The sequence below is a fragment of the Mirounga leonina genome, unplaced genomic scaffold (genome assembly GCF_011800145.1).
Source record: "Mirounga leonina isolate KUSES-001 unplaced genomic scaffold, KU_Mleo_1.0 Mir_115, whole genome shotgun sequence".
NCBI lineage: Eukaryota > Metazoa > Chordata > Mammalia > Carnivora > Phocidae > Mirounga > Mirounga leonina.
The window spans coordinates 50,537,682-50,681,860 of record NW_023270268.1 but is presented as its reverse complement, the minus strand read 5'-3'; the positions used below and the strand labels follow the sequence as shown (position 1 = coordinate 50,681,860).

The 144,179-nt window shown below is 41.7% G+C and overlaps 2 protein-coding genes and 3 long non-coding RNA genes across 14 annotated transcripts; 3 read left to right on the top strand and 2 right to left on the bottom strand.

The window, feature by feature from the left end:
- Positions 1-30,597: 30,597 nt before the first annotated feature.
- Positions 30,598-64,146, top strand: LOC118005710. 5 transcript variants are annotated; one of them, XR_004677865.1, is made up of 6 exons: positions 30,598-30,641; positions 30,755-30,899; positions 37,532-37,616; positions 38,336-39,268; positions 53,667-53,727; positions 63,695-64,146. It is a non-coding gene; the product is annotated as an uncharacterized LOC118005710 (long non-coding RNA). The 5 variants fall into 5 exon arrangements; XR_004677863.1 differs by lacking the exons at positions 53,667-53,727; positions 63,695-64,146 and adding an exon at positions 41,209-41,327 and having other exon boundaries at positions 38,336-38,417; positions 39,177-39,268; XR_004677864.1 differs by lacking the exon at positions 63,695-64,146 and having other exon boundaries at positions 53,667-53,936.
- Positions 52,939-81,827, bottom strand: LOC118005703. 3 transcript variants are annotated; one of them, XR_004677858.1, is made up of 4 exons: positions 79,053-79,079; positions 65,286-65,371; positions 53,935-54,041; positions 52,939-53,200 (listed from the first exon to the last, which is right to left on the bottom strand). It is a non-coding gene; the product is annotated as an uncharacterized LOC118005703 (long non-coding RNA). The 3 variants fall into 3 exon arrangements; XR_004677859.1 differs by lacking the exons at positions 65,286-65,371; positions 79,053-79,079 and adding an exon at positions 81,492-81,827; XR_004677857.1 differs by lacking the exon at positions 79,053-79,079 and having other exon boundaries at positions 65,286-65,605.
- Positions 68,871-70,517, top strand: LOC118005695 (60S ribosomal protein L27a-like). The gene has a single exon (XM_034997754.1). It carries the CDS (start codon positions 69,068-69,070, stop codon positions 69,512-69,514), a length of 447 nt encoding a protein of 148 aa, XP_034853645.1. The 5' UTR covers positions 68,871-69,067; the 3' UTR covers positions 69,515-70,517.
- Positions 81,828-83,423: 1,596 nt separating the features above from the next.
- Positions 83,424-104,078, bottom strand: LOC118005693. Of its 2 annotated transcripts, none has more exons than XR_004677853.1 (4): positions 103,993-104,078; positions 88,912-88,943; positions 86,180-86,277; positions 83,424-83,462 (listed from the first exon to the last, which is right to left on the bottom strand). It is a non-coding gene; the product is annotated as an uncharacterized LOC118005693 (long non-coding RNA). The 2 variants fall into 2 exon arrangements; XR_004677854.1 differs by lacking the exon at positions 103,993-104,078 and adding an exon at positions 93,859-95,163.
- A 168-nt stretch (positions 104,079-104,246) lies between these two features.
- On the top strand, positions 104,247-117,310 carry CCNL1 (cyclin L1). Of its 3 annotated transcripts, XM_034997708.1 has the most exons (11): positions 104,247-104,672; positions 104,974-105,048; positions 105,545-105,654; positions 111,487-111,607; positions 112,688-112,752; positions 114,451-114,550; positions 114,655-114,759; positions 114,855-114,996; positions 115,434-115,545; positions 115,662-115,760; positions 116,463-117,310. In XM_034997708.1, the coding sequence occupies exons 1-11, from the start codon at positions 104,370-104,372 to the stop codon at positions 116,809-116,811; spliced, it is 1,581 nt and encodes a 526-aa protein (XP_034853599.1). In that variant the 5' UTR covers positions 104,247-104,369; the 3' UTR covers positions 116,812-117,310. The 3 variants fall into 3 exon arrangements, with proteins under 3 accessions (XP_034853599.1, XP_034853608.1, XP_034853619.1); XM_034997717.1 differs by lacking the exon at positions 115,662-115,760; XM_034997728.1 differs by lacking the exons at positions 114,451-114,550; positions 114,655-114,759; positions 114,855-114,996; ... (1 more) ...; positions 115,662-115,760; positions 116,463-117,310 and adding an exon at positions 112,993-113,716.
- The last annotated feature ends 26,869 nt before the right edge of the window (positions 117,311-144,179 follow it).

Sequence of the window (144,179 nt, the reverse complement as noted above, 5' to 3'; positions counted from 1 at the left end):
AAACCATCAATACTTACAGATGAAACAAACAGAACTGCACTAGAAAGGACTCTATTTCAAAAAAAAAAAAGTTCTTCTTTACTCTCTCTGACTTTGAAATTCCTTTTACTAAGGGCAGAGCTTATCTTTCACAAAGAAAGGGAAGGCTTAAATATAAATACCTCTGGAAAGGGTAATATACTGTCTAAAATTTACAAATTGTATTCTAGAACATTCTTAAGAACAGATTTAAAGAAATACAAAATTTTTGAGCTGGTAGGAAGGGAAAAGAGGCAAAAATGAAATAAGGTAAAGACTTGTTAGAGTCACATTTCCAGATTTATTTATTTGACTAATATCTTTATATTTACATACATTTCTCATTGATTTCTATATTTCTTACCAACTACCAGTCTCATTTAGTACTCAAAAATGCTCTTAAAAGTTACTTTAATTCCTGCAATTCACTATTTCTACTTACATAAAAACAGCACTATAATAGCAATGCTATTTCTTGAAAAATTTCTAAGATACTTAGACCAAAATTGTTACGCAAATGTGAAATATTACAGTGGTGGCTATGCTATGATAAGATTTATTGCAAGGTCAAGGTCCCCAAACTAGATGCACCATTTGAAACTGCTTTCTTCTGTGTTTACAAGATTGGTCTCCCCTGACCTCAGGTCCAGCTCTCCAGAACTGTGCCCCACCTCAGTGCTAACCAATCACGTTGATTATACTTCAAATGTGATGTCACCTCTGATCTGCTCATAATGATGGAAAAGACACGATTTCATGCCAGAAGAGATAGGAGGACTCCAGGTAGGTGAACTGTGTCATACTTTTCAAGATGTAATTTATCATTCATGGGATTTAATGAATTTGTGGGATTGGGTGTTGGCAAGCGTATGCTGCTAGATGTGTAGATGTGTGTGATCTGGGCACAAGCATGTTAATTTTACTCTGAGCCTAATATCACCACAGTGCATTGGAGACTGAATCTGCCCAGTCTTCCTTCTGGGTCCTCATCTTTTTATTTTCTTTCACACTGCATATCTCTGGATCTCTCTCACCAAGGATTGTATTACAATTAGTGATTTCACTGACATTCCGATGATAAATAGGCAAACTTGAGAACTAAAGCACACCCTTGACCATTCTCTTTCAATTTTGAATAAGAGAACTAATGGAAAGGAATAAGACAAGAGACGAAGAAATTAAAATAACCAAAGTTGGTATTTAGAGAAAACATTTCCTAATGCCTAGGTACTCCTCAACTAAGTCAAATAACCTACCAAAATGGTGCTCACAAACAAATATCCTATCACTTTCCAGTTTTGAGACTGAGCCTCCCAAAATAAAGTCAACTCAATAAAGGGTTCTTTCCAACTCATTTTTGCTTCTAAATGAATATTTCAGACTTTTATATTTGAATTACTTAGATAATCAGCTCAAATTTTCACTTTACTTTGCACTGGTAACACATTCTTAAGCATGGTTTTACTTTTCTATTCTTTTAGTCACAATAAAATAACGTACTTGATATTTCAAAATACCTTTGACCTTGTCCAAAAAATTTTGACATAGCCTACAGAAAGCCTTTAAAATACTTCTATTCTTTGTGCCTGGGATCATGAGTACTAAAGTATTTGACAATATTCTTGAACATCCCAGGACTTATCTCTAGATAGTCTTTAACAATGAAAGATGCCTCAGTATAGCTAATCCAATCAGCTTTTTGTTTGCAAACACTATGTAAAAGCTTTAGTATATGTGCTGCCGAAGCGAGCACTATGTAAAAGCTTTAAAGCGGACCACAAAATCTACTCTGAGACATAAGGCAATGTACTCTATACGCTCTGGAACTTTTTCTCCTACTTTTCTACACAGAAAAAAAAAAATTGTCTTTAATTTTTTTCCCCGGAAGCTACAAATTTACCATTTCCTTCTTCCCATCTCCTTTTAACTGTATGGAATTTTCCCATTTTCTTATGTTGACATTTAATCCTTCAGAATTCCCAATTTGTCCCACGTGGTTGAACGGAATGTTCAGCATTTTTGTATATCATGCCTCATTGGGCAAGTAATCAACCAAAATAGACATTTATGATAGATTTAGAGTTCTCTTGTTTTAAGTAAACACACACTCTAAACTCTGTAATAAGCCAAACTTCTAAGTATTCACTAAGAGTTTTACACTGAAAATAGACTATCAGAAAAAAAAAAAATCATGTAACACCAATGTCCTCTAGCCAATGCTGTCACAAAAGGCAGTGAGATTTAAGTCTAAAGGAGTTGGAACTACACGGCAGATAGTTTGAAATCACTGGGACCATTATGACTAAAATTTGACCTTTTATTTAACCAAGCAAATTGTCTGAAGAAATAAATGTAAAGTCATTGAAAGAGATTGAGCATGACTCCCAAGTATAGGAGCCAAGCACTGTGTGTGGTGTTTGCTAATCCTACTCCAGGCTAATTAGATAAGAGGTACGTGGCAAATCCAGTGTAAGCTAAAGATACTTAAAATTTGACTTTGAAGGAAAACCTACAGCAACCTAAGAGAAACAAATAAAAAAACTGGGGGTATTACAGCCAGAGAAACCTGGAGGCTGATTCCCTATTAGACTTCAGTTTACGATGACTGTAAGCAGGTCAGGGGCAGACTGCTCTCCAGTGGAAGGGATGTCATAAATGCCAACGTAAGAGAGTAGACACAAGACAGACTTCGTCATAATGGGAGCCTATTAAACTGTGGCCTGGGCCAACACTGCGTCAAAAGTGTGTGACCTGAAGGCCCCCAGGTACCAACACGGAGGTTATCAGAATGAACACAGGAAAGCAACTGCAAGGGTGCAAAAAGAATGTCTTTCTTGCAGAAGGTATCTCGTGGAGATTAGGATGGTGTCATAGCAGACATCGCAGAACAAGACAACCTGAGAATCCTGACTTCCAATCCCCACCCCCCAATTCCCAATTCTTCTGGCAAACGCCACTGCTCTAGCAGATCTGAATCCCTGTCGCCTCCCTCCTTCCCTTCTCTCTGCCCTCTCCAGGGCACTCCCTCTCTCCTTCTTCATGTCTCTCTCTCTCTTTTTCTCCTTCAAGCCTCTTTTTACTTCCTCCTTCCCCCTTCCTTATACCCTCTCAGTTTCTTTCTCTGCCCACACCCATTGTTCCCATGGCTGGAGAGGTGGGGCACTGGAAATACTTGTAGTAGGATTGATGTTTTCAGGACACGCTGTAATTTATGCACACCAAAAGATTGTGGCATTGTGCTTTTCTATAAATGATATAAACTTCCTCCCAAGCCCCCTGCTTTGGACTTGTGTGTCCCCACCAAAATTCATATGTCGAAGCCCTCATACTCAAAGTGATGCTTATTTGGAGGTGAGACCTTTGGGAGGTAATTGCGTGTAGATAAGGTCATGAGGGTGAAGCCCCCTTATGGGGGGGAATGGATGATGCTGGATGATGGGGCTCCACCCTCATGACCTCATCTAAACCTCTTCCTCTTTTTAAAAGTATCTTTATAAAAGGATAGTTTGGTGACAAATAAATCAACTCTCTACTATCCAGAGTATCCTTATAAAAAGAGGAAGAGACACCACAGTTCTCTCTCTGTGTCATATGAAGACATAGTCAAAGGAGGCAGTCTAAGAGGAGGGTTCCCCCCAGGAACCAAGCCTGTTGACACCTTGATCTTGGAATTCCCATCTCCAGAACTGTGACAAAATAGATTTCTGTTGTTTAAGCCACTTAGTCTATGGTATTTTGTTATGGCAGCTAGACCTGACTAACACATTTCATTCCCACTTCTTGAGGTTGTAGGATGGGTGGAATAAGAGGAGGTACAACTTGCCAGTTAAGAATCAGTCAGCTACTTGGCTTTAAACAGTCCCTTCCAGGTAAATATGCAGCCAGTTTAAAGTTCAAACTCCCTCTAAGATTTGTCGCTCCTCTCTTGTTCCTCCCACTTCCCTCCCAAGATGGGGACTTGAAGGTAGGACAAAGATTACATATCTCTGGGGACAGTGAAAGGGAATGTTGAGCCCAAGGCTGACCTCCTCAGAGATGTCCCCTGCACATTCCCTGGTCATACCCTGCTGGTGACATCCATGATCAGTTCTTTTGGCAAAATGGGGTTCTCAGGGTCTTTTCTTCTGTTACTGGCTCTACCTTAGCTCAGGATGGCCCTGTAAGTCCTCTTGAGTCTGTTTCTACCTCCTCATCCAGCAGTGCCCGAGAGAGGCCTGGGGGTCCTCCCACTTCTTGCTACCACAGCCCTAGCAGGCCTATGGTTTTTTGTTTTTCATTTTTTTGTTTCTTAATTGAAGTATAATTGACATATAATATCCTATTAGTTTCAGTTATGTATCATAGTGATTCAGTATTTTTATATATTACTAAATTATCCCCATGATAAGTCTAGTTATCATCTCTTGCCATACAACAGTATTACAATATGATTGACAACATTCCCTGTGCTGTACTTTATATCCTCGTGACTTATTTACTTTATAACTGGAAGTTTGTACCTCTTCATCCCCTTCACCTATTTTGCCTGCCCCTCCAATCCCTCCTCCCACGGGGAACCAACAGTTGATTTCCTGAATCTATGAGTCTGTTTCTGTTCTGTTTCATTTTGTTTATTCATTTATTTTGTTTTTTAGATTCACATGTAAGTGAAATCACATGGTATTAGTCTTTGTCTGACTTATTTCACTTAGTTTAATACACTTTAGGTCCATCCATGTTGTCATAAATGGCAAGATTTCATTCTTTTTTGTGGCTGAGTAATATCCCATTATATGTATCACATCTTCTTTAACCATTTGTCTGTCAATGGGCACTTAGGTTTCTTCCATATCTTGGCTATTGTGAACAGTGCTGCAATGAACATTACAGTGTATATATTTCTCTCAGTTGGTGTTTTCACTTTCTTTGGATAAATACCCAGAAGTAGAATTGTTGGATCGGAGGGTAGTTCTATTTTTAACTTCTTGAGGAACCTCCATACTGTTTTCCAGAGTGGCTGCACCAACTGACATTCCCACTAACAGTGTAGGAGGGATCCCTTTTCTCTACATTTTCTTTACCAATACTTGTTATTTGTTTTTGTCTTTTTGAAATAGCCATTCTGACAGGTGTGAGGTGATATTTCATTGAGGTTTTGGTTTCCCTTCCCTGGATGATTAGTGATGTCAAGCATCTTTTCATGTACTTCTTATCCATCTATATGTCTTCTTTAGAAAAATGTCCATTCAGATCCTCTGCCTATTTTTTAACTGGGTTGTTTTTTTGTTGTTTTTTTTTGTTGTTGTTGTTGTTGTTATAGTAAATTGTGTAAGTGCAGGCCTCTGGTTTCAATTGTTGCATCAAAGCATGTAAGAACCGCTGGATCTTTCCACATCACACACAAACCAAAGGATTTTATATTTCCCTCTCTCTATGCTTAAATACCCCATCTTTTGCCATTTCTACTTAGCTGCCTGGATGGTTCCATATTGGATATGATGATTCTTTTAGAAGGCTTGAAATTTTCCCAGTCTGGATCCAGGGAAACTAGAAACAAAACTCTTTGCTCTGTGAATAATAGCCCCACACGATGACAAAAAGGGTAGGGTTATTTCTAACTCCCTCTCTCCTTTGGCCATGAAGGTATGAAGCCTTCTTGTTTGTCCACTTATTTGACCCTTTATTTCCCTTCCTCCTCCTGCGCTCTCCTTTGTCTCTTTGTCTTGGGTGTGTTGAGTGTGTGCACACATGCGTATGTCTGTCTGTCTCTCCTCCCTCCCTCCTCCGACCACACACGGCTTCCTAGAAATTAGAAGTATTATCTACTTTCTCTTCCCATTGGGTGGGAAACAGTGTCACAATTTCCTTCAGAACTTCTTTGATACTGTCCTTTCCCTCCCTGGGAAATAAGCCTTAATGGTGAAGGGTGGAAAAATTAAAATTATATCAGTTTTTAAATAACATTCCCATTAATTACAGACTCGAGGTCAATTTATCTCTACTCAGTGGGGCATAAATATGAAATAATCTTTTTCCTAATCCCTGCTGTGATGTTGTGATTTATAATTAGAAATATTTAATTTGGTCTTGTCTAATTCCTGGCATAGAGTTCCTAAAACCCTTGGAGTTTCCTAAATGATGGGAGCCACAAAGGTGTTTTTATTACGTTAATGGTGACTTCGGACAGCACCTCTGGATGGGGCTAGTTGCCAAGGGAACCAACCACGTGATTAGAGGATTGGAACTTTTAGCATTCCCTGCCCCACTTCCGGAGAGGGGAGAGGGACTGGAGATCGAATCTAACACCAATGGCCAATGATTTAGTCAATCATGCCTATGTAAGGAAGCCTCCATAAAAACTCAAAAGAATGGGGTCCAGAGAGCTTCCAGGTTGGTGAACCAGAATGCTTCCTTGTGCCACTGTACTAGGCTCCAGAGTCTACAGGGACAGAAGTTCCTTTGTTTGGGACCTCACTCTATATATCTCTTCATCTAGTTGTTAATTCATATGCTTTTAATATCCTTTGTAATAGACCAGTAACCTAGTGAGCAAACAGATTTCCTGAGTTCTGTGATCCACTCTAACACTTTAATCGAACCCAAGGAGGAGCTTGTGAAAAACTATGATTTATAGCCAGTTGGTCAGAAGCACAGAGAACAATCTGGACTTGTGATTAGCTTCTGAAGTGGGGGCAGTCTTATAGGATAGCTTCTGAAGTGGGGGCAGTCTTATAGGAATGAGCCTGTGGAATCTGATGTTATCTCCAGGTAGATAGTGTTACAATTGAGTTGAATTGTAGGACACCTAACTGGTGTCCAGAGCATTGCCTGGCAGTGTGAGGAAAAACCCACACATTGGAATTGGTGATCAGAATTGTCCCTGCCTTCACCTTCACATTTTCCTTCCCTATCACTCCATTGCATCCTGTGCAGATTGCATCACTTTCTATTAACTTTTGGTTATTAAAAAAGAGATCATCTAAAACTTCATTTTCAAGCTCTATGTAAATTCCATCTCCTCCATATCCCACCACTCCAGAGAAGGCATGAGTTGGGACCTTGACTGTTTGAAGTGAGATGGGGTTGGAAGGAGTCTTGGTTCTGAAACACCCCTTCCTCCCTGTCCCAGGCCTGGCTCCTCTCCAGTATGGGAATCAGGAAGAAGCAAAGAAGGGGAGAGCTGTAACCCTCTCTCTGTTGGCTGCTCTGCTTCTCCAGTGAATCTGAGTGTGTATGCTAGTATCTGAAGTCTGCCACTTGGGGAGCACACGTGAAACTTAGTCATAGAGGTCTTCCCACAACATAGTACCCCACAGGAAAGATTCAGCTCTAACTGGACTTCTTCTACCTACCCCCTCAGCTATCCCAGTAATATACCCCAAGTCATGGTGCACAGTCCTGGGGGAAGGGGGGATAGGGAAGGGAATTGTACAGTAAGGTGATTAAAGAATAGCTATCTTCTTGTCCTAAGGAATTTCTCGCACCCTGGCCATGACACGTAATAAGTGGGCAAGCTGACTGTTCAACTGCCACCTCTTCTACCTTGCCAGCCAGCTCTCCCCAGCTTCCATCTTCTCTGCTCTGAGAGGAATGGGTAGCCCCGCAAATCTGCTGCCTAAGCAGAAGCCACCAGAGGCAGTCCCTAAAAGCCATTGTCTTGGAGCCTCTTTCTTCACTTGGCAATGCCAGTCGGAGGACTCTCAGCAATGGGAAGGGGGAGAATTGCCCACCCCACTCCTTCCCTGGCTTCGTGTATAGACCAGTAACTGGGTATTAAGGGGCAGGCGATGGAGGCGGGGACTGACACCCAGTTCTTTAGCCTCTTCAGCAAATTTGGAGAAAGTGTCAGACCCCAATTGCTGCTTTTAGTTCTGGGCCCTTCTGTCAAATACAGGGCAACAGAAAAGTCCCCCTAGCATGCCATCTTTCTTATAATTGAATTTCCCGTATCATGTTGGAATCCCTTTCTCCCTAATTCTTTGAAAGCAGATAGACTCACTTCCCTAAATGGATGAAATGGGTTCTGATCTGCAATCACTGAGCTGTACCACATGATATTTCAAGGTCCCTTCTAAAGACCCTGTGATCCTGTGAAAACAAGGAAAGAAGAAGCAATTTACATTTATGAAATTAGGTAGATGATTAAAACTATTTCATTATCCTTATTTCTGAGTGAATTTAAGGGTTTTTTTTTTCTCTAAAGTTGATCTCTTATTGACCAAATACTTAAGTTCTACAAGTTGACAACAACTGAATCATTCGTTTCACCCTTCTTCTACTCCCATCTTCTTTGCAACTCTGTATTTTGATCAGTGTCTTTAGTGCAAAAACAGTTCCTGCCAATTAATTCGGCCTCCATGTATGCTAGTTGTAATTTTAGATGCATTTGATCTGAGTAGGATTTGGATTTTATAACTATCTCAATATGCAAAGCTCTAGTGATATCTAGGAATCTTCACCCTGAAAGGTTTTTGGATGTGTGATTAGGTAGCCTATATTTTTAGAGGAAAAAAAAAAAACAACTTGTTAGACTCTTTGCAGAAGCATCAATTTAATAGTAAAATGCTGCCTCCTTCTGGATAAATTGCATTAGGCATGATAAGCTTGTAAAACTTACAGAGGTGTGCCATTTTACGAACACAAATTCTTTTAACGAATTAAAATGCTACTTTCTTAAATTAAAAAACAAAATTAGAGCACTTGAGTAAACCTTGAAAGATTACCTAGATTTTACCTTTGGGGCTATAAGACACCTCAACTACTTATCCTATATAGCTGATTTGGTTATCTGACTTTCTTTTAAAGATCTCTAACAGTAACTGAGAAAGGACAAAATAGATGAGAAACTTGCAAGTAGCATGATTTTCACTTTTACATTAGGCTACCTTACCTAACATTCAGTTGGCATGGTCATTTATGCATGCACACATATTCATCCTACATACTTAGAAAAATGTGTATGCTTGGCAGTATGAGCTGTGTGTGTGCACGTGCGCATGTGTGGATGGGAATGAATGCAATAAAATACCTAAGTGTTCTAGTCTTAATTCTATGGTCAGGAGTCATGGGAATTTTGCGACTTAATCTGAGTCCTAGTTTCCTTATCTGTGTACTGAGGATAATAAACTCATTGTTAGTAATGTCAAAAACACTTTGTAAGTCTCATTGAAATCAAGGAGGCACTGTGTGAGGTATTAAACTCATTTGGTTATCTTTAAGGTTTTAAATGGTCACGTGCCTGAAGTGAAAGAATAGAACTGGATTTGTTTGGGTTTTTTTTAAAGATTTTATTTATTTATTTGAGAGAGAGAATGAGATAGAGAGAGCATGAGAGGGCGGAGGGTCAGAGGGAGAAGCAGACTCCCTGCTGAGCAGGGAGCCCGATGCGGGACTCGATCCCAGGACTCCAGGATCATGACCTGAGCTGAAGGCAGTCGCTTAACCAACTGAGCCACCCAGGCGCCCTAGAACCAGATTTGTAACCAACAAGAAGAAAAACGCTTAATGTTGTCCTATTTGTTGCATAACCACAGCTAATTTGGTGACATTCAAATAAATCAACTCTCTACTATCCGGAGTACAGAGCTGGAAAACAAGGTTACAAATAACCCCAGACCACACTTATACAAAAGTGAATTCTACTGTCCATTTTCCAGGGACAGTTAACTCCCACCTTGCCAAAAGAGCGGGTGGGTCTATCCAAAGATGATATGGTCAGGAATCCAGAGCTCAGCCTCATCCTTGAGTCAACTGTACCTGGGAACCTAGCCCAAGATGGTCAAGGGCTAGTTGTGCCCTGGTTTTATTAAAGGGATGTTCATGACTCTCCAAGAATGCTTCAACCAAAACAGTACTAACCAAAATCCCACCCAACTGAGAGACCAAAGGACAATCTAAATATTCTGATTCCTGGTCAGCCTCTCACTAGTGGGTATGCAATCTAACCACTCTGTGCCTCAATTTTGTCCCTAAAATGGGTATTAAAATAATATCTACTTTATTAGGTTGTGAAAATCAAATGAGTTAATATAAGCAGAACACTCAGCACAGTGTCTAGCAGGCAAGGTGTCAATACCTGTTGGCTTCTGTTACTACCACTGCTGTGATGATTATCACACTAATTTGCATGTCTGTGGCATTCATTCATTAATAAATGATGTGTCTCTCTCATAGCTCTTCAATGTTCTGAGACTGAAGATTGATCTCTTAAATTCTCTGGCCATCAATATTTAGAATTTTGTTCTTATATTAGTTACCTGACATTACCGACATACTTCTTTTTATTTTTCAATCACAAAGTGATAAATTATAACTACTGGTACTATTTAATGACGTAGTAGCCAAACCAAGCCACAGCTCTGTTTTGCAGCCATACAAACAGATGACACTGGCCTAAGAGTTGGGACTTATGCACATTTCAAGCTGTTAAACTTTTTTTTTATGATGTGGAAATATGCCAGTTCCATTTCACTCCAAGAGCAGAAGCAGCTATAATATCTCTGACTCAAAACTATTTAGTAAATCACCCTAAGAAAAATATTAAAAGGCACCAGACCATTTGTTTTGATTGAGGACTAAAAATTACACTTGGCCACTAGATAGCATTTAAATTATGTAGCCTGTTTCAGCTCACATTTGATCTATTTAAAACCTTAATTGGCTTGCACTTGGCTCAAGCACCGGCGATTCATATATTTTGACGCTGTGGAAACTCTCAGGAGTTGGCTGAATCGAGGTTTAGGAATATCTCCAGTAGGTCCTGAAGATACAGACATGAAATTCTTTTGGAGTTATGAAAAGAGAAGTAATTTTAAGTTTCTGCCTGAAATCTTCAGTTTTTGTTTGTGTTGTTGTTGTTGTTGTTGTTTCCTAAGTAAATTACTGAGGGTAAGATTGAGAGACTGGATAACTTTTGTCTTTTCAGTTCACCTGTGTAATGGGAAGTCTTTATAACCACAGAACAGCATAATTCACGGGCCACTCATCTCCGCTAGCCAGAGGTACCTGCGAGCTTGGCCTCCACCATTTTACCAGGCCTAGAAACCTAATCATATTTGCCATTTCCTTTTCAATTATTTCCTAGGAAAGGCCAGCTATGGACCAGTGAAACATCCCAGAGGAGAAAGAAATAGAATCTAATCCTCATTGAATAAAAAGGCTGCTAAAAGAAAGGAGAGCAGGTCAGTTATTTTTTTCATCTCCACGAGGATATTAGTAGAGAAACATTTCAACAGTAAGACTTCAAGATAACCATGAAGATAAAATAAAATGGTTACTAAAATAAACTACAAAATAAATATGTGCCTGTTCTTTCTATATAATAGAGGAGACACTTCTCTTTGGGAAGGTTTTGCATAGAGACACGGAGGAGGTAGTAAATGATCCTCTCTAGCTCTTCTCCTAGGTTTCAAAAAGACCTTGTCAGATTTCAAGCCTATGGCACTAATTGAAGTTGTCCACTAGATGGCCCTAACACATCCTGAGTTCCTTTAAGTGGTGGACCGTTTATTCCTGTGATGAAATAAAGTACCGCATATTCAATTATATATGTGATTGAAGAAGGCCTCTTTGAAGGGAAAACTGCGCAGTGGTTGTCTAAGAAGTTTAATAACAAACTATTAATTTATCTAAAGAGATGGAGAATTGAACATTCTTTATCTTTACTGTCTCCCAACCTACTCCCCCTGCGAAAGACAAAAAAAAAAAAAACTAAATCCACAAGGAAATAAAGAATAGAAAAGATAAGCAGACCAAGTCACATTTTTAGGAAGGTGGCAACCCAATGGCTTAATGTGACTAGTGCAGGAAAAAGCTGAAACCCAAGCACCAAGAGAGGGAGAACCAGTGAGAAGTAAACCTATCCCACCCTAGAAACCTCGGTTCTCAGAAATCGAATGTGCTCCCCTGCCCTGCCCTAGGAAGGCTAGGGGTGAACTGAAAACAGAATAAAACTGGGGGAAATATACATACTTATCTGCAAAACCTCCCAGCCCTTTTGCCCATTCATTTCCCAGATAGCTGTCAGACCAGGCTGATTTGCTCTCTCCAAAGCTAAAGAGTAATGGGTCCTTCTGTGCTCTAACACTGGGGCAAGCCTTCTAGAAATTGGCTCACTCCTGGCTTATTAATCCTCCAGTAAAGCTCACCACTCATCAGGCTTCCCCTTTCCGATGAAAATCAGTTTTTTCCATCCTGACTCTTAGATACAGATAGATAGCCAAGAATCACCAGACATTTAAGGAAAGTTTCCAACATAAGAGACATAGACCAAATGGGGGGGGGGGGGGGAGCAGAACTTAGAAGAAACAGAGACAATGCAGACAACAGAAAAAAAGAAACTTTTGAAGAAACTAACTAGTATCCTTTGAAAAAGAAGAAAAGTTGTTGGACCCATAACACAAAAATAAGGTGATATTAAAAGGGGTTTTTTTTTAGAGAAGAAAAGCAATCAGAGAAAAAGAAAGGGGTTTTGGAAATTAAAAGTATAATAACCAGGATGAAAACCATTTCAACAGAAAGATTAGAAGAGAATTTTAAGGAAACTGCCTATTAAATAACACAAAAAGAAAAAAAAAGAAAGAAAGAAAGAAAAGACAAAAGTGGTAGGAACATTAGGAGGTAAATCTAGGCTCTCTAACATGAGACTAATAGAAGTTCTAGAATGAGAAATGAGAATAAACCAAAAGGAGGAAATTATTGAATAAATAATAAAAGAATATTCCCCCAGATTGAAAGAAATGAGTAAAAGGAATGAGTTTCCAGATTGAAAGCATCTACGTAGTACCCAAGTTATTAAATTAAAAAAAAAAAAATCTACAGGCCCCTGGGTGACTCAGTCAATTAAGTGTCTGACTCTTGATTTTGGCTCAGGTCATGATCTCAGGGTCCTGGGATCAAGTCCTGCATCAGGCTCCGCATTCAGCGCTGAGTCTGCTTGAGATTCTCTTTCTCCCTCTCCATCTGCCCTTCCCCATCTGCTCTTTCTCTTTCTCTCTCTCTCTTTTTAAATAAATAAATCTTTTTTAAAAATCTAAGGCATATCACTGTATAACTTTAGAACATAAGGGATAAAGCAATAGTCCTAAAAGCCTTGGGGGAGCAGTTATATACAAAGAAGGAGTAATCAGAATATATTAGATATCTAAACTGCATTGGAAACAGAAGTCAATAGAATAATGCTTTTGAAATATTAAGGATAAATTATTTTTACACCTAGAATTCTATACCCATCCAAACTCTCAATTGAGTTTGAAGGTAAAATGTGTCATTTCAGACAGCTAAGTCCTCAAAGAACCTACCTTCAATGCACCCTTCCACAAGAAGCTACTGGAAGATGTTTTCTACCAAAACAAGGGAATAAATCAAGACAGAAGAAACCTGAGATCTAGGACACATGGAATCCAACCTAGGAGAGAGGCGATGGCAATTCTCTGGTGGTGGTGACAGGAAGTGCCAGAATAAAGCTGTGTGGCCAGGTTCTAATAGCATCTCCAGGAGGAAAAAAAAAACCAAAAAAATGGCACTAAGAAATTTTCTCATTTATTTGACCTTGCTGAAAGGCGTTTTATTCTTCTCTTGGAAGTTATGGGTATGAATTAGTAATAGAAACATTGAAAACCAAGCAAATTTTAAAAACAAGGTAATGTGTGGTCCTTGATTAAATCTTTGATTTAAACTTTTTAAAGCCATAAAGACATTACTGGAACAGTTGAGGAAATTTGAATAGGGAGTATATATTAGAAAATATTATTGTGTCAATGTTAAAATTTTTAAGTACGATAAAGGCTAAGTGTGTTATTGTGGTTAAGTGTATTTAAAATCACCAGTATGGGTGATAGAGAAAAGAGGCTGCCTAAGGAAAAAGACTTTTCACCTAAAAAAAAAAAAAAGGTGAGTCTGAAGAAATTAATATTTCCATGTGGAAAGAAGAGCATTCGAGGCCAGTGCCACATGTTGGAAGGCACAGGGACAAAAGGAAGCATGACCGTCTTCCAGTCATTCAACAAACATTGGGTGAAGGCCCACTATGTGTCTGGCACAGTTCTTAGCAGTGAGATTACAGCAGGAAATGAAGAGACCAGCCTCCCAGCCTTTGAGGGGTGACATTCTAGAGGCAGATGTGGAAGGAGGAAGGAAAAGAAGGAACAGATAATAATAGTGAGAACCCTCCAGGCACAGCAAAAAAATCCCTGCAAAAATGTTCTGAGGAGAAGCACACCTAGGTCTGTTGAAAGAACAACTGGAAAGCCCGAGTGGCTGGTGAGGAGTGGTCAAGAAGAGAGCAGCAGGAGAAGCTTCCAGAGCTCTAGAGAGGTCAATACAGGGAGGCTTTTAGGACATGGTATGGATTTTGGCTCTTATTCAGAATTTATTGTGTAGAGAAATGAAATAATATGATTCAGGTATTAAAAAGATTACTGTGGCTTCTGTGTTGAGAATAGACTACAGGAGGATATGGGTACAAGCAGGGAAACCATTTAGGAACCACTGTGTCATTGCTGCTGATAGGTCAAGAAAGGTGAGATGTGAGAATTAACCAGTATGTAGAGGTTATTATGACCTTGACAAGAACAGGTTTGTACATGGCAGAGGGAGACGCGGTTTGAGCTGGGTCCATGAAAGAATGGAAGGAGAGGAGCTGAAGGGATGTTGAGGTATCTGCTATGAAGGAGAGCAGAAAAAATGGAGCAGTAGCTGGAGGAGATGTGAAATCAAAAGACAGGTTTGTTTCCTTTTCAATGAGACAAAGTACAGATTGTGTACTGATGAAAATAATCCATCAGTTGATAATGTTATTAAGTGATAACTATAGCTCTTGGGTGCAAGCGAAGCCCTATCCTCAGCTAGGAGCATGGACAGTCCACCCACAGAAACAGAAGGGAAGGCAGAGCTTCAACTCAGATGCAGATGGTGAGTAGCTGTGGTGGTGAGAGCCATAGTGTTCTATTCAGATTGCTTCTCTTTTCTTTTTTTTTTTTTTTAAAGATTTTATTTATTTGACAGAGAGAGAGCACAAGTAGGCAGAGAGGCAGACAGAGGGAGAGGGAGAAGCAGGCTCCCCGCTGAGCAGGGAGCCCGACGTGGGGCTCGATCCCAGGACCCGACGTGGGGCTCGATCCCTGGGATCATGACCCAAGCCGAAAGCAGCCACTTAACCAACTGAGCCACCCAGGTGCCCCAGATTGCTTCTCTTTTCTTAAGAAAATGGAAAAGATTAAGGATGGGAGAGGCACTGGAAGTCAGAAGAAAAAAGGGAAGGTGTAAAAACTAGTGAGCTAGGAGAGTACACATGTTATCCAGAGGGTTACATACGAAGGGGTGAACATTCCAGAGAACTGTGTGGTTGCCCAACAGAATCAAGGGTTCTCTTGGGGCTGGAGTTGTGCATTTAGAGGAAGCCCAGTTGGCACAGCTTTGTGTTTCTGCAGCTGTGTTATGCTGAGTGGTTCAGTTTGGGAGTGGAGAGTTACACAAGGCAGTGGTTATAATGACTAATATGGAAGTGAAGCCAGGCAGAGAGAAGAGTGAGAATGTGACAGAGAGAGAACAGCTAGGAGCTGGCTGTGACGACGGGCAGAGGTAGGGCGAGACACGGATGGCTAGGATGTGCTGTGACAACCAACGTTAGACGGGCCCATGGGAGTTGAGTAGCTGTTAAGGGGAGGGGAGAGGACGTGATTATTGGAGAAGTCAAAGGAATCATGAGGCCAGGCTACTGGAAGATCATCCACTTGGATATTCAAAATCAGGAGAGTGGCAGTGAGCCTGGAGATAAAAATCTTCCAAAAATAAAGGGGAAGGACCTAGGACTCCATAAATTACTGCATTATGGAGGCATAGAATAAGACTAAAAACTGCGTATGGAGGCAGAGAGGAGGGGGAGAAATGGTCTGGAAGTAACCAGGAGGAGAAAAGGCATCCACCCCCACTGCAGACCCAGGGGCAGGGGGAAGCCTATGATCAGCCAGGCTAGAGTGGGTTGCAGAGACCAGTGTCCTTGGGGGCAGCAGGGTTTCTGTGAGAACAAGAAGGTGAAGGGAGCATTTATAGATGAGAGAAAGGATAGAAGGAATTTGCCTAGGGTGACCAAGTTTAGCAATACCAAACATCAAAACAATGTCCAAGTCATGCTGACAACTACAAAATTATCTATGATTCATTGTACTTTCTGAGCCAAAATGTGCATAATATCTAAACCTGTAACAAAGTCAAAACAATTCTTTTTTTCTAAGCAGATCACAGCCTGCACAATAATCTATACGAACATCTCCATATCCAGGCTGATGCCTGCTGATAAAGACCTGTGAACTATGGCAGAGGATGGTGATCCAGAATGGCCTCTGAGATGGAACCAGAGGGGATATTGGGGGCTGGGAGAGACCAGAGTTGAAAGTGACTCTCAATGGTTGGTTGGTTGGTTCATTTGGGCAAGGGGGGGATGAGGGGAGGAGGCAGGGTAGATAATCACGCCAATAAAGGAGACAGACAAAAAGGACAGACATAAAAACTTCAGTAAGACACAAGTTGAATTTAAGATGCCTACAGGCTAACAAGTTGGAATATCCAGGAGCCATTGGAAAAAGGAGTTCTGGAACTCAGAAAAGTAGTGAGGCTGGAGGGAGAGATTCTGGAGTCATCCTATAGGTATATGGAAGCTGAAGGAGGTGAGTAGGTGAGACTTCTCAGGAAGAATGCATGGAGTTTTCCTAGTCTGGGCCCCCAGAGCCGATGGCCTGGCGGATTCACCTGGCAGTGGCCATGCTTGCTACTAAAATGGGAGGTACCATGCTGAGCCGTAGTGGATCCTGAGGAGAAAGGAAAAATCAGTAATGCTGTCTGCAGTGTTGAATCGTGTCTCTCCCAAATTCATGTCTACCCAGAGCCTCAGAATATTATTTGAAAATAGGGTTTTTGCAGATACAATAAATTAAGATTACTGGACTAGGGTGGGCCCTGAATCCAGTGACTAGTATCTTGACTGAATATAACAGGTTGCTAAGGCTATCAGCAAGCAAAGTCCCTTACTGTAGTCAGGTGCAAGTGTTCAGGCTGAGCCCTTGGAATATGTGCAGTTTGGCCCAGTTAAAAAGTTCATGGTCTTGGGGCGCCTGGGTGGCTCAGTCAGTTAAGCATCTGCCTTTGGCTCAGGTCATGATCCCAGGGTCCTGGGATGGAGCCCTGCGTCAGACTCCCTGCTCAGTGGGGAGCCTGCTTCTCCTTCTCCCTCTGCAGCTCCCCCTGCCTGTGTTCTCTTGCTCTTTCGCTCTCTCTCTCTCTCAAATAAATAAAATCTTAAAAAAAAAAATTTATGGTCCCACCAGTAAGGACATGCATAAGGTTCATCTCCTTAATGGCTGCCAAACTTCACTTCAAAACTCCCTGACACAAGTAACCCTAGTTCATCTTTTACTGGCATCTACCTCATTTCAAGTCTTGACCTACAAAAATGCACATATTTGAAGTTTGTTTCAAGTAACTTGTACTCCCAGTGTGGGGCTCGAACTCGGGAAGCCCAAGATCAAGTGTTGCACGCTCTTCTGACTGAGCCAGCATGTACTTGCAAGGCAGAGTAGGAAGAAAAGCGCACCACCTTGCCAGGGTGGGGCACCCTTTAATAAGAGATACCTGGGAGCCTTGCTTGCAGCAGAGCCCAGGACCCCATCAGGCAGCCAGTCCCCATGGGAACTGATCATCTTCATTGTGATTTTCAGGAGGCGGGTTTCTTTTGCCCTGGAGGCTATAGAAGGTGGTTGGAGATGGCCCAAGTTCCGCAGACGTGGAGGACCCTGGCTGCCCAAGGATGGCCGACAGGGTGCATACTGTGCATGCACTGGACACACTGGTCAGGGTAGCCAGGGTCCTGGCCCAGAGCAAGTATTGGGAGAGGTCAGGTCAGAGAAGCAGGTTATTGGAAGTACTTAGCACCTGCCTAACTACAAGCCTTAACCTCCACAAATGCACATATCCCCCCTGATGGCAGAGGGGGAACCTGGACTGCCCTGAACAAGACAGGACTGGGTAGGATGGCGGGACACCCTCCAATAAAAGACACCTGGTTTCAACTGCTGACACCTGGAGCCCATCAGGCATCGAGTCTAAATGGGGATTGACTGGTGCAGGTTTAAAGCTGCCGCTTCAGAAAGCTTTGGGGAAAGGGCTCTTTCCATCTTGAGGCTGGTCGGGCGGCTGCAGTCCAGCTGGAGCTCCACAGACCTGGAGTGACTCCTGCAGCCCAAGGCCGGGTGACAGAGGGTAAACTGCACGTGCCTGAGCCATGGAGGTCAGGGTGCCCAGGGACCAGGAATGCAACAATGTCAGGAGAGACTGGGTCACAGATGGGGGCTACCGGAAGTACCTGACATCTGCCTGATGACATGCCTAACCTATACAAATGTCCTCTGAAAGCGGAGCTGGAAGAATCTGGAAGAATCAGGACTGCCTTGCCCCGGGGCTGGGCGAGGAGGGCTAGCTGAGAGATCCTCCAGTAACAGACACCCGGGAGCCCGGATCGCGGCCGCAGCCTGGAGCTCCAGCAAACAGTAAGCATGCATGGGGACTGACCATTTCGGTCGCTGCCACGGAGCCGTTTTCCAGGGTGGGCTTCCTCCACCCTTAAGGCAATGAGGGTGGTTGGGGATAGGCCCGGGCTCCGTAGGCCTAGCTGGCCGCAGCTGCCCAAGGGTGCCTGATGGGTTACCTGCAGTCATGTGCGAGCTGCTTAGGTCAGGGTAGCAAAGCCCTGGAACAGGGCAGTATGGGGCCGGGCGGGTCCCGGGAGCATGCTGTTCTGGGTACTCTGGCAACTGCCTTTTCCAAGCGTTAACTCCTACCAGGGAGCATATTCCCCCCAAAGGCAGAGCTGGAGGAAAGTGGACCTCCTTTCCAGAGTGGGGCCCAGCGGGCTGGCCAAGATGGCCTCAAATGAGAGGCACCTGGGAGCCTTGATTGCTGCAAGTGCCTGGATCCCGTCAAGCATCCGGCCAATATGGAGACCGACAGTCTCCGGTTTAATGCTGGCCAACTCCAAAGGGTTCTCAGTGGGTAGGCTTTCTCCACCCTGGAGGCTCCGCAGTGACGGGGGACAGGCCGAAGCTCCGTAGGCCTGCCGGGCCTCCCAGCCAGAGGCCTGCTGAGAAGGTGCACACGGCACAGACATGGGCTTTGCAGGCCAGGGCGCCTAGGGACCCGGAGCAGGGCGCCGTCGAGCAATGGCAGCTCACAGGAGCAGGTTCTTTGTGGTACAAGGCATCGGCCTAATTGCAAGGCCTATCTCCCCTTGTGGAATAGCCTCCCAAGGGCGGCGCTGGAGGCTTTTCAGCTGCTTCCTCAGGGAAGGGCTCAGTCGGCAGGACAGGGTACCCTCCATTCAAAGACGTCTGGGAGTCTTGGTTCCTGGAGATGCCCAGGACTCCGTGGGGCAGCTGCCACCTCGGGGTGAATTTCCAGGAGTGTGCCCCTCTCCACACTGTAGCCACGCAGGTACCCAGTCTGGTCCCAGGTACCCCTGTGGATGGCCCTGGTGGCCTCGGACTGGATGAAGGGGATGACCTGTGCATGAGCGTGGAGCGCCTTTCAGGCTAGCAGGCACCTGGACTGCAGCCCCGGTCTTGCTAGGCCGGGTCCGAAAAGTGGCTCTTGGGGACAAAGTGTATGCATCCTGGAAAGCCTGGACCTACCCAAAGGACAATATCCCCACTGAGCACAGAGCTCTAGCTTACTGAACTGCCTTTTCGGGACCCAGCCAGGAGAGCTGGCCAGGGTATTATGTATGTAATAAGAGATTCCTGGGGGGCACTTGAGGGGCACAGTTGGTTAAGCGTCAGACTCCTGATTTCAGCTCAAGTCATGATCTCGGGGTTGTGAGATCGAACCCTGTGCTGGGCTCTGCACTGGGGGTAGAGCCTGCTTAAGATTCTCCCTCTCCTCCCATCCCCACTCTCTCACACACTCTCTCTTAAAAAAAAAAAAAAAAAAAAAAAGAAAGGAAGGAAAGAAAGGAAAAAGAAAAAGAAAAGGAAAGGAAAAATTCCTGGGAGCCCTAGCGGCTGGAGAAGCCTCAACCCACTCAGCAAGTCCAAATGGGGGCCGATAGTGGCCACGTTGCAGCTGCTGCCTCCGGTGATTTCTGAAAGTGAGCCCCTCCACAGGAAACCTCTGCAGGTGTTTGGGGTCAAGCCCCAGGTATATCAGCCTGGTGGCTCCCAGCTGCCTCAGACCAGCCGAAGGTGGGAGCTGCTCGTGCCCTGACAGCAGTTCAGGGTGGCCAGGAACCTGGGACTCGGTAAGGGTCAGGAGAGGCCAGCTCTCATGAGCAGACTCTTGGGGACCCATGGCATCCGCCTAATTCCGAGCCCCAACCTACACAAATCTGTTCCTTCCTTCTGAAAGCAAAGGTGCAGCAATCAGGACTTCCTTTCGAGGATGGCGGGCTGGCCAAGGTGTCCTTCAGTAAGAACTACCCGGGAACCGTGACTGCCGGAGAAGTCCAGGACCCCCATCAGGCAGCCGGGCCAAGTGCAGACTCGCACCATTTCCGAGCTGCCACTTGAGAAAGATTTTGAGAGGGTGGGGTCCTGTGCGCAGGAGGCTACGTGGCGGTTAGGGACCGGCCCATTCTCCACAGCGCTAGAGGGACCCAGCCGCCCGAGGCTTGCGGACAGGGTGCGTACTCACAGGCGTGAGCTGCGCCACTTCGAAGCCGGGAACCTGAAACAGGGCAAGTGCAGGGAGGGGCTGTGTCACGGAAGTAGGATCTTCGGGACACAAACATGCATGTTCTGCAGGAAGACCGAGCTGGAGGATAATGGAGGGCAGGGCTAGGCAGGCAAGCTAGGGTATCTATCATCTAGCTCGGGACCTGGAGTCCTGCTTGCTGAAGCCCAGGACCCTTTCGGGCTGCAAGTCTAAACGTGAACTGATGGTGGCCACTTTGCAACTCCTGCTTCAGTGTGACTTTCGTGGGTGGGCCCCCTCCACCCTGGAGCCGATGCACGTGTTTGGAGCTGGGCCTCCACTGCCCCAAGCCCGCTGACGGGGTGCAGACTGCTCACACGCGGTCAGCACAGTTCACGGTAGCCAGGGACCTGGAAAAGGGCACCGGTCTTAAGAGGTTGCTCAGAGGAGTGGCTCTTGGGGGATGTCACACTTTAAAATAGCCAGTTCTTTTACCAGAAAAATAAGTTTATTTGGAAATAGCGGAATTGCAATTCAGGTCAAGCAAATTATGGCAAACCACAGGCAAGACTGAAGAGACAAAGAAAAGGCCAGCTTTTGTTGGGTTTTAGGAGGAAATGGGGAGTGTTGTTTTGGACAGAAGTTCACTGGAGGAGAACAAGAGTTTGAAGCTGTGATGATTTCTCATTGACTGTAAGCAGTGGTTAGTGCGTTGTTACTGGGACAGGGAGAGATCTTTTTCTTAAAAGCAGAAGCTAAATTCTTCTGTGAAAGTGTCCTCCCTTGTCAAGATAAGAATTCTCTTCCTCCTGCTGGGTATGCAGGCTGCAAGGAGTGGTATGTGCATGAGACCTCCCCCTTTCAGAGCTTCCTGACCCTGTTTTCAATGAGGTTTCTTTTACTCACTTTCACATTTCCTGCTCTTGATTCAGATCTTTTCCTGAAGGCATTGCTGGTCAGGAGTCCGGTTGTCTGAATGTAGTGGTTTTGTCCCCCCAGTGCCAGGAACAACCTTCCCTACCAACACGGAAGGGTAGGAGGGAGAACTTTCAGGCATCTTCCACCTAAAGTCTATTATCTTAAGGGTGTAAGTATTGGAGGTCATCTCACAGCACTGAGCCAGCTTCACCCTATTGGGTGCATCACTTCTCAGAGATTAGACAGGTGATAGGTACAAAGTTTAAAATTGATTATACAGAATAAGACAAAGAGAAATATAATGACTCTAGTTTCTATAATCAAAACCAAGGGCCCAAACCAAACAGGTAACCAGCTAAATAAAGGACCATGATCATTAGGTGGAATTTGTTATAGCCAATGTGCTTATTCTCGAATTTTATGAAGTTGGGTTTCTACTTCCCAGGGGAATTTATCCAGGTGCAACAGGTACTCGATATTGCCCAGCACCTTGTTCAGCAAGTAAATAATCAAGGGCTATGCAGTTATACAAAGTTACTTTAACCAGTGAGTCAAGTGATCGTTGTTGGGCTGTTACTGCTTTGGTTGTGGAGTCAGCTAGGTCTCCTAAATTTAGGAAGAGATTTCTGACCATGTATCCACTGGATTGTACTCAGATCCATGGGTGGGAGAAAGGCTCCCCAAATACAGAATCATGTGTGCCTCCTGGAAGATCCTGTTAATGGCAGACAGGGAGGCTCAATGGGGTGGACCTGTGGGAGGCTCCTGATTTGTTATAGATGTTACCAGGGACCCTTAAATGCCCCAACACACATTGACTTCCAATTTACCAGCTCTCTAAGCATTCATGTTTCCCTGGGAAATGCTGTCCACTGCAAACAAAAATAAACCCAAGCAGAGCATAGCGGATGCCAGCAAAGGTCTGTTTATTGATAGATTTATTAGCTGGAATTTCCTGACTGACCTTTTTAAGCCATGGGTCAGAATAATTAGGATGACATTCAGTGAGAGGTGATCCCTTCCTAAAGGGGTCTTTTCTAAAAACCTCACAAAAAGGTATAAACTCTGTTGTATTTTCTTAGGGTGTAGGAGAACAGATCATATTTAGAAAAGGAAAAATAGATGGGAGCCACTGTTGTGCAATTGACAAATGTGGAAATGTTTAGTTAGCACAGTTCTGACTGGGGAAAGGTTGAAACAACAACAAAAAACCACCAGGTCTTAATAACCTAACCATATGGGTACTATCCATAGGCTTGTGGGTAAAATCAACAGTGGTATTTGGGACTAAAGAGAAATCAGTTACAAGACCAAGTGGTCTCTGACCTTGAGAGCAGAATGGAGTCTATGATGACAGAGCCAACAGAGAGGTTTACCACTTTTGCCATCCACTAAGAAATGTGGGTAAGACCATGCCCTCTCCAAGAGAAGGGGCTGCAGGGGGAAGGGGGGGCGGCGCAGACAAAGTAAAAAGCAGCAACAGGAAAAGGGTATAAAGGCCTGGTCTTATTATAGGCAAAGCTGTCTCCTTCAGCTGTCACTTGCTTCAGTTCCTGGAAATCTTTACTTTCAGGTCACCAGTAGGTTTGTAGGTCCAGAATGGGTTTGGTGCTTTCTTTAGATGTAACACATGAATCCAAGTGTCTATTCCTTGGTGTTTGGCTGTACAAGGGTTGGGTAACAGTACCTGATGTCTTTCCAAAGGGGTGGAAGAGAGTCTTTGTAGAGATGTCTTTTCCAGTGGGTGAAGTCCCCAGGTTGTGAGGTGTGATGTTTAAGGTCTTCACCTCCTGGGAGCACTCCGGGAAAAGAATGCTCTACCACGAGCATGGATATTTTAATAGAAGCAATTAGGCCATTACAGTATTTGAGAAAATCTCTTCTTATCAGCCATGGGTCAAAGAAGCAGGGGCTAGGTGCACTGAGTTTTGTTACAAGGAAAACAGATTCTTATTGAACTTATGCAAAAAATGTACATGGTCATGAAAAAGTTTCAGAATTTTGGAGGGATCAGGGAGAAAAAGATAAATGCTTCAACCTTCGTGGTAAAGATACATTTTACCAAATTGTGTGTTTGCTTTGGCAGCACATATACTAAAATTGGAACATTTTACCAAATTGCTATAAATTATGGATAGCTTAAAGGAGAGGAGAATAGGTGGTTTTTGAAGTCTGGAAAACAACATTAAAGCAACCAGTTTTCTATTAAGTTTTAGAAATTCTTCTCAGTGTTATGATCTTAAATCTATCAAACCTGAGTTCTAGAGTACTTGTCGAAGTCTTTCTCATGAATGTTTTTGAAGATGAAGCACTTAATAACTGGGCACAAATGACAAAAGATGTAAAACTAGAAATGGTTAGAGAGCTAATGAGAGTTCATCATGATGTATTTGACAAGGAAATTTGGTTATTTCTGTGACACAACCTCTCAAGATAGTAATTACAATTATGACTGATAACATTATACCAGGACATAACAGAATTTGGGGGATTTTTTTGTAATTCCTAGGACACTTATAATGTATACCCATACAGATACACCACAAAGCATAATACTACTTCTCATTTGATGATGCTCCCCCATGTAATTTAACATATCAGCTAATCCTAATTAGTAAAACCTCTCCCTTTTTACAAGGAAAGGGAATAAATCTTTTGAAAAATTTCAGGGACTCTGAAATTTATCAGTTACTTTTAGGTCAAAAAGACTAATTTAGAATTTGATTTTCAGAAATTTGTAAACAAAAAATCAATAGGTTTTGGACACTTGACCAAATAGGATCACAAATCACTATGAAATAATAGTTAATTGTCTACTCAAGCAAAGCAACAATAAAAGATGTCAAAGGCAAATACAAAGGGTCAGAGCACCTGGGTAGCTCAGGCAGTTAGGTGTCTGTCTTTGGCTCAGGTCATGATCTCAGGGTCCTGGGATCGAGCCCTGCATCAGGCTCCCTGCTCAGCCGGGAGTTTGCTTCTCCCTCTCACTCTCCCTCTGTTCCTTCTCTCTCATACATAAATAAAATCTACCAAAAAAAAAAAAAAAACAATGGGTCATGTGGTTGTAAGCAAAACTTAGCTTTTTTAATCTCCAAAAGACTGTTTATTTGATGATAAAGATGAAGTACAGGAAATTATTTTGATAAAGTCTTTGCTTTCCAAGTAGATTACTTTAAAAGGGGGGGAAAAATCATTCACACTATCTTTTCAATAGCAGACCAATAGTCCAAGAAAACTTTGTCCTTTTAACACATAAGAAAGTTGGTTTTATAAAAGTACATTATTGGTATTAAGGGTCAGTTTTAAAATCATTATAATAATTCAATTTTCAGCCAGCTTACCCATACATAAAATTTCTTTTCCATAAACCTTCAACAATTTTCTGTATCTATTTAGGTTCCACTTTTCTTTTTCCTTATTCCAGAACAATCATTTTACTTGAGGACAAAATTATTTTTTTTCCCTTTACCAAAACAACCATGCTCTTCACACATTTCCTTACCCCCCCCAAAAAAAACCCTCACCACATTGTTTTCCTTATGTATTTTTCATATAGTCCTTTTCTTTCATTATTATTTGTAATAGTTTTGTAAGAAAAAAAACTTGGTAATTTTCATCTTCATTAGTCTAAATGTTATTTTCTCAATTTCAAAAACTTACAAAGCTTTTCTAAAAAATATAAGGCAGTTGTCCCAAAATAATTCCAGATTTACTCTCAGAAGATAGTGCGATTGCTTTTGCATTACATTTAATAAATATAAACTCTATAATATAGCTAAACCATACACTTTTTGGAAATGACAGTATGAGGTTTACTCAGGTCGACAGGCTCATCCTGACCTATCTGTGTTAGACTAGGGAAGACAGAACAGGCAGGGGCAACAGTATCCCCTCATTATTGATGAAGAGGGTTGCTCTAAGTTAAGTAGGGAGAATAAAGATTTGAAAAACAACTTCTAAACTGAAGGCAGAGTTATAAATACCTGGGAGCCCCCACCAGAATTAACAGCTTTGTAAGTAGTTCTAAGAAATGGAAGAAGTTCTTTCAAATAGATTGCTGCCTGGCAATGAAGCATGAGCCTATCGAACAGTGATTACAGCTTGATCTTGAGGAGTTATCGCTGTGTATGTACAAAACGGAAAAAGTGGTGGGTTTTTTTTTTTTTTAAAGATTGTATTTATTTATTTGACAGACACAGCGAGAGAGGGAACACAAGCAGGGGGAGTGGGAGAGGGAGAAGCAGGCTCCCTGCAGAGCAGGGAGCCCGATGTGGGACTCGATTCCAGGACCCTGGGACCATGACCTGAGCTGAAGGCAGACCCAGGCGTCCCAGAAGTGGTGGTTCTTATGCTGGCCTTTGAGCTGGCCACACAGACTTTTGCTGCACAATTTACTGTGATATAAGAGCAGTGACTTTCAAACATGCTGTCATTCTACAGTACAAAAGTGTGTTTTATGGCCTGGTACATATGTGTGTTCGTATGTGTATATATATGTATAAGTAGCTGAAATAAGTTTAATAAACATGTATTTTCTATTTCCAGTAAATGTCATGCATTCCTCTTTTGCATTTTATAGGATTTATGAAATTACTTTGTTTATAATCTATAGTGAATTCATTTATAAATTATAGATAAAATAGAAGATATCTATGTAGACATTGACAATACATATATTTTCTATTTATATAAGTGTTAATCATAATTCATCAATGGCCTGGGACTACTTTGAAAAACAAGAAGTTGACAAGTTTGTAATATATAGCCTGAGCTATCTGATTAGTAGGCTCAGGTAGAAAAAATTGTTTATCTGCATTATATTTAATGCTGAGAACTCTGAAGACCTGCCTTTTTAAAAATTAAACCAACGGGGGGTGCCTGGGTGGCTCAGTCGCTAAGTGTCTGCGTTCAGCTCAGGTCATCATCTCAGGGTCCGGGGATCAAGCCCCGCATTCGGCTCCCCGCTCAGCGAGGAGCCTGCTTCTCTCTCTGCCTTTCTCCCAGCTTGTGCTCTCTCTCTCAAATAAATAAAAATCTTAAAAAAAAAAAAAAAAAAAAAACCAATAAACTTAAACTACCAATTTATCAGAGATTATTTCAGATCATATGAACTTGAAAAACATTTGAGTTTATATGTTTCTGAAAGTATATTTGATTTATATAAATGCTTAATTTCCTTTAAGCCAATTAAATTGAGCTCTTTACTAATTAACTTTGGTAATACCATCTGGAGGTAGAAAAATATCCCATATCTGTAACATATACCATAGACATACACAACATATAGATTCAGATATATTGTAGCTTTTGTTTAGAAATTTTAGCCAAGTCTCAGGTACAAAACTCAAGAGACAATAAAGTTGACCTTGAACAATGTGGGTTGGAACTGTGCAGGTTCCCTTACATGTGGATTTTTTTTTATTTCCCCAATAAATACAATACAGTACTGATGTGGTTTTGGAATACAGGTGAGGTTCGCTGGGGTAGGGTCCAGAGCCCAGGGCCAAGAAAGAATTCTTGAGATATCTTTGGTGCAAAAAAGTGGTTTTATTAAAGCACAGGGACAGGACCCATGGGCAGAAAGAGCTGCAACACTGGGGTTGTGGGGGGTGGCTGATTATATACTGTGGGGTGGGGGAGGTAAGGAAAAAGGGAGGTTTTTCTTTTTTTTTTTTTTTAAAGATTTTATTTATTTATTTGAGAGAGAATGAGAAAGCGCTCATGAGAGGGGGAAGGGTCAGAAGGAGAAGCAGACTCCCTGCTGAGCAGGAAGCCTGATGCGGGACTCGATCCTGAGACTCTAGGATCATGACCTGAGCCAAAGGCAGTCGCTTAACCGACTGAGCCACCCAAGTGCCCCTATAAATGTATTTTCTCTTCCTTGCGATTTATGTAATATTTTCTGACTTTGTAAGAATACAGTATATAATACATATACAAAATGTTAATTGACTGCTTATGTTATTGGTAAGGCTTATTGTCAATGATGTGGAAAACAAAGCCAAAAGAAAAATTAACTTTCCTTACTACTTACAGCCCACTGACCAGTCCTTGAAACAGGCAGAGTGACATTCTTCTAGGAGCTCAGCTGCCTCAATGTTAATACTTTGTTAAGGGCAAAAGACAATCTTAGCCCGACCCCCAGGATTCTGAGTCTACTATAACATATAAACATTCCTTTAGAAATTTCCTTTATCTCTATCTCCCAAGATACATGTTGGTAATCATCCCCCAAGCATATGACCCACTGATGTACATCTGAAGGATCATGACTCGGGTTTTATAAAACAGTAATAAATGACCTTTTCCTAACAATAGCTAGTCCCTCAAGGTCCTGGCAACCTTGCTTCCAAAATTCCTTAGAGAATTACGCTATCCCTAACCCCCTCCCAACTTGAAAGTATATAATCAGTCACTCCTCATGACCCCAGTGCCCCTCTTTCTGCCCTTGGGTCCTATCCCTGTGCTTTAATAGAACCACCTTTTTGCACCAAAGATGTCTCAAGAATTCTTTCTTGGCCTTGGGCTCCAAACCCCAACACTTTTCCTACATCATCAACAGTAGGCTATTAGTAGTTAAGTTTTGGGGGAGTCAAACGTCATACATGGCTTTTTGGTGCTGTGGGGGTTGGTGTCCCTAACCCCTGCATTATTCAGGGGTTCAACTTAATGGGATCCAAATTGTTCAGGTCAACTAAGTTAATGTTTCCTGCTAAGATGGCCAAAGTCTTTTATTAAAGTTTTTATTTGTATACAGTAAGGATCCTTTCAGAACTTTTTTTTTTTAAAGATTATTTATTTATTTATTTATTTGACAGAGAGAGACATAGCAAGAGAGGGCACACAAGCAGGTGGAGTGGGAGAGGGAGAAGCAGGCTTCCCGCTGAGCTGGGAGCCTGATGTGGGGCTCGATCCCAGGACTCTGGGATCATGACCTGAGCCGAAGGCAGACGCTTAACGACTGAGCCACCCAGGCTCCCCCCTTTCAGAACTTTTTTAAAAGTCATTTTGTCTTTAGAAGATTCTGCACATAAATCAAAGAATGCATTTCATTGTCTTTCTGAGGTTTGTAATCCTCTCTTTTAAGGGGGCTCCTTAAGGTGGATTTATCTAAAAGTTTCACCAGAATGGCCATTACAATTCCAAATTCTTCAAAAGGTTATGCATTTTTCAAGAAAGGCACAAGATGCTGGTTAAAGAGCCAGGTGGACCCTAACCTGCCTTTGGATTCCCTAAAATGTCTTAAGTATGAGAGGCCTTATTTTTGAACAACTATTCTAAAACGATGTGAGTCACGTGTTTTCCTCCCTTTTGAGTACAATGAGTAACTTACCAGGAAGCTTTAAACAACAGAAACAAAAGCATACTCACCAGGAAGGGTGATGCCTTCATAAAAACAAAAACAGATCCCAAATAAACCCAGAGAGCTCACACACAATACAAAGAGAGCAGAGCTCAAAACCTAAAAGGGACTCACAGCCAGTTATTTTACCAGCAAAATGAGTTTCTTCAGGAATAGCAGAGGAATTGCAATTTGGGACAAGCAAACTATGGCAAAACAATGGCGAGTCCAAAGACACAGAAGGAAGGTCAGCTTTTATTAGGTTTTAGGAGAAAAGTGGGGAGGGTTATTTTGAACAAAAGTTCACTGAAGAAGAATAAGAACTTGAGGGTGTGGCAATTTCTCACTGGCTGCAAGCAATGGTTAGTTCTTATTGCTGGGGCTGAATGGAATCTTCCTTCTTTTTCTTAAAAGCAGGAGATAAAATTCCTGTGAAGATGTCTTACCTTGTCAAGATAAGAGTTCTCTCCCTTCTTCTGCTGGTTATGCAGGCTGCAAGGAGTGGTATGTACATGAGAGCGCCCCCCTTTCAGGGCTTCCTGATTCCATTTTAAATGAGGTTTCCTTTACTCATTTTCACAGGGAAAAGGTGTATGAGGACCCACAAGCCCTAGCCTACTTAATGGGCAATAACCCCTTTGAAGGCAGAGCTCCAGGTGACTGGACTACCTTGGGAGGGCTGGCCAGGCATTGCCAGGGTATCCTCTAAGAAGAGACTCCTGGGAGCCCTGTCTTCTGGAAAAGTTCTGGAACCCCACAGGTAGCAAGTCCAAATGGTAGGGGACTGTCTCTAATTTGCAGCTACTGCCCCAGGGTGATGTTTGGGGGCAGCACCTTCCACACTGAACCTGTGCAGGTATTTGGGGTCAAGACCCAGCTACCCTGGCCTGCTGGGCCCTGGCTTCTTGAGGCTGGCTGAAGGGCTTCCAACTCCAGGTGCCTTGACAGCCCAGTTCAGGGGAGCTGGGAATCTGGAACTTGGCAAGAGTCAGGAGAGCCTGGGTCATGGGTGTGGGCTACTGGAGGTTCAAGGCATCTGCCTCAGTCCAAGCCCTAATCTTCACAGATGCACACGTGGGGTCAAGGGCAGGCCACCACAAAACATGCCACCTCAGCAGATTGGTTATTTTGAGTTAAAGTTCCTTATAAAATGGCCAGTGCAAGAATAATACCCTATACCCTGACCTCCCTTTGTCTCCACAAAGCAAAAAATAAATCTCCCATGTAAAATGTACCTTCCCTTTACCAGGTGGTAAAGAGACCTCAGTATCACCAGAGATCTGGAATTCAGAGCTAAGAAAGCTGTGTAAACAAGCCTTGCTACTTTTACAAATTTTACTACCCCAGCTCAAATTCTGTTAGAATTTCTTGAAAATTGAAGCTTGCAAATATAAGTTTTCTTTGTACTGTCAACTCATCACAGATATATCATTTCTGTGTCTAAAAAAAGCCTCGAAGCTGCCCGCCTTGGTGGTTTCCTTGGATCTCAGTGTTAATATCAGGCCTCTCTGTGCACGGAATTAAACTTTATCTCCTGTTAATCTGTGTCTTGCTGATTTAATTTTTTTTTTTTTTTTTTTTTTTTAGATTATTTGACAGAGTACAAGCAGGGGGAGCAGCATACGGAGAGGGAGAAGCAGACTCTCTACTGAGCAGGGAGCCTGATGCGGGGCTCGATCCCAGGACCCCAGGATCATGACCTGAGCCAAAGGTAGACGCTTAGGCAACTGAGCCACCCAGGCGCCCCATGTGTCTTGTCAATTTACTTCTTAGATCACCTGGGAGAATCTGGAAGGGCAGAGCGTAATTTTTCCTCCTCAACAGCTGTTGAGAGTCGGCAGGATAAACGCTAACTGGCCGGACTGCTGCAGCTGAGAGATGGTGGGACATCCGACGAAAGCTGACAGAAGGGAAGAAGCCTCACCACCACATCACCTACTGGATCTCTGCCTGCACGGGCTCAATTTAGGTTAGTAGGAGAAAATATTTGTGGAACTAGTTCCTTGGCTTTAAGGACTCTGGTGATGTTGGTAGAGCTCCTGTGGCTTGAGAGGTCCATTTCCACCCAGAGATGGTCACAGTTTTTCCTTTTGTCTTTATTATGTCCTAAGAGCTTAGCTTTGTGACTAGTGAGAATATTCTCTCTGGTCTCCACCACTCTAAGGATATACTTTGGGGTGCACCTTGGTGGCCCGTCAAGTCGAGTGGGGTTCTGAGACTCACACTTACAAGCAGTACTCTGATTGTCTGCCCGTGCCAGCTCACAAGGGAGTGTGTTCTAAGAGGTCCCAGCCCAAAAAGGACATTTGTCATCTTAACCTTTGTTAGTTCTGGAAAAGTTTCATTACATTAGTGCCTGTCCCATGTCACTGATTTTTGACAGGTGTCTCACATTTTTGTGAGAGACTTGAGGCTACCGTTTTCTCTACACCATCTTTACTGCCTGAGCAATGGAGGCCTTTGCTGTCTTAGACTATTTTGGGGAGTAAAATTTTAGGTCATGGGGGATGCATCATTTATTCCTTCTACAGGCATGCCTCTTGTGTCCATGGTCTGAGCCTGGAAGGTTGCCTCTGTGTCTTTCCACAAAAACAATTATTGGTTGAGTCACTGTTGAGATTAATATCCTACTCATCATTGCCAGATAATGGAGGCTTTAAATTAATTATATTTTAATGAAAAAAAAAATTAGATTTAAGACAAAAATGAATGTCCACATGGAATGTAAATTCCCCTTCTCAGAATCTGGCCCCATTTGCCTATTTTAATTTCCCTTTCCCAACAAGATTACAGAGAGCACTGTGTTCTAATCTCAAGGTGTAAAGTATACAAGTGTTAAACTTAAAAATAAATTGCAAAAAAAAATAATTTTTTTTTTAATAAAAATTAAATTGCCAGTTATTTTAGCATCAAAAGATGGTTTTTTTGGAAGTAGCAAAAACTTCCAACCTGGGGCAAGCATAAGGCAAGTCCTTGGAACAAAGGAGAAAAATGACCTTTTATAGAGCAAAGTGGGGAATTGGGATGGCTGTTGAAAACAAAAAGTCCATTGGAGTAAACTTGGTGCTGGAAGTATAATTAATGGCTTTTCATCGGCTGAGTTGTGACGGTCTCTTATTGGCTGGGCTGTTGCTTGGGGGAGGAGAAAGCCTTCCTTCCTCCTGCTTGGAATGTAAAGTCCTATCCCTGAGCAAGGTCTAGTCTTTTCCTGTTGGGTCTGCAACTGACATCCAGGAGTGGTAGGATGTGAGAGCTCTCCTTTCCAAATCTCGTAACTCCATTCTGGTGAGGTTTCCCTTTATTAATATTCACACAGGTTGGGGCGCCTGGGTGGCTCAGTCGGTTGAGCGTCTGCCTTCGGCTCAGGTCATGATCCCAGGGTCCTGGGATCGAGCCCCGCATCGGGCTCCCTGCTCAGCGGGGAGTCTGCTTCTCCCTCTCCCTCTGCCTGCCTCTCTGCCTACTTGTGCTCTCTATCTGTCAAATAAATAAATAAAATCTTTTAAAAAAAAAATTCACACAGGTTATTTATATAAATGCTGAAAGGCGGGAAATGAACTTTTTAAAAATCGCCAAAGACTGGCAGTAAAACTTGCTTTGCTCCTACTTTCCAGGGCTCTGTCATCAGGCTGCCAGCTTCAGGCATTTCTGTGCAGTGTCTTTTGTAGGTGTATCCTAGGACACGCCCACTCCCCACACCACCAGACAGACAGACACACATACACAATTTGTGTCCCCTGGACAGCAGCAGATATTTTAAATTATAAAGCTCCTTTACCTCCATTTCCAGAAGTTCCTACCAAATTTAGAGAAGAACTAGAAAGATTAGTCGCCATTCACCATACCCTTCTTCACAGAGAAAACTGATGGCCAAAATGTCTCCTAGGCCCTCTTGTAAAGGATCAGCGGAAGGTCAATGTTCAGGGGCTAATAGAAACCATGGTTGGTATGTGTACTCAGAAGGCTTTTGTTAAAATGCTTTGTACAGACTTTACAAAGGCATAAATATTTTGATTCCCATTTTAGTTAAAAATCTCCCTGATATAAAGAAGCAAGTTTAAAAAGGTGGGTCAGTCCCTTGATACTTAGGTTGTAATGCAGTTCTTTGTGGGAATTAAAAATAGCCGCCTTTATCTTGCAAATCTCTACAAAACCAGAAACGCAACTGTGGAAACAAGTCAAAGCCCACCTATTTTACCAATCCCCAAAGTGTGCCTTGTCTTCTCAAATGCTTGTAGGTATATATTTTTTTAAGATTTATTTATTTTAGAGAAAGAGAGATTGGGGGGGGGGGGGGGGCATGTGGGAGGGGCAGAGGGAGAAAATCTCAAGCGGACTTCCCGCTGAGCATGGAGCCTGAGGCCGGGCTCAATCCAGAGATCATGACCTGAGCCAAAACCAAGAGTCCACCATCAACTGATTGAGCTATCCAGGACCCCTCAAATGCTTGTAGGTATTATAAAAGATCATAATTTTGGAACAAAATTATGTAAAGGTAACTTGCAATTGCCCCAAAATTCTTAGGGAAAAAACTTTGCATTCTTTCTCTGTCCTTTTAAATTATAAATTTTATTGTGTCTTTGAAATGTAACACCATGTACAGTTACCTGAGACTGAATAAAAAAAATAAAAGGAAAAAGGCCTTTTTAAAATATAAACTGCTGGGGCACCTGAGTGGCTCAGTCAGTTAAGTGTCTACCTTTGGCTCAGGTCATGATCTCAGGGTCCTGGGATGGAGCCCCATATCGGGCTCTGTGCTCAGCGGGGAGCCTGCTTCTCCCTCTTTCTCTGCCTGCCATTCCCCCTGCTTGTGCTCTCTCTCTCACTCTATCTCAAATAAATAAATAAAATATTTAAAATATAAAATAAAAATAAAATACAAACTGTTAAAAGGGCTTTTGTGACCAAACTCTAGCACAGCTTCCTTAAATTTATTGCAAGGGGCAATACAAATCTTAAAAGTTTTCTCCACAGGGGCGCCTGGGTGGCTCAGTTGGTTAAGCGACTGCCTTCGGCTCAGGTCATGATCCTGGAGTCCCGGGATTGAGTCCCGCATCGGGCTCCCTGCTCAGCAGGGAGTCTGCTTCTTCCTCTGACCCTCCTCCCTCTCATGCTCTCTGTCTCTCATTCTCTCTGTCTCAAATAAATAAATAAAATCTTTTAAAAAAAAAAAAAAAGTTTTCTCCACAAATAGTGAAAGACATTAGCCATCTGAGTGAATAAACTTAATTTATTCCAATTAGTATATAGAAAGTAGTGAATTTTACATTGTTTTAAGCAGAAGGTATAAGATCTTGGCTTTATGTGTATGTATGTACATTATAGATATGTTTTTTTTTCTACCTCCAGATAATATTACCAAAAGTAACTTGCAAAAGAGCTCTATTTAATTGGCTTAAAGAAAGTTAAACACAGGGGTGCCTGAGTGGCTCAGTTGGTTAAGCATCTGCCTTCAGCTCAGGTCATGATCCCAGGGTCCTGCGGTCGAGCCCCACAACAGGCTCCCTGCTCAGTGGAGAGCCTGCTTCTCCCTCTCCCTCTGCTGCTCCCCCTGCTTGTGCTCTCGCTCTCTTTCATAAATAAACAAAATCTTAAAAAAAAACACGCTTGTATAACTTTAGTATTCATAAAAACTCTCAAAAATAGAACAGAAATAATCCAAATGAATTTCAACTTCATGTGACCTGAGAAAATATTTAGTATTAAAGGTAATGTAGGGTTATTGGTTTAATTAGAATAGCCATGTCTTTAGAGTTTTCTGCATTAAATATAAGACTTTGATCCTACCTGAGTTTACTAATCAAATAAGTTATTATCCCAGTTACAAAATTTGTCAGCAAAAGAACTTAGAATGATAACTGATTTTGTTTAATATCTCCTGAAGTTTTCTTGGGTAATCTAAACATAATTCCTGGGAGCAAATTATATAGATAAGTGGAATAAGAGTTTATAAACTTTTTAGCAACAATGATATTTAATGGTATCTTAAAAAAAAAAAGACTTGCAAAACTTTTTGGTAATCTGAAATCTTAACTCATTTAATTTAGCAAAATTTTAAGTTGAATTCATTGAGTATCCAGATCATTTCCAAATAACATAATGAAACATTAATTACTAAACATAGTTTATCCACTTTTGGCTTCCCTATTAGTAACATATTTTGTGCTTTACTGAGTGATTGTACTATGAAGAAGTATGTGTTTCTAGAAATTATAAAATGTATTCATAAATTTGCCAAATTAAAAAAAATGGTATAATGGTTCACAATTGCTTGCCACTTGATTTTCACTAGGAATTAAGGTTTCTAAGAGTTAAGAATAGTAAGTAATATATGTAGTTAAAGTTACTAGATATAATAAGGGAACCATGTCCATATGCAGGAAAAGCAGGATGTATGCTTTTGGTAAAAGAAAGTATGAGGAAGAGAAATGCTTTTTTGTTGAAGGAAAGGAAAGGAATTCTGTCCTAAAGAAGACTGAAAAGGAAAATATAAGACAAAATCTGAATGTAAAAAATGAAGTTGTAAAAGGTTTATAAAAAATGAATCTTAAAAAAGGAATTTTATGTGTGATAAGAACTGAATAAGATTGAAATAAATTTAAGTAAATGAGTTTTAATGTCAAAAGTACACTGGTGCAAAACTAAAGTTTGGGTTTCTCTTTGTTAAAAGGATGAAGTTTTCTTGAACAATTGGTCTGCTTTAGATAAGAGATTATAAAAGGTTTTGTGTTTTTTGTTTTTGTTTTTTTTACCTTTTAAAGTTATCTGCCTAGAAAATAAGGATGTTATGTTTTATCAAAATACTTTGCTGTATGATATCTTTATCAGATCTGTGATTTTCAAGGAATGCTGAGTCTTCTTAATACCACAAGCTAAGTTTTGCTCACAACTATACACCTTCTGTTTTTGCCTTTGAAATATTTTATTGTCACTTTGGAAACATAACTATTGTTCCATACTGGTCTGTGATGCTATTTAAACATATTTTCAAACCTTTTAATAAATTTTTATTATTGAAATATACTTGACATACAATATTGTATGAGTTTCAGGGGCACAACAGAGTGATCAGTAACCATATGTTATATGATGCTCACCACAGTTGTAGCTACCATCTGTCACCACCCATCACTATTACGGTACCATTGACTTCAGGCTCCATGTTGTACCTTTTATGTCTGTGACCTGTTTATTCCACAACTGGAAGCCCGTACCTCCCACTCCCTTCATTTTGCCCATCCTCTCACTCCCCTCCCCTCTGGCCTCTACCACTTTCTTTGGTTTTATGGATTTGATTTTGTTTGTTCATTTGTTTTATTTTTTTAAGGTTCCACATATTAGTGAAATCATATGGTATTAGTCTTTCTTTGTCTGACTTCTTTCACATAGCATTATACCTTCCAGGAGCATTCAAGTTGTTGCAAATGGCAAGTGAAATTTTTTTTCTTTCATATGGCCTGTTCTCTCTACTTAAAGAATTCCCCTTAACATTTCTTTTTTTTCTTTTTTTTCTTTTTTTAAAGATTTTATTTATTCATTTGAGACAGAGAGAATGAGAGACAGAGAGCATGAGAGGGAGGAGGGTCAGAGGGAGATGCAGACTCCCTGCCAAGCAGGGAGCCCGATGCGGGACTCGATCCCGGGACTCCAGGATCATGACCTGAGCCGAAGGCAGTCGCTTAACCAACTGAGCCACCCAGGCGCCCTCCCCTTAACATTTCTTATAAGGCTGGTATAGTGGTGATGAACTCCTTTAACTTTTGTTTGTCTGGAAAACTTTTAATCTCTCCTTTAATTCTAAATGATACGCTTGCTGGATAGAGTATTCTTGGTTGTAGGTTTCTTCCTTCCAGCACTTTGAACATATCCTGCCCCTCCCTTCAGGCCTGCAAAGATTCTGCTGAAAAATCACCTTATGAGATTTCACTTGTATGTTACTGTTTGCTTTTCTCTTGCTGCTTTTAAGATTCTCTCCTCATCAGTAATTTTTACCATTTTAGTTATTATGTGTCTTGGTGTGGACTTCCTTGGGTTTATCTTTTTTTTTTTTTTTTTTTTTTCCTGCTTCCTGGAGCTGGATATTTGTTTTCTTCCCCAGATTAGGAAAGTTTTTCATTATTATTTCTTCAAATAAGTTTTCTGCCCACTTCTCTCATTCTCTTCCTTCTAGGATCCCTATAACATGAATGTTATTAGGCTTGATGATATAGCAAAGGTCCCTAAGCCTGTTCTCATTTATTATTTTTCTTTTTACTGTTCAGCTTGTTTTCCATTACCCTGTCTTCCAGATTAATGATCCATTCTTTATAATCTAAACTGTTTGATTTTTTAATTTTTATTTTATTTATATTTTTCAGTTATTCTTCAGCTCTAACTCTATTTTTTAAATATATTTTTTATCTCTTAATTGACATTCTCACTGAGTTCATTCATTCTTCTCAAGTCCAGGGAGTATCTTTATGACCATGACTTTAATCTCTTTATCAAGCATATTGCTTGTCTCCATTTCATTTTGCTCTTTTTCTGTAGTACTGTTTTGTTCTTTCTTTTGGGAGATCTTTGTTTCCTCATTTTCTCTCTGTGTTTGTTTTTATGTATTAGGTAGATCAGCTATGTCTCCTGGTCTTGGCAGTGATGACTTGCTCCCTGTGAGGCCAGCTAAGCTGTGGGAACTGTGGGTGTAAGGGTAGGTGTGGTTATCTCCCCTTTGTCCCAGGGCAGGAGTCCCTTTAGAGGGTCGCTGGCCCCAGCCAGTGTTGCCTGCCAGGTGTGGTAGGGCAGGAGCCACTTTGGAGGGGTGTCTACCAAAGCCCCTGGATTGGGTGGGGCAGATCTGCAGGGGAATGCTGAGGTGGGGCATGCAGTGCTAGCAGGGTAGATGCAGGATGTTAGAACTGGCTCCTGCAGGTGCCCAGCTCTCGAGGCTGAAGGAGGGCAAGAAAAATGGCACCCACCCACACCTTTGTTCCCAGAGAAATCTACTACAGATCCTGCCCCTCCGCGGCACATGTTCTGAGATGAATAAATGAATCTCCTTCATATATACCCCAGGCACTTTTCAAACTGCTACTTTGTTGCTGTCTCAGGCCAAGTTATTTATTGTCCTGGTTCTTTAAGGGCAGGGACTGGATTTCCTGTCCTCCTCCGGCTCTCCCAGAATTAAGCACCACTGATTTTTAAAGCTCCTGGAATTAGCCCCATAGATTTTCAAAGCCAGAAATTATGGGGAGTCATCTTCCCAGGAGGTCCCCAGGGGGTGGGGATGCCCAATGTGGCCTCTGATACCCTCACTCCTCTGTGCTTAGGCGGTCTCTCCCATTTGTGGTTGGTCCTGCTGGGGTTTGGTTCCTGACCACGTCTCTACCCCTCTTACCCCTTTTGATGTGGTCCTCTCTTTATGACTAGCTGTGGAAGATCTTTTCTGCCAGTGTTTGGGTCATTTTCGGAGTTCGTTGTAATAGATGCCTCAGTGTGTGCGTGACGCAAGGTGAGCTCAGGATCTTCCTACTTTGCAATTGTCCCCCCACTCTCCCACACCTTTTGATATGTTTTGCCAAACTTTCCCAAATCATATTCTAAAATGAAGTCTATTGACCACAAACTAACTTTGAAGTTTTTTGGAGGGTCCATGATACATTTAGAAAAATTTGTCCTCCTCAAAAAAGAGAGATGAAACTAATTAGACTTCTTTGGTGTATTAAATTACATGGGAAACATTGTCAAATAAATAATGGTAAACCTGCTTTGATTACATTTGTGTAGATGTATGTTGTTAAAGCAAGTGTAGAAATAGTATAAAATTCCTAAAAATCTAATACATCCTGGTATGTTATCACTTGTAATGTTACTTATCTTGAAGTGTATGTCACAGATAGCCAAATTTTCTTTTCAATTGTGGTATAATTAACTCGTAATCAGATATTTAATCATTGTCCTTTTTAAGGCCTGTTATTTACAGATAGCTATACTTTTACTCAAAAGCTTTTACAAAAGTGTTCTTGCAAAAATGCTGCATTTTCAAGATTTATTGATTTATAAAAAATCTCTAGGATACAAACTTCTGATAACCTTAAGATAATAAAACTGAACTGGTAAAAAAAAAAAAAAAAAAAATTCCAGAATTAATTAAAACACTGCATTCAAGCCAAACAAAAATTAATTACATGGGACTGAATAAACTGAGGGGGACTATAAGTTATATGACTTTTGGTTTGAAACGTTGCTGAAGTTTTTAATGTTTTTCCAGATTTAAAGAAACTTTCTCTTAAGCTGATTTACACTTTTGCAAGCAGAATTCAAACACTTCTCCTTACCTAATCCCTTCAGAATTTGGAAACTGTGAGTATTTTTATATTTTTATGGCACTATATTTATTTGTATAAGTTTAAGGAACTGAGGTTGGCTTTATGGAACCAATAAAGGGCCTCGGAAGTATCAGCCTGATGCCTTGCTTACCAGGTAACCAGCAGCCTTACCAGGTACATTAAGGTCACTTCCTGAAAGGTGCAAGAACCTAGGATATTTTGGGGGCCTTGAGAAAAGAGGAAGTAACACTAATCTGTGGGTATTGCAAGTGAAGTCTGATGGGCAAACACTTGGCCTCTTTGCCTTAAGAGGCCGTTAAAGTTCAATCTGCAGATTCCTAATGAAAAGTTCTAGCAAAGAAAATTTAAAAGAGCCTGTAGGATCCATCACTCTTTTTGGTGTCCTTATGTAAAGAATCAGGCCAAGTTTATTAAAAGTAAACTTATTTTATAAACAAATTAGTCTTAATTTGGCTAACTTAGAAAATGAGGATGACTTCAGAGAAAAATTATGTGTCAGTAACATTTTCATGGTTATTAGATTTTAGTTCTATTGATTGTCTTTGAGATTTTGTTTTCTACCTGTAAACTAGATTCTGAATTCTAATTTCCTCCAACGTCTGGCTACAACTCTCCAAACTAATATTTCTAGTATTTCCCCCATCATTTTGACTTGGAATCATTGAGAACTAAAACTGACCTTTTTCCTCAAGCCCGGCAAACTGAAAATGGATGACTTGATGTAACTTTCAGAGAAATCACAGTAACTCATATAGACAATGTTTGTGCCTGTTACTTTATGGGCCACTCAAGAAATCACCAGAGACATTCAAACAACAAACCAGAAAAATTTGTCCGACTGCCACAGCCTGTCTTCACTCAATCTGAAAGTACTTTGAGCCTGACATCTATGCAAGGGGTTGTGGGTAGCCTGAGTTCCACAGCCCTGGAGGGCCCAGCTGCACAAGGCCACCTGACCAGGCATGGTCTGCACATGCTTGGGCATTGCAGGTCCGGTTAGCCAGGGACCTGGGACCAGACACGTGTTTTGAGAGGTCCGCTCGTGGGAGGGGCCTGTTGGAGATACAAGGTTTCTGCCTACTTCCAAGCCCCTACCTAAAAAAATGTGCATATACCCCCAAAGGTGTAGCTGGAAGAATCTGGACTGCCTTGACAGAGCAGAGCTGGGAATCCTGGCTGGGGTTTTCTCTAATAACAGATACCTGGACACCTCGGTTCCTGGAGATGTTCTGGACCTCATCAGATAGTCCAAATGGGGACTTACTATCCCCAATTTAAAGCTGCTGCCTCAGAAATATTTTTGAAGGGAGGGCTCTCTCCACCCTGAGGCCATTCAGAAAGTTGGGGCCTAGCAGGAGCTCCACAGGACAGGTGTGTCCGAGCAGCCCAAGGGTGGCAAGCACTGAGTTTACTGCACATGCATAGGCCAGCACAGGTCCAGGTAGCCGGGGACCTAGAACTGGGCAATGTCATGCAAGGCCGGCTCACAGGAGTACGCTATTGCATGTACCTGGCATCCTTCTATTTCTAAGCCTGAATCTGCACAATTGCACATGTTCCTGCTAAAGCAGAACTGGAGAAATCTGGACTGCTTTGCCAGGGTGGGACCGGGAGGGCTGGCTAGGGTCCTCTCCTATAACAAACTCCTTGGAGACAAAAGAGCCTTGTTTGCTGGAGAAGCTCAGACTCCATCCAAATGCGGATTGACGGTCATCAATTTAAGGCTGCCTCCTCAGAAAGCTCTCAGTGGGTGGGCTCTCCATCCTGGAGGCTAAGTAGGTGGTCTGGTACGGTCTGTAGGGCACTGCAGCCAAGGGCCGGCTGACAGGGTATGGACTGCACATGCTTGGGAGGCCAGGGACCTGGAACAGGACAATGGCAGGCAAGGCTGGGTCCCAGGAGGGGGTTATTGGGGGTACCTGGAATCCACAAATGCACCTATTCCACTTGAAGGCAGAGCAAGAGGAATCTGGCCTGCCTTACCGGAGCTAAACCGGATGAACTGGCTGACGTACCTTGAATAAGAGACCCCTGGGAGCCTGGACAGCTACAGCAGCCTGGGACCCCAGCAAACAGTAAGTACAATGGCGACTGACTTTTGGCCATTTCAGTGGATGCCTGAGAGCTATTTGGGACGTGAGGGGGGAGGTGCTCCCTCCACCCTTGAGGCGATGCCAGTGGTTGGGTTTGGGCTTTGATTCCATGGGCCTGGGAGGGCCCCGGCTGCCAAGCATGGCTGAGGGCGTGCAGACCACTCCTGCTGGGCAGCCAGGTCAGGGGAGCCGGAATTCTAGGACCGGGTGTTGTCGGCCAAGGCTGGGTCGCAGGAGCAGGCTGTTGGTGGTACCTTGCATCTGCCTGGGTTCTGAGCCCTAACCACACAAATGCACATACTCCCACCGAAGGCTGTTCTGTGGTGGGAGACAAATAATGCTCACGGACTGATCTTGTCTTTGCGCAGTGTATTTAACACAGGTCCACTGTAAATTTCACGAGCCAATAGCACACAGTATAATGTCTTCTGTTAGCCGATAAATTCATAACCTACTCCAACCCAGTGTTAGATTAATGACACTGTTGTTCCAGGCAAGGTGAGATGAAAGGAGCAAAGTCCAATTTAAATTGAGGTGTAGGGCGCCTGGGTAGCTCAGTCGGTTAAGCATCTGCCTTCGGCTCAGGTCATGATCTCGGGGTCCTGGGATCGAGTCCCCCATCGGTCTCCCTGCTCCTCAGGGAGCTTGCTTCTCCCTCTGTGTTCTGCAGCCTCTCTCTCATTAATAAACAAAATCTTTTAAATAAATACATAAACTGAGGTGTGCCTTTAGAGGCACTGGCACTTGGAAGAGAAAGCTTAACCAGCCAAGAGTGGACATGCCAGCGACCAGTACAAAGGTAAGAGCCTCTGTTGATAAAGCACATTGCTAGAGAACAAGGGCGCTGGTGATGACCAGCAAGATGATCTTCTCGCCTCCGCATGGCTTTTGTTCCTGTCAGTAAGAGTCCCCTTATCTCAAAAGGACCTAATTGCCCCAAGGTCTTCAGAGACCTGTTTAGATCAGCAAAGCGTAGCCTTGCCCAGACTGAACGCTCTGGATAGTCCTCACACTCAGTAGTTACAGTCTTCTGTCCCCTTGCCATAGTTGCTGCTTCCTATGTTTTTATTGTTAAGCCCTCCCCCCCATGGGGTCCCTCAGCTGATGTACCAAGTTCCTATGGGTAGGAACAGATGAGATGATGACATCCTGACACAATTTTCTTCATTGTTCTATCAAAACCGCTTTTGTTCTAAAAACAACTGTTTTCAGTTCTTGTCATAAACTAGTGGATTTGAAATCAAATCAAGCCAATATACAATAATCCATCCAGTGATTTCAAATCACTCACATGCTTATTTATATTCAGGGCCTAATGTCCTGTAAAAACCTAAGTTCACAAAAATATCCACCCACCCTGGGACTCTACGTCACATTCTTAATCACAAAAAAACATATTTGGGGAGTATTTTTCCCTTGACACAGACACATTTACACCATAGTTGAATGAACAGTTTAAGCAACCATATTCCTAATTATGACCAATCTAAGCCTAACAAGGAACCCTTTACCACGATAGCATATCCAATCTTCAAGCAACCAAAAGATAAGTTTCTTAAACCAGGCAGTTTAACAATGACATTTCCAAGGAAAGATCATTTTTACCGAGCTCCAGGGAGTACGCACTTGCATGGCCCCGTCAGGCACATGCCCGACTGCGTAACATCAGAATTCAAGGCGGTCATTATCTAGGGAAGGCATGCTTTTGTTCTCTTTCCAATTTTGCGAAGTTATTTTTACTTTATTAGTCCCATCTTCCCAATGTTCCTTTACTTAAGTTTTCTAAAGCATGATTTACATTTATTAATTTTAAGAGGTTCAATGTGAAGTATTTCTCCAGTTATTTTAATAGGCCCTTTATCTTGGCCTCAAATAATATTTTTTCTTTCTGTTGTCACATTCATTACCTGTTCTGTTTTTACGCATCCCATTGTGTTGGGTTCATATTTTTCCCTTGACTCCCAATAGGTTAGGGTGAGTTTGGGCTTAGAGTATACTATCCTGGTCCACTTTCCCATATTACATGTAACTAGTTGAGGAGGCGTCAAGGCCGTAGTCCTCAGGACTTGTACTACACGTATGTCCAGAGGTCTTGTACTAATAAAGTTATTTTGGATCCATTCCACCAGCATATCCTTAAGTACATTTTTTCCTTCTAACATAAGGTGGGTTTCTGTGGCATTCTGATATTGAGAAGACACAAAAGTGTGGTACCCCTATGTCACCTGCCTCTAAGAGCCAATATTGTTATTTTCACAGTCACCCATTGAATCACAGCCCCTAGAATGTATGATATCTACTTTACTTCTGCCTGGGTTGTCTCTTATCTCAGGTGACCACTATTACCCCAAGATTATAGCTGTTCTAAGAATATTCCACATATCAGCCAACCTCAATGGCAACAATTCACAATCTACATTCAGAGAAACATCTTCTGGGGCGCCTGGGCGGCTCAGGCCAGGAAAAGGAAGAGCCTGCTTCTTCCTCTCTCCCTCCCCCGGCTCATGTTCTCTCTCTCTCTTACTTTCTCTCAAATAAATCATCTTTAAACATATATATATATATCTTTTATGTCTTTTTTAGTATTATGTTAGTTTTAGCATTTTCTGCTTTATGTCAAATTTCCTTTGCTGTATTTCCGTGTGAAATTCTGTTTTTTAATATATTGCTAATTTGATCCACTTATGTGTCCAACAGTGACAAAGCTGCCATTGCCAGTGTGTTAAATTCAGATTGGCTTCAAAATTTTTTATTTAAAGATTTTTAATTTATTCATTTGAGACACAGATATAGAGCATGAGCGGGGGAAGAGGCAGAGGCAGAGGGAGAAGCAGGCTTCCTGCTGAGCAGGGAGCCTAATGCGGAGCCCGATGTGGGGCTCGGTCCCAGGACCCTGGGATCATGACCTGAGCCGAAGGCAGACGCTTAACCTACTGAGCCACCCAGGCGCCCCTGGTTTCAAAATTTTTGAAACAATGTGATTTAATCAATTTGGAAGTGAGAAAAAGCAGCTACTGTTTTTCCTCAGGTAAACTTCTTGCCAGTCTGATAAGGAATTATAAGGGTTTCTTTCTTTTTAGTGAAGCTGTTATTGGCATAGTGGTAAACTGCACAGTAGCAAAGATGCACACAACTGAGGACAGTTTGGGGCTCTGTATCTGGTTGAAAGTCCTGAATATAAAATTTCAGGGTGTAGGCAATTATATCAGTTCCAGTATGACCATGAGAGGTCTTATTAACGTGGGTTCCCATATTCTTGGAGTAGAAATCTTCGGTGTGAGATAGAAGCCTAATGTGTACCACCAAGGATAATGATATGTTATATGCTAAGTTTCCTGTGTGTCCTCTATACACCTTACAAGTTGTCTCTTTTTTCAAAGTCTGGAGACAGTGACCTTGGACCTATTGTTAATTTTCTAATACGTGACAATGGATTATACAGTGTAAGTTGAGAGTGTTGTAAATGATCATTTTTTGGCCTATTCATATTTAAATATATAATAACCCATTCGGGATATTCAGCTGCTACTCTTTTAGAATAAACTGCTGCCACACAAAGAAATCAGGAATTAAATTGGGGTCATTTCCACAGTCTCTGCCATGTATCCAATATTGCACTCAACTCAGTAAGATAAGGGAAAAGTGCAAGTCTGTACTAACCAGACTTGGCCTGTATGCTGGGTTGTATTACCAAGAGACAATTAGTATTTCATGTCAATCTTTATGATCCAAGTCAGCGTCAAATAGGAAGTGTTGATCAGGATCCTCATTGATTCTTGTGGAGATTGAAATGGAGGTTACCACTGCCTCATCAGCTTTTCTTAGTATTTGGTTTCTCCATTGATTGAAGTTTTCCCAGGAAGTAGATGGTGCTGATAGTGAAGGGAGGGGTGAAAAGGCTGAGCTTGGTGATGCTGGTAATGCAGTTAAGTCTTCAGTCACAATAAGGTGACCAAAATGGCGATCCATGGAGGAATAAGAGGATGTCACAGACTTGAGGTGTATCTGGAGCAGAATGTTCCAGTTTGGAACAGTGGCATGACTGCTATTGCTGGGAGATATCAGAGAAGTATCCATAGCTTTACTGAGTATGATATACAAAGTGACTGTCAGGGAGCAAGAATTCCTGGCCCCTCAAAGGTCCTTCTAGCTGGACTAAGAATCAAATTGACATGAGAGAGATTAACAGGAGAAAACAGAATCTAATTGCGTATGTATGGGAATCCACATAGACATGGAAATTCCAAAGTTAGGCAAAATGAAGTATATATGTCATTCAGAACTTAGGAGAAGGGGGCAGGTGTGTGGGGTTTCAGAGGAAAAGAATGCACTTCACAGGGCAATATGAAGAGCAGGTGTTTGGTAATTAGATGTTTGCCTTTCCATGCAGATGGGCACTCAGATAAAATTTACTTCTGTTAACCCTTATTCTAGCAAAGACCACCAATTTATTTATTTATTTTTTTTTAAAGATTTTTATTTATTTATTCATGAGAGACAGAGAGAGAGAGAGGCAGAGGGAGAAGCAGGCTCCCAAGGAGCAGAGAGCCCAATGCGGGACTCGATCCCAGGACCCTGGGATCATGACCTGAGCCGAAGGCAGACGCTCAACCATCTGAGCCACCCAGGCGCCCTCAAAGACCACCAATTTAGATTCTTCTGGGTGGTTAAGGAAGGACAAAAGTTTCTCTTGAGCCCACATGATTTCAAGTGCCTTCAGAACAAAATAGTATGTATGCCAAAGTGGTACATTCTGGGGTGACTGTCCTGAACCCCTTCATGAACAATAGGCAAAAAAGGATGGCCTGCAGGCAGCATGGTACGCTGACCTGTTTAGTAGTTATAGGGTTAAAGATGCATAGTGGAGTCAGGACTGCAAAACGTAATGTCCTACAAATTTGTAATTCTTCCTTGTTGTTCTTGCCATCTAAGGAATTCTATTGTTGTCATGGTCATTATTGACCATCTTGGTGCAAGCATAATCGCTCTGCATTATACTATGCTAAATATTAGTCTAGTTTTGACAAAATATAGAAGGGTGTTCTACATGGCTAAGACTTTTATAGAGGCATATTGTGGTCTTTATTTTGCTGTAGTATGCCTTTTCTTTTGGTCACCCAGTAGGTGTTATTATGGCAGGTGGTATGTCCCCAGTACCATATATGTTTTTATGTTTTTCAGTTAATACTTTCAACAGATTCTGGAGTGCTGTTAATACTAATTCCCATCTCTGTCGGTGCCTGCAATATTAATTCACTGGAAGTTTTTCCCCCCCTTCTATATCTGCCTCTCAGATTGTTTTAGTCTAAGCTTTCATATTCTAGATTGTTAGTAAGTAACTTAAGCTTTTGCTTAAGCAAGCCATGATACCTTTCAACTGATGCAGAGGCAGTTGGGTTACAGGGTAAGAGGAAGTTCCATATTATGTCTTGTTTCTTAGCCCATTCTTGTATTAGCTTTCCTGTGAAGTGGGGGCCCTGAGCTGATTTTATGATGGTTGGAAAACCAGAGCAAAAAAATCCAGATTCCTAAGGCTTCGATGGTGGATTTTTTTAATCATTTCTCCTGCAAAGATAGGGTAATCCTATTCCTATGTGCCTACAGTGGTGCGTGCATATGGTTTATTCTCTGATTTAGGCCAGGGTTCCATGTAATTAGTTTGTGTAATTTGGAAAGATTGTTATCTTTGACCTTACCCAGATGACTCATTAATGTAATGAAGAATGAATGAATGAATAAGCTTCAAAATGTTGATATTCCTCACATTTCCTAATTTAAAATTGAAGCTATCTGGGAGTTCTATTCGTGTGTCTTTTTGCCAGCAGTGTTCCAGTGCCATGTATGCCTGCGTGGCCTGTTTGGTCACGTGCCCAAGCAGTGGTCCTCTCCGTGGGTGTATCTGGGAGTCCATGTTTTATGTTTTGTTGTCCTTCTTGCTTAGATAGGCTACCTGGTTATTAAAATTGCTTCCAAGTTGGCCTTCTGATGTGCAGAGACCTATATAATCACTATAGAGATGTCATCCAGTGCTATTTCCTGCCATATGTCCTTACCCCATATCTTCTTATATCCTATTTCCCATTTTCCTGGCATGACCTGAACAAAGAGCTATTCATTTACCTACTGGCCGTGGGTCCAAAAATATTTATATACCTCATTCTGATTTTCCTTAACAGAATGTTCAGTTACCAGTTTTATGGCTGCTAATTTAGTCTATTGTACTGATTACCTTCAGCCTGATTCTGATAGACCATTCTTAGTTCTCAAGGCCACAGACTGCCAGCATACTCTGGATAACAGCAGGGAGCCTGATCCATCTAAAACCATACATCCGTTGACTGATGTGGATCAGGGTGGTCCCTCTTGCCCAACTGTTCAACCTTATGCCTTGAAATCCAGCAAGCCCACTACTGGCATTGGGGAGACATTTTTCAGTTAATACAGAGGTCAACCTTTCATCTGGATGCCCCACTCAGATATGTACTATTTTTGTCTTAGGACCTTATGCTCATGAGTAGTTCTCATTTATTTGTCAGGGGTCTGCTTTACCTACTCCAGAAGGGGTTGTTAAAAGTATAATTGGTTTATTTTCTATCAGTGGTTCTGTGTTTCATAAGGCCTCATAGAATGCCTGGGTGAGCCTTTCAATTGGTTGGTGTATGTTCTCAGACAATAGGAACTCCATAGTGTAAAGCCCAGTCAGGTAAAACTTGGGGTTCTGTGGTGTTTCAGGCCACAGTGATGCTGCTGCAGACTCGTGAGTATAGGCACTCTAGTTTAGAGTCCTCGTTAGCTGGTGCCCATGTTTAAACATTCTGACAGCATTTTTCAAATAAAGGCTGCGTCTTGAGTCTCTATCTAAATTCCCTGCTCTTCCTCTTTATTTCATAAATGTGTCTTAATATTATCCCCATAGATGGTATGTGCTGTGGCCAATATTCAAACAGTCCTATCAGTTTGAGCTGCTGCTTTTGTGGTAGGAGTTGATATGCAATCTATATTGTTTCTGACTGGGTGTGGTATTTTTATGCCTTCAGAGAACCAAATTTTGCCTAGGACTTTTACTGTAGCGTGGGGTCTTTGGATCTCACCTGGGTCCATTTTTCATTTTCGGAGTGTAAGGAATTCCGTTAACTCTTTTTTACCAGTCTGTTTTTTACTAGTCTTGTTTTTCCCAGTTATCACCATAAATAAGGATGTCCTCAATATATAGGAGATACTGGGTTTTGTGTGTGTTTTCATCAAAGGCCTGGATGTCTTGTGTTGGAAGGTTGTGGGCCACTACTGGGCTGCTAAGGTAACCTTGTGGTAGCCCAGCAAACTGATCTCCTCTGCCTTCCCATGGAAATGAAATCATGGGTTGGCTCTCCTCATCAATTGGAATAGCAAAGAACATGTCACCTAAGTCTCTCACTGTGTTATAAAGTCTGGATCCAGTGGTGATATTGGTTATGATAGTGCCTATATCCCAGAGTGCTCCCTCATTTTGGGGAGAGTGTTTCAATTCCTCTAATCTACTGTAAAATGATATGGCCTGTCTGGCTTTTTAACAGTCCAGCTTGGGCTATTATGTAATGAAATAGTAGGCACATTAATTTGTTCCTCTAGGAGTTCCTGAAGGTTTTCCTGATTTTGAGTATGTTCTATTACATCCACGCCAGGAATGTCTTCTGTACTGGGAAACTATAAGGCACTTAACCTCAGTGGGTGGTCTATCATCTCTTGTTAGGAATCTCCATATCCATGTCCCTGGGGTTAATTTTCCTCCTAACCCTTCCCTGAGTGCTTTGTTGTTGTTCAGTTTTTTGTAGATTAGTGGGCTAGGCTTGTGTCATTTATGAACCCTGTATCTAGCAACATGGTAGTGTATGTAATATTCTTATTTACCAAGGTGTGTCTACTGACATGGCCGGCACAAACTATGCAGCACTGTCTCCAGTATGGGCCAGGAGGGCTCAGCGGTGTGCTCTACTTCAGCTATCAGGGACTTGTCTAGTAATGGATTAGGTTTTATAAAGGGGTTGGAATGGACAGTAAATGGGTTAATGGGTCTATGCGTTTATTTTCGGTAGGTCTATTTACTCTAAAACATTGGTGGTTTCCATTTCTCTGCCACTGTTAGGGTTTTTGGGGTGTCTATTTGGGTTTGTCTTTATAATTTTGTGAAAGTGGGGAGGTCTAGGTGGTTTATGTGGCCAAAAGGGCCTTGGAGATTTAGGTCTATATGGTCTATTTGGATGAGGTCTATTTATATTAGGTGTAGGCCTGTTTTGTCTCTATACATGCGTGTTAAAGAAAAAGCTTTTATCTTGACTTAGTTCCTCAGCTGTTCTTATCAAGTCAATCAGTTCTCCAGTGTTTCTGGTTCCTGCAAATACTATAAATAATGCTTTCTTGTCTGTGGGGGTTCAGCTTTTAGGATGACTTTTAAATTTGTTCTGGAGCAATGAGGGTGTCTGTCCTCTATTATAAATCATAGTCAAAGGCCTATTTCATTATTGTCTTAGCTTCCCATGCTGTTTTCCAAAGAGATGTTTGAAGGAATAATATCTTACATATAGGCCATCTTAATCTTTTTTTTTTTAGATTTATTTATTTGGCAGAGAGAGTAGGAGGACACAAGCAGTGGGATTGGCAGAGGGAGAAGCAGGCTCCCTGTTGAGCAGGGAGCCCGATGCGGGGCTCGATCCCAGGACCCTGAGATCATCACCCAAGCCGAAGGCAGACACTTAACTGAGCCACCCAGGCGCCCCCAGGCCATCTTAATCTTTAGGTGGCTGCTACCCAGCCAAACCAAATTCCTGATAAATTCATAGTATTTTCTCCAAATGCTTGAAGGTTTTGATTAAATTTACCATCAGTAGTAACGGGCGCAAGTTGCACAATCTCTGCTCCTGTAAGGATCAGGTTTTGTCTTCCTTTGGACCCTCTTTCATAGCCACTGGATTTCTGGGTCCAGATCCGTTTGTTGGAGTTCCATTTTCGTTTTTGACATTTCTTACCTGTTACAATCTCTCCCCTCAGTCACTCTGAATGGTTCCATAGTGTCATTTGTTGTCGTTTTGCCTATTTTCCTGGGCCTAGCCTCTAGTAAGTTAGTTACCAGGGTGAAAGGGTCCAAGTATTCATTGTCCTTAAGGTGTGGATTGGTGCTTTTAGGAACAAAGGACCTGGGTTTCTTCCTTCTCTGGAGATTACTTTTGGTGCTAGTACTTTTCTGTCTATTGGCATGTTACTTCGTGCTTCTAAGAAGTGCACTGAAAAAAAATTTTTATTGCTTTTTTCAAATACAGGCTATAACTCACTGCATTGGGTGATCAGGCCAACATCTGGAGTTTCCTTAATTATAAGTTTTGTCTGGACTAAGTCTTCCATAGGTCTCCAAGGATCCTCAGGAAATTTATAATCCATTGTACCCCTAAGCCACCTCTTGGGCAATTTTGGTAGAGTTAGTGAGGAACGTTTGCAATTGACCTCCTGCCTTTCGAAGTATTTTTCCAAATATTTCTTATGGAGGCCTGATGATGAGATGCATATAGTGCATATGCCAGCCACAGTGGTCAGAGTCGCCGTGGACCTGTTACAGGGCAAGTGTCAAGAGAAACCTGGTCGCAGGAATGGGTCTTGTGGGTACAAGGCATCTGCCTAATTCCCAGTTTTAACCTATTCCAATGATCATATTCCCTCTAAAGGCGGGGCAGGAGGGATCCGGCCTGCCTTACCAGAGCTAAATTGAATGAAATGGCTGAGGTACCTTTCAGTTAAGAGACACATGGGAGCCTGACGGGTACAGAAACCAAGGAAGCCTACCCCGGTAAGTACAATGGGGTGTACGTTTCAGTGGCTACCTCAGTGATTTGGAGGCAGTGGGCTCCCTTTACCCAAAGAAATGTAGGTGGTTGGGGAGAGGCTGTAGCTGCCAAGTGTGGCTGACAGAGTGCACACTGCTCGTGCAGGGGAGCAAGGTCAGGATAGCCAGGAATCCAGAACTCGGCAATGTCAGGCCAGCCCAGGTCACAGGAGCAGGCTGTTGGTGGTACCTGGCATTTGCCCAGTTCCAAGCCCTAACCTACACCGAGGCCCATACTCCCTGCCAAGGCAGAATTGGAGGAACCTGGGTCACGTTGCTAGGGTTGAGCCAATCTGACTGGCAGAGGTATCCTCCGATGAGATACAGCTGGGGTCCTGGACTACTGATGACACCAGGGACCTCATCAGGCAGCCAGTCCAAACGTGGGCCGAATAGCACTAGTTTAAAGCTGACACTTCAGGAATCTCTTCAGGGTAGACTCCCACTTCTGCAGGCGGTGATGCAGGTGGCTGGGGGCCAGCCGGAGCTTCACCGGCCTAGAGGGCCCTTGGCTGCCCAAAGCCAACTGCCAGGGTGCATACTGTACAGCCATGGGCCATGGAGATCAGGGAAGCCAGAGATCTGGAACAGGGTGTCCGGAATGCCCAGCTGTTTAGAGTGGATTCACGGCCTCTGCCCGCAGGAATCTGGACGGTCTTGTCAGGGTGGGGCCGCTAGGATAGGCCTAGGAGCCTTGGCCACTGATTTGGGAAAGGAAAACTTTTACTCTTCAAGGTTTTTCTAGATTGTCTAGCAATTGAACGAGAGAGGGGAAGTTGTATGATGTGCATACAGAGGCTCAAAAATGAAATTGAGACCCAAAGCAATGACCAGTGCATGCAGCTTTCATGTTTTAGACAAAGAAACCTAAGTCTGTGAGGAATTTAGAGGATAAAGAAAACTTACATTAGTAAGGAATTCTAAACAGAATCTGGGCTGGGGTAGTAAATCAGTAAAAGTAACAAGGTTTGTGTATATAGGCTTCTCTGGCCCTGAATTCCTTGTCTCTGATAAGAATGTCTCTCTACCTCATGGTGTAGGGAGGGGTAACTTTTTTTTAAGAGCGAGCCAGCATGTACGTGTGCCCGTGGAGGGGGGCAGTGGGGGAAGATAATCTCCAGCAAACTCTGCACTGAGGCTCAATCCCACAACCCTGAGATCATGACCCAAGCCAAAACCAAGAGTCACTTAACCGAGTCACCCAGGTGCCCCAGGAGGGTACCTACCTTTCACATGAGAGATTTATTTCATGCTTTCTGGAGACAAAGGAAGGTCAGACAGTTCTTCCTACACTGGCTATATTCAAAATAACTAATATGCCATCGTGGCACATTTTGGGTGGCCAGGCCTGGGTCCTGATAATATGTGAACCTTCCAGGAAAGTTTCAGAAGAGGGAATGGAGTCTGGAGATTGTTCCATCTTGTCAAGCCAGTCTCAGTCCTGACAAGGAATCAGTTCAGTTAAACTCACTTCTGGAGATGGTCTCACAGGTATGTTTCCTAAGTTAGGCCTGTGGTTCAAGTAATCAAGTATTAAGTAAAATCTTTAAAAAAAAAAAAAAATGACTTATTTGTCAGAGAGAACACAAGCAGGAGGAACGGCAGGCAGAGGGAGAAGCAAGGTCCCTGCTGAGCAGGAAGCCCAGTGTGGGACCCGATCCCAGGACGCTGGGATCATGAGCCAAAGGCAGCTGCTTAACCAACTGAGCCACCCAGGCGTCCCTCAATAAGTCATTTCTATAGAGAGAATAAAATAATGGTTAATAATTGGAGCAAATTATAAATCAGTTTCTCCATTCTGAGGGTAGCCACTTGAGAAGATTTCTAGATGTCCATTTCAGAGCATCTTTAGATAGAGTGAGGGCAGGGAGTCACAATCAGATTTTTCTGGTTTGCAGTTTAAATGTCTCTGGTGATCTCTGTACTGATTGCTCTGTAGTCAAAGATTATCCATACATAAACTGTTGTGATTTCTCTGGTCCCGTGCAGTCATTCTTCAATGCTTCAAAAAAAAAAAATTTTTTATTTTTCAATGATTTCAAGTCAAAAGAATGGGAGATTATCAGAAACGTTACTTTGGAAAGATGTAACCAGATGTTTGAGAAACTAGAAGGATTCAGGATCTAGCTTACAGGAAAAAAACAAACCTCAAAGACCGGTAACAGAACTAGAATCTAATACCTAAAAGTTCATAGTTTCAGTTAAAACAATTTTTCTCTAATTATTCCCATCAATTATAACCATAGTAAGATAATTTGTTTGCAAATAATTTCAGTGAATTTAGCTTGATTACATACATTAGTACAGTGAGCGTAGTGACTGATCATGCGGGCTCTTTTAAATCTGCTTTGCTGGAAATTTTCATAAAGCAGCACAGATTGAATTTTTAACAGCCTCTTGAGGCTAAGACATAATGCCATCATGCTTTGCCTGCAATACCTACTGACTTGAGTTACTTCCTTTAACAGGGTCCCCAAAATATCCTGAGGTTCTGCACCTGCCTGGAAGTGGCCTTCCTTTACTTACCTGGTAAGGATGTTGAAATCCCTGTCAGCCAGGTATCACACTGATATTTCCAAGGCATGTTATTGGCTCCATAAAGTTAACCTTAGTTCCTTAAAGCTGTCTGGTCATATCTGAGCCTATGCAGATCTCAAATATTACATTCCTGTCAAAACCTTAGATTCTAATTGAGCATAAATACATATATTTCCATGTGTGTATAAAATGACTCACTGAGAGTTTCCAAATTCTGGGGGAATCAGGTAGGCAGAAGATCATTATTTCAATTTTGCTCACAAAGGTATAATTTACCAAATTGCTGAGGAAAGGTTTTCCTACATCTGGAAAAGAAGGTTAAAAAAAATTTCAAACAAAAAGTCATAAAAATTGTAATTCTCCATTTATTCAGTCCCATTTGTAATTCTGTTGATTTTGATCTTCTGTTTTATAAAGCTATGGGTTTCTCCATTAGAGTTCTCTAAATTCCTATACTCAGTTCAAATGGTATGATCTTAAGTTATTAGAGACCTGTAATCTAGAGATTCATCAGTCTTTTCCCTGAATCTCCTTGAAGATGAAGCACTTTTGCAAAAGCATCAAGGTAAAACAGCTGTCTGTAAATGACAAAAAGGCTTAGAAATGGTAATGATTAAAGATCTGATTAGCATTCATTACAATGCAATTGCAAAGAAATTGGGTTATTTCTATGATGCTCAGCACTTCAAGATAATAGAATTATACAACATAGGATTATATAATATACCCAGACGTTTCTAGAATACTTAATTATATTTATGGAAATATAATCTAAGAAAGTTTAGCATCACTTATTTGACAATGAGTCCCCTGTAACTTAATTAACATCTTTCTTTTATGAGGAGGACAAAGCTTTGAAATCTTCCAGGGAGGGGTGCCTGGGTGGCTCAGTCGGTTAAGCATCTGCCTTCAGCTCAGGTCATGATCCCAGGGTCCTGGGATTGAGTCCCGCGTTGGGCGCCCTGCTCAGTGGAGAGCCTGATTCTCCCTCTGCCTACTTGTGCTCTTTATCAAATAAATAAATAAAATCTACCAGGGATCCTCTGGGAAATTGCAAACTCAATAAGACTTCATTTTAGAATTTCATTTTGGGAGGTTTGTCAAAAAAATACAAAATTCAGACTTTTCATTAAACAATCACAGATCACTATAAAATAATAGTTATCCATTTAACTATAGTTTTTCCTAAGTAATCAAAGACTTGAAGGGTGCCTGGGTGGCTCAGTTGGTTAAGCGACTGCCTTCGGCTCAGGTCATGATCCTGGAATCCCAGGATCGAGTCCCGCATCGGGCTCCCTGCTTGGGAGGGAGTCTGCTTCTCTCTCTGAACCTCTCTCCTCTCATGCTCTCTATCTCTTTCTCTCTCTCAAAAAAAAAAAAAAAAAAAAGACAAAGATAAAACAGACTTTTTCTAGATAGATTACATTAAAAGTTAAACCCCTTTGTTTATAATTTATTAAAAGCAGAATAAATTCTGTACTAGCTTTTTATATTAAAATTTAAATAAATCATTTTAATCTTATCCAGCATGGCCATATGTTAAAATTCATTTTAAAGATTCCTTGTTCACAAATGTTTTAAGACTTTTTTTCACATTTAGTCTCACTTCCAGATCTCTTTATCAAAAACACATGTCCTACTTTTCTTGCATATGGAGTTTCCCCTTATTTTTAGTAGTTCTAAACCACAGAAATTTTATAGTGAAAAATAAGTTGTAAGCAATTGTGGACTGTTAGATTGGCAAATTATGAATATATTCATACATTTCTAGAAATGTGCTTCTTCATAACAATCTTCCAATAACAGTTTTTTCTACCAAAAGACTCTTTACTAGAGACTCAAGTTTGTGATAGGGAAGCCAAAAGAATAGATTAACATATTAGTAATTAATGTTTTATTCTATCTTATTGGTAAATAAATTAATATCTAGATGAACTCATCACTTAGCAAAGCTTTAAGGTTTCAGGCTACCAAAAAGACTTTGTGGAGAAACTATTTTAAAAGTTTATTTACAAAGTCAGCCACTCTTTCATGTTTTCTGTTGTAGAAAAATTCTATAACCTGATCAAACTTCCAGGGAAGATGTCAGAGTAGGAGGATCCTAGGCTTACGTCATCCCCTGGATATACCAGGATTACACACACATCACTGTAAATACCCCAGAAAACCACACAAGGACTGACAGAACAGACTTTTCATAGTTAATCTTAGATAAGCCACATTAAGAATGCCTAGATACATGGACACCTATGGGGACAAGCCCAAACCCCACTCCCCCTTTCTCCTATGAATCTGCCCCCATCCAACCAGCCACACTGGGCAGGAGTTCCTCCAAAACAGCTCCAGGCATTTTTCCACAGCAGGGTTCTTCCTACAAGCAGATGGGTGCAAACTTTGCCTACACTGTACATCCCGCCCTTGTGTTCTCCTGCAGACTGTCCCATCCGACCCACCCAAGAATCCATCCAAAGTGGCACCACAAGCATGGCAGTGTGCAAGCAGCCCTGAGAGGGGCCAGCACCACTCCCAAGTGCCTTAGGGAAAGTGGAAGATAACCATACACACTAGTTTGCAGCCCCAGTAGTGGGCTTGGGGCAGATATCTGGTCTGACTGCAGGTCCCACCCACTACCAAACGCCTCTCAGGGGACAATGCTGGGAGAGCACCCTGCAGTTCAGTGCAGCCACAGTTCTGGCAAATGAGCTGAGGGCAGGCATCTGGTCTGCCCCAACTCAAGCCCATTGTGGCCCCAGACTGGCCCCTTTTAACATAGGGACCAAACCCTGCCCATAACAGGCAAAGAGACATTGCAGATAACTGGACTGAAGTTAAATGCATCCCAACCACAACAGTAGGGTACACACAATACGCATAGCAGATAACCCTGAAACATTAGGTTCTGCTGCCTAGGAGATATCACATTGCAGGGCACCACAGGACCTCTTCTTCATAAGACCACTGATTTCAAAAGCAGGAAACATAGCTGAATTTCCTAACACATAGAAAGACAGAAAGTTAGACAAAATGAGGAGACAGAGGAATATGTTCCAAATGAAAGCACAAGACAAACTCACAGAAAGAGAACTTAACATAAAGGAGATAAGCAATATGCCAGATAGAGAATTCAAAGTAATGGTCATAAAGATACCTACTGGACTTGAGAAAAGAGTGGGGGAATCTCAGAAAATATTAAAAAGAACCACTCAGATGAACTCAATAAGTGAAATTAAAAATACACTAGATGGAATAAATAGTGGACTAGAGGAAGCAAAAGGAATGGATCGGTGACCTAGAGGACAGAGTAATGGAAAACTAAATGGAATGAGAAAAAGAAAAAATATTAGGAAATGAGAATAGGTTAAGGGAACACAGTGACACCATCAAGTATAATAACATGCATATTATAGGGATCATAGAAGAAGAGAGAAAGGGGGCAGAAAATTTATTTCAAGAAATAGCTGAGGGCGCCTGGGTGGCTCAGTTGGTTAAGCGACTGCCTTCGGCTCAGGTCATGATCCTGGAGTCCCTGGATCGAGTCCCGCATCGGGCTCCCTGCTTGGTAGGGAGTCTGCCTCTTCCTCCTCCCTCTCATGCTCTCTGTCTCTCATTCTCTCTCTCTCAAATAAATAAATAAAATCTTAAAAAAAAAAAAAAATAGCTGAAAACTTCCCTCATCTGGGGAAGACAACAAATCCAGATCCAGAAGGCACAGAAAGCCCCCAACAAAATCAACCTAAGGAGGTCCACACCAAGACACATAATAGTTAAAACAGCAAAAAATACTGATAAAGAATTGTAAAAGTAGCAAGAGGGGTGCCTGGGTGGCTTAGTAGGTTAAGCGTCTGCCTTTGGCTTGAGTCATGATCTCGGGGTCCTGGAATCAAGCCTTTATTGGGCCCTCTGCTCATCAGGGAGTCTCCTTCTCCCCCTGCTCATGATCTCTCTCTCATAAATGAATAAAATCTTTAAAAAGATGTTCTCTATTTTTTTTTTTTAAAGATTTTATTTATTTGACAGAGAGAGACACAGCGAGAGAGGGAACACAAGCAGGGGGAGTGGGAGAGGGAGAAGCAGGCTGCCTGCTGAGCAGGGAGCCCGATGTGGGGCTCGATCCCAGGACCCTGAGATCATGACCTGAGCCGAAGGCAGACATTTAACGGCTGAGCCACCCAGGCACCCCAAAAAGATGTTCTCTATTAAAAAAAAAAGTAGCAAGAGAAAACAGTTACATACAAGGGAAACCCCACAAGACTATCAGCTGATTTTTGGCATGATATATTCAAAGTTCTAAAAGGGAAAAATCTGCAGCCAATAATACTCTATCCAGCAAAGCTATCATTAAGAATTGAAAGGGAGTTTCCCAGGACCCCCCCCCCCAAAAATATTACAGAAATTCATACACACTAAATGAGCCTTACAAGAAATGTTAAAGGGGATTCTTTGAGTGGAAAGGAAAGAACATAAGCAGGAGTATGAAAAGTAGGAAAGGGAAAATCTTCACAGGTACATATAAACATGATAAAAATAGTATATGAATCCCTTATAAAACCAATAAAGGTTAAAGCACAATAGCAGTAAAATCAAATATATCTATGAAAATCAGTCAAGGCATTCACAAAATAAAAGAATGTAAAGTATGAAAACATACCTAAAATGTGGGGTGGAGGGAATAAAATGTTTTTAGAATGAGTTCAAACTTTAGTTCAAACCATCATTTTAATATAGACTGCCATACACATAGGATATTATATATAAACCTAATGGTAGCCACAAATCAAACCACAGACCTAATGGTAACCTGTCACAGATATGCTTGGATTCCTTTCTTTTTAGTTTTTGCATATCACTAAAGAAAGCCATCAAACCACAAGATAGCAAAAAAGGAATGGAGAAGAACTACAAAAACAAGCATAAAACAAGTAAGATAATGACAATAAATACACACTTATTGATAATTACTTTGAATATAAATGGACTAAACTACCTAAAGAAAAAAAATAGGGTGACAGATGGATAAAATAGCAAGACCCATCTATATGCTGCCTGCAAGAGACTCATTTCAGACCTAAAGACATATGCAGATTGGAAGAGAAGGGATGGAAAAACATTTATCATGAAAATGGAAGTGAAAAGAAAGCTGGGGTAACAATACTTATATCAAACAAAATAGACTTTAAAACAAAGACTAGTAATAAGAGACAAAGAAGTACACTACATAATCATAAAAGGAATAATTCAACAAGAAGATATAACAATTGTGGGGATACCTAGGTGGCTCAGTCCGTTGGGTGGCTGAGTCTTGATTTCGGCTCTGGTCATGATCTCAGGGTCCTGGGATGGAGCCCTGCATCAGGCACTGTGCTCAGTGGGGAGTCTGCTTGAGGATTCTCTCTCCCTCTGCCTCTCCCTCCCCCTCTCTAAAATAAATAAAATCTTAAAAAAAAAAAAAAGGTATAACAATTGTAAATATTTATGCATCCAACATGGGAGCACCCAAATACAGAAAGCAGCTAGAACAAACATAATGGAAGAAGTCAATAGTAATGTAATAATAGTAGTGGGTTTTAACACCACACTTACATCAATGGACAGATCACCTAGACAGAAAATCAACAAGGAAATAATAGCTTTGAATGACACATTGGCCCAGATGGATTTAACAGATATATTCAGAACATCCCACGCCAACAGAGCAAAATACACATGCTTTTCAAATGAACATGGAAAATTCTCCAGAATAGATCACATTAGGTCACAAATCAAGTCTCCAGAAATTCGAAAAGACTGAAATCAAAACATTCATCTTTTCTGACCACAATGCTATGAAACTAGAAATCAACCACAAGAAAAAAATCTAGAAAAAGCACAAATACATGGAGATTAAATAACATGCTACTAAACAACAGATGGGTCAATGAAGAAATCAAAGAAGAAAACATATTATGGAAAATCCTCAATAAAATATTAGCAAACCAAATCTAACAATAAAAAAAATCATTCACCATGATCAAGTGGAATTTATTCCTGGGTTGCAAGGTAGTTCAATATTTACAAATCAATCAATGTGATACATCATGTTAAGAAGAGGAAGGATAAAAAATGATATGATCATTTCAATAGATGCAGAGAATGTATTTGACAAAGCACAACATCCATTCATAATAAAAACTCTTAACAGAGTAGGTTTAGAGTGAACATACCTCAGAATAATAAAGGCCATCTATGAAAAACTCACAGTGAACATCATACTCAATGGTGAAACACTGAGAGCTTTTCTTCTAAGATCAGGACCAAGACAAGGTTGTCCACTTTCATCATTTTTATTCAACACAGTCTTGCAAATCCTAACCACAGCAATCAGACAAGAGAAAGGAATAAAAGGCATCCAAATCAGTAAGGGAAAAGTAAAACTTTCACTATTTGGAGATGACATGATACTATATATAGAAAATCCTAAAGACTCCACCAAAAAACTACAGAACTGATAAATGAATTCAGTAAGACTGCAGGATACAAAATCAATGTGCAGAAATGTGTTGCATTTCTATATGTCAATCATGAAGTAGCAGAAAGAGAAATTAAGAAAATTCCATTTACAATTGCACCAATACACATACACACACACACACACCTAGGAATAAACTTAAAAGACCTGTACTGTGAAAACTATAAGACACTGATGAAAGAAATTGAAGATGACACAACAAATGGAAAGATTTTCCATGCTCATGTTCTGAAGGAATATTGTTAATATGTCCAGACTACCCAAAATAATCTACAGATTTGAGGCAATCCTTATCAAAATAGCAATAGCAATTTTCACAGAACTAGAACAAACAATCCTAAAATTTGTATGGAACCACAAAAGACCCCAAACAACTAAAACTGTCTTGAAAAAGAAAAACAAAACTGGAAGTTCCAGACTTCAGGTTATATTACAAAGCTGTAGTAATTAAAATACTATGGTACTGGCACAAAAATAGACACATAGATCAATAGAACAGAATAGAAAATCCAGAAATAAACTCAATTATATGATCAATTAATCTTTGCTAAAAGAGGCAAGAATATGCAATGGGAAAAAGATAGCCTCTTCAACAAATGGTGTTGGGAAAACTATACAGCTACATACAAGAAAGAAACTGGACCACTTTCTTACACCACACACAAAAATAAACTCAAAATAGATTGAAGACCTAAATGTGAGACCTGAAACCATAAAACTTCTAAAAAAACATGGGCAGTATGTTTTGCACACTGCTTTTAGCAACATACTTATGGTTATGTCTTCCGAGGCAAGGGAAACAAAAGCAAAAATAAGCTATTGGGACTACATCAAAATAAAAATCTTCTGCACAGCAAAAGAAACAATCAACAAAACCAGAAGACACCCTACTGAATGGGAGAAGATATTTGCAAATGACACATCTGATGGGTTAGTATCCAAAATATATAAAGAATTTAAACAACTCAACACCAAAAAAACAAATAATGCAATGAAAAATGGGCAGAAGCCATAAACAGACATTTCTCCAAAGAAAACCCACGGATGGGCTACCTTGCAGCCCACAGATGGCGAATAGACACATAAAAAGATGCTCAATATCACTTACCACCAGGGAAATGCAAATCAAAACTACAATGAGATGTCACCTCACACCTGTCAGAATGGCTAAAATCAACAACAGTAGAAACAACAGGTTTTTGGCAAAGACGTGGAGACAAAGGAACTCTCGTACACTGTTGGGAATGCAAACTGGTGCAGCCACTGTGGAAAACAGTATGGAGGTTCCTCAAAAAGTTAAAAATAGAAATACCTTATGATTCATTAATCTCACTACTGCATATTTACCCAAAGAATACAAGAACACTAATTCAAATGATACATGCACCCTTATCTTTATAACTACATTATTTTCAAAAGCCAAGATATGGAAGCATCCCCAGTGTCCATCAACTGATGAATGGATAAAGAAGAGGTGGTTATATAGAGAGAGAGAGGGAGAGAGAATAGAATATTACTCAGCCATAAAAAAGAATGAAATCTTGCCATTTACAACAACATAGAGGGAACTAGAGACTATAATGCTAAGTGAAATAAGTCAAAGACAAATATGCTATGATTTCACTCATGTGGAATTCAAGAAATAAACAAGCAAAGTGAAAAATAAGAGAGAGGGGAGAGACAAATCAAGAAACAGACTCTTAACTGTAGAGAACAAAGAGATGGTTACTGGAAGGGAAATGAAGGGCATGGGTTAAACAGGTGATAGGAATTAAGGAGGGCACTTGTGATGAGCACTGGGTGACATATGGAAGTGTTGAATCACTATATTGTACACCTGAAACTCACACTGTATGTTAGCTGGAATTAAAGTAAAGAATTAAAAGAATTTGAAGAATTAAAAGAATTTAAAATTTTAAGAATTTAAAAGAATTAAAATAAAAACTTAAAAAATAAAATTTTTTTCTCAAGAGTTTTGGCGTATTTGCTATTTAATTTTTTCCTTTTTTTTTCTTTTCCAAAGTACAGGATAATTTTCGCCCTATATCATGATCTTCTATAATATCTAGAAACATTTGAAAGGAATAGGCAAGCTTTGGGGATTGGTAAAGATAGTGGGCTTTGGTTTCTAGAGTTGTATTTCTGGTTTGTAAGGATTTGCAAGAAAAAGACCATTGTTCCTAATTTCCCCCAAGAACTGGATTACATCCTGAAAATCAAGGGACTGACCCACTTTTCTAATTTAGTTTGCTACTGTATATCTGGGAAAATTTTAACTAAAATTAGAATCAAAATTTGTGTCTTTGTAAAGACTGTATAAAGTGTTTTAATAAAAGCCTTCTTTCTTAGTATAAAATTCAACCTTGGCTTCTATCAGCCCCTGAATATTGGCCTTTAGCTGATTAACATAGGAGGGCCTAGGAGAAATTTTGATCAGCTCTTTTCTTTGTGAGGGAGGGGTTGTGAATGGTTAGTAATCTAATTTCTCTCTAAATTTGGTAGGATCTTCTTAAACTGGAGGTAAAAGGGTCTTATAATTTTAAAGATCTGTTGCTGTTCAGGGGACATATTTTTTTTTTCAGTGAGGGGTATAGGATACATCTGCAAAACACATTGCATAAAAATGTCTGAAACTGGGGTGCCTGGGTGGCTCAGGCAGTTGAGCATCTGCCTTCGGCGCAGGTCATGATCCCAGTGTCCTGTGATTGAGCCCCGCATCAGGCTCCCTGCTCCACGGGAAGCCTGCTTCTCCCTCTCCCACTCCCCCTGCTTGTGTTCTCTCTCTCGCTGTGTCTCTCTCTGTCAAATAAATAAATAAAATCTTAAAAAAAAAAAAAAAATGTCTGCCTTGGGCTCAGGTCATGATCCCAGGGTCCTGTGTTAGAGCCCCACGTAGGGCAGGGCAGGGCGCCTGCTTCTCTTTCTCTCTCTGCCGGCCCCCCAAATGTGCTAACACTCTCTCATAAATCAATCAATCAATCAATCAATCAATCTTTAAAAAAAAAATGTCTGAAGCTGACAGCCTGATTACAGAGCCTTGAAAAGTAGGAAAAAATGCAAAGAACAGGTTCTGTTAAGTTTTCTTCCTAGCTTTTAAGCATTTACAGGAATAACCTGGGTATTTGGGGCCTATAGATTAGGCCAGACAGCTCTCTGTAAGGAAATGCAAGTTAAAACAGGCAGTCAGGAGCCAGATTTCGAGAAGGAGAATTTACTTTGGATGTGGACATTAATTTTTGTCTTAAGTCCATCTAATTTCTGTTTTTCCATCTTGTCAAGAGAGTCCCTAAGGCTAGCCATTATATTGATAATAAAACTGGTAACCAAGGAGTTAACCAGGCAGATAAGCAATTATCTGCTTGTTCTTGGAATGCTGTCTGCCCCCAAGTTCCTGTAAGATTATATCCTCGCCTGATGCCAAAACAATTGAGTGTTAATTTAGTTGTTTTGCAGGAACTCAAGTTTTCATCAAGAAGCCAGCCTGAATCAGTCAGGACCACTGAACTCTTCTTTGAGCACAACAAAATGAAATTAACCCTCCTTGATTTGGTTACTTTCTTTATCTGATTTGAGTAGCATAGCTCCTTTCCCATTTACCCAGACTCTTTTCTGCTTTCCTTTAAAACAAACAAACAAACAAACAAACAAACAAAAACAAAAAAAACCTCGAGTCTCCCTCTCAGAGAGATGGTTTTGGAGCTGTTCTCCCATCTCATTTGGCAGCCTTTCAAATAAACTGTTGCCACATGCTCAATGCCTCAGTGATCGACTTTGATGGACATCGGGCACATGAACTTGAGTTGGTTACAATAAGACAATGAAGAACTCTCCATAAAGAGGAGCCCCTGGGTGGCTCAGTCACTTTAGCGTCTGCCTTCGGCTCAAATCATGATCCCCTGGGATCAAGCCCCACATCGGTCTCCCTGCTCAGCGAGGAGCCTGCTTCTCCCTCTCCCTCTGCCCCTCGCCCCTGCTTATGCGCTCTCTCTTACTCTCTCAAATAAAAAATTCTTAAAAAAAAAGCCTTCTCCATGAAGAATTTTTTCCTTCAAATATAGCTAATCTAAAGGATCCATCATTTGGCCATTCATGAGTAGAATCTTAAATCTCAATACCAACTCAAATAAGCCTTCTTTCCTTCTTTCCTTCTTTCTTATTAACATATAATGTACTATTTGTTTTAGAGGTAAAGGTCGGTGGTTCATCAGTCTTAACACAACTCACAGCGCTCACCATAGCACACACCCTCCCCAAATAAGCCTTTTTATGGAAAGACCCAGTGGAAACATTCCTGGCTTAGACCATGGACACAAGAGGTGTTTCTGGAGAGGACAAAGATGATCAGCCCTAATGATCCAAAAGTTTTCTCCCCAAAATGATCTAAGATGGCAAAAGCCCTCTTTGCATGGGTTGTAAGGCTAGGGTAGTGAAGAGTACCTCTGGCCTCCCATCAATACGTGGCATGCCTCCAGGCACCAGCTCACTGACCTGTGCCACCAGGCGGGCACCGCTGGAGCAAGGAAGGTTGGGGCCACAGGGTTCCCTTATGTGCTGGGACCTCGCACGAGAAACTCCCCTGAGCACAGCTGGACAGAGAGAGTGCCGCTGGTAACTCTGTGCCTCAGAAACCGTCCATTTGGCCACCACAGTACACCACAGTGAGGGCACCCTCCAGATGGCAGTGGCCACAAAGCCAAGGTTTCAGGACATTAAAAATGTGAAAGGAAAAAACCCTTTTCTTTTGTTTTAACATAGCCGACTCAAAGCAAAGTTTATCTCAACAGATGCCAGTCTGATGAGAACTATTAACTCATGAGTCTGTAAGGCTGTCTTCAACAATAGGCTTATAAGGGCCTATTCCCTGCATTCTTTCCCTATGCTAGTTCCTTTTTATAACGAAACAAAAGATGGAGACAAAGAAAAAGTGACCATCTCTGGGAGGAAATAGATCAGTTAAATCAAGAGTACTCCACCAAATTTACCAGAGTCGTGACACCTAAAGGAATAGCTACTATAAATTTAGAAAGAGAAAAAGGGCTCTCACTCCATTAGACTCTGCAGACAGAGATCCGGAAAGCTCATCAATGAGCAATGTCCAGCCAGGAAAGTTTGTCCTGCTCACTCCATAAACTGTTGGAAAAGAAAAAGATTTCTTTACCTCCTGGTGCAGGAAAGGTACCTTTCACACAGGGGATTTATTTCACACAGGAGATTACTTACTACCCCATTTCTTAAGTAACTTTAATTCAAAATAACTAATATGCCATTGTGGAAAATTTGGGGAGCAGCCATCCCTGGGCCCCTATACTGGTAAACCTGGGACTCTGTCAGGCAGCTAGACTAAATGGGGATTGACGGTCACCAGTTTAAAGCTGGCTCAGAAAGATTTTCAAGGGGCTGGCATCCCACCCTGGAGGCTATGCAGGCTTATGGGGTAGGCCTAGGCTCCCAAGCCCTGGAGGGCGCAGCTGCCCAAGACCAGCTGACTGGCATGTACTGCAGGTGCATTGGCCATGCAGATCAAGGAGACCAGGGACCTACTACAGAGCAAATGTTGCAGTAGCCCAGGTCACAGGAGTGGGCTTTTGGGGGTATAACTCCTCTAATTCCAAGCCCTAACCTACACAAATGTGCATAACCTTCCTGAAGGTAAAGCTGCAGGAATACGGACTGCCTTGCTATGACTGGGCTGGGGGGCCCGGGGGGTATTGGCCTAGACATTCTCCACTAAGAGACACCTCAGAGCCTTCAATACTGGTAATCCTGGGACTCCATCAGGCAGCCTGTCCAAATGGGGACTGTCACCTGTTTAAAAATGTTGCTTCAGAAAGATTTTGGGGAGGGGTGGTGAATTCTCACTGCCTTGGAGTCTATGCAGGTGGTTTCAAACAACCTGAGCTTAAGAGCCTGGAGGGCAGGGCGCCTGGGTGGCTCAGTTGGTTAAGCGACTGCCTTCGGCTCAGGTCATGATCCTGGAGTCCCGGGATCGAGTCCCGCATCGGGCTCCCTGCTCGGCGGGGAGTCTGCTTCTCCCTCTGACCCTCCCCCCTCTCATGTGCTTTCTGTCTCTCTCATTCTGTTTCAAATAAATAAAATCTTTAAAAAAAAAAAAAAAGCCTGGAGGGCCTTGGCTGCCTAAGCGCATCTGAAAGGGTGCATATGCTGGGTGTAAAGCTCAGGGTAGCCAGAGACCTGTTAAAGCATAAGTGTCAAGAGAGGCTGGAGCACAGGAACAGGCCCTTAGGGGTACAAGGATTCCACCTCAATTCAAGATTTAACATACATAAATGTGTATGTCAGAGATAGAAGAAACTGGACTGCCTTACCAGGGGGGGCGCCTGGTGGACTGATGAGACATCCTCTAATAAGAAACACCTGGGAGCCTTGATTACTGGCTCTGGTCTAGAAATCCAGTTTTCTTCAGTGATGCCTTCAAGGTCATTATGCTCATATGTTTAAGTAAGGGCTTCGAATTAGGCAGAGGCTATGGACCCCTAAGAACCCACTCTAGAGATCTGTATTCTCCTGACACTGTCCAGTTCCAGGTCCCTGGCTTCCCGGACATGCATGACTGGTACATGCCCTGTACACACCTGCTCAGCCAGGCTGGGGGAGCCAAGGTGCTCCCGGGCTATAGAGCTAGGCTAGTCCCCAACCACTTGCATAGCGTCCAGAGCAAAGGAAACCTCCTGAAAATCTTTCTGCAGCAGCAACTTTACACTGGTGGCAGTCCCATTTGGACTGGGTGCCAGTGGGGTCCTGGCCTTCCCAGCAATCAAGACTCCCAGGTGTCTCTTAGTGAAGGATACCCTGGCCAGCCAGACTAGACCCATCCTGGGAGGACAGTCCAGATCCCTCCAAGTTTGCCTGTGTTGTGTATTAGTTTGATCTAATTTTAAGTGTACTGGTTTTATGAAAAAGGAAAACAATGTTTTTCGAAGTAGAGTTATTTTCATCAAAGAATGAAGTAAGCTGGTCAGGAATCATCTCATCCATTCTGACAACAACGAGTAGCTCAGCTGCTGAGGGGCCCCCTTCATATTTGGAGAAGCAACTATGGCAAGGAGACGTGTAGACTGTAAATACTGACAGTATGTGAGGACTCATCCAGAGTGTTCAGTCTGGGCAAGGCTTCGCTTTGCCGATCTAAAATAGCTCTGTGAAGACCTTGGGAAAATTAGCTCTTGCAACAGCTCTTGCTAGGCCCAGGAAAATAGACAAAAGGACAACAAATGATACTATGAAACCAATCAGAGTGACTGAAGGGAGAGATTCGCCAGCTGTGTTGTCAGCCAGCCCCTCGCCCATCACCGTCAGCACCATGCGCTAGCTACCAGGACTTCTACTTTTCCCTTGGCCGCTGGACGTCAGCCGCAGTTGGCGAAGCCACCTCTCCCAAGTACCATCTCCTATAAACGTACATCTCAACTAAATTTGGACTTTATTCCTTTCATCTCCCCTTGCCTAGAACAATAGTTTGATTCATCTGTCATTGGTTTGGAGTCTGTAATTTCCTCATTGGCTTTATTGAAAGACATTATCTTGTATGTGTTTAGCTTGTGAAATTCCACAGTGAACCTCTGTTAAATAAATTGTTGGCAAAGACAAACTCAGTCTTTGAGCATCATTAGCCTACCAAAACAAAACAACAGAAATGGCAACCCACTCCCCCAAATAATAATTAACACTGGTGGGTACTCCGTGCCAAATTTGAAATACAGGTTGACAAATTACACTAAATATATAATTGACCAAAATATGGTACAGCCCAAACGGGATTGACAAACTTAATACACTGTTTACCACCTATGGCATTCTACTGAAATTACAAACAGCCTTTGTTTTTTGTTTTTTTGTTTGTTTGTTTGTTAAAGATTTTTTATTTATTTGACAGAGAGAGACACAGCGAGAGAGGGAGCACAAGCAGGGGGAGTGGGAGAGGGAGAAGCAGGCTTCCCACGGAGCAGGGAGCCCGATGTGGGACTCGATCCCAGGACCCTGGGATCATGACCTGAGCTGAAGGCAGACGCTTAACGACTGAGCCACCCAGGAGCCCCTACAAACAGCCTTTGAATAGACACAATTTATGGAACCGTTACAGTTTGGATACTAACAGTGGCCACAACAACTAATACTGCTTTACCATACTATAAACCACTTGGAATGCTCTATGAGGTCTATGATAAAATATGTTCTTGATCACTAAACAGAAATATAGGAGGGCAGTAGCAAATGGGCCTCACTCACTAACCCTACCGAAATTGCCCAAGAGGTGGTTTAGGTGTATGATGGATTATAAAATTATCTTCTGAGGATCCCTGGAGACCTATGGAAGACTTAGTCCAGACAAAACTTATAATTAAGGAAACTCCAGATGTTGGCCTGATCACCCAATGCAGTGAGTTATAGCCTGTATTTGAAAAAGCAATAAAAATTTTTTTCAGTGCACTTCTTAGAAGCACGAAGTAACATGCCAATAGACAGAAAAGTACTAGCACCAAAAGTAATCTCCAGAGAAGGAAGAAACCCAGGTCCTTTGTTCCTAAAAGCACCAATCCACACCTTAAGGACAATGAATACTTGGACCCTTTCACCCTGGTAACTAACTTACTAGAGGCTAGGCCCAGGAAAAAAAGGCAAAACGACAACAAATGATACTATGGAACCATTCAGAGTGACTGAGGGGAGAGATTGTAACAGGTAAGAAATGACAAAAACTAAAACGGAACTCCAACAAACGGATCTGGACCCAGAAATCCAGTGGCTATGAAAGAGGGCCCAAAAGAAGACAAAACCTGATCCTTCTTTTCCGTCTGGGCTGCCGACATGCCATCCAGACTGAGGAAGACCCGGAAACTTCGGGGCCACATGAGCCACGACCACGGCCGCATCGGCAAGCACTGGAAGCACCCAGGAGGCCGGGGTAATGCTGGTGGCATGCATCACCACAGGATCAACTTTGACAAATATCACCCAGGTTACTTTGGAAAAGTTGGCATGAGACATTACCACTTAAAGAGGAACCAGAGCTTCTGCCCAACTGTCAACCTTGATAAACTGTGGACCTTGGTCAGTGAGCAGACACGGGTAAATGCCACCAAAAACAAGACTGGAGCTGCTCCTATCATTGATGTGGTGCGATCGGGCTACTACAAAGTTTTGGGAAAGGGAAAACTCCCAAAACAGCCTGTCATCGTGAAGGCCAAATTCTTCAGTAGAAGAGCAGAGGAGAAGATTAAGGGTGTCGGGGGCGCCTGCATTCTAGTAGCGTGAAGCCACGTTTGGGGGGGTGCTCATTAAATGCTAACAAGTGCTTTTCTCTTCTGGTCTGGGTGTAAATTCTTTAGCACCCCTCCCTCCTTACCTGTACCTCAGAAACCCACCTAACAGATTCTAGGAGTAAGGGTATGAGGGCCTGAGACCCTCTGCCAACTCCCCTCAGAAAGTGTGAAAGAGAGCGTCAGCACTTAGAGGACTTGGCCCAATACCTAACTTGAACATTTTCATTTATAGAGTGAGAATGATAGCACATGTAGTTGAAAGGCCAGTTTGCATTGTATATTCTGAATTTACAATGAGGGGGAGAACACACCCTTTAACTGTAATATGTGGCTCAAAAGGGGAAAACTCAGGGTTTGTTAGGTTTTGTTAAAGTAAGCTCTCCACCCAACATGGGGCTTGAACTCACGACCCTGATTAAGAGTTATTTGCTCTACCAGCTGAGCCAGTCGGGCACCCCAAAAGGGAAGACTCAGTTTTGATGGGACACATTCTAAAGAGTGGACAGAGTGATAGGATTAAAGTGATTGTGAAGGATATAATTCCTGAACCTAAAGTTTTTCCTCCTTGACGCCCCCATTATTTACCATACTGTTCCAGAATCTTGAGATGGGGCCCAGCAGTCTGAATGTTAAACACACCAGGGCTTTTACACATGAAAGTGGTTTGGAATCTAAAAAGCATTTGTCAGGATTTATGTATCCCTGTGCATTAATGTTCAAAGAACTACATCATGAAATGCTAAAGATTCTAGTCTGAAATGTATTTAGCATAGAATTTGGAAAAAGCTAGAAGCTGGAATTGGGTTTTCTAGGGTTTGTATCTCCTACAAAACCACAATGATGACCAATGCTCGTGTGCAGATAGGATCTTCAGATCTCAGGGTAAATTGACTAACAGTTTTTCTAGTTCTTTCCAAAACTTAAAGTTTTCTTTGGCCCAGAATAAAAGTTGCTTTCTAGAACCCTGTCCAAAAAAAAAAAAAAAAAAAAAAAAACCTGATCCTTACAGGAGCAGAGATTGTGCAACTTGGGCCCATTAGTACTGATGGTAAATTTAATCAAAACCTTCAAGCATTTGGAGAAGATACTACTAGTTTACAAGGAATTTGATTTGGCTGGGTAGCAGCCACCTAAAGATTAAGATGGCCTATATGTAAGATATTATTCTTCCAAACATCTCTTTGGAAAACAGCATGGGAAGCTAAGACAATAATGAAATAGGCCGGGGCACCTGGGTGGCTCAATTGGTTAAGCAACTGCCTTCGGCTCAGGTCATGATCCTGGAGTCCCAGGATCGAGTCCCGCATCGGGCTCCCTGCTCTGCAGGGAGTCTGCTTCTCCCTCTGACCCTCCCCCCTCTCATGTGCTCTCTCTCTCATTCTCTCTCAAATAAATAAATAAAATATTTAAAAATAAATAAATAAATAGGCCTTTGACTATGATTTATAATAGAGGACAGACACCCTCATTGCTCCAGAACAAATTTAAAAGTCATCCTAAAAGCTGAACCCCCACAGACAAGAAAGCATTATTTATAGTATTTGCAGGGACCAGAAACACTAGAGAACTGATTGACTTGATAAGAACAGCTGAGGAACTAAGTCAAGATAAAAGCTTTTTCTTTAACATGCATGTATAGAGACAAAACAGGCCTACACCTAATATAAGTAGACCTCATCCAAATAGACCATATAGACCTAAATCTCCAAGGCCCTTTTGGCCACAAAGCTGAACCCCCACAGACAAGAAAGCATTATTTATAGTATTTGCAGGGACCAGAAACACTGGAGAACTGATTGACTTGATAAGAACAGCTGAGGAACTAAGTCAAGATAAAAGCTTTTTCTTTAACACGCATGTATAGAGACAAAACAGGCCTACACCTAATATAAATAGACCTCATCAAAATAGACCATATAGACCTAAATCTCCAAGGCCCTTTTGGCCACATAAACCACCTAGACCTCCCCACTTTCACAAAATTATAAAGACAGAAACCCAAATAGACACCCCAAAAACCCTAACAGTGGCAGAGAAATGGAAACCACCAATGTTTTAGAGTAAATAGACCTACCGAAAATAAACACATAGACCCATTAACCCATTTACTGTTCATTCCAACCCCTTTATAAAACCTAATCCATTACTAGACAAGTCCCTGATAGCTGAAGTAGAGCACACCGCTGAGCCCTCCTGGCCCATACTGGAGACAGTGCTGCATAGTTTGTGCCGGCCATGTCAGTAGACACACCTTGGTAAATAAGAATATTACATACACTACCATGTTGCTAGATACAGGGTTCATAACATGATACAAGCCTAGCCCACTAATCTACAAAAAACTGAACAACAACAAAGCACTCAGGGAAGGGTTAGGAGGAAAATTAACCCCAGGGACATGGATATGGAGATTCCTAACAAGAGATGATAGACCACCCACTGAGGTTAAGTGCCTTATAGTTTCCCAGTACAGAAGACATTCCTGGCGTGGATGTAATAGAACATACTCAAAATCAGGAAAACCTTGAGGAACTCCTAGAGGAACAAATTAATGTGCCTACTATTTCATTACATAATAGCCCAAGCTGGACTGTTAAAAAGCCAGACAGGCCATATCATTTTACAGTAGATTAGAGGAATTGAAACACTCTCCCCAAAATGAGGGAGCACTCTGGGATATAGGCACTATCATAACCAATATCACCACTGGATCCAGACTTTATAACACAGTGAGAGACTTAGGTGACATGTTCTTTGCTATTCCAATTGATGAGGAGAGCCAACCCATGATTTCATTTCCATGGGAAGGCAGAGGAGATCAGTTTGCTGGGCTACCACAAGGTTACCTTAGCAGCCCAGTAGTGGCCCACAACCTTCCAACACAAGACATCCAGGCCTTTGATGAAAACACACACAAAACCCAGTATCTCCTATATATTGAGGACATCCTTATTTATGGTGATAACTGGGAAAAACAAGACTAGTAAAAAACAGACTAGTAAAAAAGAGTTAACGGAATTTCTTACACTCCAAAAATGAAAAATGGACCCAGGTGAGATCCAAAGACCCCCGCTACAGTAAAAGTCCTAGGCAAAATTTGGTTCTCTGAAGGCATAGAAATACCACACCCAGTCAGAAACAATATAGATTGCATATCAACTCCTACCACAAAAGCAGCAGCTCAAACTGATAGGACTGTTTGAATATTGGCCACAGCACATACCATCTGTGGGGATAATATTAAGACACATTTATGAAATAAAGAGGAAGAGCAGGGAATTTAGATAGAGACTCAAGACACAGCCTTTATTTGAAAAATGCTGTCCGAATGTTTAAACATGGGCACCAGCTAATGAGGACTCTAAACTAGAGTGCCTATACTCACAAGAGTCTGCAGCAGCATCAGTGTGGCCTGAAACACCACAGAACCCCAAGTTTTACCTGACTGGGCTTTACACTATGGAGTTCCTATTGTCTGAGAACATACACCAACCAACTGAAAGGCTCATCTAAACATTCTATGAGGCCCTAGAAAATACACCTCTCCAAATCAGCTCCTGCCAGGCCATACCTGGCAGGTAGCCCTGGCTGGAACCAGGGCCCCTCCAAAGGGATTTCTGCTCTGAGGCAGAAGAGATAACCCCACACACCAGCACACTTGCAGTTCCAACAGCTGGGCCTCCTTGTTGGCTGTGCAGGGATGAAGCCCTGCCATTGCTCTACTTGCAGCTCTTGTAGAGGCTAATTACAGACAGGCTGAGCACCAGCCCCACCGACAGATTCCACAGTGGCTGCAGTTAGGCCTCTCATCAACACAGGGAGCAAACTCTGCCCACAGCACCGGGAGTAAGTACCTTGGGTCAGTACAGCTAGCTGGGGTGAAGACAAGCCCCACCCACTAGCATGTCCACAGCAATCACAGCACAGCCACACAGAAGGGTGCAGGCAGTCCGCACAGGGAATGCCCCTGGGGCACCTGATTCTGGTGACCAGGGGAACTTCACTACAGGGTACTACAGAACCTCTCTACACAAGGTCATCACTGTCAAGACCAGGAGACATAGCTGCTCTACCTAATACATAAAAACAAACACAGAGAGAAAATGAGGAAACAAAGACCAAATAAAAGAACCAAACAATACTACAGAAAAAGAGCAAAACAAAATGGAGATAAGCAATATGCCTGACAAAGAGATTAAAGTCATGGTCATAAAGATACTCACTGGAGTTGAGAAAAGAGTGGACGAACTCTGAGAACTTCAACAAAGAGATAAAAAATATTTTAAAAGGACCAGTTAGAGCTAAAGAATAAATGAAATAAAATTTAAACTAGAGGGAATCAACCACAGATTAGAAGATGCAGAAGAATGGATTTTTCAGCAGAAACTTTGTAGGCCAGGAAGAAGTGGCATGATATATTCAAAGTGCTGAAAGGAAAACAACAACAACAACAAAAACAAAAAAACAAAAAACCAAAAAAAACTACAACTAAGAATACTCTATCCAGCAAGGTTATGATTCGGAATTGAAGGAGAGATGAGGCGTTTCTCAAACAAAAGTTTGAGAAAGGCGTCCGTCACCAAACAAGACTTATAAGAAATGTTAAAAGGAATTATTGAAGAATGAGAATGAGAATTATGAAAGAAAAAAAAATCTCTAGTAAAAAAAAAAAAACATATAGTAAAGGTGGTTGATTAATCAGTTATAAAGCCAGTGTGGAGGTTAAAACACAAAAGTAGTAAAATCAATTACATGTAGTAAAATTAGACAAGGGATACACAAAATAAAAGGATGTAAAATATGACCTCATTTACATGAAATGTTGAGGGGGTAGTAAAAATTTAGGGCTTTTAGTTCATGTTTGAACTTAAGCAACATCAACTTAATATAGACTGCTATATACATGCAATGTTATTTATGGTAACCACAAATCAAAAGCCTATAATAGATACACACAAAAATAAAAAGGAATCAAAGCATAACACTAAAGCCATCAAACCACAAAAAGGAGAGCAAAAAAAGAATGAAAAGAACTACAGAAACAATTCAGAAAATAATCACCAAAATAGTAATAAGTACATACCTATCCATAATTACATTAAAAGTAAATGAACTAAATGTTCCAGTCAAAAGAAATAGGGTAACTGGATAAAAAAACAAGACCCATTTAGGGACGCCTGGGTGGCTCAGTCGTTAAGTGCCTGCCTTCGGCTCAGGTCATGATCCCAGGGTCCTGGGATCGAGCCCCGCATTGGGTTCCCAGCTCCGCGGGAAGCCTGCTTTTCTCCCTCTCCCACTCCCCCTGCTTGTGTTCCCTCTCTCGCTGTGTCTCTCTCTGTCAAATAAATAAAATCTTTAAAAAAAAAACAAGACCCATTTATATGCTGTCTCCAAGGGACTCACTTCAAACGTGAAAACACGTATAGTCTGAAAGTAAAGGCATGGAAAACAATATTTCATGCAAATGGAAGGGAAAAAGTCTAGGGTAAAAATACTAGATTGGACAAAATACTTTACTGGACAAAATAGACATTAAAACAAAGACTGTAGCAAAAGAGAAAGAAGGGCATTGCATAATGATAAAATGATCAATAAAACAAGGGAACATAAAAATTATAAATATATATGTACGCAACACAGAAGCACCTAAAAACTTAAAGCCATATTAAGAGGCATAAAGGGAGAATCTGACAGTAATATAATAACAGTAGGGGACTTTAACACTCAACAAAGGACAGATCATCCAGACAGAAAATCCAACAGAAAATTAAGCCAACAGTGGCTTGGAAAAACACATTATACTAGAAAGACCTAATAGGTATATTCAGAACATTCCATCCCAAAATAACAAATTACACATTTTTTTCAAGTGCACATGGTACATTCCCCTGCATAGATGACATATTAGGCCACAAAACAAGCCTCAAAAAATTTAAGAAGACTGAAATCCTATCGAACATCTTTTTTGGTCACAGCAATATGACTAGAACCAATTACAAGAAAACAAGTGCATAAAATACAAGCACATGTAGGTTAAACATGATACTAAAAAAAAAAGAAATGGGTCAGTGAAGAAATCAAAAGAAGAAATTAAAAATTACATGGAGACTAATGGAAATGGAAACAAAATGATACAAATATTCTCAAGACAGCTAAAGTAATTCTAAGAGGAAAGGTAATAGCAACATAAGCCTACCTCAAGAAACAAAAAAATCTCAAACAATTGAACCATACACCTAATGGAACTAGAAAAAGAAAAACAAAAAGTCCCAAAGTTAGTGGAAAAAGGAAAATAATAAAGATTGGAGCAGAAACAAAAAGATACTAAAAAAAAAAAAAAAGTCTGATTAAAAAGGGGAGCTATTTGAAAAGATAAAATTGATAAATCTTTAGCAAGAATCACCAAGGAAGGAAGGAAGGAATAACATCAGACAACACAGAGACAAAAAGGATTGTAAGAAAATATGAAAAATTAAATCCCAACAATATTGACAACTTAGAAGAAATAGATAAACACCTATAAACACACAATCTTCTAAAACTGAATTAGAAAGAAAGAAAATTTAGCAAATTACAAAAAAGGAAATACAATCAGTAGAGAAAAAAACAAAAAAACAAAAAACCTCCCAGAAGCAAAAGTCCAGGACAGATGACTTCACAGGTGAATTTTCCCAACATCTGAAGAAGAGTTAATACATGCTTTCATCAAGCTAGTAAAATATATATATATTAAAAAAGAAACAAAAACAGAAGAGGAAGCAAAGTTTTAAATTCATTCTGCAAGGTGAGCATTGCCCTAATACCTAAACAAGACAAACACACAGTAGAAAAACAGAACTTCAGGCCAATACCCCTAGTGACCACAGATGCAAATATATTACCAAACAAATATTATTACCAAACTGAATTCAAAATTATATTAAAGAAATGATTCACCATGATCAAATGATATATATTACCAGGACACAAAAAGATTCAATATTCCAAATCAAACAATCTAAAACAACACATTAACACAAAAGCAAGGATAAAAACTATATGATCATCTCCCAAGATGCACAAAAATATTTGACAAAATTCAACATTTGCTCAAGATAAAAAATTCTCAAAAAAAATGGGTATAGAGAAACATAACATAAAAAAGGTCATATAAGAAAAACACACAACTAAACATAATACTAAATGAAGAAAAGCTGAAAGCTTCTTCTTTATAATCAGAAATAAGACAAGTATATCCACATTCACCACTTTAATTCTGTCGAGTACTGGAACTCTTACCCACAGCAATCATACAATAAATTAAAAAAAAAAAAATCCAGACTTGTAAGAAAGAAGTTGTCATATTTGCAGGAGACACAATTTATTTATATATATATATATATCTATATCTATCTATCTCACCAAAGATTCCACCAAAAAAACCATGAGAATGAACAAATGCATAAGTTAAAGGATACAAAATTAATATACATAAATTGGTTGTTTCAAAATACACTGAGAACAAAGTAGGGGAAACAGAAATTGCATACACACAAAAATTACAATTGCACCAAAAAGACAAAAAAACCTAGAAACGAACTTAACCACAAAGGTTTCTACTCTGAAACTATAAAACACGGATGAAAGAAATTCAAGAGAACACAACCAATGGAGATATATATATATAACATGCCCATAGTTGACAAGTACGAATAATTTTAAAATTCCGCACTACAAAAAGCAAACTACAGATTCAATGCAACTCTATCAAAATACAATAGTGTTTTTCAAAGAACTGGAATAAATGAATTACAAATGTGTATGGAAATTGCAAAACACTCTGAAGAGCCAAAGCAATCTTAAGCAAAACAAAGCTGGAGGTAACACAATCACTGATTTCAAAATGTATGACAAATGTATAGCCATCAAAAGAGTGTGGTACAGGAACACAGACACATAGAACAATGGAACAGGAGGGGAAGCACAGAAGTAAACCCAAACTGTATGATCAAGTAACCTGCAACAAAGGAGGCATGAATAGTCAATGGGAAAAAGACAGTCTCTTCAATAAATTGTGCAAGGAAGACTAGACAGCCAAATGCAAAAGAATCAAATGGAACCATTTTTTATATCATTAACAAATATAAGCACAAAATGGACCTGGAGTCATTAAACTCCTAAAAGAAAACATACATAGTAATCCGTGGCCATTGGCCTTAGCAACATTTTTCTACGTATGCCTCTTTAGGCAGAAGAAACAAAAGAAAAAAAAAAAAAAAAAACGGGAGTATGCTTAAAAAAAAAAATCTTTTACACAGCAAATGATACCATCAACAATACAAAAGGCAACCTACTGAATGGCAAAACATATTTGCAAATGATATATCAGAGAAGCTTAATATTCAAAATCTGTAAAGAAATTATACAACTCAACACAAAAAACCAAACACTCCAATTAAAAAATGGGCAGAAGACCTAAACAGGCTTTATTCCAAAGAACTCATCCAACCGGCCAACAGAAACATGCAAAGATGCTCAACATCACTAATCATCAAGGAAATGCAAAATGAAACTAAAATCAGGTATAATCACACACCAGTCACACTAGCTGGGATCAAAAAGCAATAACAAGTGCCGGCCAGGATGTGTAAAAAGGGAAGCCTCATGCACATTTAATGGGAGTGTACATTATGAAACTCCGTGGAAAATGTATGGTGGTTCCCCAAAAGCATTAAAAAGAGAAATACCATGTTTTAGCAACTCCACTCCTAAGTATTTACACAAAGAAAACAAAAACACACATTCAAAAGATATAGGAATGTCTATGTTTATTGCCACATTGTTTACAATAGCTAACATATGGAGGTGACATAAGTGTCCATCCATAGATAAATGGATGAGAAAGATGTTTTATGTACGTGTGTGTATATATATATGTATATGTATATACACACACACACAGAAATATAACTCAGCCATAGACGAGAATGAGAATGCCCCATTTGTGACCCATGGATGGGTATGATGCTAAGTGAAATAAATCAGACAAAGACTAATACCATGTGGTTTTACTTATATGTGGAATTTCAACATCAAAACAAATGGACAAGAAAGCAAACAAACAGAAGGAAACCCATACACACAAAGAACAAACTGGTGGTGGACTGGGATGAGGAGAGTGAGAAGGAAACAATGGGTGAAGAAAATGTGAGGTAAAAACTTCCATTATGATATAAAAAGTCATGACAACTAATGTATAGCAGAGACAATATAGTCAATGGTACTGAAATAGCATTCTGTGATGACAGATGAGATGCACTTGTGAGCACTGTGTAATGTCAAGAGCTGTTACATCACTATGTTGCTCACTTGAAGCTAATTTAACATTAATGTTAACCAAATGTTAATAAAAACACTGGGTGTTATATACAACTAAGGAATCACTGAACATTATATCAAAAACTAATGATGTAAAAAATAAATTAAAAAATAAAAATACTGTAAAAACAAACAAATAAACAAAAACCCATTAAATTAAAAATGATTAATACCTGGGCACCTGAGTCCGTTAAGCATCTGCCTTCGGCTCAGGTCATGAGCCTGGGGTCCTGGGATTGAGCCCCGTGTTGGGCTCTCTGCTCAGTGGGGAGCCTGCTTCTCCCTCTCCCTCTGCCTTCTGGTGTGCTCTCTCTCTCTCTCTCTCTCTCTCTCTCTGTCAAATAAATAAATAAAATCTTTAAAAAAAAAAAAGATTAATACCTAACTTTTAAATCAGTATATAACATAGAAGCCAAAGGACAACTTCCAGATTCACTCTAGAGATCAAAATCACCTTGACCAAAATTAGACCAAAATTTTGTCTATACAGACAAAAAAAAACACACAAAGTTTTCTATTTCTATACTACAGAAACAGAAAACTTCAGACGAATATCCCTGATGAACATAGATGGAAAAATCCTCACCAAAACAAACTCAACAATACACTGAAAGAACCATTAAAAAAACAGGAGGATTTATTAAAGGGATGCAAAGAGAGTACAATACTGCAAATCATTCAGTGTGATACAAAACATAAAACAGGAAGGATAAAATGTACAGGATCACTACAACTGATGCAAAAAAAAAAACACCCTATTTTTTTAAAGATTTTATTTATTTACTTATTTAATTGACAGAGAGAGAGACAGTGAGAGAGGGAACACAAGCAGGGGGAGTGGGAGAGGGAGAAGCAGGCTCTCCACTGAGCAGGGAGCCTGATGTGGGGCTCGATCCCAGGACCCTGGGATCATGACCTGAGCCAAAGGCAGTCGCCTAACCAACTGAGCCACCCAGGCACCCCGCAAAAAAAAATTTAACAAAATTCAACACTTGTTCATGATAAAAACTCTAAACTAAATTTAGAAGAAACATACCTCACATACTGAAGGAAACATATGCAAAACCACACATGATATTGCCCTCAGTAGAAAAGAACTGAAATAATCAAAAATAGACAAAGATGTTCGCACTCATTAATTTTTTTCTCAACAGATTGCTGGAAGTTCTGGCAATGGCAATCAGACAAGAAAAAGACAAGACATAGAAAGTAAAAATGAGAAAAGTCATATTTAAAAAGACATGATATTATATACAGAAAATCTAAAGACTTCACCAAAGAACTCTTTAAACTGATAAATGAATTCAATAAAGATATAGAACACAAAATTAATACACATAAATTCATTGCATTTCTACACAAGAATAAGGAGGTAGGAAAAAGAGAAAGAAAACAATCCCATTTACATTAACCCAAAAAACCAAAAACACAAAAAAGGCAGAAATGTAACCAAGAAAGTGAAAGAACTCTACTCTGAAAACCATAAAACACAGATGAAAGAAATTGAAGATAGCACAAATCAATGGAGAGAGATAGAACACCTATGGTGGAAGAATCAATAGTGTTAAATGTCTTCTCTACCCAAAGCGATCGAAAGATTTAACGTGATCCCTATTAAAAGAATAATCATGTTTTCCACAGAACTAGATAAATAATCCTAAAATAGGTATGGACCCCAAAGAGCCAAAGCAATCTTGAGGAAGAACAGAATGGGCATTATCACAGTCCCTCATTTCCTGATATACTAAAAATCTGTACATAACCAGAAGAGTATGGTCCTGGCACAAACAAGTGGACACATGGATACCTGGAACCACCTAAAGAGCCCAGAAATAAACCCACCATTATATTGTTCATTAGTCTAGGGCATAATTGACAAGAATAGACAAGGGGGAAAAGACAGCATGTTCATTATGTGGTGCTGGGGCAACTGGACAGCTTCACACAAAAGGACAGTGGACAATGTTCTTACACCATGTGCAAGAACAAACCCAAAATGCAAAGGAGACCCGAAGGTGACCCTGGAAACCATCAAACTTGCTCAAGTAGAAGTAGGCAGTAATCTCTTGCACACAGCCAGAGCAATAGTTTTCTAGACAGGTCTCCCCAGGCAAGAGAAACCAAAGCAAACATAAACTAATGCAAGCACACTGGCATGACAAGCTTTTGCCCAACAAAGGGAAACATCAATGAAATGAAAGACACCCTGTTGAATGGCAGAAGTGCTTTGCAACTGATACATGCCATAGGGGGTTAATATCCAAACTGTATAACATGCTAGTACAACTCAACACCAAAAAAACCCAAATACTTTGTGAATAATTGGGCATAGTATTTTTTTTCTCCCGTCCCGCAAGAGAGAGATTCAGCTAGCCAACAGACCTAGGAAGAAATCCTCAACATCAGATATCATCAAGAAGACCCACTAGGAAACCCCATGAAATACCATCTCACACCAAGCACACTGTATAGGATCAAACATACAACAAATAGAAAGTGTTTGCAAGGATATCCACAAGGGAACACTTGTTCTCTCCTGGCAGGTATGTAAATTGGTGCAACTGCAGGGGAAAAGACTCTGGCAATTCTGCACAAAGTGAAAAAGTACATACCCCAGGATCCAGTGATTCCACTCCTGCGTATTTAGTCAGAGGAATGGAAAACCACTACTTCAAGAAGATATACGCACTCTTAAGTTTATCACTTCATTTTCTTTTGTAATATCCAAGATATGGAAGCAATTTCTGTATCTATCAATAGAGGAATAGATAGGAAGCTGTGGTATATATTTACATGGAATATTACTCTGCCACAAGAGAGAATAAGACCTTGCCATTAATGACGACATGATTGGTCAAGAGGCTATTCTGCTAAGTGAAGCAAATCTCACAGTGGAAGACTAATACCATGAGATTTCACTTACACGTGGCTCTACATAAGTAAGAAAAAAATTTACAGAGACCTTGAAAGTAGGAGCAAAGCAAGCCTTGCTGCCAGTCTTGGGTGCTTTTGTTAAATTTATTTCTTGCCTTTCGGCATTTACATGAATAACCTATATACTTTGAACTTAGAGATTAGGTCAGTGTGCTCTCTGTACAGCTTGTTGGGAAAGGGAAATTAAAATAGGCAGATGGAGCCAGATTTTGAGAAGGGAAATTTACATTGGATGTACACATTAGTTTTTGTCTTCAGTCTAATTTTTGTTTTTGTTTTTGTTTTTTTCTGTATCTTCAAGTCCCAAAAGCTAGCCATAAGACAACTGAAAACTTCCTATAAAGAATTTTTTTTCTTTCAAATATAGCCAATGTAAAGGATCCATCATCTGGCAATGATGAATAGGATCTTATTAATCTCAGTAGTAACTCAAACCAATAAGCACTTTTATGGGAAGACACAGAGGCAACTTTCCAGGCTTAGACCATGGACCCAAGAGGCATCCTTGGAAAGCATAGACGTTGCATCCCCCATGACCCAAAATTTTACTTCCAAAAAGTCTAAGACAGCAAAGGCCTCCATTGCACAGGCAGTAAAGATGGTGTAGAGAAAACAGCACCTTTGGTCTCCTACAAAAATGTGAGACATCTGTAGTCACAGACCCACTAATGTGTGACATGGGGCAGACCCTACTGTAATGAGATTTTTCCAGCACTAATGGAGGTTATGATGACAAAGGTCCCTTATGGGCTGGGACCTCTTAGAACACACTCCCTTGTGAGCTGGCATGGGCGGACAATGAGAGTACTGCTTGTAAGTGTGAGTCTCAGAACCCCACTGGACTTGACAGGCCACCAAGGTGCACCCCGGTAAGTGAACCCTTGGAGTATGGAGACCAGAGAGAATATTCTCACTGGTCACAAACCAAAGCTCTTAGGACATGAAACAAGACAAAAAGATAAACCTCCTCTAGCTTTTACATAGAGGACCCACAGCGAAGTTTGTCTAAACAGATGCAGGTATGATGAGGACTGTAAACTCACCAGTGTGAGGCCAACTCAAACAACAGGCTGATTGGACCCATGCCTGTGTTCTTTTCTACAGTAATTCTTTTTTTTTATGACAAATGACACAAAAGACAAGGATAAAGGAAAACTGTGGCCATCTCTGGATGGAAATGGACCTCTCAAGCCACGGGAACTCTACCAACATCACCAGAGTCCTTAAAGCCAAGGAACTAGTTCCACAAATATTTTCTCCTACTAACCTAAATTGAGCCCGTGCAGGCAGAGATCCAGTAGGTGATGTGGTGGTGAGGCTTCTTCCCTTCTGTCAGCTTTCGTCGGATGTCCCACCATCTCTCAGCTGCAGCAGTCCGGCCAGTTAGCGTTTATCCTGCCGACTCTCAACAGCTGTTGAGGAGGAAAAATTACGCTCTGCCCTTCCAGATTCTCCCAGGTGATCTAAGAAGTAAATTGACAAGACACATGGGGCGCCTAGGTGGCTCAGTTGCCTAAGCGTCTACCTTTGGCTCAGGTCATGATCCTGGGGTCCTGGGATCGAGCCCCGCATCAGGCTCCCTGCTCAGTAGAGAGTCTGCTTCTCCCTCTCCGTATGCTGCTCCCCCTGCTTGTACTCTGTCAAATAATCTAAAAAAAAAAAAAAAATTAAATCAGCAAGACACAGATTAACAGGAGATAAAGTTTAATTCCGTGCACAGAGAGGCCTGATATTAAAATTGAGATCAGGCAAACAACGAGGGCGGGCAGCTTTGAGGCATTTTTAGACATAGAAACAATACATCTGTGATGAATTGACAGTACAAAGAAAACTTAATTTGCAAGCTTCGATTTTAAAGCAATTCTAACAGAATTTGAGCTGGGGTAGTAAAATTAGTAAAAGTAACAAGGTGTTTACACAGCCTTCTTAGCTCTGAATTCCTTATCTGGCAATTAAAATTTATCTTTACATCCTGGTACAGGGAGGGTACCTTTCACATGAGAGCTTTATTTCCTACTTTCTAGAGACGGAGGGGTCAGAGTGGTATTGTTGCACTGGCTATTTAAGTGACTTTAGTCCAAAATAATATGCTGAAATGGCACATTTGGGGGCACCTGCCTTTTGCCCCCACATGCATATTTGTGTTAGGTTAGGGCTTGGAATTAAACAGATGACTTGGACCTACAATGGTCCACACCAGTGACCTAGCCTCTCCCAACACTCGCCCCATTCCAGGTCCCTGGCTACTCTGACCTTCCTGTCCCACTCATCCCCCACCGAGTTCCCACCTTGTCAGCAGGCCTTGGGCGGCAGATGGCAGTCCAGGCTCCTGTGTTCCAGAGGACCCCAACCAGCTGAAAGGGTGGGAGGAGCCCACTCTGGGAAAATCTGTCTGAGGCCACAGATTTAAACTGGCAACAGTCAGTTCCCATTTGGATTAGCTGCCTGATGCAATGGGAGGGTTCCTAGACCATCCTGCCTCACCTCCCCTGACAAGGCAGTCCGCATTACCCCAGCTCTGCCCTCAGGGGGAATATGCACATTTGTGCAGATTAGTGCTTGGAATTAGGCAGATGCCTTGGATACCCAACAATGTACTCCCATGATCCAGCCTCCTCAGACACTTACCCTGTTCTAGGCTCCTACCTACCCTGACCAGAACAGCTTGAGAATATGCAGTACAGTCCTCTCCAGGCCAGCAGAGCTAGGGTGAGTCTGAACCACCAGCATCACCATCGGGGCAGAGGATGCCCACCTCCCCAAAATCTTTCTGAGATGGCAGCTTTAAACTGGTGACAGTCCGTCCCCATTTGGACTGGCTACTTGATGGGGTTCCTGAGCTTACCAGTCATCGAGGCTTCCAGGTGTCTCATATTGGAGGAGACCCTGACCAGTGGGTCCAGCCCCACCTTGGCAAGGAAGTCCACCTTCCTTCAGCTGGTCATAGGTTGCTGTAGTCCAGGCCCCTAGAGCTCTGGAAAAACCCCAGGCACCTACATGGCTCATGTGAAGGGAGTCCACATCAGGAAAATCTTTCTGAGGTGGATTTAAACTAGTGACAGTCAGTCCCCATTTGGTCTACCTGCCTGATGGGGTCCTAGGGTTCCCCAGCAATCAAGGCTCCCAGGTATCTCTTCTTGGAGGGTACCCCAACCATCCTGTGCTGACCCACTCTGGCAAGGCAGTCCAGATTCCTCCAGCCCTGCCTTCAGAGGAAATATGCACATCTATGAAAATTAGCACTTAGAATTAGATGCAAGTACCCCCAGTAGGCTCCTCCTGTGACCCAGCCTCTCCCTACAGCTGCCCTGTTTCAGGTCTCTGGCTCTCCCGACCTGGGCCACCCACATATGCACGGTCTGCACTGTCAGCTGGCCTTTGGGTTCAGGCTGTTCTCCAAAACCTGCATAGCCTCCAGGGTGGCAAGTGCCCGCTCCTTGTAAATCTTCCCAAGGCTGCAGCTTTAATCCGGTGACAGTCTCACTGGCCTGAATGCCTGATCGGTCCCTGGCTTCTCCATCCCTTTAAGGTTCCCAGGCATCTGTTAGTAGATGTAGTAGATGCCCATCCCTCTCTACCCAGACCTGGCAAGGCAGCTCAGGGCCCTCCAGTTCTGTCTTCAGGGGGAATATGCACCTTTGTGTAGGTTAAGGCCTGGAATTCGGCAGATGCCAGGTACTCCAAATAGCCCGCTCCTGTGAACTGGCCTTGCCCTACATTGTCAGCCTGCCGAGGTGGTGCATGCTCAAATCATCACACCCCACGGGCTGCAGGGGGTACCCAGGCCATGGAGCTCTGCAGAACCCCAAGCCCCAGAATGAACGGCCTCTGGGTGTAGAAAGCCCACAATCTGATCATACTTCTATAGCTCCATTTTAAACTGGGGATGGTCAGTCCCCATTAGGATGGCTCCCTGATGTCAGCTTCCCCAGTAATCAAGGCTCCCCAGTGTCTCTTACTGGAGGGTACCCAGACCATCCCACGCAGGCCCACCCTGGCAAGGCAGTCCAGATTTCTCCAGCTCTGCCCTAAGGGAGAATACGTGCATTTGTGTAAGCTAAGCTTAGAATGAGGTAGATGCCTTGGAATCCCAACAGACCACTCCTGTGTCTCTCCAGAAACTTGCCTGTTCCGGGTTCCTGGCTCCCCAAATCTGTGCTGTCTGCACATGGGCAATACATACCCTGTCAGCCTGCTGAGGGCATCCTGGGTCCTCCCGGCTGGTAGAGCTTGGGTCGGTCCCCAAACGTCTAGTCTCCAAGGTGGAGGGAACCCACTTCCCAGAAATCTTTGTGAGACAGCAGCTTTAAACTGTCAACAGTCAGGATCCTTTTGGAGTAGCTGCTTGAGGGGGTCCTAGGCTTACCAGTAATCAAGGCTTACAGGCGTCTCTTACTGGAGGATACCACGGCAGCACCCCAGGCGTCATGTTGGCAAGGCAGTCCCGGACTCCTCCAGCTGTACCTTCAGGTGGAACATACATGCACATTTGCATAGGTTAGGCTTGGAATTAAGCTGATCCTTGCATCCCCAACAGGGGGGAGTCAATCTTGTGACCTGGCCTTTCCAGACACTTGCCTTATTGTTGGTCCCTGGCTACCCTGACCTGCAAAGCTTACACATGCGTAGTAGGCACCTCATCAGCCTACCTACCCAGGGCAGCTGGTGCCCTCAAGGCCCGTGGAGCTGGCTGGTCCGAACCACCTGCATAGCCTCCTGGGCAAAGAAATCCTGCCCCTGAAATTCTTTCTGAGGCAGAGGCTTTAACAGTCCTCATTTGCAGCAGCTGTCAGTGGGGTCCCTGGGCACTCCAGCGATCAAGGCTCTCAGGTGCCTCTTATTAGAAGACTCCTGTCCGGTCAGCCTGACCCCATCCTGGCAAGGCAGTCCACTTTCCCCCAGCTCTGCCTTCAGGGGGAAAATACTCATTTGTTTAAAGGAAGACTTGGAATTAGGCAGACTCCAGGTACCCCAAATAGCCTACTCCTGTTACCCAGCTTCTCCTGACAGTTGCCCTGTTCCATGTCCCTGGCCACCCGAACCTGCATGGCCTACACATGTATAGTCTGTACCTCATCAGCTGGCCTTTGGCTGAAGGGGGTACTCCAGGCCCCTGGTGCTCCAGGAGGACCCCAACCATCTGCATTGCCTTAGGGTGGAGGGAGAGCACACTAGGAAACTCTTTCTGAGGCAGTAGATTTAAACTGGTAACAATCAGTCTCCCTATAGACCGGCTGCCTGATGGGGTCCTGGGGTTCCCAGCAATCAAGGCTCCCAGGTATCTCTTCTTGGAGGGTACCCCAACCATCCTGTGCTGACCCACTCTGGCAAGGCAGTCCAGATTCCTCCAGCCCTGCCTTCAGAGGAAATATGCACATTTGTGGGGTTTGGCTGACCAAGGTATCCTCCAAAAGGAGACACCTCGGAGCCTGATTGCAGCAGAAGCCTAGGACCCCACCTGGCAAGCAGTCCACAGGGAGACTGATAGTCTCCCACTTCAGCAGACCCCTTAGAGCAACTTTGGGGGGTGGAGGGTGGGCTCCCTCCACGTTTTGCAATGCAGGTGGTTAGGGGTGGGCTCTAGCTCCACAGGCCTGGAGGGCCCTTCTGTGCAAGGGCAGCTGACAGTGTGCGTGTTGTGCGTGTACCAGACTCACAGATCCTGGTGGCCAGGGTCCTGGAAAAGGGTGAGTGTTGGGAGAGGCTAGGTCACAGGAGTGGGTTCTTGGAGGTACAAAACATTAGCCTAATTGCAAGGCCTGCCCACCATTGTGTAACATTCTCCCTGTCCAAGGCAGAGCTGGAAGGTTTTCAACTTCCTTTCCAGGAAGGGGCCAGGCAGGCAGGACACGGTATCCTCCATTAGAAAACATCTGGGAGTACTAATCTATAGTGGGATAGGGAAGCAAGTCCATATAAACACTGTTAGTCATTTTCAGTTGCCAATCCAGTGCGATTTTCAGGAGGTGGTCTTCTACCATGCCAGAGGGTATGCGAGTGGTTGGGGCCAGAGTTCCATGGGCTTCAGTGCCAGGTCTACCCAAGGCCTGCTTATGAGTGCAAAAAAGTGGGTGCAAAAAAAGTGAGCATGCACAGGAGGCATAGGCCAGGGTAGCCAAGGACTTAAACAGGGAAAGCATCTGGAGAGGCCAGGTACCTGGAGCAGGCTTTGGGGGTTACAAGGCATCTGCCTAATCCAAATCATAATCTATACAAATGTGCATATTCCCACTGATGGCAGAGCCCGAATAATCTGGGTTGTTTTAGCAGGGATGGAATGTGTTGTCTGGCCAGGGTCTCCTCCAAGAAGAGACACCTGGAAGCTTTGATTGCTGCAGAAACCTGGGACTCCAGCAGACAGTAAATCCACATGGGGTCCCAGCCACCACTTCAGTGGCTGTGTCAGAGTGGTTTTTGGGGGGAGGTCTTCCTCCATTCTCTTGGATGTGCCAGTGGTTAAGGATGGGCCCTAGCTCCAGGCCCTAGCCTGGAGGGTTCTGGCTGCCCAGGGTTGATGACGGGGTATGTACTGCTCATGTGCATGTCACGTAAGTTGGGGTGGCCAGGAACATGGGACACAGCAGCAGTCTTTTTCTGGTACCCAGCATCTGCCTAACTCCAAGCCTTATTCTACACAATGTGCATATTCCTCCTGAGGGCAGAGCTGGAGGAAAGTGCACTAACCTGCCCAGGCGGGTTGGGCAGCCAGCATGGTTGGGTACTCTCCAATATAGACACCTGGGAGCATTGATGATCGGATAAGCCCAGAACCACATCAGGCAGCTAGTCCAAATGGGCACTTTTGTCACTGGTTTAAAGCTTCCAACTCAGAAAGGTTTTGGAGAAGTGGGCACCTTCCACCCTGGAGCCTGTGCAGCTTTTGGAGACCAGCCTGAGCACAACAGGCCTGGAGGATGCCAACAGCCAAAGGCCAGCTGACAGAGTGCAGTCTGTACACATGTGGGCAGTGAAAGTTCGGGTAGCTGGAGGCCTGAAACTGGTCTCTGGAGAGGCCAGGTCACAGGAGTAAGGTTTTGGGGGTACAGGCATCTGCTTAATTCCAAGTGCTAACCTATACAAATACACGTATAGACTTACCTCAGAGATATTGTGGGTTTGGTTCTAGATCACTGCAATAAAGCAAATATTGCAATGAAGTGAGTAAATGAATTTTTTGGTATTTCAATGCATATAAAAGTTACGTTTACACTATAGTCTATTAAGTGTGTAATAGCATTATGTCTTTAAAAAAATGTACATACCTTAATTAAAAAATACTTTATTGGGGCACCTAGATGGCTCAGTTAAGTGTCTGCCTTCAGCTCAGGTCATGATCCCAGGACTCTGGGATCGAGCCCCACGTCGGGCTCCCTGCTCAGTGGGGAGCCTGCTTCTCCCTCTCCCTCTGCTGCTCCCCCTGCTTGCACTCTCTTTCTTAAATAAATAAAATATTTTTAAAAATACTTTATTGCTAAAAAATGCTAACCATCATCTGAGCTCTCAGCAATTAGTAATTGCTGATCTCAGATCACCATGACAAATATAATAATAATGAAAAAGTTGGAAATATTGCAAGACTTACCAAAATATGACACAGAGAAATTACATGAGCAAACACTGTTGGAAAAATGGCACCGATAGACTTGTTCAAGGCAGGGTTGCCACAAAACTTCCAATTTGTAAAAAGCCTAATATCTGTAAACGTAATAAAGTGAAGCACACAAAATGAGATATGCCTGTTTTTACTTTGAGAAAATAGCTAAAGGAATTCCTTTACAGTTGAATAGGAGTATGAGAGAGTTGGATATAGAGTAAATGGCAGTCTTAGAATGTGCCCCTTCTTTCAACGCTCCTTCCATGGCACGGGGGTGGGAGGCATCAATGGGCACACTGCCTGAATTTGGGTAGGCTTATGACTCCTTCGACCAATAGACTACAGTGGACACAACAGTGAGGCTGTGTCGTAAAAGGCAATGCAGTACCAGCCTTATACACTAGAACACTTGAGGCTGCAGCCCTGTGCTGCCACATAAAAGTCTAATTACCCAGAGGACACTAGCTGTAAGGAAGGCAACCCACACAAAATAGCCAAGGGTGGTTGCTCCCCTCAGCAGTCCTAGTCTTTGAGCCAGACCAGTTCAAGGGACTTCAAGGAGAAGAATCAACCAGTCTGTTCTTGGTCTGAATTTCTGACCCACAAAAACTATGAACATAGTAAAATGGTTGTTTCAAGATGGCAAATTTAGGTCAATTGTTCATGCAGCAAAAGTAACTGCAAAACAATGTGAGGGTCAAGGACATATCAGTATAAATGGATAGATTCATTATCCAAAAACATTCCAATCATCTGCAGAATGGAAGTTCACAATACTTTGGAATAAAGTTTTTCCAAATAATCTAAAGAAATTTTTTTACATATGTGTTGTCCCACTTGAGATCTTCAGAGCAATGAAACATGTAAAGCCTAGTCCCTTGTTAATGCTTTCTGTTCAGACTACATGTTAATTGTGAGAGTTCTAAGACAGAAGAATAAAGTTAGTAGACTTTGCTCTTTGAGCCCCCATTTCAAATTATATCCCATGGCATCCTCAAGTTTTCCAATAAGAGAACTGATCAGCATAACTTCTCAGGTGATGATATTATTTCATGTCGATATGTTTTACAGTTCTAGCAGTAAAAATGTCAACACCATTGCTGACATTTTAAAGACTAATATAATCATTTTTATTTGTATTTTAAAGCCACAAAAATAAAATTAACCCCCAATGATCGATGTTTCTGCTTTGTTTTTAAAATAGTGCATATGGTAAGGATAATAATAAAGTCCTATCAATATATAAAAAAGTTTTTTGGAATAAGCAAGCTTTGTGTTTCTACCATCCAGGGATCCAAGTTTCTAACTTTATGATAAGGTGTAAGATATAAAAGTTAAAGAATCACTACTCTGGAAGGTAGAATTTTGGGGGAAAAAAGAATAATATAGAATAAGAGTCTTCTGTGAATTGTAAACTTCAGGATAGACAACATTACACAGACATTATGGAAATAATTTATTCTAATATAAATGTTTGGGTTGAATATCATAGATCATATCATTTTTTCTGTTTTTACTCTTCATTGAAATCAACAATTCTTTTTATTTTCTTTGTTTTCTTTTTCTCCCCAGATTTACTGAGCTATAATTGTACTGAGCTATAATAGTATATTATGTAAGTTTAAGGTGCACAAGATTTGATACACCATATATATTATGAAACATTTACCACAGTAAGGGTAGTCACACATCCCTCCCTTTACAATGAGATATCACTTCATAACTGATAGAATGGCCATCATCAAAAAGACAAGAGATAACAAGTGTTGGTGAGGTCATGGCAGGGAAGGAATCCTTGTGCACTATTGGTGGGAATGTAAATTGGTACAGCCACTGTGGAAAACAGTATAAAGGTTCCTCAAAAAATTAAAAATAGTATTACCATATGATCCAACAATCCCACTTCTGGATGTATATCCAAAGGAATTAAAATCGGGATCCCATAGAGATATCTGCACTCCCATGTTTGTTGCAGCATTATTCACAATAGCCAAGATATGGAAACAATGTAGGCATCTATCAATGGATGAATAGATAAAGAAAATGTGGAGTATACATATAATGGAATACTATTCAGCCATGAGAAAGAAGGAAATTCTGCCATTTGAGACAACTTGGAAGAACTTTGAGGGCATTATGCTACGTGAAATAAGTCAGACAGAGAAAGACAAATACTGTATGATCTCACATACGTGGAATCTAAAAAAGCCAAACTCAGAAAAACAGTAGAGTGGTGATTACCAGTGGTTGGCAGGAACGGGTGGGGAATGGGGAGGTATTGGTCAAAGGGTACAAACTTCCAGTTATAAGAGCAATAAGTTCTGGGTGATGGTGAATATAGTATAGTATTTGTCTTTCTCCATTTCACTTAGTTTAATGCACTCAACTTTCCAATTATTTTTAAATTATGGGATACAGAGCAGCGTATTTTCTTTCAATATAGGGAACTAAAACATAAACCAAACTTCAGGACTATCCTCAAATGCTTTAGCAATATACAAAATAGGTTTCCAATCAATTTCTGTAAATTACTATTGACCAAGCAGAATAAGACCAACACCAAAGAAATAAATTGGTAAATAAATACGTCATTCAGTTGCTATAAGCATATTTTAGTGAATTCTATTATTCATTCAAAATTAGATATTATTACTAGACATGTTCACACAGAGACTAGAGAATTGGGAAAAGCAGCAGAAGTCCTGCCTCATTATAGGTCTGTAATGTCAGGCAAGTGACTCTGCTTTAGGTTCCCCAAGTGTAGAACAAGGATAGCAGCATCCACTGGCAGAACTGGAAACAGGTGTCACCACATTGAGAAGCCTATAGGGTGGCCATGTAGTCTGGAAACACTGATATATTATTTCATTATTTATGAAATACATAGATAAACAGAATCCCTGTGACTACTACTTCTGGGGCAGCTACAGCTACAGGTTTATTCTATAAATGACACAAATCATCTAAAGAAATGCATTTCTGAGGCAATGTGCAGGGACTGATTGGAAATGATGTGTTTGTTTCATAGAACCTACAGCTATGTTGTTTTGAATTGAGTAGAGCACCTATTTATATATTTTTTCTCCAGTTTCTGATTCCAAACAGCTCACTACACACTCCCTCCTCTCTCTTATTCACTACACACACACACACACACACACACTCCTACTTTCACTGTACTGCTATGGAAGAAAGCAGAAGGCAGCTTTTACCAGAGGAAATTTTACATCTATCTATACACAAACTTACCCGCCCCCCCCCAAACCTCCCTTAAAACAAGAAAATAAACTTTAAAAATTCTTCTATTTCCTTTTACAGGTATTTTAAAAAGAGGCATTTAAAGGAGAGGAAAGGAAAGGCTGGCTCAACTACGAAGAAAACAAAGGAAGTTAAACAGAATGCAAAACGGGGTGGGGAGAACAAGAGGAGAACTCAGGAAGGGAACCAGAATCAAGGAAAAGGGGAAAAGACAAATGAGGGAGGAAGGCAAGAAAAGTAGCAACAGATGCCCAGGTCCAGCAGGGGGTTCTGAAGACAGCCTTAGTCAAACTGGCGAGAGTACTGGCATTGTGAAAGCGGTGGCCTGGATTCCATCCCTCTTGAGCAAGTCACAGAAATCTCTATTGTCTATTTCACTATCTGTAAACAAAATCTTCACCCTTTGTAAGTTTAAGGTCTTTTTGTTTCTAATACACCTTGATTTTTATCTCGGCTTTAAATAGCTTACAAAACGAGAGTGTCTGAGTGGCTCAGTCGGTTAAGCGTCTGCCTTCGGCTCAGGTCATGATCCCAGGGTCCTGGGATCGAGTCCCGCATCGGGCTTCCTGCTCCGCGGGAAGCCTGCTTCTCCCTCTCCCACTCCCCCTGCTTGTGTTCCCTCTCTCGCTGTCTCTCTCTCTCTGTTGAATAAATAAGTAAAATCTTAAAAAAAAAAAAAAAAAGCTTACAAGACGATTAAACACTCCTGAAAGCTTTTTAACCGTTTTTATGCCCAGCCTTTTTGATGCGACTCCTGGATAATACAAATGGAAACTAACTTTAAACTAAATTAAAATTACATTAATCTCATCAAGCCAAACTATGTACGGCTTATCCCTGCCTCCATATACAAAGTTACGATTTTATGGATGTCACTTTCTTCCAACTTACACATTAAGAGAATACATAAAAATAACAAGCAAAAGATGCAAATAAAGCCAAATAACGACACATTTTGCAGTTCACGTCTAACAGAACTCTTCGCTTGGAAGGGGCTGGAACTGAGGTGAGGGGCCGTTTTCTCCCTTATTAGGAAACGGGAACAGTTTAAAGACTTAATCTGAGGTCTTAGGAAATTACGAGAGGTTTCCTTTACAAAACACGCTCAGGTCAGCGGGAGGAGCAGGCGACCTGCCCACCGACCCACCCCACTCTCCGCCCTAGATCCAGACTGAGAGGATTCGGCTGCTTACGTCACAAGAGACCGGCGCCGCGGAGCGCGAGGGGAGGAGACCCGCTACGTCACGGCCGCTCAGGGACGGAAGTCCGGCGCGCGGAGAGGGCCACCAAGTTAGATCCGGCAATCGGCGGAGGGAGTCGGTCAACCGCAGCCACGCAAAGGGAAAGGGCGCTGCGCTTGCGCGGATTGGCTCTAGGCTGGCAGATCTGGCTTGTGCGCTGTCCTGCCTGTCCGCCCCCGCCCCCTGGCGGGCTCCGGGCTTCCTAGAAATGACGGAGTACTCGGGCGTGCTCTTCCCTCTTGACAGTTGAGAAATCTTTCTCCCCTGACGCCTACGATAGCCCAGTGCGGCCTTGCATGAGTTCAGGGACGGAGCTGAGCGCAGATTGTCCCTGAGCGGACCGTGAGGCTTCGCAGGGCCTGGAGGCCTGGGGTAGTGGGGATACACTCAGGTCAGTTGTCTCACGGGGTGTGGACAGTTTTCGCCGAGTTCGTAGCAAGGGGAAAAGGACTTTCCAGTTGACCAGCCCACTTCAGTCACCTCCCCCACGGTAGGGCTCTTGGGGATCCCAGCCTCCTCCAGATTAGGGAGGGCCCTTCAGCCGCTGGCGGAGGGAGTTCTCACTACAGGCCTAATGTAAAAAATTGTAAATACTCACCTGTTCAAATAAATTCATTTATCCCAAGTACGCAGGACGTTACGAGGTTCCGTATTGAGAAGAGCGAGCAAAGGGCAACTGATATCCTGGCCTTCACGTTTAAAAACAATTCCTGAAACTACTGAGGGGGTAGAATTGAGCTTTTCCAGTTTGTAGCCTGAAGCCACCTCTTTCTCCCTGAACTTCCCCATCAGGGAAAAGACCACGTTGGGACTGCAGTGTCTATAGATTCAAAACTGAGCTCAAAAGAAATCGCATGCCTAAAACAGCACATCTCCAGAACCAGCTTTTAAGTTTGAAGCCGAGGTAGTCCTGGATGAATGAATATATGACATACATACATGAATAAATGAATGTATGAGACTATTCCCCCTTATGTTTCTGTTCTGAAAATTAATTATACACGAGAGATTCTTAAATGTGAAGGCAAAATAATTAGCAATCCAGCCTATATCTACTGATCCGTGCTTCCCACCTTAAGGAGTAACTGGGTTATTTTTGAGATTCCAGTGATATATATGCAAACATTCCGTATTTCATAAAGCAATTACGGGAATTACGTGTCGGCTGTTCAGTAGTCCCAGGATGTAGGATGTAAATACCTCTGAATTAGTTTCCCGACAGCAGTGTGTGTGTGTCTCTTTACGGTGTGGCACCCGTGTGTCACTATGTCACTATGAGAAAAACTTTCCTGTCCCTGTCACTATGAGAAAAACTTTCCCTGATATAAAACTCGACTAGGTCTCCAAGGAGGAGTTTAATGTCACGAGGTACGTAATTTAAATCAATCTAAAAAACATTTCTTCTAAAGCACCCTATGGTGGGCCCGGAGAAAGCTTGTTCTTTTAGTTACACAATAAGGTGTCATAAACTTTTTTCACTGTAAGAACAAATGTTGTTCTGTTCTGAACAAATGTTCTGAACAAATCTGTCCCAGAGAACCAGCTTTACAATACAATCTTCAGATGCTGTCATGGAGAGAACACTGTACTGGGCATTAGAAAAACCAGAGTTCTAATCTCACTTCTGACATTCGATCTTGGTCATTTTATATCTCCTCTGAACTTTCCTTTCCTCACTTTTAATGTGGTCTTTGTCCTTCTCCCAAATTCTCCTGTGGTATTTTGCTCTTTGTTTTACTCTGGTCAGTCTCACTACTTTGTGGTCTTAGCACCTAGCATAACATAATTAGTGGGTACTCACTAGAAATTTGTTGAAATAATCCTTTCCAACTCTATAAGGTTTCAACTGGGCCATTTTTCTTCTTTGAAACAATGTACATAAGATATGTTATTTATTGCCAAAGAATTATCCCACAGGTTACTTATTACAAAAATGTAAAGGTATGTTGACAATGGATAAATCTGGTGGATACCACCTTTAACCAAATCATTGAAATTAACCAGAAACTGGACAATAATTTAACATCATACGCCCCTTCTTGTGAAACTTGGAGGATACATCATCTACGGAGCATTCGTGGGAAAATGTTCAACCTGAATCTAATCACAATCAGACAAATCCAAGTTGAGGAACATGCTGCAAAACCATTGGCCTGGAATCATGAAAAATACTATAAAAGACAAAAAACCCTAGGTAATTATTCTAGGTTAAAGAGACATGATAATTATATGTAGGGAACTTAATGTGAAGCTCATTTATTTTTGTTATAATGTCCAAAACGGCCAAAGCATTCCTGAGATTCCCAGTTACTTCTTGTTCCTGCTAAGAAAACTGAGTAGGGTGCTTCAGAAAAGCTGATTCTTAATATTCCTAAAAGTTTCTTCAGTGAAAGTCTGCTTATGCTGAATGCTTATTGGAAACAGAAAACACTAGTAAATGGAGTCACCTACTTCATTGCTCAAAATTATAATTTTGTAAATTATAGTATAACTCTCAATCCTTAAAAGGAAAACAGTATTTTTTAATATGTAATTTTCAAGGACTTGCTAGGTGCTTTCCATTTTTAATTGCCTAGCCCCAACCAGAAGTAAAGAAACAGAAGAAAAATGAAACTACTAGAAAAACTTGAGGAAGTAACTGTTCTTAATATTACTTTCTGATTTATAGCTCTTCATTTTCTTGAGGTAATCACTGCTGTTAAATAAAAAAAACAAATTCAACTGAGTAAATTTTAAAGATCTAATTGGCTTTATTGAGCGATTTATGAATTGGGCAGTACTCCATCTAGCAAACAGAAAAGAGCTCCAAAGAGCTACAGAAAAGTAAAGACTTTAAAGCCAGAGAAGGAATGGGACAAGGAAGTCATAAGTGGGGGTGGGGTGGGGAGGAAGGATTATTTCAGGCAAGGTCACCTTCCTCTGGGGGACAAAATGGACCTAGTAGATGAATTACCTCCCTACTGCCAACCAAGAAATTCTAGACTGAAGGGTTAAGATTACATTCCTGGAGGAGGCTAAAAATGCAATTAAGTTAGATGTTAGTTTTGATTTGGTGATGTGGGCTTAGCACTAGTGACTCCCTTTTACCATTGCTTTAGATCCTCCAGAGCTTCTGGGAGCCTCTGTTCCTCAGCCCTTCTAGACCTTCTAGACCTTGCCCACCCCTGTAGCATTTTAGTCCCTAGTGTACACATACACACACACACACACATACACACACAATATTCTAGCACACCATAATATTCTTTATGTAGGTCTTTTCAGTTAAGAGGATTTAAGATTAAATGAATAAAAAGGAGTTATTTGTTCATGTAACTGAAAATCCCAGGGGTAGAAGATAGGGTATGGCTACATGCGAGCCTTAAATGAAGTCTTTGGATTGGGTTTCTGTCTCTGGCCTCTGTTCTTTTTCTCTGCTGACTCCATTCTCAAACTGGTTCCCCTATCCAGTAGTAAGATGGCACTCTGTAGGTCTGGGCTTACATCTCCCCTCTTGACAATCCCAGAAGAAACAAATACTTCCTTCTCTTTCCCTAGCCAGGGTTACAGTAAAAGTCCTGGACTTAACTGACGTGCTGAACCAATCACTGGGAGGAAGTGAAGAGGGGTGAGAAATGCTGATTAGTTTGTGAGCTAGGGAGGAGGTCAGCCCTACCCAAACCACCTACACTGAGAATGGAGAAGTTGTGGGTCCCTAAGGGAAAGATGTCCACTACCTTTCTCAACACACCTAGCAATTTCATACCTCTCTACCATGGCTCCTGTTTTCCCTGTTTAAAACACTCTTCCACACTTACCTTTCTGACAAATGCCCATGTAGCCTTTAAAATCCATCTCCTTTTTGCCACCTTCTTTGTTGCTTGTCCATAAAACTACCCCATCCTCGGAACCACTTCTCTACCTTGTACCTATATGTCAATTATCAGACTGAATTGGAATTTTTTTCAAAACAATTGCAATTATACAAAAAATAAATGTTTGCTATTTTAAAAAATTCAAAGAATAATACCAAAGAATGGCCCATGGGCTGGCACCAAACTCTGAACTGTTTGTTATCAGTAGTTAATAAGTACAGAAACTGAGAGTGTCTAGAAATTGTTATGGCAATTTGACAAAGTAATTTTACATCTGTTGAATCTAATAAACAATTCAGATATGCATTTTCAACACTTAAAAATTCATTTCACTAGTAATTCATATATATGCAGTTAATTTCATATAAAAAGTATCACACTACATGTATGGTGTTGGAACTTTCTTTTTTTGTTGTTTTAAAGATTTTATTTATATGAGAGAGAGAGAGCATGAGAGAGGGGAGGGTCAGAGGGAGAAGCAGAGTCCCTGCTGAGCAGGGAGCCCAATGTGGGACTCGACCCTGGGACTCCAGGATCATGACCTGAGCTGAAGGCAGTTGCTTAACCAATTGAGCCACCCAGGAGCCCAAGCTGGAACTTTCTTTCGTTCACTTACTATCTCAAAGATCCTTCCATTTAAAAAAAAAAAAAATTAGTCAAAATTATCACACTTGTATATCTGTGTATCATCTACAAGCTCCTTGAAGGCAGAATCTATCATTCATCACCATATCCCCAATGGCTGTAATAGAGCCTAGTACTTAGTTGTCAACAAATAAGTAAGAGTTTAGGGGCGCCTGGGTGGCTCAGTCATTAAGTGTCTGCCTTTGGCTCAGGTCATGATCCCAGGGTCCTGGGATGGAGTCCCGCATCGGGGTCCTTGCTCAGCAGGGAGCCTGCTTCTCCCTCTGCCTGCCGCTCCCTCTGCTTGTGCTCTCTCTCTCTCTATGACAAATAAATAAAAAATATTTAAAAAAATAGTATCAGGAAATAGTTAATCTTACTGCATTTGTTTCCTATAACTGCCATAAAGAATTACAATAAATCTAGTGGCTTACATCAACAAAAATTATCTTACAGTTCTATAGGTCAGAAGTACCAAATTAGTTTCACTGGGCCAAAATCCAGGAGCTGGCAGGGCCACATTCCCTTGATGTAATCTGTTTGGAAGTCATACCAACAAACTCTTACTACTCTTGAATAAGTGACTAATACCAAGACTAGTTGGCCAATTCTTGACATTTAATACCATAAAGAATTAATCCATCCAAACATAGCCTGCACTGAATTATTTGCAATCAGCAAATACTAATGAGTAGCTACTATTTGCAGCCTCCTCCTTGGGCCTTAATTTCCTGTGTGAAAAAGAGATCAGACCAGATATTAACATTAGTCTAGCTCCCAAAGCAAACCTATGGTTTTGTTGGCTTTACAGTTCAGTTTATCTAACTGGCACTGGCCTAACTCTTAGTCACACTTGACCGATTTCGGGACACACCTCCAAAACCTGTCCCAGAGCCTCTGTCTACACTCAAACATCAAACTACTCCACTGTATTGCTGTGAGCTCCTGTCCCTGAACCACAACTCTGGTTATAACAATGCCAACAGGCCTCCTATTCTGCAGCTCATGCCTATATAGCTTGTGGGCTACAGAAGTAGCCCACCGTAAGGACACAGAATAGAGCAGAAGTGGAAACACAGCTGAGTGCTGCAAAGTGAACAGGACAAATGGGGACCTCCATTAGGCAGTACATTAGCTCTCTATTAGGGAGAGATGGCTGTGGTGGTAGGACAGACACCTGAGGATAGAACTGGCTGCTGGACAGAAAGGAAACGGCAAGACCAGCCTTCCTATGCCAGGCACTAGGGAAAAAAAATAGGCAATTCAGTTCCGTAAGTTCTGATTAACTACCTCCCATAGGCACAGTGTCTACCAGGTTCTGTGGACAATGGAAAATAAATGCAAAAGTGGTCCTATTTTTAAGGAGTCAAGACACCCATTTATGAAGTTATCAAGTAACAATGCGTAACAGTATAAAATCATGTGTCAAAATGTATTCTAGAGGTCATAAATGCTAGGAGGGAACCCAAAGAAGGGGAAAAGTAATGCAAGCCAGATCAGGTAGAAAGGCTTCTGGCAAGAGGTAGAGCTTCATCTAGATCTCAAGCAACTGGGAAGGATTTGATTCCCGGAGAAAAGAGTAAGAATGTCGCAGGCTTGAGAAATAGAAACTGTTAAATCAGGAAGGTAAACTATGTATTTGTTAGGAGACAAGTGCAGCTGGTCTTGGTTCAGAGACATAGAAGGGAATAAGGCAAGGTGGTAGTTTGATAAGGAAATGAGTGACCAGGCAAGTTGAAACTTTTTTTTCTTAAATTTTATTAATTTAAGTAATCTCTACACCCAACATGGGGCTTGAACTCACATCCCAAGATCTAGAGTTGCAAGCTCTTCCAACTGAGCCAGCCAGGTGCCCTGGTAAGTTTATATTGTATAAAGCCTCAACAGCCTTTATTTCCAAAGTTTTTATTTGAGAAAGTGAGGTGAGGAAATTGATATTTGAATTTCAAAGATTAATTTAGAAATTTACCTGGATGAATGAGGAATGGGTGAGAATGGAGCCAAGAAGACCAGGCATAAGGAACAGCAGATTTGAGAACAATTTCCTTCTTTGAAGGAAGGAACAACAGGACTAGGTGACTAAAATAAAGAAGAATTAAGAACCAAAGAGGAGTCTGAGGTTCCAGATGTTTGGATAAGCAGAGTCATGGAAGTTTAGACATGCAAGGGGTCTAGTTGGACTCCCTCACTTTAAGAAATGAGAAAACTATCGTTGCTTAAAATCTCAGAACTAGTGCTCAGCAGAGCCAGCAGCAGAATGCCCAAGCCAGTGCTATTATGAGATTGACCAAGCAGTATATGCCTAAGGGTTAATTACATATAAATCATCTTCAGAATAACTATTTAATGATGACAGCAACCAGACCAGAATCTGTTGTCATATAACCACAAGACTAAAAAAAATCATGTAGTCACATGAACAGTTCATGTGTAAAGTCAAATATTCTATGATCTCTGCTATAAACAGAAACTTGATTAGCAACTTCCTAAGGTTATAAATTCTCCCTGATCACATTAACCATGATGACTTATCCCTTCTCTGCCTGCTTTTTGCACTTACTGGTCACCCTAACATTTATCTTTGTGTGTACCATTCCCTTTATTAAGTGTGTAGCTTCTTGGGGCGCCTGGGTGGCTCAGTTGGCTGAGCATCTGACTCTTGGTTTTGGCTCAGGTCATGATCTCATGGGGATTGAGGCCCTGTGTCAGGCTCCATGGTCTGTGGGGAGTCTGCTTGAAATTCTCTCCCTCTGTCCCTCCCCCCCAAATAAATAAAAATAAATCTTTTTTTTTTTTTTTTAAGTGTAGCTTCTTCTGGTGGGGACTTTCACTTCATTTGCATTTAGCCTAAATTACAGTGTTGTTATTAAATTCTGGTGGTCTACTGATGAATACCAATTGCTGAAGAAATTAATGAGATTATATCAATTATGATTTTAGGATTAAAGAACCTGAAAGTTTAAATAATAATTAAAAACATGATCCCCAGGGAGGCTACACAGTTTAATGGAATGAGAACTGATTAAAGCATCAAGAATGTGATTCTTCAGTAGTCACAGGAAGGCCAATGATAATTCCATTTGTCTCTCCAGTCATCATCTGAAGCGTGGAAGGCTTAAAACAGTAAAAACTACAACTTTACTCTAGTTATCACTAAAAGTTATCACTTTTAGACATGGGTGAACTCAGGGTCTACTAACAAGACATTTGTTCTTTGAGAAAGAATATACAAAATTTATTACAGACACAATATTCCATTTTTCTTTTAAGCGACAACTCAAACATTTACCTTCTTAATGGAACTCTCTCACTTGCCTGAATACATTGCTACTAATGCTTTTATACAATTAAAGCGTGTGCTTTACTCTTCCCAGTTCTGGAAACTACAACACTGAATAGGTCTTAGTCTTTCTACATTTTAATGTTGATGTTTTGGAAGTAGGTATGTGGAAAAACAACTTTCTTCAAAGTAACTTAGAAATAATGTAACAATTTTCTAAACCATGATTTTTTTGGAATCTGACCCTGAAAAGGATAATCATAATTTTTTTTTTTTTTTACCCTTTGTCCTTAGATAACCTTGTGGAGCAGAACCACTAGACCTACTGCATTCCATCCTCTGGATTAGTCGTCGCTTTTTTTCTTTTTTAAGTTAAAAGTAAAAGTAACATCAGTTTGATGAGTTAATGCTAAACAAATAAAATGTTGGCCCACTTCTTCTACCACCTTTGTTGAAGCTGAAGGGATGAAGGGTGAAAATACTCTTATCTATTGGATATAAGCTGGGATATAGTCAGAAGGAGTTGGAAATAGGCCCAAAGCATAGAATAGTCAGGGTGTTTCTGCTCTTGTGGAAATGAACGTCAGATACAGGAGGTGGTGAGCAGGGAAGTCTACTGGGAAAAGATATCAGGAACACAGCAAGGAACCCCTCCTCCTCCCAGAGCTCACTCCTATGCTTGTGAACTGTATCAAGGACCTAGAGAGTAAAAATATACTATAAAATATATCAAAACATCACCAAGTCAGCTTATTGGAGGGGCAGGGTGAAAGAGCCCCTAAAGAGAAAAAAAATTTCCATTAAGAAGTATCTTAAAAGTAAGTTAAATTATATTACTCTCAGGTCATTAAAAATACAGGCAGTTATTTCATTGAAACTCAATGTTTCAATGAAGCATATTACCAATTTGCCTTTTTTTTTAGTTTGAAATAATGGCAGCATTCCTATGTATCACTGATCCAAATTTCCCCAACACTACTATTTTACATAACCACAGGTTATCAGAATCAGGAAAATAGCCTATCATCGATTAGTTTTTGAAGATTCCCAAGTTTTCAAAGTTAATAGTATTTTTAAATCCCCATGAATATTGGGCAGGGAGGTTTCCTTGGAAACAGCCTGGTCAGAAAGGTCAAGGAGATGATGGGCAGAGAGGTTAACTGCTTTAGCCACCACCAGAATTACACTCTCTTGGAATAGTATTTCTTAACCCTGCCTGAACATTTGAATCACTGGAGGGTGGGCAAAATCCAACCACTGGCTGGGCCCACCCTAAATTAATTACATCAACTTCTGCAGGTAAGGCTCAAGCATCAGTATGTTTTCAAAACTCCTCAGAAGATTCTAATTCCCAGCCAGGGTTCAGAACTACTCATGTAGCGATTTACTAAATAAAACTGATTTAATGCTTTTTAAAAAATGAGGTTTCTGAGTTTGTTTTGCTTTCCTCACATCACTGACAAATATCAAAATGCATTCACACTTCCTTTGCTCTGAAGATCCAAGGTTCAGTGCAGTTTTCATCATTAAACAAAGTAAGCCCTGGGTTCAAGCTATGTAATGGAAAGATAATGGGACTTCTCATCCCTAGCCAACCATCTCTGAGGTTCAAGTGTGGGATACAAAGATAGCTGGAGTAAACCAAGATCTCATTTACTTCCAACTCTAGACTCTAGTAGTTTGTATCAGTATCGTTATTTTTACTTCAAATTTGAGGAAATTCTGGGAATTGCTAACATCCCAGAGGGGGAAAAAAACCCAAAGGAGACTGATTTCTCCCATTCTGCCTAATTGTGGTAACCAATATGAATACATTGATCCCTGGGTATAATCCAATTACCTCTGGAAAGTTCTCGCCCTATTTTTGGAAACTAGGGATTTTCCAGATTAGTGTGAACTGTGGCCATGCCACTGACTCAGGCCTGAGTTTCGCAAGCGAACAGGCAAAAGCAGCCTCTCTCCCGGGCATTATGAAGCCTTCGCTTTACTTCGATACCACGGGGAATTACCTGCTCATCTGAGAGCTTTTTGGGGGGAACCAATGTAGTTCACATTCGTGTTGTCTAAAAATACCGTAAAGCAGCCCTCTCCACAGATTCCTCGCGGGTCACTTTAAATTACAAATTCGTCCGAGCACGACAGCAGAGTAACTGCTTCTGCCCGCCAATGCGGGCGAAGGTCGGCCCTAAGTTTCCCTTTGTACCCGCTGAACTGCGCCGCGCAAATGCTGAAAGTTAGGAGAGGGCGAGAGACGGAAGCAAAGAGACGCACGTTCTAGACAAACCACCGAAATCGCGCAGAGATTAGAGCAAATTCTGCCAATACTACCTTGGGGATAAAGTAGCTTGTAAAGCTCCCTTCTTTATACTTGTGGCAAATACTATTAAAAACGCGGCGGCTAAAACCTGTTTTAGCTAAAGAGACGGCCTCCTCGACCTCTCCGGGGCCCCAGCCGAGAGGTCTCCCGGTGACAGGAGGGTCCCACACTGCGGCCCGCGGCACCAGCCGCGGCGCAGGCCTAGGGGAGGCCTGAAGGGACTAGTTGGCGCGCACCAGCGGGGCGTGGTGACGTCAGGGCGGAAGCGCACGCTGCGTGAAGCGGCCCAGAACCCGGCGGTCACGGGAATATCCGTCGCGCCGAGGACGCTGGTTAGTCTCGCTCCGGGTTCCGGCTGCGTTGGGCGTGCGTGCAGCTCGCTGAGACTATGGCGTCCGGGCCTCACCCGACCGCGACCGCTGCCGCCGCCGCCTCGTCGGCCGCCCCGAGCGCGGGCGGCTCCAGCTCCGGGACGACGACCACGACGACGACCACGACGGGAGGGATCCTGATCGGCGACCGCCTCTACTCGGAAGTTTCGCTCACCATCGATCACTCGCTGATTCCGGAGGAGCGGCTTTCCCCTACCCCGTCCATGCAGGACGGGCTCGACCTGCCCAGCGAGACCGATTTGCGCATCCTGGGCTGCGAGCTCATCCAAGCCGCCGGCATTCTCCTCCGGTTGCCGCAGGTCAGTGCGCCGGCCGCGGGCCGGCAGAGCGCGCCTCTCCTCCCCGCTGTCCCTTCCGCTGCATCCCGGTATCACCGTGTCTCGTCAGGGTGGAGATGCCTTCTCGGGCTCTCCAGCCACGGGTCCCAGCCGGATCCCGGGTGTGTCGAGGGCGGGAGGACGCGGAGGCGAAGGGAGGACCGGGCCGCGAGCAGTTCGCGGCGGGAGGGGGAGGGGGAGCGAGCGGCGGCACAAAATGGCGGCGGCGCCTGGTGCGGGCCCGCCTGACCCCTGCGCCTCCGTTCTTGTCTCTTGTCTGCAGGTGGCGATGGCAACGGGGCAGGTGTTGTTTCATCGTTTTTTCTACTCCAAGTCTTTCGTCAAACACAGTTTCGAGGTAAGCATCGCGGGGGCGGGTGTGAGGGATTTCTTCATCCGGAAACGGAAAGGAGGGGGTAGTGTCTCCAGCCAGCTTTTCTGGAAAGGGAGTGGTTAGTTTAGGCCTTTGTACCTAGTTCTCACCAACCGAGAAGCAAAGACTTTTGGAATGTGTTTGAAAGCTATAAAGCGTATCTTGAGCCCAGGTGCTCCCTTAGCAAAAATTAACATTTTAACCAAATTCAAAACTCCGGGGAGACTTGAGCTTGACTCTGTATTCAAAATTAATATTACTTAAAAAAGAAAACGTAGTATTAGCGTATCTGCTAAGCCTATGGCCTAGAAAGGTCCATCGTACTTTTATTTCACCAAAAGTTGTCCCAGTTGTATCCTAAAAGTTTTTCATCAGAATTAGTTATAACTTGGCGGGGGGGGGGGGGGGAGTCACTTTTTCCTAATTTTACTTGATAATGCTATAATCTAACAGTCTTTCATTGGATTGTGGGTTCTTTCAGATCGTTGCCATGGCTTGTATTAATCTTGCATCAAAAATTGAAGAAGCACCTAGAAGAATAAGAGATGTGATTAATGTATTTCACCATCTGCGCCAGTTAAGAGGAAAAAGGTAAGATTGGCATTATTGAACACAGTATTTCTTGCTGCTGCTGCATTGTGCACCAATCATCAAAACATTCTTTCCTCTCAAAACTGATGCAAAGGAAAACCGGCTTTAATTTAGGTGTTAAAATTCACATAGGAGCTCACTAATACTTAAATTAATTTGAAACAAACCACAATTAACCAGCTATCTAAAGTTTGTAGAGGCAGTTGCATTTATGGACAATCCTAACAGTGCTGTGAAGCCAGTCCTGTGGCTTAAGATTAAACAAGAAAGGGAATACGTTTGGCTCAAGTGTGAGTGTATTCTGTAAGTTATTCCCCCCTCCCCTCTCTTGGAAGACTGAAGGCTGGAAGTGTGAACACTGCAGTTCAAGTTAATATTGTGGCAAAGTTCTGTGTAGATTATGTTTTTCTACTCGAAGTCCCAGTTAATTCTTTATCAATTGAGGTTGGCTTTTGTTTGAATACTTCTCAACATTGAACTACGATATATCGCATAATACCGGATCTGAAAGGACTGCAGGATGATAAAGTTTGAAGTTTGAAGTCAAAGGGATTAAACAGGTATTTTGTTTTGGTCAGATACAGTATCAGTGAGTGGGGCAGAGAAATAACTAACTGATTGGGTTACATTCAGATAAGGCCTATTTTATTTGATCTTGTAAGAAGTAAGAAAATAGAGACCAAGTAGTGTCATTTTACAGATTTTGTGGCTACATGACAACACTTTATGTGGACCTATGTGTTCATGTGAGGCAGTGCAAAAAGTTTAGTTGCAAGGCTTCCTGCATCTAGAGGTGACTTCCAGTACATGCTACAGAAGGATATACTTGGCATAGGTTAGTTTTTGTGTTAAGAAATTGTGATGTTAGATACACTATGGGAGTTAGTTATAAAAGGATTTTAAGTTGTTGGGGTTGGGTGTCAGTGCCAAATTAGTATCCTATGTGAGTGGTCGTTATTGGCTGAATCTATAAGTTGGCAGTAATGGACCTATTCAGAGACAAACAGTAATCTTTAGTTAGAAAGTCTGAAACATTGCTACCCAGATAGTTTTCACAGCATTTTTCAGTTTTCTTACATTCTTTTTCCACCATCTTCTCTCCTTCATCCTAACCATGTTCAGGGATAGACTAATTTTTTATTTCATTTTAAAGTATCTTTTAGCTTCTTGGTGAGGAATCCCTGGAAATTGGGAAGATTTCAAATTGGTATTTAGTATGGTCTGAATAAAATTTGTTTTTAGATACCTAGCTGATTCTTCAGGGTGTTTAAAACAAAATGACAGTAATAAAAAGGCTTTTTGTCCTTAGTCAAAGGATTCTGTGTTTGCCTAAAGGAGTTTTCTGTCCGTGTTCTTTGAATCATTGAGCCAACTATTGTATTATCACTTAACAATGATTATCTACTTTGAAGTTTTTCTATGAGACTTAGAGTATTCTTCCTTGATGTCAGAGTAGGTCTTCTTAACCATAAAAACCTTGGAATTTAAAACATCTCACCTGACTGACTGCTGTGTCTGATGTAATAGTGTGTTTTGGTCATTATTACAGAGAATTTGACTTTGTCTCAATCTTACAAGTTGATTATAGCATGAAATTTAAAAGGAGTTGTTAATTGCATGGAAGCCTTTTTTTTAAAGCAGGATGTAAAAGTGTTTCTATGCATATTACAAGTTTACTCAGACACATAACTTGTATATGTTATTAACTTCAACTCTTTTTTCCCTTGCAACCGACTATACAGCGACCAGCTACATTTACCAAAGCCTGGGTGATGTGGAGTGGTACATAGAGATGAAGCTGTCGTCATGGCAACAGTGAGTGAAGTATCGAAAATCCCCAAGGAGAAGCCAGTGCTCTGAGAATAGGTCACTGGAATCGGGGACTAACAGGTTGGCCACTGGTGAACCATTTAGAAAAACTCCTGTTTCTTGTTACAAGCTTTTGTCTTTGCTGTCCAAGTTATTAGAACTATAGCTTGATATATTTTTATGTAGAGTAATATCACTAGAAAGTACTATCAGTATTATACTTTAGTTAATAGCATATCGGTTTATCTTAATGATGCTGTTTTAATTTGGTTTATTCATAGCTTTAAATTGTAGTGTGATCTTGGTAATTACAGAGGACGTATCATTTTTGTAGCTTTTTGGTCATTTTTCAGTCCTGATTACACTTTTGAATCACCAGAGGAGCTTTTAGAAAGTACCAGTGCCCAAGTCCTATCCTGGATTATTTGATTGCCCCCCTTCCCTCCCCAAATTTTTTGTAGTTTCATAATTAAGCTTGGAATAAATGGCTGAATTGAAAGAGAAAATTGCCTTTTTAGCAGTTTCCAATTTTAATTTGCTTTTGAGATGCAGCATATTTCCAGAAAATTAAGCATTTTCTGTAATTGTAAGGAGCCTGCTTGCATCTTTGAAGCCTTCTCTAAAGGAAGACAGATCTTCAGACTGGTGCAATCACTCATTGATGAATATGGTGTGGTATTTTCAACATGTGTATAGATCATAGATGAAGTTGGAAGGGTATTAAGTGATCTTGTCATTTAGTCCAACCTTTCTCAGTTTATTTCAGTGGCTCTAAAGGTGGTGGCCTTAAGTTTGTTTAAACACTGCTAAAGAAGGAACATTCCTTTGGAGTAGGCCTTACACATTTTTCTATATTGAACAACAGTCTGCTCTCTGTAAACTACTCAGTCTCATTTTTTAGTATAGTCTGTTGAAGAGCTAGTTCCAAATTTTCTAGGTCTTTGTACCACATGAGTGAGAGTGACCATGTTTGGATCTCCTATTCCTAATTTTTTCTTTTTCTTTTTTTTTTCTGTTAAGTTGTATTTCAACTAAATCAATTAATGCTGAAGGAACAGTTATTCTGAGAGACCAGATAAACTTCCAGTGATCAAAGTCCAAGATTTCCTATTAGAACTAAAATTTAAAAATTGTTCTTTTCATTTAAATTTAATTTGAAAAATCTGACAAACTCAAAAGCGGGAGAGGTAGAGTTAGGTTTGATTGGTTGTTGAAAATTACTTTTTCTCTGAGTAGATGAAAGTTCTCTTTTTAAGAGATTTAAGAGTCATCTCCTAAAACTTACTGGAAAGTTTACGGAATTGGAGATGAAGAAATTCTAGCAAGCCTCAATTCAGTGTTACATGCTTGCTCCCATAGGCAATACTAATTGATACTTTGTTAACATAAGTAAGGAAACCACTTGCTTAGAGGGTTTTCTTTAACCTTTTCATACTGCTGACTTACTGGGACACATTTCTTTTTCTGATACAAAATCTTCATATGGCAGTTGTAAATTACATGCTCATTGAGCCTTCCTTCATTTAAAACCAATTCTTAACAAAATGAAGATAGTAAATTACATACCTACAAAGTTAACTTTCAAAATTAGGTAATAGAAGGCCTAAGCAAGAAGTTGAGTATACAGTCGCATTATAGTAAATAATGAGTTTGTGGTTTATTTAATTGGGTTTTGGTGTTACTGGGACTTTGATACACAAAGAAGGGAAAGTGAATATTGTGGCAGAATAAGTGAATAATAGTTCATTTAAGCAGAATTAATGAATGAGTAAGCCTGATTTGGGAATCAGATGGTAGCCATTATTCAAACAAGTGTTTAGTTGGTTAATTGCAGAAGAAATGAATGTTAACAGAATTTGAAGGCAACTCTGAAAGGCTTAGTAAATAAAAGGTGTAGATGAGTTTGCTCAACACAAAAAGGGAAAAATGAGAAAATTGATTTTGTAAAATTTTAGGACTGTAATGGTACAGTCTACGGTCTGAATTACAGGGGGAAAAGAGTTAATGGCAGGCAAATACGACACTGGAGATAGATTCTGTCTCTTAATACATGTTGAAGGAAGGCCATCAAATAACTAGTTTGAGAGTCTGAGATGTGGATTTGACTTCTTGCAAATTTCCTGTTACGGTGAGAAACCCTGAAAAATTATAAACCTTAAGATTTTGGGGTTATATTTCTTGTGAACATTGATTGCTCTGAAGTTAAATTAATTTTTTCCCAGAGAGCATTTAACTTGTAGTCTGTTGTTCTGATCAGATAGATTTATTGTTATATTTTTATGTTAGAAATCAGTCCCCTGTCCAGTTGGTGGCCTCATTCTTCACACTTTTCATAGCGGTAATAGGAATTGAACTGAGGAAAGCTAATTTTCAGTATTGTTAATTTAAGTAAGCTAGTTTCCATCTTGCCAAATTTGCCAAATTTATTTAATGTAATTGATAAAAATCATTGTATGAAATAATTTGAAATATAGTCTAATAAGAATTCCAGTTGCTATATTTTAGATGGGTGTTAGGAAGGAAAATAAATGAAAGATTTTTAGATAATATGTCACTGCAGGGCTAATTAATTGTAGTTAATTTCAGATTGTTTTCTAATATTCAAATGGATGTATTTAAATACGAGCTTACATTTTTCTGGATTTGGTGTGCATGGTAAAATGAGTTGTGAGTTGGGGTAATACTCAGAATGACTATCTTTTAAAAATAGATGCTGTGTTCTGTCCAGAGCAAAAACTCTTGAATATTTTGGCTGAAAATGAATTCAGTATGGGGAAAAATATTTAAATGTTCTCCCCATATGTATACACCATATAATCATGTCTTAATGAAAATGTACTTCTTGGTGGTTGGATCTAAAAACATATCAAATGACATTGGGAAATGAAAGTCCAAAAGTCTTGACTGAAAAAAACATTTTGAATTTAAGATTTAAATCAGATAGTCTTTTTTTCCAAAGCATTGAACCATTGATAGCTTTCTGCGTTACAGCTTTTTAGAAGCTATCAGAATTTAGTCTGGCACAGACCTTGAGTGTTGTTCTGGTTCCCTCATTACGGTCTTCCTTCTCTTTTACGTTGCATTCTAAAGAAAGTTATTCTGCCTAATAATGACAACTCAGACCAAATTCAAGCTTAGTTTTTATTGGTCACGTTTAGTTTTGAATCTGATTTTTAAAACATTTCTTTTTGTAATTGAGCTGAATCTTTAGTTTTCAGATTTTTTTTGACAGTGGTGGATTCTTAGAACAATTTGTTTAAGCAGATTATCCACTTAGGAGAATCTGGATTAGCTACCTACCATTTTTTCCTCTCTAATTTTTACTTTGGCCATAAACTAGCCGAGAGTTGATATTTTATTTTATTTTATTTATTTTTATTTTTTTTTTAAGATTTTATTTATTTACTTGACAGACACAGCGAGAGAGGGAACACAAGCAGGGGGAGTGGGAGAGGGAGAAGCAGGCTTCCCGCTGAGCAGGGAGCCCGATGTGGGGCTCGATCCCAGGACCCTGGGATCATGACCTGAGCCGAAGGCAGACGCTTAACGACTGAGCCACCCAGGCGCCCCTTGATATTTTAGAAAACGAGTAAAATCACTATCATCTATAAGACTTCATAGTAAATATTTTCAAGAGCAAATTAGTTTTGTCATTGGAAAGAGTCTGTGGAGACTAATGGGGTTTGTGATGATAAAGCAACGATCACATAAGTTTATATATATATATACATACACACCTAAAAGATAATCATGAAAAAGATCAACAAAGGCTAGATAGAAGCATTAGAGTGAATTTTTCACTACAGGGGGTCGAGTTAGTTTCTATAGAAACTTAGTTTAGTTAAGTATATGTTTAATTAGCATAACTTGGACAGCACAAGATTAATGCTTTAACTTGTTTGCAGGAGTTTAAAAAGCTGGTTTCTGTTGCCAATAGTTGGTTGGAAGGGAAAATGGAGATGCCACAAATAAAATTTTTTGGATGTGCAAAACAGTTTTGATTTTATTTCTTACAAACTATAGGACTCCAAGCCCCCTGATCCTTGATCAGAACTACATTAACACCAAAAATCAAGTTATCAAGGCAGAGAGGAGGGTGCTAAAGGAGTTGGGATTTTGTGTTCATGTCAAGCATCCCCATAAGGTGAGTTGTAGAGTGCAGAAATTATATTCGTAAGTATTAGGGTTTTTCTTAAAATTGTATCTTACATGAATTTATATTACGGTTATTTTTGAGAGTTAACCTTGGTTTTTAAAAGCATTCTTTATAAACTTATCACTAAAATAGGAGTCAAAAAGACTTGGGTTCAAATCTTCACTCTTCATTGTGTGGGCATAGAGAAGTTCTTTTTTTCCTCTGTGGTTAACCCAGTTTCCCCACCTAGAAAACAGTGAAGTACCTTATTCCTAGGAGTAAATAATACACATCCGCAGAAGTACCTGGCATGCTACCTGTCGCACAGTAAAATGTTCAAAGCATGGTGGCTGCTTGCTCTCTGTTACCATTATTGTACGTTTATAGATTTCTCCAGTATCTCTTGGCTTACATACGATCATCATAATAGCACAGTGGTTACCATCTGAGTGCTCTGGGGACAGGACTATCTGCGATAGAAACTTGTCTATGCCATTAGCTCTGTAACTGACAGATATCTCTTTCTCAGATTCCACATCTTCAAGATTGTAAAATGGGAATGATTGATTATACAGGTTCAGAAAGCTCTGATTTGAACTGTGAAGCTATTTACATGTGTAGTATTTATTTATCACACTTAAACATGATAAGCTTCACTGCAGAAAGAGTAGTGTTTACTTATTCTAATGCCCACCGTATTACATAATATCATACTCTTTGTGTAACTTTAAACATAGTCTGTACGGGTTTGGGACATGGAGAATTGTACTTCGGAAATTAAGTGAAATAATCTACCACAGTGCCTGTCACATAGTAAAGTGTTCATTAGAAATTAGGTATGTTTTTAATTGATTTAATTCTCATTTTTTTTCCTGTGCAATTTTGGATCATATTTAAAGTTTTTATAGAATCTAGTAGCATAATAACAACCCACATTGCCTATAATGTACATTTTAGGTTGGTCTGTATTATCTATGCAGTTTCGTAAAAGAGTTAAAACGTGCACCTAACATTTCAATTACTTATATTCATTGAACTCTGAAAGGCCCACTGATATGCTAAATTGAGTTTTTTTCCCTTGTCCTTCAGATCATTGTTATGTATTTACAAGTCTTAGAATGTGAACGTAATCAAACCCTGGTTCAGACTGCCTGGTAAGTTACATTTTTACATTTCTTTCCTAGCCAGGAAAACAGAAGCAGAAATAAAGTAAGTTTCAGTTTCTCTTTCCAAAATAATGAGCGGAGTTTGTTTTGGTGCTTTTTGTTTTTTTTTGTTTTTTAACCAAAAGGTAAATAATGCTTATTTCTGCTTCCTGTTTTCTTGGCTTGACTAATTGCTTTCAATGGAGAACTCAATTTAACTTTGTTCTTTTTTCTACTCTTTAATTAAAGGGTAGTCCATGATGGTAAGTCATAGAACTCTGCCCTCTGCACTTCAGCCCATGACCTCAGGATGGCCTGATTGGCTGCCCTGCTCTCCAGCCAATCCAGTGCAAGCTCTGATCCGAGATTCACTGAAGTGGTCCATATCCATCTGGCAGCATCTTCTAGTTCTGTCGGGGTGTCAAAAGGATTTGTATATTTGCTTCTAGAAGTAACTATTCAACATGCCTGTGTATATAATGTATACCTGTAACTATCAAAATGAATAGTTCATTTTTGATAGATTTGTTGTCCAGCCATTATGAATTAAATGATTTTTTTTGTTAGGAGTTTGACTTAGATTTCTATTTTTAGTATGTATACCATGGATTCTACCAAAGGAAACTACAACTTGCAGCTTAAACTGGGCACCATTCCCATACTGGATGAATTACAGCTGCTGGACTATTGAAGCAATAATAATAGAAGTACATTTTTAAAAGAGATGTTAATATTAACATAAGCACTTTACTTTTGACATGAAGATGTTTGATTTGGAGGGCTGGCTTATTTTAAGGTAAAACAAGGAATTTGGTCCAGCTACAACTACTTCTTCAAGACTGTTGATGTGCAGGACTTACGTAATTTTTATGTTCTGGACTTAATGACTGCCATGCTTCTTTAGGACTCAGTAAATATTAGTAATATTAGAAAAGTCTAATTGCTTTTATAAAATGCATGACATTTTTAATAATATGCTCTATAAAACATTTACGCAGTTATTTCATGGGTAAGGATTTTTAAGAAAGTCTTTTAACCTTTTAAACAATTTGTGAAATTTCTTTAATACTTTAGGGATATTGTGGGGAGGGTTCACTAATAAAAAAAAAAGTCCAGTAGTTTATTAACTGAAGTAGTTTATTGCTTTTGTTTATACTTAGTCACAAAAAAGGTATGTAAACAAGGCTGTTTTGTATATTTACTGCTCTTCCTTACCTAAATTTTCTGAAGTAGCTGAGATTTCTTAATATAACTTGGTGAGTGCTTACCGAAAATGCCTTTTTTACCCCTGTCACAGTATTTTGAGTTTTTGAAAGAACTTGGTTGACACTGCTTTTCATTGTGGATAAAGGAGAGTTGGTCAATAATTAATGGCTTGAAGTATTGTTAGAGTGGTTTATCATTTCTGAAGCTAGTTATGTCAAAATTAGAAAAACATAAAAACTTACTTCTAAAGTTCTATTTGGAATAATAATACGGAATTATTTTAAAGGACTTTGGTCATATATAGGAAAACTGAAGAATGGTTCTAGTGTTAAATTCTTATCTTACTGATTTTTGAGTTAAGAATTGTTGTATGCTAGAATATGAGGATATGAATATAAATATGAGAAGAAAAAAGAATAAAGTAGATTGAGTCTCCAATTTTATGTAAGCTTCAGAAGGACTTCGTTTATGTACAAAGCTTATGGTTGAAATATTTTTCAGGAATTATATGAATGACAGTCTTCGAACCAATGTATTTGTTCGATTTCAACCAGAGACTATAGCATGTGCTTGTATCTACCTTGCGGCTAGAGCTCTTCAGGTAGGTATATATATCCTGTTTTGTTCTGTAGGATAAATCACAAGAATTAGCAGTCCTGATAAAAACTGAAATTTGGTCTAAACCATTCTGTTTTTATGGTTTAGATTCCATTACCAACTCGTCCCCATTGGTTTCTTCTTTTTGGTACTACAGAAGAGGAGATCCAGGAAATCTGCATAGAAACGCTTAGGCTTTATACCAGAAAAAAGGTAGTTGTTTACTCATGTTTGTATTTTACTTTTTAAGTACTTAAGAGTCTAAACTAATATAAGGGAAAAATACTAACTTCATTTTCTTCCATCAGCCAAACTATGAATTGTTGGAAAAAGAAGTAGAGAAAAGAAAAGTAGCCTTACAAGAAGCCAAATTAAAAGCAAAGGGGTTGAATCCCGATGGAACTCCAGCCCTTTCAACCCTTGGTGGATTTTCTCCAGCCTCTAAACCATGTAAGATATATTCAGAATTGAAATGATTTGGGCACTGCAGGTGTGTGGTTATTAGAAAGCTTTAGCACTGAGGGGCTCCTGGGTGGCTCAGTCAGTTGAGCATCCGACTCCTGATTGCGGTTTAGGTCGTGATCTCAGGGTTATGAGGTCCAGCCCCGTGTCAGGCTCTGTACTCAGTGCAGAGTCTGAGATTTTCTCTCCCTCTGCACGCCCCACCCCCCAATAAATAAAATAAATTTGTTTTTTTTTTAAAAAGCTTTAGTATTTAATAGTGGCATATAAACAATGATAAGAGAAGCTGTTACTGTTTTCTCCCATGATAGTCAACTCAGGACTAAGACTAATACTTGAAAGCATGGTATTTTGATTTACATTTAGAAACAACTTTTTGGCCCTCTGTTAAGTCCCAATAGGTAACATGTCTTTTTTTTTTTAAGCATCACCAAGAGAAGTGAAAGCTGAAGAGAAGTCACCAATCTCCGTTAATGTGAAGACTGTCAAGAAAGAACCTGAGGACAGACAACAGGCTTCCAAAAGCCCTTACAATGGGTGAGTATACTTGAGTTAGAAAACTGGTCTAAGGAATCTTTTATGTGTTAAATTTCTAACATACTAAACATGTATCTAAAATAATGGGTTTTTTGGTTTGTTTTTTTTTTTTTAAGTGTAAGAAAAGACAGCAAGAGAAGTAGAAATAGCAGAAGTGCTAGTCGATCAAGGTCAAGAACGCGATCACGTTCTAGATCACATACTCCAAGAAGACAGTAAGTAAATATTCTCTAAGAGAAAGCAGTCTTATTTGGAGTAAGGTTCCTGCTTTTTAAAAAAATTGAACGTAGATGTTTTCACAGTTGGGTTAGATTTAGTTTTTTAACATGAGGTAAATTATGAGAAATGAATTTGGAAATAGGTCCTGCTTATATGTGGCTTTTTTATTTTGGTGTGGTGTAGCTTACGAGCATTCTATTCTGTCTTTGCCCATTTTTTGAAGAAGTGTACGGGCTGGCCACAAAGTGCTATGGAAAGCTATAATATCCTGCTTAAAATGTGTGAAAATCTCAGAAAATATTAATATTTTATTAACTGCTAATTAACAACCAAAACTCAAGTTGATCATAGCCAAAGAGTCTTTCCTAGTAGCTTTGTAATTAGATCACTAACTGCTTATATCTCTGGCTCTTTTGAGCATGTGTGAGATACTCAATAATAAGCATAGCTATCCAGGACACTGTAAAAATTACTAAGTACTCTTCTCTTTAGCATAGAGAGACATACAGTACATTTAAGATTTGTCTAATATAGGTTGGATGGGAGTTAGTGAGGGGTAGGGAGATTTAATGAAAGTTTTCCATCTGGCCTGTACTGCTATAGGTCAATAGTTTTGTTTTGAACTTGTTATAAGCACCATCAAAATAAACTGTTCCCAGCAGAAACTGAATCTAAACCTCAAATTTTTATTATCTAAGTTATAATAATAGGCGGAGCCGATCTGGAACATACAGCTCAAGATCAAGAAGCAGGTCACGCAGTCACAGTGAAAGCCCAAGAAGACATCATAATCATGGTTCTCCTCATCTTAAGGCCAAGCATACCAGAGATGACTTAAAAAGTTCAAATAGACATGGTCATAAAAGGAAAAAATCTCGTTCTCGATCTCAGAGCAAGTCTCGGGATCACTCAGATGCTGCCAAGAAACACAGGCATGAAAGGGGACATCATAGGGACAGGCGTGAAAGGTCTCGCTCCTTTGAGAGGTCCCATAAAGGCAAGCACCATGGTGGCAGTCGCTCAGGACATAGCAGGCACAGGCGCTGACTTTCTTCCTTTGAGCCTGCATCAATTCCTGGTTTTGCCTATCTACAGTGTGATGTATGGACTCATAATCAAAAACATTAAAAGCAAACTGATTAGGATTTGATTTCTTAAAACCCTCTAGGTCTCTAGAAACACTGAGGACATTTTCTTTTGGAAAGAACTATGTTTTTTTGTTTTGTTTTCTTGTTTGTTTTTTTTTCTTTTTGGTTTTTGTTTTTGGGGGTTTTTTTGCACATTAAAATGCCCTAGCAGTATCTAATTGAAAACCATGGTCAGGTTCAATTGTACTTATTATAGTTGTGTATTGTTTATTGCTATAAGAACTGGAGCGTGAATTCTGTAAAAATGTATCTTATTTTTATACAGATAAAATTGCAGACACTGTTCTATTTAAGTGGTTATTTGTTTAAATGATGGTGAATACTTTCTTAACACTGGTTTGTCTGCATGTGTAAAGATTTTTACAAGGAAATAAAATACAAATCTTGTTTTTTCTAAACTGCTTCAAATATCTTATTTAAATAAATTATTAAAAAGTAAAACTTTAATAGTAAAGTGCCTGTACTGATTTTCTGACAAACCTATTCTTCCATTAGCTATGGTTTGAGATTACTAAATGCAGTTAGTATCTGCATTGGGAGCTATTGTAAGTCTTTGCCTTACATATGGAAAAACGGGAGTTGTGCAACAATGCAGTATTAAATATTATACTGTAGCACTAAACCAGTCTTCAAATCGAAATCCATTTGCCACATAAATAGTACTGAAAATTAACTTAAGAAATGATACTATAAGGTTATCTTTAAGTGAGCTACTCTCTTGAACAAATCAAAACTTTTAAAAGGACAGTAAAAATCAGACCCAACTATTGACCTTTAAAGTTTTTCTTTAGCTATTTAGTGATGGTTTTTATCTAGGCTAAGAGGATTCAGTAATAAAATGAGGCTCCCCCAGACTTGGCTGGGGCTGATAAAGTCTGACCACAAAGAAAAGGAAATTTTGTTGAAAAAGCCACAAGTCCTTATATTCAAATGAATACTTTTTAAGTTATTCACTTATTTTCCCAGTAATTTGGAAGTGAATTTAGAAGTCTTTTTAAAGATTTTAGAGAGCGTGCATAAACAGGGAGGGACAAAGCGAGGGAGAGAGAAACTCAAGCAGATTCCACATAGGACCGGATGTGGGGTGATCCCACAATCCTGCATGACCTGAGCTGAAATCAAGATCAGATGCTAACTGACTGAACCACCCAGATGCCCCTGAATTCAGAAATTCTTTTAAAAGGCCATATATGATTTCATTATTTTATAGTTAAAATAGGTTTTCCATTTTTTTTAACACACCTTGATACTTTTGATTATTAGTCCACTAGACTTGGCTCCAAATGATTTCTTTTGCTGTATCAAAAAATGAAATACACCCACAGAGGAACATTTCCTGTCAGGATGTTTAAAAGAAGAAAAAAAAAAAGGCTGCTGAAGATGATCCCAAAGTTACAAACATGTTCACCAGCGGTGGGCAATGGGGCTGGAAAAAGAAAAACAAGGCAACTACATTGGAGACAAGACTCACTTGGGTTTTAAAATGTTTGGTGTGCTACTTAAATCAGTTCTATTTCTAACTAGAAACTAACATGGCCTAGCATGAAAGTAACTTCTGAAAGGGGATTAACAGTATTAAGAATGTTCTTTCTATATATGATCTTGTAATACATATTGCTGAACTGTAACTGTTTCTTAAAAGCCTAAACTATAAACAGGAAACCGTTTATTTTCTTTACAAGACAGGCATTGAAATAAGGCAAAGGCAGAAGTCAACAAAGGCCCTGTTTAACAGATTAATCTTGAATTCTTAATAGTGCTTAAATTTTTACCTACTTTACTTAACCTTGTTTGGAAAGAGCACCATGGGTGAGGTTTGTGAAGATGGAAGATGCAGAGAATACACTGCATGGGGGGTGAGATCTGTATGTCAGAGATGGCTTTGCAAAGATGTCTATTTTCAGGTACCCTAATTTTTGCCTTGTGCAACAGGCAAAAAAAAACCACTCCCGTTTTCTAGGTTTTTGTCAAGAAGTTGACATCCTGCTGCTGCTGTACCTGAATTTAAAAACTGAGTATCAATTTTTGAATTTGTATTAAGGAAAATTTCAAGTAGAAGTAGTACGATAACCCATTTCTAAGCTCCAAAAATAATAATCAATTCATAGTCAGCCTACCTTGTTCACACCTACCAATTCACCATTCCACTTCACGCTTATTTGGAAGAAAATCCCAGACAACTGATTTCATCTCCAGCTATTTCAGTCTAAAAGGTAAGGATTTAAATACAACCACAATACTTTTATTATACTTAAAAAAATTAACAGTACTGCCTAACTACCCAGTCAATACCCAGATTTTCCTTACTATCTCTAATTTTTTTAATAATTGGGATGTTCAGGCGAAGTTCATATATGTTACATTGGTTTTAATCACAGATTCTCCCATCCTTTTTCCCTTAAAATTGTTCGGAGGACATTTTTGTATTCTGGGCTTGCTCATTGTAACCCTGTGGAACCCTGGACATACTTTTCTGTCTCCTGTATTGTAAACTTAATAGATCTCAAGATTTGAGATTCAAATTTGATAACTTTTTTTTACTAGTCTGAAATTTAGAAGTCTGGGGATCCAGGCTATGTGTTATTCTAGAACTGTTACTAGACTGCTGCCTCATTCACTAGCTATTTCACTGAGTTCCTGATACTTAATCCATTAGTGCCTGCACCTTGACAGCTTTGTGCATATTTCCCAATTGTGTATATGTTCTCTCATTTTGTGTTTCCTCTGTACAGCCATAAGTTTAATGCAGATGAATTGTTTAGTATTTGTTCTAATGATCCTGATTCTTAATACTTAAGTCCTTTCATGGTATGGAGTATTATATTTGTCCTTTATGATTGGTATCTTAACCCTAAAGGAAGACCAGTGAAACTCTTTTCACCTTTCCATATCATCAAAATTACTACTTTTTTACTGAGACTCTAAGTTTTGCTGTTTTATAAAGCTTTAAATATTGTCACTGTTACCATCTGTAACCACATTATTATGCCCACAACCTGCATCAAAACCCATCTTTAAAAATGTAAAGGTAGCTCTCATGAAGGTTTCCAAAAACAAGATAATTTCATAATAATACTCATTGTCCTAAGAGCCATTTCTTAGGGCTGTAATAGATAACAGTGAAGTTTTTTAAAGACCAGATTTTTCCAGAATTCATGTTAAAAGCATAGACATATTGGGAGCTTAGTTTAGCTGGGAGAGAGAAAATGTACATGTGGTTTGATAAGGAAAACCATCACTTCCCCCCACTGGGAAAATTGGGAGGGGAGCAGTATTCATTGTGTGGGCCTTGATCCTTGCATGTCCCCTAGAGTAGCTATGTGTGTGGCTGGAAGTCACAGCTTGACTTTGTTCATTGCTTGAATGAAAGGAACATGGACTTCCCTGTCATCTCTGAATCTGAGATACTCCTCTACTAAGGGGACTTGGCCTTAACTCACAGCATTTTGTTCTAGTATATATTAGGCAAATATAGGGTTCTCTTTTTAGCTCTGCAATTCAAACAATTCTTTTTTTTTTTTTTTTTAAGATTTTATTTATTTATTTGACAGAGACACAGCGAGAGAGGGAACACAAGCAGGGGGAGTGGGAGAGGGAGAAGCAGGCTTCCCGCCGAGCAGGGAGCCCGATGCGGGGCTCGATCCCAGGACCCTGGGACCATGACCTGAGCCGAAGGCAGACGCTTAACGACTGAGCCACCCAGGCGCCCCAATTCAAACAATTCTTATAAGAAAGCATCCCAACTATTTAGAAGAGTTTAAATTTTACATTTCCTATGAACACAGTTCAAAATACAGTAATTTCATTCTAAATGCTACTTCAATGAAATTAGATCTGATTCTGGACAAGATTTTCATGAAAACACTGGGCCCTCTGATTCCAGGTGTTCTCTTGACCCTTCTGTTTTTGCCACCCCTGCTTATTGTACTTCTAACCCAGTTCCAAGTACAGAGGAAATTGCTAGCCTGCCTGCTTTTATATGTCACCCCATTCCTATCCCTACATCAGCTATCACCTCAACACTACGCAGTAGCAGCGTTTCTGTCTATGCCTTGGCCACAATCTTTCAAACAGCAGCTAATGATCTATTTAAAACGTTCATCACATGTTCCTCTAACATATGCTTCCAATGGTTTCCCCTTTCACTTTAAATAAAATACAAACCCTTGACTCTGGCTGTACATAATCCAATCCTTATCAGCCTCTTCATGAACCAACCTCTCTCCTTTTCAAATATGCACATCTATTCCTGAGCCTTGCACTTGGCCTTCCTACTTGGGATGCTCTCCCAAATCTTATGTCATAGGCCTCATCATCCACGTGCCCTTCTCTACACAGGGGGCTGCTTTCGCACCCTATCTAAAATAAGCATCTCTAGACACCTCTCCCATCATGTTCTATTCCTTAGCACTAATTTTTTCCTAATACCACTATCTGAAATTACCTTATTTTGCTTTATCATTGACTCTCTTACTCATAAGAATATAAGCTTCAAGAGAGCAGCAAAAAGTGGTTTATTCATTATCGTATGCCCCTCACCTAATCCTACAACTATGCCTGACCCCATAATAGGGCATGTAGTAAATACTGAGGAATGAATGAATTTCACTTCTGTTGATTCTCTGACATTTTTAAGCCCTCAGCTTTCAATGTGTTCTTTAACTATGAATGTATATATTCCTTTCACAGGGTTCTAGGTTCCTGGATCTCACAAAGGGGGAGAGACCTGAAAACAACAGCCTAGGGGTAGCAAACTGGTAGGCCATGGCCAAATCCTGGCTTGCACATGTATCTGGTTTGTGCAATGTTAGTTTTAAATGAACTAGCTGCCACATTTTTTATTGGAAATATTCACATAAAAACCTAAACTGCCAGCTGCTTTTAAAAAAATACATGAGATCCACAATCCCTGGCAGCAACTGACTGGCCCCAGGTAGCTCTCCGGTTGGGGTGCGCACACTCCAGTGCATTATAGTTCCTTCTACTCCTCTTATTCACAACACTGAAGCGACTGAAGCCAGGTGTCAGCTTGCATTAATCAGTGTGCTGACAGTGGTCTTTTTCTTGAATCCTGCTCCTTTTGCTCATTGATGTTACCTGCCTGGCTTTTTTTTTTTAAGATTTTATTTATTTGAGAGAGAGAGAGAGCATGAGAGGGGGAAGGGTCAGAGGGAGAAGCAGACTCCCCGCCGAGCAAAGAGCCTGATGTGGGACTTGATTCCGGGACTCCAGGATCATGACCTGAGCCAAAGGCAGTCGCTTAACCAACTGAACCACCCAGGTGCCCCCTGCCTGGTCTTTTTGCAGTAGACCCCTGACATCACAGAGAATAATCCAAGACCTACACAAATCCCCACACCTGTGAATGTATGAGTTTGTATAGGATCCTGGGTCAGTTGAAAAATCAGATTGTTTACTGTGCCCAACCTCTCTTTACTGGCTAACCACTATTACACGGCTAACCTTTTCAAACTGCAATTTCTCATTTGAGGAACTTTTGCATTGCTGGAGCACTTGGGGAAAAACTCCACAAGTGGATTCTTCCTGTTTTTATACAGAGCATTTGACACATCAGATCTTTGTACAGAGCACAAGGCACACCACAATCTAAAACATGATGAGGTTCAATATTTTCCACCCTAACTTACAAAACTAATTTTCTGCTCAAAATGTATTATTTTCTTGGATCTTTTCAAGCAAACCAAGTTTTATTAACAATTACTGCAACATGGATAAACAATGTACAATGATGTCATGTTGAAACTGGTTAGTCCTGGCAGACGATATCTTCCACACAAGTGAAATTAAGAGTCAGCAAATGAATTTTCGACTTACTTGAAAATAGTCATTGCAACTGTCAAGTGTCTGCCATAATTACATTTAACCTGATGAGGGCTACCAGAATAAGTTTCTACCTAGAGAAATAAAGGTAGAGAAAGTCTTGATGGCTAGATTTGTGGCAAATATCTACATAATAATATTTGCTTGCTGGGTACTTGCTTTCCAGTTGGAGGCAATTTTTTTTTTTAAAGATTTTATTTATTTATTTGACAGAGACACAGCAAGAGAGGGAACACACGCAGGGGGAGTGGGAGAGGGAGAAGCAGGCTTCCCGAGGAGCAGGAAGCCTGATGTGGGGCTTGATCCCAGGACCCCGGGATCATGACCTGAGCCTAAGGGAGATGCCCAACGACTGAGCCACCCAGGCGACCCTGGAGGCAATTTTTTTAAAAGCCAAATAACATCCAAAGTAATCCAACTAATATCCAAAATAATCTTCAGTATAGTTTAGGGCCAAGCAAGCAGTATAATGAGTGCTGAGTTGAAAGAAGGAAGAGGGACATCTGTGGCCTAGAGGACCCTGGAAAGTTTTCAGAGAGAATAGGGAACACGGTCTGGCCTGGGATGGGAAAGGGTTTGAAAAGGCCAAGAAGGAAAGGCAATGTAATATTAAGGCAGCGTATGAGGTGGACTCTGGAGTGTGTGCTAGGAAAACACCAGACCTGTGTGGCCAGAGAAGCTTGTGTAGGGAATAGTGGACTTAGGGAGTGGACTGCTGGGGGTCAGTGTTTAGCTCCTCCACTTTTTATATAATTTTGTACACATTACTTAACATCTCCAAACTTGCATTTCCCATCTGAAGAGTTTGTCATAGAGTCTGCTGTGAATTCAGTGTTAAAAGACGTAATGTACATATGTAATGCGCTTAGCACAGTATTAGGCTCTAGTGAAGGTTCAGTAAATGGTATTACCATTATTAGCATCATCCGAGGCTTGTGGATGCCAGACTGAGATGTCTTGTAGACCAGAGAGCCATTGTGTTTAGCAGGTGGGTGACTATTAACTTCCTAGGGTCTCTGTAACAAATTACCACACACTTGCGGGGCTTAAAAGAAATGTATTCTCTCATAGTTCTGGTGTGGGCAGGGCCCTACTCCCCTGGAAGGTTCTAGGGAAGAATCCTTCCTTGACTCTTTCTAGCCGCTGGTGGCTCCCAGCCATCCCTGGCGTGCCGTGTTGCTGCATTCTCTGCCTCCATCTTCACATGGCCTTTTTCTCTCTGTGTATGTCCTCTCCCCTCTTTATAAGGACACCAGGCACTGGATTTAGGCCCCACCCTAATCTAGCATGACCTCATCTAAACTAATTACATCTGCAAAGACACTATTTCCAAATAAGGTCACATTCTAAGGTTCTAGATGGACATGAATTGGGGGGCTGGGGGGGACATTATTCAATCCACTACAGTGACATAAGAAAAACAAGTTGAAAGAAACTGAAGTGAACATTTTTTTAACTTTCATTTTGAAATAATTTCAGACTTCTAAAATACAAATTGCAAAAATAGTACAAAGAATTCCCGTATAGCCTTCACCCAGATTCCCCAAATGTTAACATTTTATCATACTGGCTTTATCACTCACTCTCCCTCTACATGTGTGTGTACCGGATTTTCTGATATGTTTGAGAGTAAGTTGCAGTCATGATGTCCCCTTACCTGTTTTTCAGTGTATACTCCCTAAGAATAAGGACATTTATCTTACATATCCATAGCATGATTATCGAAGTCAGGAAATTGAAAAAAAAACTATATTGACCTAATCAAATATTGCCAGTTTTCCTACTAATGCCCTTTTCTGGTCCGGGATCCAGTCTAGAATCACATATTGCCTTTAATTTCCTTTCTCCTGAAATAGTTACTCAGTCTGTCTTTAATGACCTTGACATTTTTTGTTTTGGGGAGATTTATTTTTTCCAACATTATAGCTTGATAAATTTCAAACCTTTAAGGAAAATTAAGAGTAGTACAACCAGTACCTTTATATTCATTAACAGAAGTTCATTAATAGTTATATTTTGCTACACATGCATCATCTCTCTAGGTATATATGTAGACACATATTTTTGTTTTCTGAACCATTTAAGTTACTTCACCCTTAAATACTTTAACATGTACCACCAAGGATCGAGGACATTTGCCCCCATAGCCACAATTCAATTGTCATCACACTTAGGAAATTTAATGTAATACACAGTTTATGTTAGAATTTGCCAGATTGTTGTAATTGTTGTTGTTTATAACTGGGGGTTGTTTGTTTGATGGAGGATCCAAAGATTATATATTGTATTTAGTTTAATATCTCTTAGGCTACATGAATCTAGAAAATGCCCTGTGATTAGATCCATGTTAAACATTTTCGGTAGGTACATTACATAGTTGATACTGTGTTCTCAGTGTATCACTAAGTAGGCACATGTCAATTTGTCCCATTAAGTTTGGTCATTTGACCAAGGTATTATCTACCAGGTTCCTCCATTTTGTAAAGGTACTTTTAATCTGTACTCTGTGGGGTTAAAAATGAAGTCTTGAGTGAATTTCCTGTTCCTTGACAGTTTTCACCAATGGGCTTTAGCATCCATTAATGGTCTTACCTGACTCAAGTTTTTTGTTTGTTTGTTTGTATTTGTTTGTTTTTTATTAAAGTAGTTGGAAAATGGTGATTTTTCTTTTTATAGCTGCCTAAATATTTATTGGTTGGCATTCTTCTCTGAAGAGAGCTTTCCCTTCATCTCTTATTATTTCAAGTATCTATAGACTCATAGATTTTAAAAAATTCCATGTGTTATAATTCATTCCTCTCATTATTCATCGTGATGCTGACATCATCCCAAATTAGGCCAGTGGAAACTCCTGTAAGCTAGCTCCTTTGACCTTTCAAAATGTCCCCATTAGTTTTGGGCATTATGTTTCTTTCTTGTACAACAAGATAATCCAGGCTCACCTTGTACTTTCTCTGCTTCAACCCCAGAACAAGCCATTCCTCTAAGTACAAGTTCCTGTTAGTGAGGGACCAAATTCTGGCATAAGGTATGCTCATTGCTACTCGGTTATCAGTGTTTCTACATCCTTTCATATGAAACCTCCGATTCTACTCCATCACTATGGGGTTCTTTTGCTCCTTCCTCCCAATGTAACCCAGTAGCTTTGTAGAATGTTCTTTAATTGAGGTTTGCCCAGTGTTTCCTCATGATTAGACTCAGGTTTTGTGTTTTTGGTAGGAGCACAACAGAAGTGAGGTTGTGTCTTTCTCAGTGCATCAGATTAGGAGGCACATGTTGATTAAAGGTTCCATTACTGATGGTGTTAACTTTGGTCATTGATTAAGGTGGTGTCTGCCAGTGTTCTCTACTTAAATGTTACTAGTTCCCCCTTTGTAATTAATAGTATCTTATGGAGGAGGTACTTTGAGATCACATAAATATTGTTTTTCATCATAATTCTGCCTACTAATTTTAGCATCCACTGATTTTAGCCTGAAACATTTATTGAAAATGATTTTCTAATTCCAGCATTCCTTCCACATTTATTAGTTGGAATCCCACTGTAAGGAAGAACATTCCCTTCTTCATTTACTCATTTGTTTATGTGTATCAGTATGTACTCATCTTGTGAGTCATAATCCATTACTATCATTTATTTTGTTATAATTATCCCAGATGTTGGCCAGTAAGAATCACTTTTAAACTAGTTTCTGTGTCCTTTGAGATGAATATTTTTTTTTAAAGATTTTATTTATTTTGGAGAAAGAGAGTACACTCGAGGGAGCATGAGCAGGGGAGGGACAGGGAGAGAGGGAGAGAGAATCAAGCAGACTCCATGCTGAGGGTGGAGACCAATGCAGGGCTCCATCTCACAACTCTGAGATCATGACCTGAGCCGAAATCAAGAGTCAGCCACTTAACTGACTGAGCCACCCAAGCGCCCCTGAGATGAATATTTTTAAGACTTTTCTTCACATGTGTGATTTCCAAAAGATTCACAACATTTGTACATTCTCTAGGAGTGTGTTATGAGAAGCCCTTGGGCTTTCTCATCAGCACTGGCTTTAAAGGAGATAGAATGACTTTTAAAGGTCAAGGTCACCACAATGGCAATGTATAGGGCTTCTCATGACAGTTTCCTTTTGGCCCATGACAACCTTCCTCACCCATGATCAGTTCCCATACTCCAACAATCTGTTCTTTCCTTACAAGAACCTTTTAGTTTGCAGTATGAGTTAGTAATAAGTACTTCCGCCCATTAGAGGTCACTTTTGGCTAGATGTGAAAGATGATTTCTCTCTCAATCTCTTACCAGCTGACTGGCAAGTCATATTGTGAACACAATAAGGATTTGTCTGTTTCCAAAGGAACACTAGCATCTTTAGACGTGTCCACTTAAGCCTCATTTAAATCCTTAATCCAGACTTGAATCCTTGATGACAACTCAGAAGGGTACATACCTTTGCTAAGTTCTGCTGGAAGAAAAATAAAGACAGAGACACCTATTTATGTAAGCACTATGTTTCAGGTGCCTGTTTCACATACATTAAGTCATCTCACATCTTTCAAAAACCCTATGGTGTGTGCTGGGGGGATCTCATGAAGAGGTGATTTCACACAGCTAGTAAGTGGTTGAGCCATGATTCAAACCCAAATACTTTGTTCCAGAGTCCACATCCTTAACCACTATACCATGCATCAACCTGCATGGCTTTTCTAGAGTCCCATTTTAATTAAATCTTTCTATATCCAAGCCTGGAATCATTGTCTTCTTTATAAAGCATCCACATAATGAGATTTAACATCATCAGAGGTCTTTTGGAGGTCAGCGGTGATTGCTTCTTATCGGCTGTGTGTCACTGGGAACCAGTCCAGTGGAGGCATGCCTATGCCCACACCTGAGCCACGCCTGACCTCCGTGATTGCAGGCTGGCCAGGTCCTGGGATCAACCCCAGGAACCCGGCAGCTTCATCACCACCCTGTTCAGTGTTGTACTGAGACAACCTGAGGCCACCAGCTTTTCCCTGCTTGGCCTTTGCTTCCTAGAAGCAGTAGCAGCTTGCTTTGGAAGATGCTTCAAATTAATCCCCCAAGGTACCTTGGCAGGGGCTGGAAAGGGGGCATGGGTTCTGGTGTTAGACTGGCCTGCATTAGAAGCCTGGTGCTCCTGCTCAGTGCTGTGTGGCCTTGGGCAGAACTGCTTGACTCCATGAGCCTGAGTTTCCTCATCCGCAGGTAGATGATGATAACACTTTCCCGGCACACATGTTGTGAGAATTAATGATGTACGTAAAGGGCACTGGCACAGGGTAGGAGGTACTTGGTAGATTTTACTACTATCACCTCCTTAAAGGTAGAGCCCTATCCCCAATCAGAGTAGCTGACCCTGATGTCGTGTCCTAGGTGGCTCTGTCCTTTTCCCCAAACACTAGTGCCTCGCACTGCCTGTGTTATTCCTTGAGCAATGAAAACACATCACTCGATGCTGGCAAGTGTCATCTCTTGGGCCTGGCCTAATTCTCCAACTAGACTTCAGTCAAGCCTGGGACTGAACCTTTTCACATCGCTAGTCTTAACCAAGGACCCCAAACAGTAAGTGCTCAGTAAATGACTGTTGATGACAGAGACTAACGGAAGTGACTTCACAAGGATTTATGGAATATTTACCAAGTGTCACGGCCAGGCTCTGAGAAGAGCCAGGTGATTAAAACCCAGCCAAAGGAGCTCCTGCTCTGGCTAGAAGTTCCTGCTAAGGCCTAGAACAGTTAACGCACCTTTCCAAGCACCCAGTTCCCAGGGAATGACTTTCCCTGTTGAGGCAGTCTGGTTTACTGTGTCTCAAACAAGAGGTAAAGCCACGTCCACAGCCCAGAGCCTTTTCACTGTGGAGAGTACATTTGATGGCATTTAGTGCCCAAGGACCCTGGGGCCATTCGGGACTTCACAAGCTGTTTTTGCCACCTACTCCTTAAGACCAGCCCAGCAGCCTCTGCCCTCACTGGGGTTAAGAGATGGTGAGCACAGGACACAGCCCACGCTCTCCTCACCACAAGGGGTCAGTGCAAGACCACGCAGGCTAGAGAAGTTGATCAGTGATCGACTCCCTCTCCGGGACTCATTCCAGCCACACAGTATTTGAATGATTTGTTCTTGGGTGGAGCAGATGAAAAGGGAAAGAATGGGTTGGAAAAAATGAAACTATCTGTTGAATTCACAAGTTGCTACAGTCATGAGTTCAAACCATGTTTGACTATTTTTAGTGCAAAGACATCAGGTAATTTGAGGGTTTCAGAAAACAAGCACCATCTGGAAAACCAAATGATAAGTGAAGAAATACTATGCATTAGCAAAAGCTTTACTCTTTCATTTGCAAAAACGACTTTTTCCACCCCCCAGGAAGAGGAAGGCCTTCAGAAGTTAAAAGAAATGCAGTTTACTGACCAAGCCCCCCTCTGCAACAGAAAAAAAACCCTTCCCTCTTATCCGGGTTCAGAACTGGCAAACAACCTCAGTGTGGGCACTTCATAAATATTCATTGACGACGAAAATGTCGACAGTGCAAAGAAACCATTTTGTTATTTCAAGAACCCTTCTGAAATGCCAGTGATTGAAGCAGAGTCTTGATTATCCTTTGCAAATCTTGAACAAGAAAAGCCCAGTTCAGCTGGTCACATGGAACAAAAGAGAACAAGCACAGTGGATTAATCTCTCCTGGAGTCTGGGGTTGTGACTATTTTCAAAGAGCAGAGCAAACTGAAGCAGTGGGTAGGACTTTTAAATAACTCCTCCCCAAACATCCCAAGCAATTGGGATTCAGTGTCTCCACCTTGTAGGTAAAAAACCACCTCATTTTACTTGGCACTGGATACGCAGGCTGCGCCTATGAACAGAAATGGGTAAAGTTGGCGCAGGGGGTGGCAGTTCATTTTAGTCATCCTAAACCATCCCGATCATGATGTATCAGTTGAGCTGAGGGACATTCAGAGAGAACATGATGAAACCAATGCATTGGTATGTTGCTCGGTCAAGGTCTGCTTGTTTTGGCTGGGGTACACCTGGCCTTGGCCAGTGTAATCTTGATAAACAGAAATGTATACACCTCAGTAACCACTGCCCAGACAGCCTGTGTTGGTGAAGCTGGGGTCTGGCTGAATTGTACCAGGATGGCTTGGAGACCTTCCATCAGAGAGCTGGGCACTGTCTGCCCCTACACAGACCTCTTTCTGGGTTCTAAGAAGCACTCTCCATTTGTCAGTGGTTGGTTGACTCAGGCCAGAACAGGGGTGGGGCAGCCACAGCTTGGGTGTGGGCCTGAGCTATCTTAGGCCTGGAACAGAACAGCTCTGTTTCCTTACACCAGCCTCCCATCCCCCACCACCATGCTGCCCCTCCCCCCACCACAAGTAGCCTTACATTTTCCTCAGCAACTGAGGGGTGGTGGGGTGAGTGCCTCCTTCTCCTCCCCAGTGGCTCCCCCAGTCCTCTGCGCTGGCTCTAATTTCACACACACACACACACATCCCTACATGAGGACAGCTAACAGCTGAAGCCCACATCAGGGCATCAAACCCCCAGTCAGCATGGTGATGCCTGAGCAGGCCGGAGACCCTGGGAAAACCACTTCACTTGCCACAGTTTTAGCCCTCTGACCTTGGCCTCACATACAGGCCTCTATTTCTAGTGCCGCCCCCCACCCCTGGCCCCAACGACGACCTCTGACCTTATCAAAATCCGCCCTTCCATTTGTCCCACAGATACTGCCTGAACGTGTATACGTGCAAGACAGACCCCTGCTGAGAGAGGTAGGCCCTCTTCCCTTCCAGGGAAGGAAAAGAGCATTAACTGAGTCCTTGCTTTGTGCCAGAAGCTTCAGATACATGATCTTTCTTCACCTGGCGCTCGTACCTCAGAGGAAGGCCTCATTATTACCGTAAGAGCCGGCACAGTGTAGAGGTCAAGAGCAGGGCTGGTGCTGCCTAACTGCCTGAGTTCAAAGTCCAGGTTTGCTATTCACTCTCTATGTGACCTTGGGCAGGTGATCTGACCTACGCCACCTCACCAGGAAAATGAGAATCAGGCTATTGTGAATATTAAATGAGTTAACTTATGTAAAAAGTACTAAGAGCAGCCCTATGGAAGTGTTAGTCACCATGATATAATATCAGCTACTATATGTTCAAGATGACAAAACAGGCCACACACTCATGTGTAAAGCCGAGATTCTCGTGGGCCCCATACCAGTCCTCTCCCCTCATTACATGCTGCTTCGCTTTAACATTGTAAAGGGTCATCCCCTTCCAGGGAGAGTTCCATTTGGCCAGTGGCCAGAGCCTTAAAAGTGAGTGTGGGAGAGAAATTGGGAGAACAGGAGCCACCTGAGTCTTGTTTGGGCTCCTACAGTTGTGTCCCATGAGCTGAGGGTTACCAGTGACCAGCAGTGCTCCATTCCCCATCTCTGGGCAGGAAGGTCCTGACTGGTTGTGGTTCTGGAGGCGGCTGGCCCTGGCACCTGCTCCTTCCTCTCCTCAGAAGCAGGCTGAGACCCCGTGTTTCTAACTCTCCTCCTCAGCCCCATCTTCACCCCCCTAGAAAGGGGGTAGTTTTTCCTGAAGACATGGCAGATGTTCAATTTAAACCCACAACCCCACCTGCTCCAAAGCACATATTCTCTCCATTCCTATCTTGGTCAGTTGCCCCAGAGCTGCCCAGACATCTGTGCTCGTCAGACAAATGAGGCCACAGGGATTGACCGTCATGCCTTGGCCTCCATGCGCAGGGGAGGGAGGAGACAGGAAACCGGAACAAAGGCCAATGCTGGTGGCAGGCACATGCATGCGTAACTAAGTCATCTGATCACTCCATTTATAAATCCAGTCGATGGGAAAATCACATGCACTCACCTAACATGCTACAAGGGACTCCTCCCTTCAGCCCCAAAGCAGAAAAGTACACAGAGGTGTGTCGGGTCAGGCAAACTACAGTCTCCATGGTGCAGCATTTTCTGGAGCTTATTATGCCCTGAATTGATACTCTCCTTGTTAGCTTTGTGATCTTGGCTAAATATTTCTGAACCTCTCTGGACCTGGATTTACTGATATATAAAAACAGGGCAAATCACCCCTACTTCACAGGATTTTGCTAGGGTTAATTGCAGTGACATATGCAAAAATGCCAGGGGCTGGCACAAGGGAGATAGTTAGAAAATGTGAAATTTCCCAGATTGTGTAAGAAACGAGGTATAATCTCACTTAGTTCCACCCCAGAGACGGAGGATCTGGAAGAAGGCTTTCTGCACACTTGCTCGAACGTTCCCATCTCTAATGGGTAGAGAAGCAAGCCTCCATGTCACTTCACGGCACTGTGGGTGTCAAGAGGCCCTTCTCAGGAAATCCAGGCCTGGAACCAGCAGTGCCTGTGACGGGTTGCCCACGGCCTTCTTGGGTCCCCTGGGCCTCTGTGACGAGCTGTCCACCTGCCCCTCCACTGTCAGGCCCTCCAGGCTTGTCAGTGTTGTGCTTACCGGTTTCCTCAAAGCAGGATGGTATTTACCACCAGTGGACAAAACTCTTCTCAGTTGTGCAGTGAATCCCTAGATGCATACCATCCTGCCTGCTTAGGAGGAGGAGGAGAGAGAGGGCATGGGGTAGGAGGGGAGGACTCAGGGTGAAAGTTCCAGAAGTCCAGCCACCTTTCATCCCTGTCCCAATGCCAGGAAGCTGAGTCTGAAAGGAAACCCCTCAGAGGCCTGGCAAAAGGCCGGGAAGGGAATAAAGAGATATTGGAATGTTGAATGCTCTGAAGAAATCTGTCAGATGAGAAAGGAAAAGGAAAGTAGTTAACCAGGTCAAAGGGCATGAGTTTTCAGTCTACTGTTCATCATGACAGGAGGATGACTATTGACCAGATGATTTCTTTCACGGGTACAGAGGGAAAATGCTTGTTACTTGTTTCGTGCAGTGGGTTCAAGGTGAGGGGTTTGAATACCTGGGTTCAAGCTGTTGCTCCCCTCTGACCCACACGTGACCCTGAGACCTCAAATTCCTCACCTGAAAATAAAAGCAGTTGCTACCTCAGGGCTGTGGTGAGCAGTCTGTGAGAACATATGCGAAGAGGCTTCTCATAAACAACGGAACACTGCGGTTATTGGTCACTCGTCATTTTTAATATGTAGGAACTCTAACTTCTCCCCATGCCAACTAGCGCTGTCTTGGTATCAGCAAAAAGAAAGACAGCGATTTATCAAGGCCTTTTATAATCTTTGGGGATTTAAAGGCTTTAAAGGCTGAAGAAGAAAAGCCAAGTACTTTGCTTTCTCACCTGTTCCTCCCTCCAATCCCCAGCATCTTGCGGGGAATATGGGCCCTTTTGGGGAAAGGCCACTGTCAGGCCCCAGGCAGGCCCCCTGCAGGCTCAGAGCAGAGCCAGCCATTGGGGAGCAACTGGGGAGGGGGGGAGAGGGGGAGGGAGGACAGAGAGCCCACACATGCCTCCCTCCTCCCGTCTGGGGCTGCAGTATGCACATTTTTCTTCGTGGGCCACTTCCTCCATTAAAAGGGTATTTAATATTAAATTTTATGACTGACTTGATACAAAAATGGATATGATCCAGGCTGGGCTCATTATTGCATATTCATCATGATTAATTTTTCTTATGATTTTAATAGAAATTTACTTTACAAGAAATGCAGTCCGAGGAGGACTTTGGCCACTAGGGTGCAGCACGAGCTTGCTAGATGGTTATGGGGACTGGGGTGGAGGGGTGGCCTGGAAAACAGTGGGGAAAGACAGGACGACGACTCTCACCGCTGACTCACAAAGGGCTTTTGCTTCTCACAGCGTCTCCTCCGAGAGTGTTGTGTTAGCTCCTCACATCAGCCCCAGGAAGCAGCTGGGTGGGGCGGGAGTTACTGCCCCACTTGGGACAGAGAAGGGAGGCTCACCCCAGGAGGCCCAGTGTGGCACTGGGTCACACGGTGGCAGAGGCGGGCCCAACCAGAATTTCCTGGCTCCTCCTGCCATGCTTCGCTCTCAGAGCCTCAGCCGGGCTGGGTACTGAGCAGACAAGGGTAGGACTAGGAGGCCAAACTACACTTCATGCTGGTGGCTCAACTCCGCCAAGCCTCCCCTGCCTAACCCCCCCCCACCCCCAACTCTCTGGGAAGCAGCAACCCTCCTTCTGAATCCAGGCAGAGGGGACCCTACGTTCCAGACCCAGGCCCTACCCCCAGCCTCCCTCGGGGCCAAAGAGTGCCTTTGTTCACCCTCCCGCCCGACCACTGGCCAGCCCAGAGCGAGCCTTGTAGGTGGGAGAGACGTTCATTCCGCTCCCTGAAGGGCCAGCAACATCCGAAGCATACAAAAGGCATTCACTGTGCAAAGGCTAAAAGAAGAAATAAGCTCTATAGGGGCGCTGAGTGCCTGGCAAAGGCACACAGTGAAGGAGGAAAGACCAAAAACAAAAGCAAATAGAGCCCGGGCAGGAGATGGTGGGATCTCGGAGGCTGCTTTTCTACCTCCCAGGGGGAACCCCCAGCATGCGGCCCGGTAGGGTGCGCAGCAAGGCTGGAACAATAGGCCTTTCTCCTCCAGCAGCAGGAAGAGAGCCGGGCTCACACAGGCCAACTCTGTGCTGGGGTCTGGCCTGAAGGGGAAGCTAGTTTACGACTCCGATAATTCATATCCAGTTTCCTTCTTTCGAGGTGAGGGTGGTGCCTAAGCCCATGTGATAATAAAAGGTAGATTTCCTTGTTGGACGAGCAGAAAAGGATTGCTCACTTTTCCAGGGGAAACACGAGAACCCAACTGAAATGGATGTGGCAAAAGCCAACATCCTAGGGTGGTTTGTTGAGTTCCAGAGAGCACCTCTGTGGGTTCAAAGGAGCCAAGAGGGTTCTGGGAATCAGGAGTCCTTGGCAAAGTGTGGCCAGGGCTGAGGCAAGGGGACATGGCATTACATAGAGGCCCTGGAGAGTGAGATTGGAATTCCCTCTGCTGCTGGCTTTGAAGACGGGGAAGGGGTTTCAATCCAAGGAGGGTAGCAGCCTTGAGAAGCTAGACAAGAGAACAGATTCTTCCCTAGAGCATCCAGAAGGAACACAGCCCTGCCTCCACCTTGACTTTAATCCAATAAAACCCATTCCTGACCTCCAGAACCGTGAGAGAAGAAATTTGTGTCATTTTTAAGCCACGAGGTTTCTGGTAATTTGTTAGCGTGGCAATAAATAACTAATACACGTCTTCCCACCTTTCCATCCCACTGATATTTCGTTTGCAGCTTTAAAGAATAGGCTTGAAAACTAATTTGCCACCCCTTGATTTCTACTCAGTGAGATATAAAAATAAATGATTTGGAAAATTACAGTAAAAATACCATGTCCCTTTCATTCAATAATGAAAGCTGTAGATACTTGATCAAGTTGGACTCAGTTGGACACAAAAAAATAAACAATTTAGTATTTCTCTCATCGCCATCCTTTTAGGTCCCTCTGTTGAATTATTCTTCCATGTTCCTGGGTGAAATGCTGGGCATATCCTCAAGCTTTCCCGGTCACTTTGAGGTATTAATAAGCATCTCATTTTTAGGTACAGAAAGCCCAGGCTAGTCTCACATCCAAGCTTTAGTCTCTGATCTAAGATACAGCTTTTTCCCCGCCCTAGTTGGGGCCTGAGAAAGAGTCTGAAGCCTGCGGAAGTGCAGAGGGTGTGTTGGGGAGAAAGAAGGTTAGCTTCCTGACCAGTTTCCCACTGGGTTCTCCCATTCCTCCACCGCTCACGTTGCTGGCTTCGGCCCCTTCCTGGTGGGGAGGTAAGGGGCAAGAGGACTGTCCTGGCTTGGAGTGTGGCAGGTATTCCTCAGGGAGTATTCTGGACATGTCCAACCTCACAGTCCCCTGAGGAAACATCCCAATCGCTGGCTGCCTCCGAACAGCCCCTCCCTCAGTGCCCACCAACAGCACACTCCGGAAAGAACCCAGCTCTGTTAGGAACCCCTCACCCCTCCGTCTTGTGGGGTGGGGTCTCTTTCACGATGACACCTTCCACAGTCTCCACTGGACCCATGTGAATGCGCCTCTTTGCTTTGCCCAGCACTGGGGTTGCATGTCATCCTCACACAGCCCTTCCTTTCTACTCTCCTGTCCCAGGCAGCTCCAGCCAGAGCCTCGTGCTTAGATTTTCCAGGTAAGCTGCAGTTTCAGGAACTGTCCTAGGCAGTTGGGCAGTGGGAAGTAACAGGAGCCATCAGTATGTAGAGGTAGGTGGGGATTAATTATTCCTTCACAATTTTGTCACTAGCTAATCATGAAAGCTCTTGTTTTTGCACAAAAGATTCATTTAAGGAAAACGTCATGATATTGCGGAGGCAAGATTCAAATAAACTATAGGGTTAGCATTAGACAACCAGATTCCTTCAAACCAATTGCTGGTTACAGGACATTAGACATCAAGCTTCTGGTGCCTTTAAAAGCACAGGTCATAGGCCCCCCAGACCTACGCTCAGTCCATGCAAGTGTGAGGAGGATCTTAAATATTTGGCTAATCCACCTAACTTGAATAATATTAATTTCACTAAATAAAACCTATTTTAAGCATTCATTATGCTAATTAGCAAAGCCCCTGGCATTGCTCAAAGATAAGGTAACTATGTAATCTGTGGTAGCTGCCCCTGGAGTGTGGGTAAGGCTAGAGCTTAACAAACACACATGGTATCACCCCGCCTGTGCTGAAGCAGCGATTGGGATGTTTCGTCAGGGGACTGTGAGGTTGGACGTGTCCAGAACGCTCCCCGAGGAATATCTGCCACACTCCGATTACATTACAGACATCATAAGGGCCAGGCTCCAGTCTGTTTCCCTAAACTCCTGAGGACACAGGTCAAGGCCTCCTAAGAAGCCTCTCCCCACATTCTGTCTCAGTACTGTGACGGCATGGGGCTGGGCAGTTTCCACAGCTCTGCTTGATCAGCCAGGAGGCAAGATGTCGGTTTCCCTCTTGGGAGACACCCCACCTTCCCCCAGTGGTTCTCTCAAAGCCCCTCCCTGCACTTGGCTCGTGGTGGAGATTCATGTTCTCAGCACACCCATGACTCTCCTCAAAGAAGTCCCACTGCTCTCCTCCCCATCAACTTCCTCCTCTTCTCTCCACACCCCTGTATAGATGATAGGCTCAGGGTCACTGGGCTGGGTTTTATAGGTCACTACTTAGCAAATTTTGTGTGAGGGTCTAGCTCCCCTCCAGGGAATATGTAAGGGCCACATAATTCCCCTGTTTTTAGCTCTGAGGGATGAGCTAAAATTCTATAGTCACAGAACAGCCTCCTGCCCGCCCCCCACCGCCCCTTAACGTCCTGCTACAGGGCAATGGGATTTGTCTTGTTTCCCTTTTTACTTTGATTGCCAAGACTGAGTTTTATACCTGCTCGCAGTAGCTTCTCCTCAGCCTAGATTTCAAAACCCCCACGGCGGGGGAGGGGGGGCCCAGCTCTCCCTCTGCCTCCCTCCCTCTTCCTCCCTGCTAACTCACTCACAGCTTCTCCCTTCTGTTTTCTTCCCTGTGTCGCTCTCTGCTGCTCTTCTTTTGCCCTTGCTTTAACGACTCTGGTGTTTGCTCACTTGCTTAAAGCTGAGGCAAAGTTATCTAGAAGTAAATAATTTTTTAAAAGTTATAAAGTTTTACTGTAAGTTTCTCAGCAGATGGTTACATGAAGGCATGGGAAAAACATGAATATTCTTCCCTGTGAGAAGTCACAACACCAAACACACAGACGACATTTGTTTTGCTAGCGGCTGGACAGCATTTCTCTTTAATCGGATGACGAAAGATCAATCGTATGACATCAGAGAAACATCTTCTGATCACAAGTTCCACAGAATTTGGAGAAGCAACGAAGGCGAACGTTTAACAGAAACATGTTTTATTTTCAGAAGAAACTAATGATGGCTAAAGGAGTAGGAACAAGACACACGTGAAGGAGAGTTTGAGCGCTCTGAAGAGTTGCTCTCTATAGAAAAAATGGGAAGTGGATATAATCTGGGAGCGATGGGTATAATGTGCCTACTTCATACGCCTGCTGGGAAGGCTAAAAAAATTTTTGCCAAGTACTGCGCCTGACACTTAGCTGAGTTGCAAGAAATGTTCTTCCCTTTCCCTTCTCCATCAGCCTGTCCTCTAAGGGTCCTAAGAACCGAAAAGAGTTTTTTTTCCCAATCGCTCCTTGAGTGACTTTGCAAATACGACTTTCCTCAGACTGACTGAACAAATAAATTTGGGGGGAAGTGAGAAGTTTTCCTGCTGGATGGAAGGAAGCACAGATGTCAGGCTTTGTTGAACAATGAGTTGCGCACTCACAGCACTTGAAATTGAGGAAATCTGTGCTGCTAGTTGAGGGGAAGTCAGGAATGATTCACAAGCTGTGAGTCCCAGCATATCCCAGCGCAGCTGCACTGTACCAAGGGTCGGGGTGCTGGGTGGGGCACCCACAGCTGCAAGGTGTGCTTCGAGTCAGTTGTTACCAATAAAGAAAGTACTGAAGCTCGTGACTCACTCAAACAGTAACACATTCAACTAGATAGGCTTTCTTGCGGGGAGGGCGGGAGCAGAGCGTAGCTCACTGGGATGGTACACAATTCTGGGTGGGCCTTTGGGAGCCTTGCAAGTGAATGTCACCCAAACGGATGCCAAAACTAAAAATGATTGCATATGCCATTTAAGGCAGATCGAAAGAACATTTTGAGGCAATCTAGAATAACTAATTTTTATAGCCTCTCACTTCTGAGAAGTTTTGAGGGGAATCATTAAAGAAGATGGTAGGTACCTCAAACAAAGATGAGATGAATAAATCAGAGAAAGAAAACTCTGGTGGCGGCTGGGGAAAAATAAGGGATACAGAATGGGAACTAATCCAGAAAGCCTATGCTAGGAGATTCTTGAAACTGAGCGGAAAAGCTTGGAAGCTCTGAGACTCCTGGTCGTGAAAGCAAAAAGTACTGTACAAGGCATTTCGTGGCCTTCATTAATTGATAAAAGAAAGCATAGCCCAGGGGCGCCTGGGTGGCTCAGTCGGTTAAGCGACTGCCTTCAGCTCAGGTCATGATCCTGGAGACCCGGGATCGAGCCCCGCATCGGGCTCCCTGCTCGGTGGGGAGCCTGCCTCTCCCTCTCCCTCTCCCTCTGCCTGCCTCTCTGCCTACCTGTTCTATCTCTCTGTCAAATAAATAAATAAAAATATTAAAAAAAAAAAAAAGAAAGCATAGCCCAACTTTATCCTAGTACTGAAGTCCAAGTGAAAATTAGTGGCAAGCGTTTCTTATATTAGACAACATCATGTCTATGGCAATTTTACAGATTTTCAAGTTGTTCTTCACCCAAACATTTCTTCAAATGACGCTGGATTAAAGTTTAGGGGCCTAATGTTAAATTATCGGAGAAAACATCTCTACTGAGCACCAGAGTGATCTAATCAGGAAGAGAGCCTTGACTCCAGAGAAGGAAAAGTTTAGAAAATTGCAAAGGACCTTACATATTACCATGCTGACTGTTTGGGCACCATCTAACCCCATTTTATTATTTTTTTTAAGTAGGTTCCACGCCCAGTGTGGGGCTTGGACTCACGACCCTGAGGTGGAGAACTGAACTGAGACCAGGAGTCCAACACTTAAAGGACTGAGCTACCCAGGCACTCCTTTAACCCCCTTTTAAATGCAAATATAAACATCCTTTGAGAGCACCATTTAATAGCTCCTCAGTAAGAGTCTATTGAACAGTGAGCAATCTGATGTGTACGTAAGATACGTGAAATGCAGTCTGTGGAAGGAAAAGAGAAGTACACTTTTGTGCTTCTATTTGGACAAAAGGTGTTGAGGTGAAAGGAATTTGTGCAAATTCCAAATAGATTTTCAAATCCAGAGAAAGAAAACCTCAGTTATGGACTAAGTTGTGTTTCAAACAAAAGCTGGAATAGCTTGCTTTCATTTCTGGAGTTAACGATAGCAAAAAGGGGACCACTTTTTATTTTAAAAGAATCTGTGTGAGACAGAGCTAAAAACAATAGAATTACTATAGTCTTCCTAAATTTATTATTATCATTATTATTAAATATCTTCCTAAATTTATTATCATTATTATTAAATATATTAGCTTCTTTTTTTAAAAAAATGTTAAAATTTGGGGCGCCTGGGTGGCTCAGATGGTTAAGCGTCTGCCTTCAGCTCAGGTCATGATTCCAGGGTCCTGGGATCGAGCCCCACATCTGGCTCCCTGCTCAGCAGGGAGTCTGCTTCTCCCTCGTCCTCTGCCTCTGCCTCTCCTCACTGCTCCTGCTCTCTCTCTCTCTGTCTCAAATGAATAAATAAAAAAATTATTAAAAAAAAACGTTAAAATTTAAATTCAATTAACATATAATGTAGTATTAGTTTCAGAGATAGAGGTCAGTGATTCATCAGTCTTATATAATACCCAGAATATATTAGCTTCTTAAGGGTAAAGAGGGCTCTGGAATAGTCAAATCTTACTAGTCCCTGAATTGTGGCCCAGGACACCATTCGTTGTGGAACTCGGCCCAAGGACGCTTAAGGAACCTTCAGAGTTGAGGGCAGGGCCCAGGGGTTCAGCCCAAGTGGCCAGCATCCCCTGGTGCGTCCAGGGTCACCTCCCATCTGGAATGCGAAGCTCTCCACGCCGGCCACAAGCCTGCAGCCTGCCGCCTGCAGCCCCCTGACGCTGCTCGGGTTGCTGAGCAAACACTGGCTGTTTGCGAAAAGTACAAGGTGCAATTTTGTCAGACAGGGCAAACCAAACACCCAAGCACAGGCACAGACACACGAGCCCACGAGCCTCGGCGAGGCTGCGGGCGGGAAAGCTCGTCCGCCGGGGTCCAAGGCCGGAGGCAAGTCCGCAGGGCCCCGGGTGGAGGGAGGGCCGCGGCCGGCGGGCCCAGAGCCCCGTCCTCCCCGGTGCTGTGCGCCAGCTTCCAGCTGGGGCTTCGCGGAGAGACGCAGTCACAAGCGGCCTGTGCACGACTGGGGCCACAGGCTGCCAAGCACCCCTGAACTCGGTTCCGGGTCGCCGCTTCCCGGAAGCGCAGTGGGTCCCTACCTTGAGCCTGCAGGTGCGGTGACCCCGAACGCACCGAGCCCCAGCGGGCACTGCAGGGCCTCGTGCAGCGCTGCTGCGGCCGTGGGACTCCGCCCTCCTGCCGAGGGCTAGTCACTGAATTGTGGCCCAGGACTCCCTTCCTTGCGGAACTTGGCCGAAGGACGCTTAAGGAACCTTCAGAGTTGAGGGCAGGGCCGGCAGCAGCAGGAGGCGCACGGGCCCTGGGCCGCACTGCCGCCGCGCGCCGGGGGCTCATCTCCCGCTTCCGCGCGGTGGGGCGACGGCGCCGGGCACCTGCCGCGGCCGCGCGTGGGAGGGTCCCGCGAACCGCGAACCGCGAACCACGGAATGTGAAAGGCCCTTAACTCACCAACTTCAGCCGCGTGAATCGCATCTCCTTCCCTGTGCCTTTCTAGATTAGAGGAGAGTTGGTTTTGGCTTTTGGGTTTTCTTAGCTTCTCTTCTCTTACACTGACTCTGTAAATTTACCTTTGTTTCCCACACCTAAAAGAATCACGTGACCTGCGGTTTCATGTTTCTACTCTGCTGTTTTTAAGCCCTATGCCTATACAGTCCTGGAAGCCTATGGCCATGTATAAAATTTTTCTGGACAGGGCCTGCTTCAGAACCACTTTTCTGTTTTAGTCTTCAAACACTGAGAATTGAGTTAATGGTGAAAACGATTTCGGGTATTTTAACCTTGGCACAATAGCATTTTTCCTCTTTTTTCAATGTACAGAAGCAAGTGCATAGTGACATAACTATGCAATTTTACTAATAGATTAACTTTATGTAATTTTGTACCTACATTTTTCATTCAATATAAGTGTTAATATTTTTCCACATCTCTTAAAAGTCTGTATGTAAATATTATTCATAATGGCCATTTCTCCAGTTAGTAGGCTATATCATAATTTACTAAATCATTTCCCTATTGTTAGATATATGAGTGGTTTCCAGTTTTCCACTGTAATAAATAATACTACAATGAACATCTTTCTTCATAAAGTTTTTTCTGCTTTCTATTTACCTCCTTAGAGTAGATTTCTATAAGACGGATTTTGGGTTAGAGGCTATGAACATTTTCAAAAGACTTTGATGCAGTGGTATAGAGGGGTAGCACTAAAATAGTTTTGAGCAATAGGAATTTCACCAAATAACTATGATTGATACTTGAAAAGAATACAGAAAGAGAGAAGGATGGCATGTGCAATCTTCTTGAGCTTTAGGAACTTGTTCATAAATATATGAAATAATTCTGTGCTTTAGAGAGTCTTATTCCTGGGTGTTTAACCAGCTTCACTCTTTTTTTTTTTTTTTAAGATTTTATTTATTTTTTAGAGAGCGAGCGAGAGAGAAACAGCATGAGAAGGGAGAGGGTCAGAGGGAGAAGCAGGCTCCCCGCTAAGCCGGGAGCCCGATGCCGGGCTCGATCCCAGGACCCCGGGATCATGACCTGAGCCGAAGGCAGACGCTTAACCATCTGAGCCACCCAGGCGCCCAAACCAGCTTCACTCTTAAGTAGGAAGTTGAGAGAGTATCGGCGGTGTGGTAAGATAACTGATTACTCCAAGTACAAACTGGGGCTTCCCAAGCAGCAACTGTCCCCATACCACTGTCATCACAGGTCTGGTGGCTACAGAAGTAGAAAGGATCTTAGAGATGTCTGTCTACATTCCTCATTTTACAGTTGAAGAAACTGAAGCACAGCACACCTAGTATAGTGGTTCTGAACCCTGGTTTCATGTTATAATCATATAGGGAGGTTTTTAAAACTCCAAATACTACCCCCAGCTATTCTGATGTCATTGGTCTGAGGTGGAACCCAGGCGTCAGTATTATATAAAAACTCCGTCGGTAATATTAATATAACCTAGGATTGAGAGGCTCGGGTAGAGCAGGAAAAGAATGGGCTTTAGAGTCACTAACATCTGGGTCAAATCCCAGCTTTGCCATTTATTATCTGTGTGATTTTGAACAGATTAATGATCTCTCTCCTCCTCAGAGTCCTTATTTGTAAATCATAAGATTACATGAGGACCACGTGAAATAACATATGTAATGTGTATTTCAAGGTTCCTGGCACATGAATGGCATCCAAAAATATCCTTTAGTATATACCTAAGATCCCATAGCTAGTTAATGGCAAAACTAGAAGGCCAGTTAGAACCAAGCTGTGCACCCAGTAAGGCACTTAATGAATGCTTGAATGATGTTCCTTTGATAGGATAATCTTTGAACATCAATATGCATGTTACTGAGACTTCCAAACTCTGTGTTGAGTTGATATTAGAACAAGGTCTTACCTCACAGAGAGAGAGATCTCATTTACTAGGTATTAATTTACATTCTACCTTTAGTTCTTCAGCTAAAAAAGGAATCTATTTTTATTCTGATAAAACAATTGATTATGATTGAACTGCTAGAAAAGAATTCATATTTTTATAATTACATAGATGTATGAGAATGTTTATGTAACTCATGTTTTAAGCTAAGGATAGATCAGTTAAAATGTCCTTCTAAAAAAATTGACATGAATATTATAAGACCCCTCAAGCAATGAGCAAATACTATTTCATCTTTCACTGACTTTAGCCTAAAGGTCTTTAGCATATTTTCTATCATATTTTTTATAATAGATAGATAAATACAGCTGAATTTAGTTTCAAAAGACCTAGGATTGAGGCCTGGTTCTGTCATTCACTGTGTGTAAACCTTAGATGATCATTTTTCTTTGCCCTTTTGCCTTCCCATGAGTAAAATGAATGCCATCATGGCATGATCTGTCTTTAGCACAAAGTGAGACTTGTGATGCTGACCCGGTCGGACATAGTTATTAAATATTTATTAAGCACCTGCTGTGTGCCCTATTCTATGGTAGGAGGCCCTATGGGAATTACAAAGCTCTTGGCTTTCTGGAGGGCAACTTGGAGTCTAGCTAGAAGAGAAAAATCCCACATATGAGGAATAGCTAAGGACCAATTTCCACCTAAGAGCTGTGGTAAGTCTAGCCCAAGTGAGTCATGCGAGAAATAAATGGGAACATTTAAGAGATGACAGTCATGGAGAAATGAGAGGGAGTTGAAATTCAATTTCTGTCTCTTAGCTCTTTATTTCTCTTCAGTCTCTTGCACAAAGTCATGGATAGCAATAACCTGAAACAAAACTGTTTCAAGTTGATGGAACCAGACATTTTCCTAATAGCACATTCCAGCCCTTTGTCTATGTTCTTCACCCCCATTACTTTGCCTGGTTTTCTGCAGACTTTGCAAGCCCTAGGGTTGCCCCCACCCCTGTTTAGACCTTGTGTGCCTCATACAGCTTTCAACAGAGCCCATACCGTGTAGTGGATT

Excerpts from the sequence above, each read along its gene's own strand:
- LOC118005695 (XM_034997754.1), top strand. The coding sequence starts at position 69,068 with ATGCCATCCAGACTGAGGAAGACCCGGAAACTTCGGGGCCACATGAGC.
- CCNL1 (XM_034997708.1), top strand. The coding sequence starts at position 104,370 with ATGGCGTCCGGGCCTCACCCGACCGCGACCGCTGCCGCCGCCGCCTCG. Across the intron at positions 104,673-104,973 it reads TTCTCCTCCGGTTGCCGCAG|GTGGCGATGGCAACGGGGCA; the intron begins GTCAGTGCGCCG and ends TCTTGTCTGCAG. Across the intron at positions 112,753-114,450 it reads ACCCTGGTTCAGACTGCCTG|GAATTATATGAATGACAGTC; the intron begins GTAAGTTACATT and ends AATATTTTTCAG.